This window comes from Drosophila santomea, chromosome 2R, assembly GCF_016746245.2.
Source record: "Drosophila santomea strain STO CAGO 1482 chromosome 2R, Prin_Dsan_1.1, whole genome shotgun sequence".
NCBI classification, from domain to species: domain Eukaryota; kingdom Metazoa; phylum Arthropoda; class Insecta; order Diptera; family Drosophilidae; genus Drosophila; species Drosophila santomea.
Window position 1 is genome coordinate 4,841,460 of NC_053017.2, and position 144,179 is coordinate 4,985,638.

At 40.1% G+C, this 144,179-nt stretch overlaps 5 protein-coding genes across 15 annotated transcripts; 2 read left to right on the forward strand and 3 right to left on the reverse strand.

Moving 5' to 3' along the window:
- Positions 1-11,339: 11,339 nt before the first annotated feature.
- Positions 11,340-110,518, forward strand: LOC120446413 (neural-cadherin). Of its 11 annotated transcripts, none has more exons than XM_039627361.1 (23): positions 11,340-11,921; positions 24,192-25,940; positions 41,231-41,681; positions 42,169-42,385; positions 42,588-43,373; positions 43,897-44,130; positions 44,191-44,382; positions 45,517-45,528; positions 46,317-46,507; positions 50,876-51,065; positions 52,722-52,904; positions 54,157-54,343; positions 89,407-89,550; positions 89,679-89,794; positions 90,701-90,865; positions 93,263-93,400; positions 95,218-96,541; positions 97,929-100,230; positions 100,323-100,493; positions 104,780-105,018; positions 106,239-106,451; positions 106,622-106,792; positions 107,256-110,518. In XM_039627361.1, exons 2-23 carry the CDS (start codon positions 24,386-24,388, stop codon positions 107,375-107,377), a joined length of 9,303 nt encoding a protein of 3,100 aa, XP_039483295.1. In that variant the 5' UTR covers positions 11,340-11,921; positions 24,192-24,385; the 3' UTR covers positions 107,378-110,518. The 11 variants fall into 11 exon arrangements, with proteins under 11 accessions (XP_039483295.1, XP_039483294.1, XP_039483297.1 ...); XM_039627360.1 differs by lacking the exons at positions 90,701-90,865; positions 104,780-105,018 and adding exons at positions 91,958-92,119; positions 101,661-101,902; XM_039627363.1 differs by lacking the exon at positions 90,701-90,865 and adding an exon at positions 91,958-92,119.
- On the reverse strand, positions 57,340-57,746 carry LOC120446899. The gene is given in 3 exon segments (XM_039628117.1): positions 57,340-57,446; positions 57,449-57,464; positions 57,527-57,746. Coding segments are annotated over 3 exon segments (192 nt in total). The 5' UTR covers positions 57,596-57,746.
- Positions 60,137-61,665, reverse strand: LOC120446415. Its single transcript, XM_039627375.2, has 2 exons — positions 61,155-61,665; positions 60,137-60,941 (listed from the first exon to the last, which is right to left on the reverse strand). The coding sequence occupies exons 1-2, from the start codon at positions 61,221-61,223 to the stop codon at positions 60,636-60,638; spliced, it is 375 nt and encodes a 124-aa protein (XP_039483309.1). The 5' UTR covers positions 61,224-61,665; the 3' UTR covers positions 60,137-60,635.
- A 19,392-nt stretch (positions 110,519-129,910) lies between the features above and the next one.
- On the reverse strand, positions 129,911-130,483 carry LOC120445927. Its single transcript, XM_039626587.2, has one exon. It carries the CDS (start codon positions 130,392-130,394, stop codon positions 129,990-129,992), a length of 405 nt encoding a protein of 134 aa, XP_039482521.1. The 5' UTR covers positions 130,395-130,483; the 3' UTR covers positions 129,911-129,989.
- Positions 130,484-131,906: 1,423 nt separating this feature from the next.
- On the forward strand, positions 131,907-132,667 carry LOC120445442 (selenoprotein BthD). Its single transcript, XM_039625876.1, has one exon. It carries the CDS (start codon positions 132,091-132,093, stop codon positions 132,529-132,531), a length of 441 nt encoding a protein of 146 aa, XP_039481810.1. The 5' UTR covers positions 131,907-132,090; the 3' UTR covers positions 132,532-132,667.
- The last annotated feature ends 11,512 nt before the right edge of the window (positions 132,668-144,179 follow it).

A 144,179-nucleotide genomic window follows, 5' to 3' on the forward strand; every position in this document is an offset into this window, starting at 1 on the left:
CGAAATTAAATTGCCATCTCCAACTTCCTTGGCCATTTTCATTTTTATGCGATCTGCGCTGCTGCAGCCCCATTCAAGGTTTGTGTTTCCAACTGCAGGTACGTGCAAAGTGCCGGTCCGAAAACAAAAACTACAAAACCAAGGAAATAGGGTGGAGGAAACAGTTTTTTCAACGCTAAATGGATAAATGGAATGGCCGGGCTAAGATAGCTCCAGGTTGATACTCGAGTCGCAAGTATCGTATACTCGGTTACCGTTGCGCTTAATGCATTTGATTTGCACTCGGCCGTGTCACTTTCGGCCATCTTTCTCTCTCGCTGTCTGCTTGTCATCTTTGTTTACTTCTTATCACCACCGCAATGTAGTGATATATATTTTCCAAATACTAGCATTTAAAGGCATTTCCGAACTCTAAAGTTTTATAAAAAGGTCCTTCAAATTTCATATCATTTTCACAGTGTTTGTATTATTACTTTTAATAAAACGAACTAAATAATTTTGGATAATGTCCAAAGCAACTTTTAAAATATACATATGTCCACAGCGCTCAGAAAGGGCATGCAAAAACTCATCGCAACTGGCGGCAAACTTCCTCTTCCTGTGTACTTCCCTCTTTTCCCCCATTTTTTCATGCAATTTTGTAACTTAACTAGGGTTCATTCATTTAGCAATGTCAACAGTTGGCTGACCAGAGGCGTCTCCTTTGTTCGAATGCCCGAATGAATGAGCGAATGCCCGACTGACTAACTGAGTGATTGAATGGATGAGCGTTTGGGACTGCGTTTGGGTTTGGGTTCGTGTCAAGTGTCGCAGGCAGCGGAAATCCAAAACCCAGTCACTTCGCCGACTACAGGCTACTGACTACTGACTCCTGGCCAACAAACTAACTGGCTGAGTGACTGGAATGAATGGAAAAAGGGCGTGCGAAATCTGTGAGCAAAGAAAAATGATACCATCCAATCTAAATGAAATGGAATTGATAAATGATGAGGCGAATGTAGCAGGGCACCCGAGACACTTCAGCGCATCGATTGTTCGCACCCCAAAGACACGATGCATTCATTAAATATTTATCGCCGGCTAATTGTAACTGGGATAATTTAAAATGTGAATACAGTTATGGTTAAAACAATAGTTATCTAACAAATAAACAAGTTAACAAACTCTCTTTAATTGGGCTTAAAGCGCAAAACTATGTACTAGGGTTTGATTTATTTTTTAGTCACATTTTCTGAATACTTCTCCAGAATTTGTTCATTTACAAACCTAGCTTAAATTACAAACATTTTGAGCTGTACGCACTTTTTCTTTGACCTCAACTGTATAGCAACATACACATGTTCCCTGATGAACTCCACTTGACTTTGAGCACCACCCAGGCCTGCAATTAATTTCACTTTCAATTTACTTTTAATTTTCCCCATTTAACGGGCAATGTGTTTGGCGAGTTTGTAGGAAGCCGAATGCAAATTAATTTTAATTACCATCATTTAGATAATCGAATGAACTTGACCAGAAAAAGGGCCAGATGAAAAATAAAGCCAAGCTACCCTGAAGGGAACTATAAGCTGAGCCGTAATGATAAAGCTCAGGCGAATACGCTCTGCCGATACACTGAAAAGCAATTAGACTGCTCTTAATTATTTAAAGCCCAGTTTGAAATCGAGAACTTCCGCTGTAAACTCTTAGTCGCAACAGCTGCTGTTTAACATTTTTTCTTCTATTTTTATGGAACCTAAAATTAAACTAAGGCCAATGGTGTATTGATGGTGTAATTAAAAGCATTTGTATCGGACCTTTCAATATACAAATGAACAAGTTAAATGCAAAACTTTTCAATCTTTCCCGAGTCTCAAAATTCATTTAAATCCACTTAAATAAATCCTCTGCGCTGCATCCTCGCATCCTCTATATAGATTGAATAAAATAAACTCTGGAAACTTTTGGCTTATGCCTGGCTTTTCCTCCGCTTTTCCTATTTTGCGGAGGGCAGACAACTTTCCCACAAGTGAAGGGGGAAAATAATAAACGCTCGGGTAGTCGCTCTTGTTTTTCCATTTTTCTGTGTGTGGAATTTTTGGCAATTTGCTCCGCCAAAGTTATTAATTATTAATTCACTTGTACCTCCTCGTCGTCTATATTTCGCATTTACTCTCCGGATAGCTGCATAGAAGCTTGGAAAATAGTTTTTGTTCTGCACTTTACATATATTGATCTGATGTCCTCTTGCGATTCCCTTCATGTGTCGGTGCTTGTGGTCCTAACAACCATTTTATTGCTGGCAAGGACTCCTAGTTGTTGGTCTCTATGGCAAGTTCAAGTCAATCCTAGTTAATACTTGTTATTGCTTTGTTGTTTCACAGCCAAAAGTCCCATACAGTGTCTGGCTCGCTTCCTGTTTGCCCATCCCTCCATTGACCAGTTGACTTCTCTTAACTCTGACATTTTCACAGATTTTTGGCTTTTGGCTTTTGGTCTTTGGCTAAGAACCCATCAGCCATGTCCTTGGCATTTGTAAGCTGCTTGCATGGGCTTCTGATACTGACCAGAATCAATGGCGGAATTTATAAATGATGCTGTTAGTAATGGGGCATGGTATTAGTAATATTAACTACACTATACACTGTATACTGTACATTGTACAAAGTACAAATAGTTTATTTAAATGTATTTTGTGCGCACAAGTGTAATTAAAGCACACTACTTATGTTTTTTTTTCCAGATCCGAAACATTCCTGTGAAATATGTGACAACTTTGGCACCCTAAAATAATGTAAGTATGAAAACCACCTCTCTTAATTTTAAGTAAGAATTCTGTACTGGAGTTTAATATGTAAAGTTGTAACTAGCTTATTAGTTAACCATATTTGATACGGCCAATAGTGTAATATCCCAACGACATGGAACTTAAATTTAGCATAAATAAAGTAATGACATTTCTGCTCCGCAATTCAAAACGTTCAACAATAAATAAGCAAACAAAAAGCAATAGAGCAAAACCGAATGTGTATGACAATCGACCAACGAAATGTATTCACTGGACTAATGGCCAAAACAAAAAACTTTCCAATTCGTTTATGATCAATGCTGAATTTATTGAGCAATATTGCAATGGGCTTATGCCCCGCCGCAAAAACTAATTGCAAAAGTAAAAAAGAACAGGCAGTAAATTAAAATGGTTAAATAACGCAACAACGCAACGAGGAAGTGGGAGAACTCCTGCCGTTGCACCCAAATGAACGGCAGACACATAAATTGCCAACAGACAAACAGGAACGTGCGCATTGTCTGACATTGAAAACAGCAAAAAGTGGGCAGTATACAAATATTTTGGGGCTGCAGCGTGCTCAAGTGTCGCAGCTCTAATTTGTTTTGGGTTTTTGGTCCACTCTAATGGGGATTTCGCATGCGGCGGACGCAGCTGAAACCAAAACTGAAGCATAGAAGTGGACAAAGCTTAATTAGCAGAGTGAAGCAGACACTTGAAACTTTCGGTTCTGGGTGGTCATAAAGCCCCTGCAAATGCCATCAAGAACTCATTTCCGGCAGTGCAAAGGGCGAGTGAAACTTCCCACAGGATCGCCTGCAATTGCAACAAATTTGCAGCCATTAAATTATTAAATGGAGCGCAAATAAAACGCAGAGAAAAGGGAACAAGAATCTGAGGGGAAAAACTTCTTCCTGCCTAATCAAAAGTTGTCAACACCAAACCGCAATTCCCCTCGCTGGCTTTTAGTGTTGACTACAAGTTCTTTATTAATAAATTGTAATACAAAAATTTAATGCTAATAAAAGTCTGCATTTTATTATGACAAAAACAGTAAATAAGACCAAGTTAAAAATTATATATTACATGAAAAAAGGCCCATTCTATATGTATTTCTGTTCTTGAATGGACTTGAAATTAACTAGCATGACAACTCTGTTTGCTTTCCAAGTTTTTCCGTATTTCCCCCATCTTGTTTTCCCCTCTAATTATGAGTGTTGTATTTCTGTTGATTAACCTTGCCAGGACTTCTGAACGGCATTCCAACAGTAAAATGTATCTGTAACTGCGAGTCTGCGTTCCGCATCTCCATCTCCATCTGCATCTGCATGTGGGTGCCCCTAGTTTAGCTAGTTCTTTTGCCAGCTCGTTCATTCTAATTGAGTTTATGAGCCCCTGACAGGAGGGGATGAACAAAAACCACTAGTATACCTCTCACTTGTCGGTCACATTGATGCATGGCTTTTTAATAGAAGGGGCAGCAAGAAAATGAAGATTAACTTCTTGCTAGAGGGAAGGATTTCTGGTTGGAAATTACAGAAAACATGGAACTCAACAGTGGATGGCAGTGAAGTGAAAATGCCGAAGGCTTTATTTTGAAAGCGAAAAGCTGTGTGGAAAACATGGCTTTGCATTTAATGCATTTGACTTAAACGCAGTCTTCAAATGGCCTTAGCCAACACTAGCATAACAAGAGAGAACGTCAATTGCCGCGACTATTAGATACGCGTTACTCATTTAAGATCGAGATATTTAAACGTTAAGTTATTTTTTAGTAAGTTGCTAAGTTTGGGCATGTCATTTTTACATAGATAGGGAACCCGTATATTTATACTTAGCGATATCTTGCGATATAAGAGTTTTAGTGGGTGTGGCAATGTCTCCGTACTCTCAGTTGTCGAGCCTTTATAATTGATGAGATCTCGACGTTCATACGGACGGAAGGACATAAGGACGGATCGGGCATGCCTATATCAGAAGTAATTATACCTTTTAGGGTCCGAAACGCTATATATTATACGACACAAATCTAGTTTACTATATGAGTAAAAGGTTTAAATTCGTGAGCTGAAAATATCTAGTTTGTACTATCATCCATTGGAAGATTATATTTAGTGAATTTCGCATCAGCTCGTGCTTCGTAAACTTTATACCAACTTTACCAACACTTGAGTGTCTGGCCCTTGACCAAAACCAATCTGATTATCATTTATATATCCATAATGTAATATGATGTGTAAGCAATAGGCCCGGCATTAGGACGGGTCTTGTTGCCACTTTTCCCCATCCAAATCGAGGCTTTGGAAAACTTTGACTAAGCCGCAATACAAACTCAAGATGCCGACCAAAGATGAAAATCAATTTCCACAGCTAAACTGAATTTAGCAAAGAGATGGCCACAATACGATTCGAATACCGACAGAGACTCATCGTTAGGGGCTGAGTTAGGAGGAAAAGGAGAAGGACTTCTTCCTGTTTGGTTGGCTTTCTTTTTTCCTTCTTTTATATACATATATATTTTTTATACGTTGCTTTTGTTGTATTGGAAAAGTTTATCCGAAGCAAAAATCTATTAAGAAAGTTTTCCCACAACGCAGCAGTTTGGTTATGGTTTTTGTTTTCTCATCCTGGCTAGAAAACTGTACAAGTTGCACTTGGCTTTATGAGTTAGTTGTGCTCTGGATTTGGATTCCAGTTCGGGTTCGTGTTTGGGATAGAGGATAGAGGATAAGTGTTAGCGATAGGCCATGGAAACCTTGGGAACAACACTTGGCCCAAAGTTCAGTCGGCTGTGAAGCTGCCTGGTGCCAAATTAGTTTTGCAGTGTACATTGACGTAATTTTCCCACGAGCATGTTGCTCGCAATTTGTTTTCATAATTTCCCCTCTGGCATTCGCAGGGCGCGCTATTGAGTTTTAATTAACAAAGTTGGCAGTGACAAAAGGCGTTTTGTAATTATAATTTCATTTCCACATTTCTAAAATTCTATTTCGCTGCTTTTCCAAGGCTGCTTCCTCCATCAATGCCAGACATATCAATTGTCGTTATTTATTAGTGTCGCTCCCAATAGACACCCAAAAACAAACACCCATCTTGGGAAAATTGGTGAATGTCTGGAAGATGCCCCTGAATGTCTGTGGAAAGTGCTTTGAAAAATTGCTTAATGCGCTCCCAGCATGAATTACCCCAGCCCGGGAAATAAAAGCACGAAAGAAATTGGCAAAGTAAACTTTGGATATTGCATTGCTTTTATTTGGAATTCTTTAAAGTTTTTCTTACTCGTTTTTATATCCCCGGCTTTCTGTCCAGAAGCTTTTGCTGATGCGTGTAAACTTTGGCATTTGTGCCAAATTTAACAGACTCGCTGGAAATGAAGAGGAAAATGTGAAAAGGGGAAGAGAGCACGAACAAACCTTGAACTCAACTCGGGGGAAATACAGCTTCGCGGATTTTATGATATTTTTACTACCCTTAAAGTGGGGAGAAATGCATCATGAGGCTGACTTGCAAAATTAGGGAAATAAATGCTTGTTCTAGACATTTAAACAAGTTCGGAAGCCTAAACCATCGCAGGCAATCGACTATTATACTCTACAGTCTTATTCCTATAAATAACTAATGAAAGTGGCATTAACAAAATGTGCCATCAAATTGCGACACTTGAGCGAAACGGCCACCAAAACTGTGACAAAAGAGCCAAACAGCCAAGATCCCGATTTGAGGACCCGAACTCATAGTCCCGCTCATGTCAAGAGAAAACCAGGGGGTGTGAGGAAATTGCAGGACGCGTACGTGACTCGAGTTGAGTGTTAAGCCACAGGAATGGGCCACGAAGTGCTGTGGAATCAGCAGGATGTCCGCATGTCCTGCGCCAGTGATGGCTGATACAGTCTTACATGACTTTCATGTTTTAAAATTTCGAAATGTATATATAATTAAGTATAATTTTTACATTTTTGTATGCTTTAAATACTAATTGCTAGTATTTTGTATTTACACATACGACAATTTGATTGTTATGTTATGTTTTTATAAAAAGTTATTATTTTATAATTATCAATAAGGTTATTATGGCATCAATATGTGTAACTATTGGTTTCGATAGATAAGCTGCTTTCTGTATTCTTCCATTTGGCATCACTGGCTCGCTCCTTTGAGTAGTTGATGATGAAGGTCTGCCTGATTTTCAGGATGCTCAGCGTGGTCCTTGGCGTTGAGACGAGATAGAGGAATTCAGGCCATGTCAGCCGCCACCGTTGGACTGGTCAGAAATGTGTCTCAACTGGTAACAGGCTCACTCCTCATGGGCGAACATCAAGTACGGGGGATAATGCGGCTGTGAGTTGTTTTCGCAAAATGAAGATAAATGTTTTAATGCAAAGTTGAAAGGCTGAAGCCACACAGAGAATGGCAAGGAAGTTTCTGGAAAACGTTGAAAACAATGCATTTTTCGAGAATGTCGGGGGATAAACAAATCTTATAAAATACAGTAAACTAGGAAAATAAAAAATCAATTTCGCATGAATAAATTGCAAAAAAAAAAATAAATTGTGGAATAGCTTAACTTTTATTCTGTCCTTTTGTGTCTTTAATATAATAATCCTCTTCGATTCCTTATAACATTTCGATAACCTTATTACGTTTCCCGCACTTAAAAGTTGTATCTCCCCTCCGAAGAGTTTAATAAATATTTTTTGTAGTATCCCACGCGATCTAATTGCCTCTTCCCTTAGGTGTCGTTGAAAGAACATAAATTAGGGACCAATTCATTGATATGGACACATATCGGGTGTCAGGGAGTGTCCGGGCAGGTCCTTTGGTGACTAATGAAGCGCTGACAAATGAAGCCAATGTCACAACAGTGCGACTTAAAACTGAAATGGTTTCGACACAAAAAGTCGTCCCTACAAGGGACTGGAGAAGCGAAGTGGCAGATGTTGACGAAAGACAAACTACTGCGGCGTTGATCACTGAGCTTGGGTTCTGTTTTTATTTTGGGGTTCCTGATCCCAGACCCTATAATTACATTTAAAGCCGCAACCGCACAAAAAGATGCTGGTCCCCGCGCAGCCAATAATGTCATCATCATTTCAAACCCGGACATGTTTCCCATATGGATGAGCGGGATTAAGCACTTTCTGATAGAGTCAAAACAATAAAAATTAAAAAAAAAAGCCAGAGCGTGTGCGCATGCGTGGCCCTTGTCATTTTACAATCCCCATTTTCATTCCCGTCTAGAGGTCAACTGATCCAAACGAAATTGAACCTTTTATGAGGGCGAGAGCGAGGGCGAGGGCGTCTCACTTTTGCTGCCCATATGCTCATCTTTGTTTTTCAAAAATTTCCAGGGGAATAACTCATAAAGCAAACATGTGCCGGCAATGTGTGGCCAAATGTTGGGACAGGCAAAAATAAGGTTGTAGCGAGCTGGGGATGATATCCCTCGAAACAGCAGAGACACGAGGCAACTTGAGAACCTTTTAATTGGCGAGAGGTGAGATGCGGCTTGCTTCCGATCCGATGCGATGCAATCCAATCAATTCTTATCGAGCACGCGATGCAATCAGGAGTGAAAAGCAATTATACGTCGTTGCCGATTTTCGCCTCGATTTATGGAATTTTAATGAGTGAAATTATGCCCAAGGAACGCAACAAGAGTGGCGAAAATCCAACAGTTTCGCTGGTATGAAGGCCCAGTCAATGTAAACATTTTCGGTTGGATTTGTTGTTTGCTTTGTTTGCCATCCCTCTAATAAAACAACTCAACGCGCTATGAATATGAAATTTGTTGAAAATATTCAGCGAATGCATAGCGCCCTGAATATGAATACAGAAAGTAAAAAAGAAATTGCGAAAAAATTGAAACAAAATTAAAAGTTGATGGATAAATGTATTGTTTAGAGAGAGGGCTGTCAAAGTTTTTTGGCTTGAAAAAAATCAAAAAGTGTCTAGACGGGGATTTATGACCAGAAACCATAGCTAATCCATTGAAAATTGGCTGGGCCCCTTAAATATTAAGTATCTTCAAGACAGATTGTGGGACGAACCTAAGAAATAGGTAGTTATAAAATAACATCTCGATAGATTTCTAACTCCTATAAAAGCAAAAGGTGATTGAATATAATTATTTGATATAAAACACGGTCCAACACATTTTTTTTTTGGGTTCTACCTACAAAAAGTCCTACAACAGTTGTTTGGGATTACGTCGAAACCAAGCTTTTCCCGCTCTTGGATCAAAACTTTTAACGCACATTTCGTGTAAGGTATCCATCCACTGAGACTTTAGCCCATTTTCCACCCACCTCAGCCACCTGTCAACGGCATCGTCGACAAAATCACCATCGCCATCTTTTCGGGCTTTTCCAGTAGTCGTTTTAAATCCGACCCTCCTGCCTAATTAATTGTCCTTCTTTTTGAATTTGAAATTAAAACTGGCCCAATCCCTTCTGCTTGTGCTGCCTTTTTGGCCCTGTTCGCTTAGTTTTCCCGCCCATTTTCCACACTCCCCGTTTTCACCCCTCCCCGTTTTACGCATTACTGGCTGCTTAATTACAGAGTTTCGTGGGGAGCACCTAATCCGGGGTTTCGTTATCCCCATTCTGGCCCCCAAGAAATGCAATCGCAAAAAGTCTGCAAAATTGTGCACCCCTTCTCTGTCTCGCTCGCTCGCTCGCCCCTTCTCTCTCTTTCTGGTAGGGGCTGTGTTCCGTTTCCACTGCGTTCCGCGACCGCTCCTTGGATAGAATATCTCAAAGGTTCCACTCAGAATTCCGTTTGCTGGCTTCGCGTTCGGTGTGTTTTGAAATTGTAGCTCCGGCTTTGTGTGAAATTTAATTCCGATTGGAAACGCGTAACGGTAACGTGAGGTCCCCTCCTTGCATTTGTGTGTAAGCTGTGGCTGTGTGCGTGAGTTGTAAACAACGCAGACTCTCCAAGACCGAATGGCCATTTTCGGGGGCACTTCTTCGTTTTTCCCGCATTTCCCACTTGACGTGTTCCCATTTCGCGGCTCTCAGGGTTCCCCCCCTTTTTCCCTCGATCATATGGCGCGCATTTTGCGTGCTTCCTTCCTCCTCTCTCCTTCCTTCTTCTTAAGTTTTTTGTTTTTCTTGAATATTTTTTGTTTTCTCCGCTTTTGGCCAACTTCCTGTTGCGTTCTATACGAACTTCAGGGCGTTTATTGTGTGCATAGCTGTCGGGCGCAACCTTAAATAACCGTATATTGCTGGCAAATAATTTCGTCGTCGTCGTGTGCAGTCAAATGCAAATTTCATTTTATTTTCTCATTCATGCAAAATGAGTATTTATGACTCTTGCCTTGTATTTGCTCCTTGCAGTTTTGATTTACCCTTGCTGACTTTATTTTTATGTTGGCTCCTAAAATTTGGGTGTGTCGCGAGTTTCACAGAAAGTGGGCGTAAAATTAAGGAAACTGCTAAACGGAAGAATGAATTTGATTTTCTGCAGTAGCTAATTTTGCTTGTTATAGTGAAAGATTTGTTTGTATAGGACACAAAGAAATATACAACTGAACAACTATTGAAACTATTAAATTCCCATTTAAATTCCACTCCATTAAAATAGAAATTATCTTTCGAATGTGACGGTTTTCGGGGCAAATCAAAGTTTTGTTTTGCATATTTATGAATAGAATCTGCATGCCTAATTCCATTCTAGCTCTTTAATACCAAAGATTTCGTTTATACATTGTCAGATCAACCCGGTTAGTGATTCTTATCAAGTAGAGTCTCTAGTAAATGTTAGGATATTCTTTGTAATAGAAAAATATTTATTAGCCAATCACTACCAATTTAAACCAATCTCGGCAATCTTTTAAAACATTTCAGATAGCTGCGGTAGGTTTTCACTTAGTATCTACGAATCCAACTTAATCACCTACTACACATCCTTACATCTACCTGTAAACTACTAAATAGTCTCCTCATGCTTCTAAGCCTTCAACTTAAATTAAATTGCACTTCAAAACCCTTATAAAGTTTACAAAAACCATTGCCGCAAACTTATTAAGTCCGAGCATCGCTTGCCCAAAAAATATCCTGATAAACGTGTAGAAAAAAATACGCACGTAGAGAGTGTTACGGAAACTCATGAAACTACAGGATATTTCACAAATACAGATAAACAGCAACACCTATTGCCATGGGAGGAGAAGGGAGACGAGCCGGGGGGAAAAGTTGGTCCAGAGGTTGGCTATAAACGAAACGTAGGAAGCCAGGAAGTTCCCACTGCGGTTGTGGAGTGTGGAGGAGATGGAATCTGTAGGCTCAGAGTTTTGGATAGGATGCAAAACATATGATTCGCAAGAGCCACACTGAGAGTTTTCCCTTCTCTCTCTCTCTCTCTCTCTGTTGATTTTTCAAGTATTTGTCCTCTCTATGCTTCGGAACCGCTTTCTCCCTTTCTCTGCGCCCACTCACTAAGCAGGAGAATTTGTGCTCTCTGCAGAGCTGCTTTCACATGTTATTTGGTGGTGGAAAACTCGGTTGGCCTAGACGTCGCGCTCTGAGGACTTTTCCAATATGCTCTGTGCTCATTGTGTCGACTGAGTTGCTCGTGGAAGGACGACAACGACGGCGGTGTCTCCAGTCTTTTGAATTTCGGTTCGGTCCGCGCCAAGGGATATACAGAGACTCACTCCAATATAGCACATAGCATACCTACCGCCCACCACCCCTCGAATACATAGGCGCAGTGAAAAATTCTATACGTTTGCTGTGTCTGTGTGCGTGTCTCGCGTCGCGTGTTACAGTGCATGTGTGTGCGTGTGTGCGAAATGGGCACAGCGAAAATAATTTAAATAAATTTGGAAAAGTCCATTAAGAGAGCTAATACGAAATTCTTTACTTCCCCATAAATCTGAATAAAGGGAAATATAACAAAGGATATACAACACAAGCGAAAAGGAATAAAATATATATGTAAGATATATCCAAGTGTGTGTGCCAGTGCAAAGTGTTGATGGAAACTAAAACCAAATAATACGTGAAACTTACCGGGTATTGAGTCCCGAAAGAGATTATAGTTGTAAAAACACGAGCACTCGATAAAATCAATAACTGGGATTAGAAGCTGAAGCTTACAACAAAGCGGAACGGAAAAGGACATTGGAAAAAATACGCAAAAACTTAAAGTAAGCAAGGTCTAATATTAGTTTATATAAAGCTACAGCTTTTATATAAGAAAATCTCGAGTCAAAGATGAAACGAGAAATGAGTGGAAAATGTGTTGTCTGTAAATTTGTATGGAAACTATAGAAATTGCAAAAGGTGTCGGGCGAAATAAATTGACTGCTGTTGGTCCAAAGTAGAACGAACGTTTGAAGTACGAAAAATTCATTTTTATAACGTTATTTTAAAGAATCCCATTGGGTTTTGGATTCATTGCTGGGCTGTGAGTGTGCTGAAGCAGTTGAGGTTAACACACCTTAGACATATACATACACGCCACCGTACACACTCACAGCAGCACACACACCAATACACAGAGAGAGGAGCCCCAGCCCGAGAAGCTCTTTCGCCCCTGTGCGTATGCAGCATTTTCTTTTTGGCCCGAGCTCCCGCTCTGTTTTTTGGGGAGCATGAAAAATCGATCGAGTCCTTGTTCCTCTCTCTCCTCTGGAGCTACAATTATGTTCAGCCCCTTCTGCCCCACGAACGGAAAAAGGAAAACAGCGGCGGCCGCTTATCAGCAAAAATACGAACTCGTAGTACTCCAGCATAGTTTCCCAGTAGGAAAATTGGCAGGAGTCTGCACAGTGAGTTTTGACTTCGTCGAGGGGTTGGTTTTTCGCCGAGAGAATTGGAGAGAGTGGGAAAACTCTCTGGGCTTTGCAGATTTTCGCTAGCTCTCTGGAAACTCTGAGAGAATACAAGAGAGCTTGCCACCATGTGGACTGCACTTGTTCCTCGGCACTTTGCTTTCACTGCGAACTTCTTGCCGGTTTCCTGGTCTCTGCTTTCATGTTTGCTTTGTCGCGATGGGTAGGAAAAAATATCAAAGTGCCCATCAGAAGTATTAGAGAATCGGAGAAATGGTTTGAGACTCTATCTGTCAGATAGCGCAGGGAAAATAAAGCCAAATGTGGGAAAACAAAATGTATTTTGGTTATATTAAGCGAAACTCTCGTATAATAAAATAATTTTTTCCTTGCAAGATATCTTACTTGTGTTGTGGTATTCCATTAAAACTTCAATATTTTTCTCATTGTATTTATTTTTTTGCTGCTGCAATTTCAAGTACTGTTTACAAGCTCTCCTTTTGCTATTATTGTCTTCTATTGCCGAAGCCAACTTAAATCTCGTTTCAAAACATTTTGGCCAGCCCTGTCTGTCCTCTTCAACGAACCTTTCTCACATATTAAGCGAGAAATTACCCACACTTGAATATTTTCACTTTATTGAAAAACATGAAAAACTAATCACTATAATTTGTCAGTCAATAATAGCAGCAATAATTTGCGAGCAACAAGCAAACTATAATCTAGCAATTTGCGAGCAATAATGTAATCAGTAAATGGCGTCTACACTCTTGACGTTCCAACGGAAAGCGGTCGAAGATGCTACACAATTCAGAAAAAATTAAATAACACGAAAAAAATAAACATGAGTATAAATCTACGTGCCAGTCAGGAAAATAATAAAACTTCGTCTGGTCAAAAGATATTTGTGAGCAAAGTGTGGCAAAGGCGATTCAACGAAATTATCGAACTGTGGGCCGAAAGTTAAAAATAAGTGCGGTTAATATGGAGCTTATGTGAAACTTTTAAAGAGAAATAAAATGAAATAGTTGTTGGTTTTTTTTATTATTCATTATACGTTTACATATTAAACTGGAAAATATTATCTATATTTTTAAATTACTGGCCACAAGAAATTCATTTCTCATAATTTCTAAGACAAATCCTTATACGCTAGGTTAATCTTAAATTAAAAACACTAAAAAAAAATACATTCCAACGGCTTTAGCCCACTGTTTGCCACTTTGCCATTGGCGGCGTTGATGTTATCGCCTTGGTTCAGGCCAAAGGCAAAAAAGTATCTGAAGACGCTGAGACGGCGACGTTGACTTTCGACTGTGGGAATTGTGAGAGGAGCAGCAAAAAGCTGCTCGCCACCTTAAAAGCCCCAGACAGGCAGCCCCAAAGAGTTCTTGGCCAAGTCAATATAATTGACTTATCTGCGCCGCATTGTTCTTGCCTCTTGGGGCCAAGACGAGTCGTCGTTGTTGCTGCTATGCAATGTCTTTTGTAGTGGCTGTTGCTATATTGGCCCATTGGCCCGAAGAGGTTGGCTCCCTTCTGCGGTTGGGCTTTTGAACATAATGAAGCTCGCTGGCCTCGTATTTGACTTATTGCGGTCGGAACGCGCCGCCGTCGAAGATTCATTGATCGATGGCGGCGGCGGCGCGAGAAGCGAAAAAAACACGTGAAATATTGGAGTCTTAGGTAGGTGGATATAGGAACTTCGACGGGGGGCCCCTTGGCTGGTCAATAACTATTGAGATTGATTGAGATTGCTTTGCGGTTAAATTGAAAGCAAAGCAACGACTTCAGCTTATGCAAAGTACCAAGAAAGAGTAAAAACAAAGTAAGATCCAAGATTGGCAACTTCCTTTGCGTAGAGCATTTTCAATTAAGTTTTTTGGGCACTTTTTCCTTTTCCACAGCTGGCATAGCAAAAGGTCTCGAATTATTAATTTCAGCCTCAATTTCCGTTCGGTGCAATTTTCCAGCCAAGCGACAAGTCCCAGAAGAAAAGGCGATTGTAAAACACGTCCTCTGCAAAATTCAAGGTACACAGCAATAATAATTTCCTTGATGCCGCATGTTTGCATTCTTTGAGTTGCAGCAAAGCGAATTGCTAAATTGAGAATTTCAAGCGCTCAATGAATTTGCATGCCTCGCATTCGTGTGTGGCAAATATTTAAACAATTTCCCATTTATTATATTTTTGTTGACGCTGCTCGAATTTTAATTTGAGGCAGTCTCCTCTGAGATGCTCTGGCCAGGGGCTTAGTTAAAGGGGGTCAGACTTAGGTGTAGATTTTGCTGTTATAATACGGTAACTACTTTTAAATTCTTCTTAGCATGTTTTTTTATATTTATTAACGTGCATAGTAACTCAATAAATTCTGGACCCGTACATATTAGTTTCTAAATTAAAAATAGCCCTAGTTTTTGGAAAACATATGTGTCATCTGGCTTTATTATCATTTGAATATGTACTTGTATTAATCCTGGCCAATTTCATCTGTGTTTTATGACCCTCTCAAAAGGCGCTACCTATGTCCCTGTGCAATAAATCTCCTTCGGTTCGGGCTCTCCTTGCACTTATTTTTGCTGGTTCAGGCCAACGCCTTGTGGTCTCTTTGAGTCGGGGCGAAAACGAAATGAAATGAAATCTTTATGAATGAAGTTTCTGCTTAATGCATTCGTCTCGTCCAGAACATGTGAGCAGCATGTGTGAGACTTATGATGATGACGTTGGCTGAGATGCGGAGGAAGGGTCAACTTGGGCAGTCCCAAGTTGGGTTGGGTTGCCACTTGGAAATATTCCCTTTGCCCTCGCCAAATGTGCAGCATTCTGTGTGCCTTGCCTTCTTCTTAAATTGAGCCCTACTGTCTTCGTTTGAGTGGAATATGGGCAGAATATGTCATTTCTAATGGAATTTTCAGGCCGCATTAAAAAAAATGCAAACAACTTCCGACCGAGGGAAAATTTGTTTAAATGCAAGCGAAGGCTTCGCATAAAAGAGTAGCAACCCCGGTTTCCCTTTTTTCCTCTTGCTGCTCATATTTTCCGCTGCATTCCGTTGCTAATTGAGGACAATTAAAATTTATTAGCTGGCAACAGCAATTAAATGCAGACACCCAGCAAGCCATCGAGTAATTTTAAAATGTTGTATCAAATAAATTCAAAAACTGTTATAACAAACACAGAGCTTTACGCATACTTCAGTTTCATTTGCCAGAATATTTATGAGAATAAGTTTGTTTGGGTTATGTGTTATATTTGCTAACTTCCTTTTGTTCAAGTCCATGTTATAATCCGCCGTCCAACGAGGACTACGAGTCTTCCCCAGGCATAACTCGAGCAAAATACGTATCTGTCGGATTCCAAGTATCTGGCCTACTCTGACATCCTTCAACTCTCGGAGAGCTAAGCTTATAACTCTAATAAGCTTACAACAACTCGTATTCTGAATAATTGCATTTGCTCCGGATTTGTGAAGCGGGCGAGGCAACCAGCAGGGTCAGAACAACCACCCACTCCATCCACTCCACCCATCCATCCCACTTGACAATCAATCAATCTTAAGTGGAGAGCTGCAGAGAGATCTGGAAATATTGAGGGGGCATTAGATGCTAATCTGCATACTGTGTCAAATGCGATGTCGAGATGCATTGGGTTAGTTTATTTTTTGCCAAGTGGCACTTGCAACAAATTGGAGATGAAGCCACAGCTGCGGGTGGCAGATGAAAAGAGATCCTAGGAGGGGGTTGCATTTAACCGAAAACTGGGAAGCTCCTAAATCTCCTCTGGCAACTTTTTGCCGCACTGCAGCAGCGGCAGCGACAGTGGCAGCAAAAACAATGGAAAATCAATAGGAATTGCAACCCCGAGCAAGAATCATATACAGTCTGTGATCCGATGTCTCGGGTCGGGTGATTGCCCTCTTTGCCGGTTGCTGCGGTTCTTCTCCGTCCGCTGAATGAGTCCCCAACCCCCTCCTTTTCTCCTCCCCCTGCGGCCATCCACTTCCTCCTTTGACAACAGTTCCGGCATGGTTTGCGAGTGTGTGCGTGTGTATGAGTGAGTGCGAGAGTGTGTGTCAGTGATATTTGTGTGTGTGCGCTCGCGCATCGTATCCTTTTTATTGCACAAAGCAGGAGCACACTCAAAAAAGATTCTTAGCTAATTAATTTGATAAATTTACCACTAAAAGATTGAGTTTTTCTATAAAAGGTTGTAAAACACTCATATTTCAATCAAGAAAAGGTTGGTCTACCTCACAGATACAAATTCTTCTCCAATGTTTTTGTTGTTTCAACAACCAAGACAGATTCTTCGGTGCCACCACATATTTTCTCTAAGTGCATGAGCGGAATAGAACAGACTTTCCGGGGGTGGGCATCTGAGGGTGGTGACGACAAATGGCAAAAAAAAAGTAGAAACGGAGTGGCGTGTGCGGCAATACTTGTGACAAATCTGTAGAAATACAAAAAATACAGATGTGTGTGCACGAGGGGTGATCCACAATTCACATGAGGCAACCAGGGGAACTCGCATACGAGACAGGGCGCTATAAAAATGTAAAATTCATTCAGGGCAGCCGCAGCAGCTACAAAGGCAGAGAATAAGACGATATGCGACGGCAACAACGTGACTGCGCATAAATACGTGAAGGAACAAAGGGAAAGGATGGAGGATGGGAAAAGATATAGATTGGAGTTGAGTTGGTGGAAAGCACCAGACAACGGAAATCGATAAACAGTTCGGGAGATGTGAAACACGTTTGGGTGTATCTCTACAACAAAAAACTGCATGCCCTTGAAGGAATTAATTAATGTTACACAAGCTCTAAAATAAAAGTGTATTGGAAAACTTCATATTGGAATTTATTTCTTTGAGTAATGTTTCACAAGCTCAAAAAATAATGTGGGGAAACGTTAAGTTTAAAATATTTTAAAAATGTTTATAAAAAATGTATACTCGTTAGTGCAATAGATCAAAAGTAGGTGTCACATCTTAAATTATTAAAGGTAGTTTTTAATTCACATTTCATGATACCTTACGAGCTGACTAAACCAACGTAGCTTCAATGTAGGCTGTTTATTTTAAATTTTCCCCCTGGACACACCTTTTTATACCGATAACCACATAATCCCGGCCTCACATTTTCCCTGGGGCGTTTTTCTCGCATCTGATATTTATTTAGGTGTTCCAAATGCCGTATTTATCCCCACTTGGGACGCTTTAAAACATTTACACCACGCTCTTATTGTTTTAGCGGATTGGAAACGCTTTCCAATTAATTCCCGTCCCCATTTGCCCATTTATGCCCCGGATTGTGTCTCAATTTAATTAGTGTTCGAGGCTGTTGGGCTTTGGAATGTGGCACACACACACACACTCACGCAGGCGATTCCATAAAATAAACGACAATTATACACGGCTGCGAATCAGGCAATGCAAATATTTAACCTTGGTGCTATATTCTGCATACTTTTAAATACACACATCTGCCACCAGCCCATGTTGCACACAGAAAATCTAGAAGTGAGTTGAATATTGCCAATAGATGATTCCAGAAACATCACTAAACCTTTTATGTCAAATGTCCAATTCATGTTTTGAAAAATATAAGGAATTTTTATAATATTTGAAAATGAATATATTGAATATGCTGGGCGATGGGTACTTCTTTCAGTGATCGGCCAAGTTGAATGTCCTCTCACTTATGACGGCCACTGTACCGAGGCTCCCCTCACCTTTGCATTGATTTTGTTTCTTTTTCCCCCCTCATCGATTGCATTTTACGTCTCCCATTGTTTGTTCTGTATGTCGCTGGGTTTTGTTTTCTCTTTTGCAACTCTAGCTTCTATTTGTTTTTGGTTTAATTCAATTTTAGTGCATTGCACTTTTTGCGACGGCGATGACGCCGGAAGTGCAGCGGAAGGTGATGAACGGGTGGCCGGGGGTGGCGGGGGACTTCACTCTAGAGGTGCGGTACTTCCCCCTTTTAGTCAGACTGTCATGGCTGTGTAGATTGTGCAGTTGGCATTGTGCCAACAGTTCTTTTTGTGGCTCGAGCGTGTTTCAGTTGCTTCCTTACTCATAAGTTTTTGGCACATTTCATGCTTAATTCAGTTCCATTGTTGAACATTGTGAAATATTGCTGAAATATTTCCGAAACTCTGTTTGGGAACTTGAACAGGAAAAGTTGCGGATAGGTGTATTAAAAGTTGGTACACAAATCGGATTGAAACATGCATCAGTAATTATCCGAAAGTGCTTCTATCAAACAGGCTTGAAAAATGTTATTTTTTATGTTTATGCAACTTTTAAAACCTCACAGTTTCCTTTAGTTCAGAAAATTTGTTAGGGTATTGTCATAGTCCACTTTTAGTCCCGTATCCATTGCATGCAGAGCACTACATTAATTTGAACACACAAAATTGCTTAATCGCCTTTTCCAAATAAAAGTAATCAACAATTGCCGGCCTGAAGACCTGCAGCTCCACATCCCCTCACCTTTGCCCATTTAATGGCACATCGAAGAATTCGCTTTGTGCACGCAAAATATACCTCCCAGCCACAAAAAGCCAGACAAAAGTCTGCAAATTTAATTAAGGCGTTACCTCTATTCAACACCTTCCAGGCGTTCGTTCGCAGGAGGGCGCATAAAAAGTTAATTTCTCCCCAGTGAATTCCTGGAACAAAGACCACGGGCTTCCACCTCTTCTTTGCAGGAAGAAACTGCAGGTCCTACATTTAATTGCTTAAAAGCTTCGGCAATATTCGAAACGATGCGAACGCAAAAGCACTTTGGATCGACTAAAATTGTTATTACATGACAGAAAGGCGGACAAGCGAAATTTTCGTATGCCTCTGGGCTGCCAGTTAATGACATTATAATGGCCAATTGTTCGATTTGTTTTCTTTGAGAAGTGGGTCCTGCTATCAGCGGTTGCTGACTATTAGGCCTGGTAATTATCTGATGTTATTATTTGTCTTCGATTAGCCAGTATTAAGTTTTTGTTGTTTTTTTTTTTTGAGCACTTTCCAGTACTTCATATAGTCCTTGGGTAATACTTATTTAAATGGTATGTACAGAATAATGGATCGTGCATAGCTTTATTTTGAAAAATAAGAAATAAATAAATGGAAAGTAATACATTTGAAACTTTCAAGTTTTTTGTCAGTGCAAGCACTTTAGCTATGATTACCCAACATCTATCTTAAGCTTGCCACGCATCGCAGCTATCATCGCTTAAGCCCCGCACTCTTACAGGCGTTTTGCGATCAGCTACCTGAGTTATCATTATCGCTAATTCCAGTTGGCAGTGCAGCTGACCAACCAGTCTTCAGGTCTGAGGTCTGAGGTCTGAGTTCTTAAGTTCCCGAGGAGGCGTGTCACCAAGGCATGCCCATGTGTTAACACGTAATTTGTTGCCAGGCATCGGAGGAGTATCAGGTTGCTCTTAACAGGAGTGTGAGCACTCCTTAACTCCTTAACTTCTTCATTTTTCCAGTTTTCCATTCTACCTGGCTACTGTGTGTTCGCGCTTCTTGCGAGCGGACTTCTTGTGATATGCAAATATTTGGATCGCATGCAAAAGTCGCTTGGCGCATGGCAAAAAAGGGGTTTAAGAAAACCAATACGAGTATACGTGAGAGACGAGTGCGTAATGACTTTATTTATGACTCGGTCCGAGACAATAGCCTGGGGACCAGATACCACAGCGAATGCGATATTTGCATGCCGAAGTCATTTTCCGCTCGCCGTCCTCCTGCAAAAGTGTTGACAGGCCATAAATACTCGCAGGACTCTCTGCGATTTAATGAGTTTCAGTCGATTTCACGGGAATTTTCATCTTTTGGTTTAGCTCGTATGTGCTACTTTTCGGCTCAGCCTTAATTTAAATAGCAAAACAAAAAACAAACGAGCGCCTGCCAATTAATCATTGTCTGCTCAATTTTTCATTGTCACCCAAAAAAAAAGGGGAGAAGGGTCTGCTATGTGGATGACAATTTTTGGTTGGCGATCCCATTCATTTTCCTCTGCCGGAATGGCCTATTTCATATTTGATGAAGCACTTTGCTTGCTCCTGTCCTGTCATCCATTCTGTGCCGTAGCCGGATACATTAAGAGGAGGAACAAACCTGATTTTCGACCCTCCTCGCATGTCCTGAAAATCGGAAGTGTGTTCGTTCACCCCTCTGTCTTTGATTCTATTCGTTTTCAAATTTCTACCTGGCAGGACAGATTTGTTGGCCATTGTTGTGTGTCGAGTGCCACGCGCTTTGGTGCCACAATAATAAAAAAACCCCTCAAACCGAATACTCGTATGTCTCGTCGCCTTTGATAAAGTGGACTTGCACATGAGGACTTAGGAACGAGCCCTTCATCATCTTCCATTTAGGGCTGGCTTTTGTTTAGAAGCCCGTTAAGTTTTTCATTTGCATAATATTTCGGGGTTACCCGCAGTTTTTGCTAAAAGAAACGTATAATTAAATATTTTGGGAGTTCAGAATCATTGTTTTTTGACCTTGATTAGGAAAATGAGTTGTAAATGGTTATCATTTTCTGGGAAACATGTTGGCAGTTTTTAAAAATGTATAGGGCGAGGCTAATTAAAAAAAGCTATAAGCATTAAGTGAAGTACCAAAACTATCAACACATCTTTCCCCATTCAAAATATTCTCTCCTCTAATTCATTACATGTATTAAGAATTACAAATATTAAATACCCTTTATTTGACCGAAGCATTTCGAATAGCTCAACTCCCAATGTTTGTTACTTAATGCTTAAACAAGCAACCCAACAAAATGAATTTCTGGTAATAAAACAGAGTGGAAAACGACAAAGAAATCGTCAGATCCAATATGACAACTTTTGTTTGTGCGGGTGGGGAGTGGGCAAATAAAATATGAAAAGGTGAATTTTAATTGCATGCCATTGGGTAATATACAAAGGAGAAATCTATAAGCCATTCCATTGAAAAAGAGCCAAAAATGCCACGACAAATAAATATATTGAAGACTATTAAAGCTTCGTTAGCCAACATTTGGTTGGCATTCAATCCCTGTAATTTTAGGACGGCCTCAATAGTGGGTAATTTATTCAGCTGCGTTCATTTTTTACGAGCTTCGCTACTGAAACTTGTTAATAACTGTTGCCAGCAGTTAAAAATCTAATAAACAATAAACCGACAACGCCTTGAGCTTGAATTCATTTTTGGTTGACTCTTCGAAGACACATATTCACACTCAAGTTCTTTTCGGGTTAACACACGGCAGGTGGTCTCGTAGCATTGATATTTAATCGATTTTAAATGACTTTAATGTGGGGAAAGCCCAATGTGATGCTATGTGAGGGCGTGTCCCGGTTTTGTGCCCAAAATACAGTGAAGAGCTATCAGTGCTTGCGGGAAAGTAAGCTACATTGATTTCACTAAACTTTATGTCAAGAAAGATACATTTCCATCAAGCCAAATATCATTGTAGCTTCCCAATTCGTATGCATTTCATTTACCTTTTCTCCTGTGTGCCCTTTGGCTGCCATGACGCATCAATCAATCCAATGGTTGAATATATAAATATAAAACACACGGAATTCCAGCATCAGATATTCATTTATGCCGAAATGTAGAGCTATGCATAGGGACGCTTTTATTCACCATATTGTATCGCATTTTATCTTCGCTTTTAATTAAGTGGCACTATGAAAAATAAAAAAACAAGACGAAACCAACTTTTTAAGAGACAAAAACTGAACTGTGTTTTGATTAATCGCAGACTGGGGCATTTTAAATGAATTTTAACACGCAGAAAAGCTGCCGCCAATGGAATTAGGAAAGACCAAGAAATGATTTAGTTGGAAGCCTCATAGAAAATCGTTTATTATTTGGCAAACAAATTGTAAATGATTTATTTGGCTTATATCTCGAAGCTTGTTACCCCCGAAAACTATGGGTTTATTAGCGGCAGAAGCAAGTTATGCAAATGCCTAAAGTTCATATCATTTGTTTGGTAGTCAGCTTCGTCCTGATTAGCAGATATCACTGATATGGCCTAAAGTTTTCGTTTTATTATCTGAATCGGCTGCCGCAGACATTTTCATAGCTAATTGCAATTAAGATGCCGAAATAAAGATAACCGAAATAGGTGAGAATAATACATATGTGACTCTGGTTTCGGGGTCCATTAAAATTAGTGGCAGAGGCGATGCCTAATTTTAAATAAATCAGGCGGAAATCGATACCTCAACAGTGCGCTGGAAATAATAGGAATGTTTTTCGCAAACAACATAACAAATTATTTCAGTAGAAATAAGTCGAGCAGTGTTGCACACGTGTAGCTTCATTATTCAACAGTCATTAGGAGTCATTTGTCATCGAATTCCGGTCACACCCAATTATAAGTCAGGCTAGTTATAAGATCATTAGCAAGCTATGTATAGCCCCCACTCCTTGTCAACCCGGGAACTGTTGGACCAGAAATCCTCCGCGGTGATAGGAACGCGTAAAAAGCAAATAAAACTATTGTCAACACACTCGCGATGTTCACCAATCGGTCAAATAAAGTCAGTGGCGCCTGCGCAGCTGTTTGAAAAATTGTTAAATGGGAAAGAACCTTTTTCGGACTTACCCAACTTTAGGTAGCGAAATTATAGGGTGCGTGCCATTGTCGGATTAAAGGAACAGGGCCGGCATGGCGTGTTGCACACGGGGTAATTAAAATAATTTTCTCAATGAAATTGAAGTTTTCAAGGCCAGCCATGTGTGGCACATGTTTCAGGGGGTGGAAATGCAAGAGCTCTGCGGAATTACCTAGAGCCTAGGACAATGCAATTGCCGGAGCGTTATGTAGAGCATGTCGAGGGAACATCAAAAACCAACCGAAAATCCCACATCCTGGGAAAAGTCCTTGACTGGAACAGACACAGACTGTGACAATGTTGCCATTCCTCTCCCTGTTTGCCGCTCGGCTTGCAAAATAGCTTGAATATTAAATACTGTTACTATTACCATGTAAAAGTTTTCCCTTTGTGCAACATTTTCTGAGCTCTTTGGGAGTCTGGTGCTTGCCTGCACCACAGCAATTAAAAAGTGAAAAGTTTACACTTTTCTTGGGCTCAGCTGATGCCAGCGATGTAATGATGATGATATAGCCTCGAAAATTGGTATACATTTTGCTCTTACGTCTTAACGTTTACTTCGCTCGGATGCGTTGCAAATAAGATGAACTTTTCGGTAGAATAATGGCTTCAGTAATTTTTTGCTCAATGCTGTGCTCCAGAAGTATCAATATTAATGGTTATATATCTAATAACTGTGCGTATCATTATGTAATATTAACATTGAATAACTTGCTCAAACAATGCCTTCTGATATAAAACAAAAGCATATTCTCAAACATTATGCCAGTGTTCTTTAATTATCCCCATTGAAATATGCATACTTCATAGCCCGCGAATAAGCACCTTAATAAAACAAACTTTCCTGCATACTTGATCACCCTCACAGGCAGCACCGTTATAATTTATTCACATGGCCTTTGAATTATTCACTTTCAATGACCCATAAACTTTACACAATGCCCATAAATATTTACCTGTACCGAGAACTGCCACTAACCACAAATCAATTTTCGTTTCTACCCACTTTATTTGCAGTTTGCGCCTCCTACGGGAAAACAAACAAAAATGTATTGATCAGCAGTGCAAAAGGTAGACTGGACAAAGGAATTCACCCATGAATAAGTCAAGTGTTAATAGTAAAGTCAATAATTGAAGAGGAAGCATTTTCAAAAGGGCAAGTCACGAAAAAGGTGTTGATACGAAACAGGATCAGAAAGTGCCGCAGCAAAATGGCGGCACGACGTTGCCTGAATCAGCTCAGGCAACGTTATATAACCAGCCGATTTAATATATGCACCTGCGCGATATTTTTGATATCCCTCCCCTTAGTATTGGCCATAGAGGAGACCACATTTGCTGGTCTCTCGGCGGAAAATGCGGCTCGCATGTTGGCCGGCAGTCCCGGGGATGTGGAGAAGTCCTCGTCGTCGCATCACAGCGAAATGTCCTTGGTCCTGCCACACGATACCTATCCTGGATTTAGCATCAAGAAGTTCAAAACCCATCCTGTGAAGATAAACGGTAGCTCCCACTCTGGCGCAGCTGCCTATCACATGCTGGACACTGACTACTCCAAGTACTTCACCGTACTGGAAGATGGTGTGGTGATGACCACGGCGGATATTTCCCCCCTTGTCAATCGTCCGGTTCAGTTGGTGGTTGTTGAACAAACGCCCAATGCCACCAATACCCACAATCTGCAGCTGTTTGTGATGCACCGCAACGATATGCTGCGATTTTCTGGCTCCCTACTCGATGCCAGTGGTGAAGTCAGGGAGAATCAACCGGCGGGCACCAGGGTGAGAGGAGTGCCCCTGATGCAGGCCTTCAGCGGTTCCATCCTGGACGAGGAACTGGCCACACCCAAGAAGGTTCGGTACACCATTATCGACGGCAACGAGGATGATGCATTCGCCCTGCAGGAACGTAAGGCCAACAAGAACATACAAATAAGTGCCAAGTCCTTGGTAATTAATGGCGATGACGAATCCGGCGTTTGGTTGGTCACCAATCGTCCTCTGGATCGAGAGGAACGGGCGCACTATGATCTCTCCGTGGAAGCTTCAGATGTCGATGGCTTGGACAAGACAGTTTCCAAAATACAAATCTCAGTGCTGGATGAGAACGACAATAGGCCGATTTTCAAGTCGCTGGACTACAAATTCGCCATCGCTGGTCAGAAATCTGCAAATATGGAGAGCAATAGTAGTGTGACATATCAGCGATTTGCCATCATGGGAAAAGTTGAGGCCACCGATGCGGATGGTGACAAGATTGCCTATCGGCTGAAGTCGCCCAGCAATGTGGTTATCATTGTACCTCAAACTGGCGAAATAATGCTGGCTGGAGAACCCACTTCAAATGAGCTGCTTATCGAGGTGATAGCCCACGATCTGAGGTATCCCAGTTTGCTGAGCGCAAAACCCGCAAAGGTTCTATTGGAATTTTTGGCCGCCGAACCAGTTTCGTTTATAATGCAACACCTGGAGCACGATGAGGTCAACAGTCACTCACATCACCGAGAGAAAAGACGAGTTACACGAGCGGTGCGACCCACCAAGCGAATCGAGTTCACCGAAGCTGATGGAGACACTGAGGGAAAATCGGTGTTCCAGTTAGAAAAGGAAACCGATAAGGAAACATTCAAGATCCGCGATGATAATCCCTGGGTGACGGTGGAAACAAACGGCGCTGTGCGAGTTAAGAAGAAGTGGGACTACGAGGAGCTGGGACCAGAGAAGACTATCGATTTCTGGGTCATCATCACCAACATGGGACACAATGGTGAGTGAAAGTCTTTTCTTTCATTTTCATTACATACAATGAGCAAACGTTAGATACCCATACTTTAATAAAGGTCGAGATGTATGATATATCATTAAGGATGCAAATTTCCGTGCATAAACATTCTGATTCGAAATCTTTACTCCGAAAACAATTAGCGAGCATTCACCGTATTTGCACAGTGATTTATTAAACGGACCACAGCCCATTTAATCTTGCATATTAGTACACGAAATGGTTCAGCTGTTTAAGCATAATTATATGCGTTGGCGTATTCGAAAAATAGCAGAGTTTGCATAGTATTGCCGATAAATTAATGGCATTATGGATATTTAGGTTAGGCAATTAAGAAAATCAAGGCGAAGTATGGGTATATAAGCGGCAAGGCTGTTCTAATTGAATTGGCTTGGCTCTCAACACATAAAACAACGATTATTTCTAGTGAATAAATGCACTTTCCTCTTTCTGATAACTGCTTTGGAAATAGCGTTTACATATTAAAATGCAGGAAAATTTGATATCTAAAGTCTGGGGTTTCATCAAACATTTAAACATAATGCAGTCCAGGCCAGTCGAGGCTGAGTTTGATTAGCAAAGGCGACATAAGCCATCTAAAAGCGATTTCATGCAACCTTTTGAGCTGAGCATAAAAACACAATTTCGCCAATTAAACTTTAATCACAGAAAAGTGCTGACTGTCTTTCAGTTTCTGTCCTTGTTTTCGTTTGATATATCTTTTGTTGCTATAAAATTGCATTTCAAATATTTGGTTGACATGGAAAGCAATTACGGTCGATGCATCAAAGAATAGTTTTACACAGTAAAAAAAGGCTAGTTACAACGTATATACATTTTAAGCCCTATGGTATCGATGAGATGTCCAATGAATTCAATTTGTATTATTCGAAAGAACACATTCTTCACTGAATGAATACTTTAAGTCCTAAACTTTAAAAGTTATGCGTAGTTTTGTCGACCACTTCACATTTACTGTCATTTGAAGCGTGGCTCAATAAGCAAATATTGAACCCACAGCTACCCATAATCCATTCAGGCATCAACTGAGCAGCTGTAAAGCAAGTTAGGATTACTGGTGGTCCTCAATCCAGGAAAACCCGAAACCGAATTTTCCCTCCCCTTTTCTGCGCCCAACTCCTGACAGGAGTCGAATGAAAAGTTCAGACAACTGACAGCTTTCCCTCTGAATGTCCAAGTTGGTTTTCCAACCAGTGTACGAGTTCATGAAATGTTGAAATATATTCAGTGAACACCACACACACACACACACACACACTTGTTTCATTTACATCGGGAAATGGTTTCAAAAAGGGAAAACTTTTGCCCTGCAGTTTTTCCGCATTGTGTGGGCGGTTGGGACTTCGGACAGCGATTGGTGACCCCTCAACCCCTTTTGACTGTTCAACTGTCAGTCAATTAACAGTTTCCATAAATTTTGCAACTGCAACTGTCTCTCATTCGCTATCGCATCTGCTCTTTGTTTGAGTGATTTTCATTTGCACTGTTTGCCTTCACACATTATCGCAGTGTTTTCCATTTCTCTGGAAAATGTCCTTCGATTGCCTTCCTTCGATTTCGGACGAAAGTGCGGGCTACTTAACAATACTGATTAATCAGTTAAAATGTTTTTTTTTACTATTAAAAGGCATAAAATTCGATAACATAAACATATTTAATTATAAAGAACTGTTACGCAAAAGCACAAATAATGTGTGCTTTCCCAAAAAATATGAGGTAAACACTCCACTTGATGAAACCTACACGAAATTTCCACTTAAAACGTCCCTAAAACCACTTGAACTAATGCTTAGTATCTCAAGCGTTTAGCCAAGACATTCGAGATTTCGTGGAACTCTACGAGTATATCTAGGCTCCCCATAGGATCCGAGAATCCTTGAGTTAATTTATGGGCGTACGGCGGCGGTAAGGGGGAGGTTCACGGAAAATTCTAGGATGCACACATGGGCTTGGCTAATGGTAAGCGAAGGGAAAGCGGAAAACTCTGCTATGTAAAACACTTAACAAAGCATTGCACCAGCCAAAAGGCCGAGCAGAAAGGAGCAGAAAGGAGAGGAGGAGCAGCATAAGTGAACACCAAATTTACGACAATATTTTTCATTCATTTAAAATGCTACGCCAATACACATGAGGTTATTCAAAGGCGTAAAAGAGAGGGTGAGAAAGGGACGAGAAAGAGAGGGGAAGAACGTGTGAAAGGGAGAGGAGAAGGGGCGAAAGAGAAGTAAAAACATATATCGAGAGCAACATCTGTGGAACGTGAAATTCTAAAACCTGAAACAAATGAAATTTGAACAAGTTGGTGAGCATGCGCCCCGAAAACTGAGAGACATCGAGAACGAGGACTTGCAGAAATGAGAACTCCTCTAAGGGTTGGGTTGTTGGTATTATTTTGAGCTCAGGAGTGGCGACAGGTCCAACAGGAAAACGCTCGTAACAATTAGAATTATCCTTGTCTCACCCCAAAAAGCCCAAAGAAACCAATATGAGTTTCCACCCCTCCCCCCTGTAAATAAATACGCACGATTTGGCATAGAATATGTGAGAGAGAGGGAGCTATTTCGGCATAGAAAGGGGTGGGACTAGTGAGTGTGTTTGTTTTAGAAATTTGCAAGCGCATTGTTTTGTACAAAAATGCATGCAGTCCTTTTTGCATTGGAGTAGCTCCCCAAAGGACGAGGGGATGAGGGCCTATGCACTGAGAGTTAAGGGGTGAAAGCAAAAGCTTTGACATTCCATCACAAACACACGAACGAGAAAATGAGGTAAGAGGAAAAATGCATCACATTTATGCACTGCAGGGAAGAAAGAAATGGCACGCAATGAATGTTAAAATTCCATAAATCAAATAAAAGATTTGAAAATCCTGAAAAATACATAGTAAATAGAAAATACTTAAAAAGAGATAAGCCTGTTCAATATTGGGTATAGGGGCTTATCCTTATAAAATATACTCCTACATCGAGTTATTTGTGAATTGTATTAAATTAAGTTGCCGTGGAAACTACGAGATCTCAGGTGCAGTTTCCAAGAGCCAATCTTGAATATGCGGCCTTTGACTCCATTCGCAACTATTTGCAATTGACAACTTTTATTGCGATATAAACTTGCGTTGCGATGTCATACCTGGACTCGTGCCCCATATGAAAACTTTACACAGCCTTGGGTCGTAAACTCCATCTGGCTGTCATAAAACAAAAGAGAGCAGGGCAACCCTAGGAGGTAGCAACCCTGGATAAATGCTGCGCAAATTGTAGCATATCCTCGGGCTGGCTTGCGTATAAATTATGAAAATCAGAATTTAAGTTTACGGCGAGGAAAACTTCTTGGTACTTCTTCTTTGGAGAAATAATCGAGTTTAGGTATACAAGCACACACATTCACCCACTGCACGGTGCAGGTGGAAACTTGCTTAATTAAGCATTAATATCATGTTTTATATGCAAGTCTGGGCTTTCAGCGTGAGAGAAACAGCAACTATTCCCGTAATGGAAATTATTTAAATTAGGTTTACGGCGCATGCTGTCAACTGTGCAGTGAATCATTAATGCATTCGCTGTGCTCCGATTTAATTTTATTATAAATTATGCACATTTTAAATCAATTGTCTTGAAAACGTCATATGGAGGGAAGTACACCGACTTCAAATGTCAACTTTCAGTCAGTCAGGTGATTTTTATTACCTAGTATTTAAATTATTTTAATATAAATCACCTTATCATTTTTAATAGATGGTAATAACTTGCTTGAATGATAACATCTTTACCCATCACAAATTTCCTGTAACTTCCCACGATTCTCCAGCTCTTGAGAATTTGTAAACTTGCAACACACATCTGCGCCATGTTGCAAGCACCAAAAGTGTTTTGGCCCAAATTCCAAGTGGCGGCGAGGGGATATAAAACAAAGAAGTTTAGGAGAAAATGCTGGAATGGTACGCTAAATAAATTTTCTATGGTGGATGCAGGATGCCTGGCTAAGACTGTTCAATATGACTGTTGAGCAGGGTGCATTTTTAACAGATTTTGCGATAATGCCATTTTAAATATCACGTGTATAGAAAAAATTAGTGTAACATTTCCCTTACTTGGCTCAAGAAAACGCAAATACAAAGCACGTAATGGTTTGCCTAATCTAATTGGAATGGCATTTGAATTGCTCGTTTCGCCACTTCGGTTGATCAAATTTGGTTGCTTACTAAATTTAAAAAATTACTCAAGCTTATTTAGCCACATTTCAGATTGAATAGCATCTGAACAAGCAAAATCCATTTAGGAATTTATTTGCCAACGTTATTTGCATTTTGGCTGACTTGAAATTGACAACCAATTTTGAAAAATTGTACGCGGTGCAACTGATACAAATAATACTCAAATGACTTTGGTCTACAGTAATAAAAAAGCAGATTTATTGAAACGTACATTTTTATTTTGCTCTACATCTTAATTGAGATAACTTTATACGTCTAAATAGTGCTATGTGATACATTTTGTTACCTTTTTATTGTATTTCCACTTAATGTGTTTAAGTGTAATTTTTTAAAAGAATGCAAGTTTGCTCTTAAGTTTTGCTCTTTTTATTCGTTTTGTAGAATTGCTGTCAACTTATCTAAAGCTTTATTTATTTATATTTTGCGAGCTTAAGTTGTTATAACTGTGAGTACGTTTTAACATTTTATAGCTGGCAAAAATACTGTGCTTTCACCTTACAATAAATGATTTCAGTTTTTACACTCGCTAGAGTTCAATAAACGCTGAACTTTCGCGAAGGGAAAAAAAATCCTTCCCAATTAACATATAATCGGAGTAGACAAGTGACAGGAACATCGAAATAAATGGCCATGGCCAGCAACAGCGACAGCGACAGCAAGCGGAACTGAACTCGGATTCGAATCAGAAACAGAAACAGAATCCCAAACTGAATGCGACGGGGAAGCAAAGGCAGAGTCGGGGCCAAAACGCCTAGAGGCAGGCTATAGTGCAAAGAAGCATAACCGTGGCATCCTCGCCTACATGGAGCCTCGAATACAGAATACAGAATACAGATACAGATTTCCACCAAGAGATGTGGCAACAAAATGGCGTCTATTGCGACCATGTTGCCATGGCGGCAGACGGATGGGAAAATGGGAAATTTCGGCAAAGATGGATGCGCACTGCGTCCAAAAAAGGAGGAAGACTATCCGAACGCGGCTTATTTTGTTTGTTTTGTGTTTTTAGCTTTTGGCGACTGCGACTGCGACGGCGACTGCAATAAGAAGCACACACACAGAAATATAATGGCGTCCAGGGATAAGTAATGGCGGCCCATTTGGGCAGTCAAAACAGGAAGAAAAGCCTTTAGAAAACTAAACGACAAATGGAATAATAAGTACGAAGTAAACAGAGACGACGGCTGCGAAAAGCACAAAAGTAAACAAGCCGAGGAAGCCTGGAAGCCAAGAATCCACCCTCCGATAAAGCAAGATTTATATATGTAGCAGCGACAGCATATAGATACTTTATAGGAAAACTTGAGCACAAATGTTTGACAACGCCAAAAAATTTGCTGAGCTCTGACTTTATTGTTGAACAAGCCCGGGGGATTATTGACTCGGGTTCGGATTCGGATTCATAAAATCAACTTTAAGCTCTGCCGAGAGCCGGCTAAAGTTTGGCTTTCAATCCTCACAGATTGGCTTAGTTTCATCACTTCTCAACTATTTCTATAAAACGGTGGCAGCGCATTTTATTTGACGCATTAAAAATAATTATATTGCCTGCCAGTCCCGCAAGCGAATAAAAAAGTGTATCTTAGCTCTGGTTCCTTGGCCCTGGATTCTATTTTATCTTACTCATATATTTTTTCTGTGTATTTTGTTTCCAATTTGTTTGCACGGCAATTTGAAACCTTTTCTACCAAGTTTGTTTAAACTAACGTCAGTACTCAGCTCTCGATACATTTGCAGAAAATATTCAATGGTTTCGGAAAGGTATATGGGTTCTTGGACGCAGTTGACGCGTTTTAGCCGTTTATCAGCATTAACACAAATTCATTTACCCTTGTGATCATATTTATGGACATATTTCAATTCCTTTTAGTTATGCTTGGCTTCCAAACTAAATATTATTTAAGGGTATCTACAGAGTGTTTCTGTGTCCCAAATCGCGCTGAACTTGAGTTCTGCACTGGGCTTTGCTGAGCTGAGTCGCACATCCGTACGGCCAGTTAGCCGCAGTAATAATTCATGATACAAATTGCGTTTATTACAATATACCATAGCACGGCGCAATGGGAACCCGTATCCGTACACGGAACCCGCAAGCCCACGAGACCGTAGTCCGGAGTCCACAGTTCGGAGACTTCATTCTGTGCGTGGCAGGCAACTCGATTTGCATTGCAAAAATGGGAAAAGCGGGAAAAAGGGGGTAACGTATATGGTGGGAGGTCGGTCGGGAGTCGATGGAAATACACGAGTACAATTGGGCGTTGTGAGCACACACGTCACGGTCCAATTAGCAGGACCAAGAGCGATGAAGTTGTTATCCGCAATAATAATCGCTGGCTGGCTGGCTGGTTGGCTGGTTGATGAAAAGTTAACGCACAAAATCTTCACACTTGAGTAGGCGATATCGTTCGGTTTGACGGGAACTGATCCGTGAAAATTTCACATGTCATTGAATTTGATTATGGCCAGAAAGAGCTCTAACTAAATTAGCCAAACGCATCGACATGGACGTCAAATGCCAGACTAGAATATATTAATATTTAACACGCTTTTAAACACATGTTTCGGCCATCATCAACGCCACAAGCATTTGTCACATTATAATGCTGCATTAAGCAACGAAGAATCGCATTATTAAAAATAATTAATTTCGCATATGGTCGAAAAAATCTCTTTTTTATCGCATGTTACATAAAATTAAGGGACATATTAAATGAGTTGGACACAAATCAGAAACTGTATGAAGGTATTTATGCAGGCGTAGTCTCCGGAATGTTTATACAGTTAAAAATCGCCAAACAAACTTTTACTGAGCTATGTAAATCAATAAACACTTGCTTGCCCAAGCGAAATAAATAATTTTCCTCCCCATTCACTTTTTTGGTAGCGGAATTTGTGTGACTTAAATAAGAGCATCGGGAAAACAACAGAAAAGCATATTTAGCACAATGTTTTCCACTGTTAACCGCATTGGCTATTTGATGAAAACGAAAAGAGAAAAACCAGCGCCCTTTTTTCGAGTGAGAAAAACACAAATCAAACTGCAAGTGTGCTTAAAAAGGGGGCAGATTGGGGGAAAGTCCTGCGGATTGGCCGTGTTCAGTGGCCATTTTGTTTTCACATTGCAAATACAAATTGTTCGCGGAAAATCGTAGTCCTCTAACTCTCCAGCTGCGCAGCTGTTAAAAAAATTCTAGGAAAAACACCAGAAATTCGTATTGAAAGTTGGGTAACAGGAGGAAAGTCCTTGCTTGCCATACCATTTTTTTGTGCTCCCCTTATTTTTCCTTTTTTCAGACCAATCACACTTTGCATATGCAGCGTTGCGGTATTCACACCAGCGATCCTGCCCCCATCACCACGGGGCACCCATGCCCCTTAGTTAACCCCCATTTTGCCCGGCACTGTGTTTACTCATTAAAATGCAAAATGCTCGCGCTTGTAGAGGTGGTCCAACTGCCATTCATTAAACGCTCGACATTGTTGATACTCTGTGTGTGGTTTGGCTCGGATGAAAATCCAATGGAAGGAACATGTTTCCTGTACGGCAAACACTAGGGAACTAATGGAGTTGTTGAGATTTAATTTGACTTTCATTGTATGCAGGCAATAGACCATTACGAAACGGAATGCAGAAGTGATGCCTTGAATGTTGAGTTATCGATTAAAGGATCAACTAAATACAGTGCGCTTAAAAGTCCCCGTTCCCTCTTATTATATTAATTATAATACAACTGTATAAATATATTTTTCAAATTATATACTGTAAATAATGAAATTTCGTTAATCCATTTACTGATGAGACACAGTGTGCTTCAGGCTGTCCCCTTGAAAGTTCCCCCCTTTTTTTGGGGGGTCATTTGGCCTGGCCTTTAATGACAACATGCCAGATGTTGTTGTGCGATCTGGACACTTGCCAGCCCCCAAATCCCTTTTTATCCGGACCCATTCTGTGCGAGGGTCTGTGTAAATTGATGTGCCATTGTGTGGTTGCAGTTTTATTGAATGGAAAGTGCGTGTCAGTCCCGGACGGCGGCAACGACAACAATTTACATAGCTTAATGCGCTGAAACATTTAAATATTTTTCGGTATTTGCATTTAATTTAAGCAATTGCCAGTGGCTCGATTTCAGGCTGTGTGAACATGTGGGCGTAACCGGCGGAGATTTTCATTCTATTCTCGTTTTTTGGTATGCCGCACATGCGAAACACAAATCAGTAGGATCCGGATTCCGGGATATATACTCGTGCATGCTAAGCTTTACGATTATGATTACGGTTTTCATAGCATACTTTTGCGCGCTCTCCTTATCTGAGAGTGCTTTCTCTTTTTGTGAGTGTGTGTGTGTCGGCCACATTATTTCTTATGGCATCCCGCTTTAGCCGCTGCTTATTATTATTGGAAAGTAAGGCTCGTAAAAATGCATATTAAATGCGGTAATGGTTATGACCCAAACTATAATTTTTCCAGGGCCGAACTTTTCCTCAGGCGGTGGTGAAAACGTGGCCCAAAATTCTAACGAAGTGGCGTGGAGTTTTTGATTTATGCACCTCTGGGGACTGGCAGAAATCAAATCAATGAAATTGAGGGGAGAATATTTTTCATACCCCGTACACGCGGAGAATAGTCGAGTATTCATAATAAACTCGAGTGGTGCCTCTAAAAGTTTTCTATATATTCTTTTCTATATATACATATATACATTCTATACTTATTTTTCTTTGGTTAAGATATCAATGGTTGCAATGGCTTATATAATTTATATCTGTGTACTCCAAATTATTTTATCGGCGATGCCCACAGTTCAGTGCATTTCTATGTCATCCAGTTGGCAGCGGACTGCCTGAAACTAAAGTGAAATTTATGTTGGTAACTTAAAGTCAACTTCTGCTCGACTTGCTCATCAATCAAAAGCCAAAGTCCTGTGCTTAGCTAAGAGCATGCAAAAGGAGCAGCAGAGGTGGGAAAAACTAATGTCTCGTGCCACTGCCAGAGGCCTTAAATGACTGACTGCCACCTGAGATGGGGAAAAAGCTGCAGCCTCCGTTTCCTGATTGGTATACAGGGGGGCGTGACTTGACGCCTTTGGCTATCGGGGTGGGTAACATCATGGCTGAAATTGCAATCAAGGCAGCGCAGTTGGCGCAGCACAATCGCCATCAAACTCAATCAAGCTCACGACAGCCCCCGGATAACAACGGATTGGATGAGCTTGTTCGGGAGAACAGGAGTACAGGAGAACAGGAACACCCGGAACGCACGGAACACCTAGAACCCGGTGATAAAGCTCGGCTAAACAGCGTCTATACCGGAGGCGAGGCGCCATCGGAAAATTTCATTAATTTTCGCTTAATGTCCGGCATGTGCGCAATTTCGCTTCATTTGCTCGTGCTTCAGAGTGTGTTTGTGTATGCAAAAGAGTTTCTAGGGGAGAAGAATGGTGAATAGTCAGGTGGAACAAAGAACGCCTGAAGGAGAACTGCGGCTGAATCGCTATCTAGTTTGATTAGCTTTAAGACAGCCTAATCGATGGAGATTTCCGAGGGGATTTGTCAGCGAGAAAAGATAATTGCAATTTTAAGTGATTTCTTAAAGAATTTATATGATTCTGCCAACGACTTATATGGTACATTAAAGTCGTTATGGTACATGAGCTGAGCTGTATATCAAAGAATGATTTTCCCTTTAAAAGCTTCATATTCCTAGCCTCCATCACAGTTTTGTCCCTTGCATCGTATATTCGCGTATATACGCCATAGGTCCAAGTTGATTACGAGCATTTTAATTGAGTCGTGGCGCTCATCGCTCGCCTTCTTTGCCAGTGCGTGCAAATTAATTTATTAATGTTGGTAATATTTTTTGCACATCCTTCTTATTCGCTGAAATTGGCAATTAAAGTGTCTGCGATATAAGGCGAAAAGCGAAGGGGGGCCATGTGTCTTGGCCTAAGCTTGTCAAATGGTGTTTCGCCCGTTTAATGCTTCAACATTGGACACTGCATTTTAGATGCCAAGTTTATTTATCAGAAGCAACGCGGGAAATATGACACCTGATAAAGTGCTGGTTTTTATGTTCGGTGGCAACAGAAGTCATAACATTATCTTTATCTGCAACTGCCAATTTGTTGCCTGCAACGAGGCACGGCAGATAAAGAGCCACAGGCGGACCTCTTTTCCGTCCTCTTTTATTTTTCTTGTTTTTTGCACTCTTGCATATCTTTGCATTCGAAAGCAGGCAGTTTTCTTCCCAAGTTTTCATCCTCCAGCCAACGACAGGCATGCTCGTTGTCACACCTCAGATTCCTCGCAAGTTTCCGTTGCAGAGGCACTCTCTTCGTTCCACCTGTCCAGGTGTTAACTCATTTGCGTGGCTGTTAAGTAACTCAATAACGACATCTCAAATTGAGGACTCCCCGCGGAGGCTGCATCTCATGGATACACATGCCAGAAGTTGCGTTTCTTGGCTTGCGATTCGCAGAGACAAATTTGTAATGACTGCCAATGTGTCACTTATCGGAAGAAACTGGTTTTTGAAGAACGCCTTGGTTGATATTTACTTCGTTTTCTTCAATAAGAATAAAAACATAGACTTTACCATTCAATACATCTCTGATTTTGTAACTAAGGGAAAGTGTAGAGATGTACTTAATATTTTCTTTCCTCTTTCTTTCTCTCTGCCTGAGAAGAGGTTATTTATCACAAGCGATTTATCAAAAAGAAACAAACCAAGAGCATTTCGTTGTAGTTCATTATTTGGCGAAAGTTTTCCTTTTGAATCATTTCCCCAAATTCAACTTATTTTCCATCAGTTGCAGTGGGTCCCAAAACCCCATGAGCCCAAACTCTCTGATTCGATTATTCTCTCCTCGGTTGGCGTTTCCTTGGGTCTCCACTATTTTTCTCTAGTGCAATCATGGCAAAGAAGAGAAGAGAAACTTCAATCTGAATTAGCTTCAATCAATACTTATGTTCAATATTTGGCATTGGATTTTCTACATTCTTGCTCGAAAGCCCACGAATCCATTGTTAACAGCTTCATTAAGTCCATGGCAAAGGGATGGTCATAAAAATCATGGAGCTCCTTCCCCTGCAAAAGGGGAAATATTACAGCACCCATAAAAATATTTCGGGGGAAAGCTGCTGCTCAACATTGTACTTGTATTTCCTGCACGTTTTTATCCACGGCTCTTGACTCCCTCGTGCCAAGTTTTGCCATTCAAACCGCAGCGAAAAATGAAGAAATTCATTTGGAACTCGCGTACCTGAGTCTTGGGCCAAAGAATAAAGTTTCGACTTGACTGCATTTTAATCAAGCCGAGAGCCAGGAACCGAGCCAAGCTGAACCGCATTTTTGACCCTCTTGATTATGTCGAACACGGTGGTGTGTAAATCGTTCAGCTTTTGGGTTTGCGAGGGTGTCACAAAGTCTTGGTCCCCTTACCAAAGCGATAAGGGCTAAGTTGCCGTTAAATTGCGGTGAAAAATTGAGAACATTTTTCGAGTGGTTGATAGGTTTGTTCATCCTCGATGCTTTCATAATGTGTTGCGAAACATTTTGTTTCCAGAGTGCATTATGGGACATCAAAACGTATATGTACTTAATACTAATTCAAATCATGAATCGCACAATAACAATACATATATGATTTGCCAAAGGGCGTATCAAAAATAATTCCACGAAACGTAAACTCTCAAATTATATTTACATAGAGTAAAATGACATTAATGCAGCACGTAGCACAAGTTTCACATGTCAATTTTCCTAACAAATTCAATTTTATTTGCTCATCTCACAGATTCGTTTGCTTCCGCAATGGAAAATGTGGTGGTGTCTTGGGGTGTTGGTTAAGATTCAAGCTGGCACCCACTTGAAGCTGGCACCACCGGGGCTGAGCCACATCCCCTGAAAATCGTCTGAGCTGTGCTGAGCTGCCTTGCGCATCCCTTTCCGTTTAGCTTGGGCTTCCCAGGCTCCCCGTTTTTCGCTCAGTGCAGCTTCTCTCACTTTGGCCGCCTTCCACTTAATCCATTGAAACAATAAGCAGCTTTGTTTGTTCTATCCACGACGACAGTCTCGCACTTTCTTCTGGACTTTTGTTTCGTTTCTGCACTCCACGAAAATGGAAAGAGATGAAGTGACTAAGGCAGAAAGAGAGGAGTACACTCGTAGGTGCTACCGCAGCAGTTTTCAGTCCTTAGAAACTTTAACCTCATGGCACTACTCTCTCCTTCTTTTATACCCTTCACAGAGTGTCTATACAATATATGTTAAAATCAGAATTTATAATTGATTTCAAAAGCCAAGACATATACAAACAGGTTTTTTTAGCAACACAGTAATAATAACATAAACCTTCAGAAAGGAGAATGTATTTATCAGTACTCGCTACTTAATTGTATGCAAGGGTATTAGAAATTCGCCTCTCAAAGGCTAGTTATTTTGTTATCCTGTTATTCAGAATCAGATCTCCACCATTTTAGCCTGCTTTTTCGTTGTACCACCGAAGCGCGTCTGAAGTGCAATGCAAACGGAAATGGAGACAAAGGCGGTACAAAATCTTTGCCGTCTGCTTTTGGGCGTTTCATTTAGTGCTAACCTCTGGCTGCCCCCCCCTGGCTACTCCCCTGTCTGCATGCATCCCAACCCCCTTTAGTCGCATCTCCTCGGGATCCTGGCATTGCATCCTCTTGGCTGGCTAGCTTATGATGACAATGGCTATGGCTGTGACTGCGAAGGGAGTACCTTGGGGTGGGGAAACGCCATCCCCTGGCAGTGATTACGAGTATTATAGTAGCTGCATGGTTTTGACTCCTCAAGGATCTATACCCAGTTCGCAGCGCGTGTGACAGTCACTTTATGTGCATATGTGCGGGTATACTTATGGCATTTTTGATAAGAGAAAGGCTACACACATGTATGAAGGTACTCAGATAGAGGAAGCGATGAAAGTGTTTTAGGGGAGTGCCAAGGAGTTTCATTAAATTGAAACGAATGTGCGCAGGCTAAGTGGCAAGATGATGGCTCGTTATTACTACATGTTCCGGGTGCAAACTGTAGGATACTTCACTGCAAATGCCTTAAAGATGGAGGATGCTAGTACGCTACAAGAGAATGTATATTTTAGTACAATTATATATTATATTATATCTTAGACTCAAAATGGGATGAAATATTTTACAATATTAATAAATGTTTGTATTTTCAAATATATGCACATACTAAGCTATATCGTTAGAAATCGTTGAGTACACGGTTCATTGTATGATTATTTAAAATCGTTGGAATACATAGGACCCTGGCCGAAACTCACTCCTAATTAAAGAACGCAAGAACAGCAGTGTTTAAATGTGCTTCCACTAGTTACGATTTTTGTACTTCCCCTTTGAAAACTTAATCACAAATCTCATTTAATCGTGCTCATTGCAGCGCCGAACATAATGAAAATCCATCTTGCTCTCCGCATTTAATACAGCCGCACATTCACATTCTATTGCCAGACCACAAAAGGCATTTTCTCCCGCTTTCCACCGTTTTCACCGTTTCCACCGTTTCCACCGACCATTTTCCAAGCCATCGTGTGCATTGTCGCCACGGAAATCCGCCATGTTGGCTGCTGCTCGTGCCTCATGAAGGAACCCAATGCACATTAGTACCGCTCACACACAGTCATAACAATAAAACTCGCTTCGTATTATTTAAATTTCAAGTTACGAGTATATGTGTGTAGAAAATGGCATTATTTTTTTGTGATTTTTTACCTGCTTGGCACCAGCACAATAAGCCATAGAAAAGCGTTACAATGCCAAGCTGGCAGGAAAATAACAAAAGTTGGCAAGAATCAGAAAATAACTTTGCCAAGTTGTGCCCTCTCACTTTTCCACCGGGATCCGTGGAATTTTCCTTATGCGATGGGTAAAAAGTTTTTCATGCAATTTCTGTGCATCTGTTGAGCGAAATGCTGTTTATTTCCATGGTTTTCTTTTTTGGCCAACTCCTAGCCGCCTTTCGTCTTTGCGTCTTTGTTTCAATTGCAATATTTGCTTACACAGGTTAAGGGTTAGCCTCAGCTACCTGTTTACAATTCACTTTGCTGCTCTTGAGAAATTACACATGCTTCCCCCGTTTTGGTTCACTTCTTTTTCGCCTTTTCGCTCCTTTGTATTTTTTCTCGCTGCCACTTTTTATGTATCGCTTGAATTTCCTTGTGTTGTTTGAGGGGCAGGCAAATCGTCTGCTTTATTTGCCCGCTACTTCAGCCGACCTTCCACCACCCACATTTCCCCCCAATTCCGAAAAAAACACACGCCTCTAATAAGCGTCCGTCTGCTTGGGGTTCCCCTCGTTTACCGCTTCTTGTTTGTCCCAGCGAAAAAAAAGGAAAACAGGGAGGAGCCCAACAACATGATTGGAATTTTCCGGTGCAGACATTTTTGCAAAGGTAGTAGAATAAAAAAATTGCGTCCCTGCATTACTTCTTTGCCTCCGTCCTTTCTTGGCCTTTTATTGATTTCTTTCAGCTTTAACCAGCTTTGTTGTGTGCATGTTTGGTGGACATTAAAAGTTGAGGCATTTCGTTAGCTGAAGGAATTTAAATAGGTAACTTGTTAGATGCGAAAGTTTGCTAAGGGAAGTATGACTTGGTATTATTGTAGACAATAAATTACTCAACCAATAGGCTAAGTTTATCAATTAGGTAAAGTACGAGCTCCAACATATTACATATTTTCTAAATTTAAATATAATAATCATTTCAACACTTTAGTGTGCCCTTAAAGCAATACCCGTGTATGCCAGGCTTTGGCCTTGCCTTGAGACTGCTTTTCCGGCTGATTGCATTTCAATGGCTCAACCGAAACCCGAGAGTCTTAAATTGCAAAAGGGAGCTTCCCCCTTACTTACTATCCATTAGTTGTAATAACAAAAGGCAAAAGTTTCGGCAAACCGCCCGAAAAAGCCAAAACACAAACACCAACACAAACACAAACCAACAGAGAACACAAAAATTTCTCATGGTTCCCTTTCATGAATTTTCTGTGTGTGTTTCAGCTGGCATCAAGTACACGGACAACCAGCGTGTGATAATCCTGGTGAAGGATGTGAACGATGAGCCCCCCTACTTCATCAACCGTCCACTGCCCATGCAGGCGGTGGTTCAGCTGAATGCACCACCCAATACTCCAGTGTTTACGCTTCAGGCCCGAGATCCCGATACGGATCACAATATCCACTACTTCATCGTTCGCGATCGGACCGGCGGACGTTTTGAGGTGGACGAGCGTTCTGGAGTTGTGCGGACAAGGGGCACGGATCTCTTCCAACTGGACATGGAGTACGTGCTGTACGTGAAGGCCGAGGATCAGAATGGAAAGGTCGATGATCGCAGGTTCCAGAGTACTCCCGAGGAGCGACTTTCAATCGTGGGCGGCAAACGAGCCCCCCAGTTCTACATGCCCAGCTATGAAGCCGAGATCCCAGAGAACCAGAAAAAGGACTCAGAGTAAGTCAAAACAAAGTGGGAGAGAATTCGGCAGTACCCCCCAAAAAATGCTAATAGGAACACTATGAAAAATCATGATAACTTTAACCATTTAGAAGAATACTGTTGACTAAATTTTATATATTAGTCAACTTTAATGGGTTTCCAAAAATTCATTCACTCTAAGTAGCCAAAAAAGAAGATGCTTTGCTGGCATTTTTCGCCAGTGCATGCAAATTTCGTGGTGCTGCCAATAAAAGTTATGCATAACAATGTGAACTAGACGGCGGCCATGTGTGAGTGTGTGTGTGTGCAGGACCTGATCTGTGTGAGTGGGCTTGTGCTCATTGAAATTCCGATGGGAAAACAACTGTCAAAAGGCAGTGGTGCGAGTGACAAGCACACACACACACATACAGAGCTCGAAGTGGTCTGTGGATGGACATAAAATATGCAAGCAAATTTTAAATTTCCCTTCGCTAACTTTTTCGTATCCGTATCCTTTCAGCATCATTTCGATTAAGGCCAAGTCGTTCGCAGACCGCGAAATTCGCTATACTTTGAAGGCCCAGGGCCAGGGAGCCGGCACCTTCAACATCGGACCCACGTCGGGCATTGTCAAGTTGGCCAAGGAGTTGGACTTTGAGGATCTGCGACAGCCGCACGTGTACTCGCTGATTGTGACAGCCACCGAGGACTCCGGAGGATTTTCTACTTCGGTCGATGTGAGTGAATGGCATATCCTTTTCGAGGGGTTAAGTCGCAGAAAAGATGGAAAAGAAAAGCCTTGTAATACATTTCCACTATTAGGGGAGTTTAAAGTTGGCCTTAATATAAATTATGAAAACAAGAAGATGCTTCAACAAATCTTTTCAATGGCAATTTTTTTAAGAAATGAAATCAAAAACTAACTTACATGTTTTTCAGCTCACCATTCGCGTTACGGATGTGAACGATAATGCGCCGAAGTTCGAGCTGCCGGACTATCAAGCTCACAATGTGGACGAGGACATTCCGCTGGGAACAAGCATACTTCGCGTTAAAGCCATGGACTCCGATTCCGGTTCAAATGCCGAAATCGAATATTTAGTATCCGATGATCACTTCGCCGTGGATTCCAACGGAATCATCGTGAACAACAAGCAACTGGATGCGGATAACAACAATGCCTATTATGAGTTCATAGTCACTGCCAAGGACAAAGGTGAACCACCGAAGTCGGGAGTGGCTACAGTTCGAGTTTACACCAAAAATAAGAACGACGAGGAGCCCAAGTTCTCCCAACAAGTGTATACCCCCAATGTGGATGAGAATGCGGGGCCCAACACTTTAGTTACCACTGTGGTAGCCTCCGACAAGGACGGTGACAACGTGCGGTTCGGATTCGTGGGCGGCGGCACTTCATCGGGCCAGTTTGTCATCGAGGACATAACCGGTGTGATCCGACTGCACAATAAGGCCATATCCCTGGACAAGGACAAGTACGAGTTGAACGTCACCGCCATGGACGATGGATCCTGTTGCGTGAATGGAGACCAAACTATCCACACCTCAACTGCCGTGGTCGTGGTATTCATCACCGATGTCAATGATAATAAGCCAGTGTTCAAGGACTGCAGTACCTATTATCCGAAGGTCGAGGAAGGAGCTCCTAATGGAAGTCCTGTCATTAAGGTTGTGGCCACCGATGAGGATAAGGGTGTGAATGGACAGGTAAATATTATATTGCCCAAAATGTGTTTGTTATATGAAGACATCACGAATAATAAAACGCAATATTACAATAAATGCATTGAGATATTTCACTTGATTCTGGTAATATCAAGAGTTCTTGATATCGATTAAGCAATGGAAAATTTCCATGCATTTTCGGATTAACTAATTTAGATGTATACGAGTATACAATATATATGCAATAGCAATCCCCACTTTAATACCGCTTTTGATTATCCTTTCCCTAATTACATTCCCCTTTCGGTCGGCAAACCTGATTAATTATACGTTATTTGTGTTTTGAGGCCAACGCAAACATGATTACCCACACCTAATTGAATTACCTGCATGTGTGTGGCCACGATAGGGTGATTTCATGACGAGATTTGGCCATAATTTTCTTTTCGTGCCCACCAAGTTCAATGCACTGCTTACAGCATGTCGTGTGTGGAGGTCGAGTGCCTCAGCAGCTCTAATAGCAATTTGTGTCAATCATTAAACCATTTTGCATGTTTTTCGACAGGTGAAATACTCAATAGTTCAGCAGCCAAATCAGAAGGGTACAAAGTTCACGGTGGACGAGGAGACGGGAGAAGTGTCCACCAATAAGGTTTTCGATCGCGAGGGCGATGACGGCAAGTTTGTATCCGTCACAGTCAAGGCCACCGATCAGGGTGATCCCAGTCTGGAGGGTGTGTGCTCCTTCACCGTGGAAATCACTGATGTGAACGATAATCCTCCACTGTTCGATCGACAGGTGAGTCATGTAAAAATGATCAATCAACCAACATAATTAAATATGCACTCATTTTATTAGAAATACGTGGAGAACGTAAAGCAGGATGCCAGCATTGGCACGAATATCCTCCGCGTCTCTGCCTCCGATGAAGATGCCGATAATAATGGAGCTATAGTATACAGCCTGACTGCCCCCTTCAATCCCAACGATCTGGAATACTTTGAGATCCAGGCTGAATCGGGTTGGATTGTGCTCAAGAAACCGCTTGACGTAAGTGTTTGCTTTTCATTTATCTTCAAAATTAAAGAATTGATTACCCCAGTTATGAGTTTGCCATATCCCTACTAACCAAGTCTTTTTATTTTAATTTAAAGTTTTATTTTCAAAAAAACGAAACCTTTTGTTTTACTAACTAATTCAATGACAGATGCTTAGCATCTACCAAGTTCAGTCAGCTCCAGCGGCTTGTACCTATATCTGTATATCTTATCTTCTTGCTTTTGATTTCCTTTTAAACTGCACCTTTCTTTTAATTTGTATTTCAATATTTTACAAGACCGCAAAAAGTCGTAGGTGCAATAGAGCCTGATGTGCAACGATGAAAGTTTTTTGCCATATCTAAAACAAAAGTTTTAAGTTGATTCCAATTGTTTTGTTTAGTTTATAGTGCGTAAAATTGGCGAAAAACAAAAGCTTAACAAGTGCAAATACTGCCAAAGAGCAAATTGATTTTTAACATTTTTTGAAACAAGTCAAAACTAACACAAAACAAGAAAAACCCCATCAGAAGTTGGTAAGAAAAGGCTTATAACAGTTTAGCTCTTTTTGGTGACAGGTTTTTAGGTTTAAGAAAAATGTAAATATTAAAACATTGTAGAACGCATACCCCAAAACGATCACGAATATTTTTGAGCATCGTTGGAACCTGTTTTAATGGTTCTTTCCATTACATATTTTGAATTTAGTTGTACCTTCAAAACAGCATAATTTTGTATTGCCTCTTTTTAATGTATACCCAAATACTTTCCCTACAAATCCCAAAGCAAAACAATCCAAATACTTTTTGTCGAGACTATGCCATTTTTGAACGTCTCTTGCTGAAGGCAAAGTGCTAAAGTATTTATGCTATAGCTATTATATTTTTTTAAGGAATGTTTGAATGGATTTTTGAAGGACATTTAATTTTGCATGCCCATGAAAAATGTGGCCAAATTTTTAAAGGATATTGATAGAAAACATTTACTTTAATATTCTTGATTTAAATGCACTTTACTTTTTTCTTTTCTTTTTATTTGTTAATTTACCATTTGAGAGGGAATACGATTGAGGCATTTTAATAGTTTACATTTTAATTTATCTTTACATATCCAATATAATGGTACTCAAAAAATATCAACAATTTAGGGTTGTTATCCAGTAAGTAAATGCATTTACTGTTACTGTGCTAACCCCTTAAAGCAGTTAAAAACCCAAAAACTGTACGCTAACATAAAAATTCGAAACTAACTCGAAGAACAGGTTGCATTTCATTAAATGTAAATAATTTTGAATTTTAGGATTAATTCCATCGTAGGGTTACTCAGAATAAAGCCATAAAAATAGTCTCGCCAAAAGAATCCACCCATTTATATGAACTGATCCACGGAATTCCTGAAAACAATATTATTACCTATGAACTAATTCCATCCCATCCCAAATGTAAAAAACTCTTTTACCTCCCATATTTTGTCTTTTATAGTTTGTTTTACTTTTCATCTACTTGTAAAAACATTGGATTAAATTTAAACAGTTGAAGGGACCAAAGGAATCCTTCTAGTTTTGAAGCCACTCAAAAAGCTCTGTAAAATTATACATTGAAAACATTGGGAAATATTTTTCCACATTTATCATTTACAATTTTGAATTTAAGTTCTTCCAAAGACCAACATATACATATACGACGATTATATTGGTCTTTGGTTAAACCGTAACCTTCAAACCTAAAAGATTTCTGTAACACCTTCGTTTGAACAACGATGCCATTAAATACGTAATCGTAACGTAAACTCAGTACTCAAACCAAAACGTAACCAATGCTAACACTTTGGGTTCGGTTCTCGACTACTCCTTGCAATGTTAACTCCCGTTGTGCTGTTGACGCTAACATTTCGCCCTAACTGTTCTGTACTGCTTCAATCAAAATTCACCCACTCATCATTCAACAGCGTGACCGATATCGATTGAGGGTTAGTGCCTCCGATAAGGGCACTCCCGCCTCGGCAGCCGATGTCGACGTCGAGTTAGATGTCGTCGATCGGAATAATAAGCCACCCATTTGGGATAAGAGCATTTACGGGCCGATTCACATACGCGAGAATGTCACTGTGGGTACGGTTGTAACATCGGTTAAGGCAAGGTTTGTATAGCCAATGAGAACTCACTCACAACCTAACACTAAAACTGAAACTAAAACTAAAACTAAACGTAAACCTAACTTGCGAGTCTAACAGCTGTCGGTCTCCTTTAACATAGTCTAGATGCAATTTTTTTGAACCAGCGGCATAACAATCGGCTAACCTAGCATTAAGCTTTCAAGTATCAAGTATTTTGAACATACGGTCTATTCACTGTCACGTGAGCTTTGGAATGCGAACCCTTTTTTGGCATATCGTAAAAGCTCTCTTTTCGAATACAGCAACCAAAAGTCCTGACCAATCTGTAAAACCGAATCGAAAATGGAAGTGGAAAAATTCAAAATCCTTAAATCTTTTGTTGCTGGTGTGCATATGATTTTGATGCGAGCAGTCTGTTTTTTAAATACGGTTGCCCCTCAAAATCTTTTTGGATTTTGTCGAGTCCCATTTCTTTCTCTTTACTAAACAAAACACATCACCCATTGGATCTGTGATTTCCCCAAAAAGACTGAAAACCCCTACATGAATTAATGCCTGGAATTGTGAGAATCGTAATGAAATTTTTGGTGTTGGTTTTCATTTGAAAAATACGCTGCTTAAACATGCGCCATATTTTATAAGCAAAACAAGGTTGCAGTTTAGATTTAAGCTAGTGGAGCAAGGTAACTACACAAAGTGTTCAAAAATGTTAAAAAGCAATAGTCAAAATCGAAATGAAATGAAATGAAATGAAGAATAATAACCGCAGCAAACTGTGTAAAGTGTGCTATGAAAATTATACTTATTAAATGCACAAAACCCACTATTAGTTTCTTATATATAATATTTAGTTGACATTTTCTTTGGAAAGCTACAAGTATTCATTTAAATAATAAAACATTTATTTTTGAAGGCTAGGGTCGAGACTATAATAAATATTTTGCACTGCATTTGAAATACTTTTTATTGAGGCCGTAAACTTAAAATGTTTTCCTTACCCCGTTTTTCGATTAATTTATAACTTATTTACTTGCGGTGTTGGTTTAAAATTTATTTTTGATTTTTAACCAAAAGTCTACTATTATAACCACATATTTTTTAGAACTTCTTTACATAAAAGGTTCCAACTATACATATTATATTATATAATTTTGTTTTTTGCCTTTTTCCTGAACAAATGTCGTATTTACCAACCAATATCGACGCGTCTGTCATTTTTGCATCGCCTTGCTTGATTTTGATAATAAACCCAAACGATTTTTGAAAACATTGATCGTGAAATGTATACAAAATACAGCGCGAGACATACAAGTTAGAGGCCATGGCCCAAGACAAGGGCTATCCGCCATTATCGCGTACTGTCGAAGTACAAATCGATGTGGTCGATCGTGCAAATAATCCGCCCGTCTGGGATCATACTGTCTATGGGCCCATTTATGTCAAGGAAAATATGCCCGTTGGCGGCAAAGTCGTCTCGATCAAAGCCAGGTCTGTTCATTTTTCGTGCAAGAAAGCTTATCTTAAAAAAATCAAATCAAATTACATCCCATTTTGCTTAGTTCATTTTTAAGAACTGCATATTTTTTTAACATGATTCTAGATGGTTTTTTTTTTGTCTTATATTATTGGTTATTGGTGTCATGTCTTGCAATAATTTATATGTGTTCTGAATGTTTGCTATAGATGTTTATTAGCTATTGAATTTCCCCCAAGGAAGTGTTTTTAAATAACAACACTCATCAACGCCTTCTTCTAATCTATAGTAATTTTATGTGGTCGCCCAACTAGTTTCCCTCCCTAATATCATATCTTCCCATAGAACCCCCTCATTTATATGAAGCACTCAAACTGCACCAGTGAAATATACACCCAATATATGCCAAAACTGCACAAGTCACACATGTATATTAAAAAGCACATTTATTCTTTTAATTATATATAACCAATTTTCCAGAAACAACTAATTTGAATTATTATGCCGAAAATTGTAGTACAAATTAAGCATATTTAAGTGATTTAAAATTGAAAATGCTGTCTAAAATATAAACCACTGCACTTACAATATTTTGGGATACTTTTAAGAAATATACTACCAAAAATACCCGTTTTCATATTTTTCAAGGGGTAATATTCGAGTTTGTAAATAATAACTACTATAACAATTTTCCAATGGGCTTTCAAAACAAAATACGTGCGAAACCTTTGCCAAAAAAAATCGAGTTCTGCATTTGAAACTTTTAATCCTTTGCTCTGTGAAAAAATGATGCCTTTTTCTTCTTGACCAGATGAAAGTGCTGCATAAACTTCGAAAGGCACACAAGCCGGCTTTGTCGCCAACCTTTGCCGCATGATGAGCTGGGTCAGTTTCAATTACCTGCCACTTAGTGGACGCCAGGGGCAAAAATAAAATATACAAGTCGCCTGCTGAACAGTAAGAGCAAGAGGCGGCAGTGAAAAAATAGAAAGTTTATTTTAAGCAAAGTTTTGTTTTTTATAATTGCAATTAAAAAACTTCAAGCAGCGGCCTTTAATGACTTTTGACCCCCGCGCCACTACTTTTCTGCTTTGCATCTCCGCGGGCACCGTTTTATCTTCGTGGCAAACCAGCCACATGGCGCTGGCATTTTAATTATGCGTCAGTCCGACGAGTTCAGTTTTTATATCATCCAATCCCATTTTGTAACCTGCACTTTTCCTCTATATTGCTATCTTGCTATCTTGCCGCACTGAAAGCAAATGCACTTAAGCCGAAAGGACACGTTGAAAATAAAAGCAAACGTAAATAGTAAAGTGAAAACACTGCACATACGCACCTGCACACACCTGAGCCTGATTCTGAATCTGTATCTGCTGTTTAGCGTTAGTTTAGTGCCCTTAAGTACACCTCCTTTCTGTTCGCAGCGCAATATTAAGGAAATTACAATCTATTAAACGTGCTTGGGTTCTGCTTTCTGTTTTCTGTTTTCTGTTCTCGCCTCTGTTCTTTATGTGTTTGAATTTCGAATAAAAAGCATTATCATCCTGAGTTCTCTTCTTCGCAATTATCTGGTCATGTCCCAGCACAGAAATTTGTTAACAATACGAGTATGTATATATGTATGTACATTGGGCACCATTAGGAGAGGGTTTAAGTGTTTTGGGGAGGGCGGGTTGAAGGACTCCCCAGTGTGCGCGTATATCATCATAATTGTGTTTGCTCTTGGGGCGCCGCGAGTCCTTAAGGGATCAAAAAACAAAAGCAAAAAGCAACAAGGTCGAGGGCATAGCTCACATATATATTTCTATAGAGATTTCTTAGATAGAAATGTTGATTATAATCCTATTATTTAATGTATTTTCTTTAAGCCATTAGCAACTAGTTTAGGCTTTAAGCAAACTGCAAACAGCCTACAACATTTACTTGATGTGTATAGTAAGCAGTGTACAGAAGCAAAGAAGTACATCTATTTGAAACACTTTATTTTGGGTTTACCAACACAATCAATAAAATTAAAATCGATTCACACCATCCAATCACAGAACAACTACAAAACAAAACGAAACCTCCAAGAAAATTTCATGCAATCCACAAACTTCCCAACCATTTTCCCACCCACCATTCCGCCATGAATTTTTTGTTCGCAACAATAATTTTTGTGTCGTTTTTTGTCCTTGGCAACATTTTGCGCAGTCCTGACAGTTTTCATTTATTCTTAAGACCCGTTCTTAAGGCTTTTTCCCTGTCAGCTGCAAATGTTGTCCATGCTCAAATAAAATATATATTTTTTCTGCAAACACGTATATACAGTACGTATATACTTTGCTCTTTTTTGCGCCTAATTTGATTTTCATTATCAAGTGCCGAACCCATTCCCAAAACACTCAAATGGCAATTAGACTTTTTGAGGCCATTTGCTTAATATTCGGTTCGTTTTTTTCGGTTTTCACCTTATTAACCGCACAAAAGACGCTTCAAGGAATTTTGTTGTGTACGATTTTTTAAAGCACACAACGCAACATTTTTACTGCACATAGTTAAGAGCAAAAGTTCCATTCATGCGTCATCCCTTTGTATTTTGCAATGTCGCATGTGCCTTAAACAGAGATATATTTTTGAGTGTGTTTGAGTGTGAATGTATGAATGTATTTTTAGGAGCAAGAGAATGGAGGCTTTCGCAGCAAAAAATGTATTTTTCGTGAGTCCAAGAAGCCCTTCTCTTGCTCTTTGCAACATTTAACCAATTGATTTTTGATAAACTTAATATATATATTTAACGATTTAATTTGTAGCATAAACATAATTTCATGTAGCAAGTATCTAACAACGTGCTTACGCTATTGTCAATGCCCTTTCACTAATGCAACACTTTAATGCCCACTTTACCCTTGATCCTTGGCCTCAACGTCTGCAGTTCGGGTATTGAAGGCAATCCCACAGTTTTTTACCGACTGATGCCCGGGTCAACGGCCCAAACAAACAAGTTTCACACGTTTTACTTGCAACAAAGACCGGACAATGGCGACACTTGGGCTGACATAAAAGTAAATCATCCGCTGGACTACGAGAGTATCAAGGAGTACAATTTAACCATACGTGTTGAGGTAAGTTTGTACACATGCAAAAAAGGCAAAGAAATCCCAAGGAGATTCAATTTAAAGTTAGCAAATGTTTGCACAATTTTCAGGCGGCAGTCGAAAGTTTTCGAGTCGTTTTTAGGCCCAATTAGACATGTATTTGACTTTTGTATTTGCGAATGACTTCCGAATACGTTTGTAATTATTTGATTTGAAAAGTTTTAATTACTTGCGCGAATTTCCTTGCCGGAAAATGCAAATGCGAGCTTTGGTTCGTTTCAAATTCATTAGAAACTAACTGATTGAGTGACGGGGTGGCGGGTTGGCGGTCCGACGAACTGACTGACTGAATGACTGAATGACTGAATGACAGCTCGCGGCTCAACGGTAATCAAGTGCATTCCCAATCAATGTCAAGTTTCAGCATTTCCTCATTAGTTTGGCCATTCAGCGAAGGACAAACTGGGTGCCAGACCAAACAAGCCGCCTGCTGAAATATTAATGGGAATGCTGCTGCCTAATGAAATGTTATAAAAATGCAATTGCAAAGGGCATTGGCAGCATTTTGCACTCGATGTGCAGGTAATTAAATATCACAGGGTTTCAGCTTCATGGCCTTCAGCCTGCAAATGACCCACTAAAAGCTAATGGTCTCGATGGGCAGGAAAACGAATTTCTAAATGAGTTTTGAAAATAGTTTGCGGTTTTGGGGAAGCCATGAATGCAAATATTTCCTTATATTAGTTTGACAATACATTCGTATTAATTTTAAATTCACGTTTTTTTTTTTGGTTTTTTGGTATTGCGGTTGGGAAATATGTCAAATATACTTTTTGTTTAACCTGCGGTTGGTGCTAAAATTCTTGAATAATTTCAAATAGCAATAAACTTTTTATTAAACTTTAGAACTATATTAAGCAGTAAATAATTTATTAAGTCCAAAGTAGAGTGTGTGGGCTTACAGATTTGCCGATAACCTGTCAAAGTTCTGCAGCCGCAACCCAATCTTGGTCAATAAGAAGTCTAATTACTGCTCGTGTTTACCCAAGAAAATGGAATAAACGCAAACTAAATAATTCATATCGGCCACTCATAGTCCACTCCATCGAGATCCCTGGTGCTGTCCACATTAGTGTAAACATATGTTTGCAAATATGTATATATATATGTATATCAATTTCATATGCATTGATTAATAACGTAATGCCGGAATCTGAATGGCAAATATTGCGCAAATAGACGTCGTAAGCAGGAGTGTAAGCTGGGCCAATCGGCAATCGGCAATCTGGCCATAAACCAACTAATAAATGACAAGTTGCCAGTTAGATTTCTTCTATTGATTGATGGCAATTGTGTAATCAATCAACTGGCAAAGGGTGAAACCGACACTTGCCACAGATACCCATCAACTCAAATATCCGTTTCGAGCGTAAATAATGTGGTAGACACTTTTTTCCACAACGCTGAAGAATTTTAACAATTTTTAATCAGCCGAGAAAAATTGCAAATTAAAATACAAATATTCTGTGAGAAGCAAAGCGGCCAGCAAAACTCATCATGCTAACTTTATTGCTTAATTAAAAAACAAACAGTCAAAAGATCGGGGAAAACGTTATGAAAAATCAAATGTATACCCTTTTTAAATTGCTTTTTCCCACTTCTCACCCCCCTCCCCTCTTTCAGAACAACGGGGCCCAACAATTGGCTTCGGAAGCGACCGTTTACATAATGCTCGAGGATGTTAATGATGAAATACCTTTATTCACCGAACGCGAACAGGAAACGGTGCTCGAGGGCGAGCCGATTGGCACCAAAGTGACACAAGTGAACGCCATCGACAAGGACGGCACATTCCCAAATAATCAGGTGAGCAGCAGAACCATTTCACAGAGGTGGGCGAGATGGAGGAAAATCGGGTCAAATCGGCGGAAATGCCCGACGATTGCGATAGCAAATTAAAGGGAGCGGGAAAAAGGGAACAAAATGGCTGGCGGAAAAATCCAGATAAAAATCGGATGAGATGCGATTGCGGAGTAGCTTCAACAGAAGATGGTTTTAATCCAAGATTGGTTATACTAAAGGCCAATAAAGCACAAGTCGTGTGAATGCAATACAATTTTAAAACATTAGGCGGGCTACATAGTGTGGTTCCAAACCAAACATAGAGTTTTAAAAGGTTTAATTTAAATTTAATATATTGCTCCGAAACGCAGAATACTGCATTTAGCTAAAATCTTGAATTGCAAGCAGTTCGGTTTATAATTTATAATTCCTTAATTCCACAGCATCAGCACCCTCTCAAGCGCCTTTATCGTAAAATTCCCCCAACAAAGCCCTCACAAATCCCTTTAAATTACAATTTTCAGCGTCATCTTCAAGTTTCACTCACTTTCTGACCCACCTAGAGTTCTTTAGCACCCCCTTAATTTGTCCCACCCTGCTGTTACGGACCCTTTCACGCCTTTGTAATTGTTTTTTGCTTCCCGCTGACCACGTCCTTCGTCCTTCGTCCTTCGTCCATCGTCCATTTGGCCATCAGCTGGCAGCTGGCTAATAAATGTCAAAGAGTTAACATTCTTGCACGCCTTCCAAGTGTGTGCTAAGCCCTTGGTGAAAGTCCAGGACTAAGGAGGGCGTTTTGAAAAAACTAATGCAAAATGCAGAACGCGGACAACCGCAGGGTTATTTCCTTTTGTGATGAAAGCGTGGTGGAGATAGGTCGGGTCTTTCAGACAGACCCCTCAAGCCCCTTTTGCGATTATAATAATATGGCACTTTGGCGTTGGCTATTCTTTGTTTTTTATTTTAGTCTTCAGCCAGCCACAATTTGTGTCCTCAAGCCAAGTAATTTGCATGTACGCGCGAAATGTCCGCACTAATTAGCGTTTTCATTCATAGTCCGCTTTTCCCCCAAAACGGTCTCTGGATTTGATTATCATTATCGTTTCTCTTTAAAGTCCGAAGCGGTAATTAAATTCTCCCACTTTGGACACCCGAGTTAAATTCTTAATTTTCCCTGCTTTGATGTTATGCGTGCTTGCATCGAATCCATGTTTTAATTAACCAGAGTATCGAGCAGAAATAAACCAGATTTCCCGCGTGCTCTACGCCCTTTCAGGTCTACTACTACATTGTGGATTCCCCGCGAAACGAGGGCAAGGAGTTCTTCGAAATCAACCTGCAAAGTGGCGAGATCTTCACGAAGACCGTATTCGACAGGGAGAAGAAGGGCGCCTATGCCCTCGAAGTGGAGGCTCGGGATGGAGCCCCCTCGGCTCGACCCAACAGCAATGGACCCAATTCAGGTAAGCGATACCGGTTAAACATTCAACAAGCTAATTTTCATACCCGAACATATATTCAATACGGAGGCAGTCACTTGGAGCTTGTTAGTTAAAATGGAACCACAACAATGTAATCTTTTTTCAAATTATGCTGTTGATAGAACTCTTTCAAAGCAGCACAACTGATAAGAAAAATGAACAAAATTATCATTTAAACAAACTCAGCAAATATGCTTTTCGCATTTGAGCTCACAAGACACAGCATCGTTATTCATATACAAGCCTTGAACATTCGAAGCGAAGTCAAATTCTGTATATTTTCTAGAACTTAGAATTTATGCAAAGTGGCAAACTTTTATCGCCCCAAGATTGCAAAACGCATAATGTAGTTTAGAAACAAATTGTTGAGTTCTTGAGTGCCACCAAAATCGCTACAAATGGCAGCAAATAAATTTGACTCAAAATTCCCCAAAAACCAGAAGCGAATTCGCGTTGCAAATATTTACCAGCCTGTTTGTGTGAGTGCATAAATACTGTGAATGTGTGCTTGTGTGCGTGGGCGAGTGTGTTTTGTCGAGTGCATTTGGGGCATTTTATGTATGCGGAATGTTGGCCAGGCATTTGCCACATTGGCCACATTTGGCGTGGCGGACATCAAAAACGTATTCGTCAGCCGGGCGTCCTGTGTCTGAATGGTTAAGCTGGCTGGAAAAATATTTGACGTAGGTGCGGATTGTTGACGGGACTAAAACAGGGGCCAGGATGTCAGGGGAATCGAGTCGTAAAAGCATTAGATCTGATTTAGAGAATTACTTAGCTGGAAAACAGATAGCAGCGTGGAAAGCGGTATTTAAAAAGCTTAATAGAAAATAAATAGATCTGGACTAAGTTATGGAAATACATTATATTATAATATATATTATATGGAAATACTTGTATTTATTAATTGGCGTTTGAAAATTACCAATTATGTTCGTGAAATGCAAAAATGCTCACAGAAATGCCCTTTTTCACACAAAGTGTATGACAGTTTTCAACATTCCACATCAAAAATAAATGCATTTTGTCGCATGAAATGTCATGAAATGAGCAATTAGCCGCTTGTCAGAAATGTAGTTTTCCAAATTTGATTAGCAACTTGTGGATTGCACCACTACAGTTGTTTCTTTTTCTCATTTGTTACACATTTCCATGGGTAAGCCTTGGCAGCATTGTTATTTGCTGTTCATTAAAAATTGCCCCTGAAATGGCAATCAATTTCTCCGCACCCCCATTCTCATGGCCATTTATGGGGGGACTTTATATTTTGCCGGTTTTTTTGTTGTGCGGCGGCGGTCTGTGAAAATGCTTTTCAATTGTTTAATACGTCACTAAGCCGAGCATAAGCTCGTGGTAAATGGAAACGGCGGAAAAGTAGACTCGCTTGCGGGCCGCATTGAAACTGATGTGCAATCAACATGGGCGCGAAAGAAGACGGAGACAGGGGGCTTTTGGTCATGAAAACGAAAATTAAAAAGTTTTTTGTTTCCTGCCTGTTTGGAAAAGGGAAAGCTGCAGAGATATATACGTAAATTACCACAGTTGCTTACAAATATTGATATTCATGTTGAGCGAAAAAGTTGCGGCAAGGTTCTTGGGCTTTTCACGAGGCTGCCCGCTTTTCCGGTGGCTCATTTTTGGGGCCAGGTTCTGGCAACAGCTTGTGGTTTTGCAATTTCCCCAGCCAAAACAAACAGGCCTCGCTGGCTGGGATCTCGTTTAGAGAAAAGGCAATAAACTATTGTTAAAAGCCTGTACCCTGCGATGATTTGTTTTCCGTTCCGTTTCTATTTTTTTCGACATCGGTTTCGTTTTCATTTTCTGCTGATGCAAGGCAAAAGTTTTCGGCTTTTATTTATTGTTTTTAATTGATGTTGCCATATTTGTTTTTACGTGGCATCGCCAACAAATATATATCTATTTTTTGTTGTGGGCGTTGTATACATTTTATTTTGTCAAGCGGCAAAAGCTGGAACTGTAAATCTCTGGCATGTTTTTGCAGGAGTATCTTCTTTGCACGTATTTACATATGAAATTGATTATGTTTCAGGCTTCACTTGTTGTGCTTCATTCAAGCCATTGAATTGACCCGGAAAGCTTGAAAATAATCAAATGTCCTTGATAGGGCAGTTGGTTATACAGTCGAATGCTTCGATTTATCTTACTAATCAACATTTATGTGATGGTAAAGCTTCAAACAAAAATGAAACCAGTGCTTTACGGAAAGCCTTTAAAAGGCTTATCTTAGAGTTGATTTCTCAGGAATATTTATTTATTGCTGTGTACCTTAGAGCCTCCTATTGGTGTTTGAGACATTTCTTTGCGCAGCTCTGGCTTTTGTTCAATTTGCCTGTTACTCTTGGCGCTTCACATTGGTTTTGCTGAGAATATTCTCTTTTTGTATTATGGCTTGTTGATATTCGCATTTGGTTATTCCTTTCGCATTTATTGTGCTTTGAAGTTTCTGCGGTGCTTTCACTGCATTTCTGTGCAATTTCGTTTTCACGATGGCGGAGTTTTCCACCACGCCTATTGTGCTATTTCCCAGGATTCCGTTTTGCATTAGTCGGGGCAACTCATTTTATTTGGCCTTTGTTATTGTTTGGCTTTGAGAAGCACTCCCTTTATCCTGCCTGCGACCTTGTGACCCACTTAAATACCAACAATTTTGCCACAGCTGCGTTTTGGGTTGCATTTTCCGCTCCATTGGCAAACAGACCCGAAGCGAAAAATCATTTGCCTAAACAACAAACATATCTGTTATCCCACACGCACACAAATGTTCGAGCTTCAAAACACAAAGATACAAAGGCACTGGGAAAAATAAAGGATTACAAATGTCACTCGTCACATAAATATCTAAAAAAAAAACGCCACAATACTCATTTGAAACTAATTTCTAAAGGTGTTAGGAAGTGTTCGAGAATTACACGTAAACGGAAATAAGAATAAATAAAACTAAATTTAGAATGGTGCAGCTATTTAATAACAGCATAGAGCTTTAAATACTTAATTAAATTGTTTTTAAACTTTTTCCTTGTGTACCCAGTTAGCGATGTCTTGTTTTGTCCGTTGCCTTTCCTTGCCATTGCTGTTTGGTTATCTGTGAAACGTGCTCTTTTTAGTTATGCATACTTTTAGGCTTAGCAACCTCTCCGCACGTACCACATCCGTTGGCTTTCTGGGGAATAAATGCGGCAACAGGGAAACCAAAACACCAGACAAACAAAACATGACAAATGTCGGAAAGTTAAATTTGAAGCAACACTGGGCAGTGTGAAAGAGTTATTCAGGAAAAACAACCCCGACGGAAATTATTATTTATCCAAGGGCCCAAAAATTGAGCCACTGCCGGGAGCAGTTTAATCCTTTCCTCGTTTGGTTTTGGTTCTCGTAAAAATCGTATTAGATAAAATAAGCAAAATTTGCATGACATACTCGAGTGAATGGCCGAGGGCAACCTTAGCAATGACCCAATTGTTACACACATCATAAATTCGGGAAAAAATAGAAGAGAGTAAAGACTCAGCTTATTGGGATACAAAACCCTCCGGGGCATAAACGCCTTCCAAGCAGTTGTCTAATTTCTGGGGCGGAAAGATGTGCTCGTAAAAAATGTTCGAGGCCATAAAATAGGGCCACTCCCACCGAATATTACCGCCCATCAGCCGGCGAACAACCATTTTAGCAAAGAAGTTGTTTGGAACTTTGCTCTAAATATTCGATAATGCTTTTATGCCATGCATTCAATTTATGACTTCCTATGAAAGGTCCAACAATTTGTAAATAGTTTGTTTGGTTTTTGTTTTCCTTATTTTTTGCAACTTTAAACTCGTCTCGTCGCACATTGCGCATACGCAGTGATGTCATCGAGAATGGAACAATAAATGGCCGTCGAGTCGTGGATTTCTTTTGCCCATGGCTTCTCCGGCACTCGACGGAACCATTTATCTTGATTGCCGCACTCCATCATTTATGATCGATGCTTGAACTACGTCCTCTTGGTTAAAGACATTAAAAATAGTCAGCGATGACCACCGATATTTGCTGTAAATTGAATCTGTTTGTTAATGGATTTTCATTTTTCTCCTCTTCTCCTCTTTGCAGGTACGTAAATGGAACTTTGCACAGTCGTTAGTGAATATGACTGATATATTGGGATCTTAGTGGTATGTAAGATAAATACATAAAAGCCTTGAACGCCACAAATCGACCATTTAAATACAAGTTTGCTCTCATCTTGGCATTCCCAGCCCATAAATCCTCCCAATTAGATACGAGACAAGGACGATAACCAGGCAGTGTAGTACTATGTATGTATGTATGTATGTCAGTGTCCAGATGTAGTTGGCCTTCGTGGAGTAGTTTTGCACTGTTAATATTAGCCCAGCAATGCCAAACAATTTGTCAAAAGCAAAACGAAGGCAGCGAGAGATGAAGTGGAAGACAAAAAAGACGGCAAGCCCCATTCGCATGTATATCTCTCCGACGAGGGCATATGTGTGTGTGTGTGTGTGTGTGAGTGTGTATAGGAGAAATCATGAAAAATGGCATTTCCGCATTGCCAACTTCATTTCCGCTTTTCCTTCCGAGCGGTCAGAGTGGCAACAAGTCAACAACAAGTTGGCCAAAGTGGCAGCTGCATTTACCATTGAAGAGCTGACAACGTCTTGAGAAATGCCCGAAGGGAAACGCTAAAATAAAGTGGAAAATAGAAAGAAGCAGGGCAAGCAGGGGAGGACGGGGGAAACGGTGCAAAGTAAACGCAAATATGTACTTTTCGACCATAAAACAAAGCTCCCGGCACTTGGGCCAATTTGCTACGTTTTTCTGGTTAGATGCCGATAAACAAGGGGAACTACTTGAATTTTCCCTTCCCTTCGCTCTCACTCTTTAATTTGCATAAATCGCCTTAAAGTTGCTGCCAGCATATTCAACACTTGCCAACAATGGGCCAAAAATAGACACCCAGCAGTAAGTTTGGGCCGACTCGAGTCAATTGCGCTTTCTAGAGCAATAAATCTTAGAGATTATTTTAATTTCATGCAAACTATTTCAAGCTGAGCTGCGTCGAGATGCCTGTCAACAACTTTTGCAACTCGAGAGCACCAGCAGCAACAAAAGATAGCAAAAAGTTGCCGAACCTACGCAAAAAAATTAAAGGAGGTTACGCAGTGCAAAGCACCAAACTCTCGCTATCGGAAAAACGAGGTTGAATTCCACACGCAGAGCCGAGAAGTAACATTTAGCGGCGGAAACTAACAGTTCCCGAGCTCCTCTCTGGGATCCACAGTTTGAGGGGAGAAATCTAACATAGCATTCGAAAATATTTACAGACCGAATTTCAACTGAAGTCGGACATGTAGGGGAAGATTTACAGAATATAGAAAAGATGTAGAAGTTTTACATGGTAGAAAAAAAACAGGTTCCACATTCCCCTAAAAATGTCTATTAACAGTATGTTTATTAATTTAACTTTGTAGTTGGCTGAACAACATTTAGAATGAGTAAAATAAAAAATATTTTTTTAGAAGTTTCATTACTTGTTTTAAAAGCATAAAAGTATACATATTTGTATAAGTGCACAACAGACTTTGAAATGTTGTGAGGAAATGTTAGCTACAATTTTGCGTAACTCTGTTAATTTAACAGATGCTTTAACTTTTTCGAATTTTTCTCTCTCGTGGGAAAGATTCTCTCTATTTCGGCGTGGAACGCATGTAAACGCCATTCGCGGCCAGTCCTTAAAATTCCTTTAACAGGGCCGGCTTTTGGCAGGTCTTTGAACCTGATCAACCACCCAGCTGCCTCTGTGTGCGTGCTCGTGTTCGTGTGAATGGGGAAGGACTCTTAACATCCTGCCAATGCTGTTCATGGCGTTTTTCGAGGACGCTTCTGAGCATGTTGAGCAGCCATCGAAGCGAATGCATGAAATGCAACTCATATATAGAGTAAGGATGCTGCCATCAAAAATGCGAATCTGTTGAATGGGAGTGCCGAGTGTTATTTGATGAGCAATTTTAATGCAATTCGCCATGACCTTGACACCCAGGGGCTAAAGAGCTGCGTTCCATTTTGCGGCGATTTAAATTTATTTAGTCAAGGAGCTGTAATAAATATATGTCCTTAGAACTCTTCACAACTATTTCCAAAAAGCATAGTATCTGATATTATGATTTTCGTCTGGAGATTGTAGCCTTAAAACTGCTTTAAGAACACAAACGAGTTATGCTGGTGTGGGCGTGCCCACGCCCACTTCAGCTGATATTTATGGCTAAGCACTTTGGGTCCACTTTTCAATAAACTGCTTAGTCGCGGTCGCAGGCCACAACAGCAGCGAAAGCTCCGCAGAATCTTCTGCTTCATTCGGTGATTTATAAGTGCAGGGATCCACAAAATTTTCACCACCCCTTTTTGCCACCGCCACTGCATGCATCTTGTTGCTATCAAAGTGCAAATAAATTACCGGCAGTGGAGAAAGAACTGCCCATTTGGCATAACGTTGGCCAGGAGCACAGGATATGGGGAGGGATTTAGTCTGCTGCCTAAGCGTTTTCTGATGAGACCGCTCACCTGTGCTCTGAAGAAAAAATCCATAAAATTGTGAGGTCAATGAAGTCCCATATTTTATGCAGTGAAAGTAAAATCAGGAATAAGAGAGTCGTAGTAAATAAATTTAAAGAGGCGATTGATATTTTGCCTAAGCACTTGCAGCCCTTTTAAATTCTTAAATATCTCGAAACTCAATGAACTTTGTTTAATTAACATTTCAGTAAGGAATTATTTTAATTACCGCAATGTTCAGGTGTTTGCATCTGGCCAAGAAAACATGCTCGGTATTTGCTTGTGGCCAAATGGCCATTAACTGGCCTTGTCATTCACTTCCCTTCACATTGACATCGTTGTTGTCGTTGTGTCGACGCTTTCAAACGTAAATGACACGTGTCAAAAGTCAGTGGGAGCTACCGTACAACAAGAGTGCCACGCCCACGCAGACAACTTTAATTGTTTACGAAAGTCCGAGGCCATTCAGCTTGGAAATGGTAGCAGAAAATAAGGTTAATACTGCCAGAATGCTTGCAGAGCGTTTCGGTCTCGTTTTGGCCAATATTTCCTCTGAAGATTAACGTCACATCCACGCAGCTTGGCACCTTTTTCAAGCCAAATGATTAATGACAGCAATTTCGGGGTGAAATTCGGGTGGAAAAGCATTTTTCCTCTTCCTGTTCAGCCGTGGGCAGCTCTCCCTTTGATGGAAATCTACTTGTTGGCGCCAGTTTTTCAGCCAATCAAATTTGTCGAGAGGAAAAGCTTGGCCAACTGATTTATTTCCCAATTCCAGAGCATTAATGATTTCCTAGCTTATGAGGATTAAGGACATTTTCCATGAATTACAGGTGGCTCTTCTTGTTCCATAAAACTCTAAATCATATTAAAAAGCATGCAATTTCTGATTTTCGGTAAAAAGTGCATAAACTGCATACCTTAAAATGATATTTAACCAAATATTAAAATATTTTTTAGCTACATAAAGATATATGGTTGGATTTCTTTATTTTCGTTAGGACAACATTTTAGCCACCTAAAAACTCTTTGAAAAATGTCAGATGCAAGTGCATAAAAGGAAACATCTGGCAAATTAGTGGGGCACAAACAACATCAGGTGGCTGCCTTCTAACCCTTTCGGCTGCAATATTGAAAGCCCCGAAAGAGATACACGGAATGGCGGAGAAGGAGTACGAATGTCGTTTGTCGGCATTTGTCACGTGCAGTGACAGGTCGTGGGGGCGGCGGATGTGGGCGTGGCTGGATGTCGGTTTGTTTGGGAATTTGTGTGCAGCGTTTGATTGAAAGGCGTTGCGATTGTCGCTCCACCACGTTGCAATGCCTAAGCCCAAAGGCAGGGGACCACCCTTAAAGAATATATTGGTGGGGAAAAATTCATGGCATTCTGCGCATAGCAGCTCTCAATCAACCCAGCCAGTCAATCAACCAGTCAGTCACTCATGCATTCAATTACCCAATGCAATTCATTTGAACACGCGTGCACTCGAAATATTGAGCAAACGGGTTTTGTTGAAACAGTGTGATGAGATGCACACAGAGCCGGAAAAATTGCTAATTTCCGCGCTGAAAATGCACTGATGGTTGAAAAAAATGAGAAGGAAATTTGTTTAAGGACTCAAATGCGGCAAATCAATCAGTTTTATTTATATTAACAATTTGAAAACTAATTGAGATCAATTAAAATCAGTTTCAGTTTTACATTTTCCGCTCAATAGCACCCAGCCCCCAAAACGAAACACTGAACGCCAATAGAATTTTGAATCGCCTTTCAAATATTCATTAATTTAGCAAAGCGCTAAAAACCAAATTATAACATAAGCACGAATTTTGGCTGTGCAGACTCATTTTGTACTATATGTACTTGCAAACGTATATATTTGTATAGGGGTAATTAGAAAGGCAAGTACGCCAACAAATATGCAAAAAAACGTACAGAAAATAAAATACCAAATGGGGAAAGTGGAAAAGTGGGCGAGTGGTTAGCCATACACATGTTTGCATTTTGTATTTAAATAACCCAACTTGCTTGCATAGTCTGATTTTGGGCCACAAAAATTGCACTTCACATGTAGTACATTTGCAGCCAACAAATCTAGGTCAGCAACAAATATTGCGTATACGCCGCCCACACCAAAAAAATGTAATTGATTTTGTTGTCCAAAAAAATCACATCAAATGAACAAGTGAGTTGGGACCTGTTTTGAATGGGATGAAGAGAGGATAGAATGTACAGACCGGATTTATTTAATGAATGTTGAGTGAAAACATTCAAGGGAAATAAAAGTGGTCACATTAAATATGTCTGCTTGTGGTTAAAGTATGACGTGTTCTTTATTTCAGAATCACTTCAACTTTTCAAACAAAATCAAAAACTTTGAATCCTCGCATGTGAATTTTCCGCATTTTCCTGCATGGCTTTTGCATTTTCTGCCCTAAGGCTGTCGTCTCTGGCCAAACGCATAAAGTGTCAACTTTATCATGAGACTGCAGCCAACTTGCTCTCCCTTTTCGTCCTCCATTTCCCACCCATTTTGGCCACCTTTTGTGGGCGGTGAAAATATTACCGGAGTGTGCACATTTTGCACATTTATCGGCAGAGGTCAGAACTGACCAAAGGTTCTCTGTCCTCTTGCTAACAAAGTCTTCGACAACGAAGCTGGCAATTTGCGTGTCATAGAAAAAAAACAAAAGCTTCGAGGAAAAAGTATAAAATAGAGGACTGGAAAAGATTTAAAAAATTCTCTAAAATATGTTACTAAATAAGCAGGAGTATAAGTATTAAGAAAATGTCTGGAAATATTCAACTAAATTAGTACTCTCGACTAGGCCGCGTTTATTTTTGCGCACCAAGAGCTCAATTTGCTTGTATTCACCAGCAACGACTGAAAAAGTGTCAATGTAAAATCCAACAATTTAATTAAAAACTTTATGGCAACATGTCGCTCGATTTCCTCTCTTCTTTAGCTAACACTAAGAAAGCAGGAAAAATACTTCATAAATTCTGTGGCTGACAATTGCGGCGGGCAAGGCAAAAGCGAAAAGAAAATAAGGGGGGTGGGAAATATTTTCATGTAACCAATAAAAGCATAAAGTAGACCGAGTTCTCCAGCAATGGTAATGGCAATGGGAATAGAAATGGGAATAGAAATGGAGATGGCGATGGAGCTTCCCCTGATATATTGTCATAAACGTTGACGAAAGGCAAACATAGGAATCACAAGCTGGAAAATCATCATCATGAAAGCAAAACAAAAAGCCAGGCAACACACATACAGTCGCAGCTGCTGCTGACAGTGGGGAATCACATGAAAACAACATGTCGCTGACTTTTAGAGGTGGGGCCGGAAAAGTCGGTGGGTGGTTTTTGAATGGATAAACTCCACCCACGCAAGAGACTTGAAAAGTTTCCAAACACTCGATACGGCTGCATAGCAGTGCCACAAAAAAAAGAAAAGACAACACAAAGTTTTCACATATTTTACTTACAATTAAATACAATTGTTACAGCATGGGAAAAAGAGGCGTGGCTGCTTTTTTCCGCTTGTGGGTAATAATTTATGATTCTTCACCGAGCTCAGAGCGCGTAAATTATGAAAATCCACTTAAACTTGCGCCGCGGAAAACCGCCAAGGAAAACCGGCTAACGAAGCAAAACAAAAGTCGCAACAAGGCTAGACGCTTTTCTTTCTTTCTTTTTGTTGCTGTGCTTTTCCTGTTGTTTGCCACTTTTATAATTGCTCCACTTTTTTGTGGCTGTGTCGACATTTTTTCTTGGGACTCAGCTTGTGCACAGTAAGCAGCTTTACACTCGAATCGCGTTTGTATTTGGTGTGTCACTTAAATTAGGATCGAAAGTAAATTTATCGTGATACATAAATTTATGAATAGCTCATCTTTTGTTGAGAGGTTGGGAAAAGGAAAACGGATGTGATGGTTTAAGCCTTATCCTTTTGGCTTATTAAAGAATTAGTACACCTTAAGGTATCCAGTCGGCAGGCTTATTATTCATAATATATCAGCATTATAATATCAGCAAAAATGACAGGCAGGGAATAAAATGGTTCCTTTTATGCGCCTTTTATGCAAATGTTTTCTTGTTCATTTAAAAATAGGAACAAACAAAGATAATCAGAGAGAGTACATTATAAACATACTTCGCTTTCAGTCATCCGTTGTTTGTTTTTTATTACCCCCAATTAGTTATGAAAATGTCCTCTTAATTGCGGCTGTAATTAACTCTAATGAATTTAATTGTTCCACCGTTCACCATAATGCAAATATAATTTAATCAAAGGCAACTGTGAAATATGGCGTACATTCTGCTTGATTGTTGTTTATCGCTTGTGTTTATTTGTCAGCAGCTGTCATCACATGTGGTTTTCATCAAAACTTTACATACACGAATTTAATTGCAAAACAACGATCGTGGGTGGAGTTTCAATTTCGTTTCCACTTTTTCTAGAACGGGTTCTCAAAACTTAAACAGAGTCAAACTTTGTATGGTCAAAAGGTGCAGACCTTTCAAATAATTTAAAAGTTCAGTTTGATAAAAAATGACGCAGCGAAACTAAAGAAAAGCACTGGAGCAAAATTGCAATTAGCAATTGAAACTTCCTGCGCGTTTGGTCCTTTTTTGCACCTGCAGCGGAAATAATTTTATAGCAATTTTTGATTTATTTGGCACAAAGTTGCAAACAAAGAAGCAGTGCGCAAATCAAAATCAAAATAAATCAAAACAAGCATGCGTAACATTCTTATACTGAAAGGTTTTGTACAGGAGTTGCTTGAATACTTATTTATTCTTTCCAGAAGCTGTCAAATGCTATGTACTGAGAGCTTGCTTAAAAAGTCACTTTAGTTGTCTTTCCTTTTTTCCCGAACTCATAAGCGTTTCGCATGCAAAAAGCTGTCCCCCACAAACATGCAAAATTATTAATATTAACTAATTTAAGCTGGTCTAAAAGGCAGTAGCTACTAGCTACCTTTTTGGGTGGGAGACGGGAGACCAGCCACGACATGTTGTCGCATTGTTGTCAACGCAAATTTTTCATGTGGCATGCAACAAGGCAGAAGAAGGTGGCACTCCCTCGCGCTGCAACCCTTTCAACAGCTCAACGCTTCTGACTTTTAATATGCAAGCAACCCGAAAGTCCTCACCCCATTTTATCCTACCAGTTTTTGCTGCTACTGAAATTATTTCGTTGGGAGCAGCGACGTTGAGTGTTGCTTTGTTTGAAGAGCCACGTCGCACCCTGCTCTATGCTCAACAAATTTATGGTTGGAGCCCTCAGTCCTCAGCAAACCCCCTACCGACATAGTCTTTTATTAAAGTTTTTGCACATTTCGTCCTTCACATACTGTATGATGATTTTGTACCGCTCGCCCATTTTCTGCCCATTTCTCATATGCAACAAAATTTGCATAAAAAATAAAACATCAGCAGCCACGCCGAAAAATTGTTGCGTTCGTATACTCGTATATTTTGTATATTTTGTATTTTTTGTATTTTTTCTATTTGGGAAAGGGTCAGGCGTTGTTTTGTTATTTTTCCAGCTTGGTTACTCTTTTGGATCCCGCTCATAAAGATATATATGCAAATTGTGCTCCACTTGGCTCGCGGCCTTCTATGCGCATATAAGTTGGCCTAATCACGTGCCACTCAGTGGCGAAAAAGTGGGAGGGACTGCAGCTCGATTATCCTGGCAAATAGGTAAACAGGTTTTTGGCTCCGGCGGAAGTTTTATCCTCGTCCAAATCGTTATTTGTCTGTTTTTTAGGAAATGGGAAAACTTGTAATAGTAATTATTTCTTTTACCATTTCAAAGCTTCCGTTACTCACATAGTACAAGTACGTATCTGGTAGCTTTTTTTTACAAAGAAAACTGTTTTAAAATGCCAGCTTAACAAAATAACGCAGTTATCCTTTTCTTTTTTGCACTGCTCATAACATGTTGGAATTGTTTAATTGAAGAATATTTACAATTTCGCTTTCATGAGATTTATTAATTCTATTTTCGATAAGCGCATCACTTTTTATTCCCTTTCAACAAAATAGCAGTTAAATATCAAGTTAAGCTGAGCGAAAAATAATATGGCTTGACTGGTTATTAACTCAAAAAGTTTTTTCGACCTAAGCTTCCCCAGTACTGATCAAACTGATGAAAGCAAACATAAGCTTTGGCTTTTGCGGCATCATCATCAATATGTTTACATTCAAGGGCTGGCAAAAACTTAATAAAAAAGTCTGGCTTAAAAATGCATTCACTCGTGCTGCGATGCTGCAAATTCATTTCAATTTTTCGGCTGTAAAGCTTCTGAAAAACAACATTTAACACACACACACACACACTGACATCCCAAAGGCAGCGGCCACGCCCTCTATTGGAGGAGCTGCCAATAAAAAAGCTTTGTTAGCATAAAATTGAACATGTGTGGACTGCTAAAAAAATTGGAAGAGAGGTAGCCGGGCTTCGTGCGTTGTTGGACCCCCTTTGTATGATTTTTTCAGTGCTCCCTTTAGTGCGCTGCCTGGATTATCCTTTGGATTATCCTGTGCAGCATGACTGCGTTTTAGTTGCAATTTCTTCGACGCTTTTCCCGGCGAGTTGAAAAGGCAATAAAGGGCCGTGCCCTCACGCCCAATGCATTCTGCCAGTATTTTCCCTTTAATTCGTTAAAGTTTCAAGAACTTTTGTCTTCGGCGAAAACTTTCAATTTGACTAATTGAAAATGTGTTTGCATAGGAGGGCGAATCATTTTCATAATTTGATTTTGCCGAGTCGCGTGCACAACAACAGTTTGGTGTCCGAATAATTTCGAAATAAATAAAACAAACAACAAACCAGTGTACAAAAAAAGAATACTCAAAATTAATTAAAAAAGGGCCAAACAGGGTGGTGTTGTCGCCGCCTCTAATTGAGTTCATCAACAAATTTTGTTTTGCTCCTTTTTCCGCGTGTAATAAGCTTAGGTATAGCTGGGCTTACGGGAAACTTCAATTGTTGATCGTAATCCAATGCGCTTACTCGCAGGGATTGTATGTATGTGTGTGTGTACGACGCCTGTAAGTATGCTTCATAAATTTTGCGGGCGCCAAAGGATGCCTGTGCGTGTATGTGTGGCAGGATTAAACGTGAAATTTTAATACGGATAATATTACAGCAGAAACTTTTCGCTGCGAGGAATTTGTTAATTTAAATTTTTCAAATTTCATCAGCAAATTTAGCATATTTTTAAATTTTTGTAAGATGCTTTTTAATTACACCCTGAAAAGGAAAAGTGTTAATTTCAAAGACTGTGGTCTTTTGCTAAACTTTCCATGTAACATATTTACGATTTAATGATGTCGTAGGAGTTTAGAACATTATTGCACAATATTAAATAACCTACGAAAACGCCATGCCGCCGTAAAAGTATATTTAATCCATCAATTAGTGACTGAGTTGGAGCCTATTTTAAAACGTTTTAAAGCCTGTCGGCACAATAAATAAACAGGACTTAAGTGCTGCCATGAAGTGCTGCTTCGCTGCTCCACTACTCCACTCCACACCACTCCATATAAAAAGTGAACCCAAGGCAAACACAGCACACACACTGGCGCAAATAAACAAATAGCAATGGCAGCCGCAAACAAAACGGAAGCAAAGCGAAATCCTGTCTCGCAATGAGCAAACAATAGGCGAGTGTGCGTGTATGGGTGCGGGCAAAAGGGTTCAGGTGGGGTCAGCTGCGGTTAAATAAATGGGATGGTTGTTGGGAGAGGGCCGCGTGGGGGGTAAAGGTTATCTCGGCATGTTGGTGTCAAAACAACAAATTGTTTTATAATGCTTGGGACAGACAAAGGACACACAATCACACACTCACACACTGAAACACTCAAAGGCGAGTCCAAAATGGAAATGGACACACACAGAAGCCATTTGGGCGTGGTCAGCGTATGGCAAATGGCGAATGGCAAATGGCAAATGGTATTTGGAGGCCGAAACGGAAAGTGCTCGGGCTTATTGTTCACATTGTCTGAGCTTTTATAATTTGCCAGTCAAATGTCACGACAATGGGATCGTCTCATTTCTATTGAAGCTGTGAAATTCCCGTGGAAATGCCTCTCAAAAAGCGCTGCATAAATGATTGCGCCATAGGTGGCCGTCTTTTGTTTCTGTTTTTTACTTGTGCTTTTTCATTTTGCTGAAAACTTTTCCGTGCTGGTGCACCTATGAAACAATTTCCGTACCGAAAAGGGAATAAGGAATTTGTTATTGGCTCTATTTTTTCTATGGATGCGGAAGCGATTTCCCTTAACTTTTATTTTCCTCAGCGTGCAAAGCTTTCGAATTTTTATAAAATTACATCTTTTGACGCTTAAGAGAATGAAAGAGAATTTAGTAGTGCACTCAATATTAAAATCATTTTAAAGGGTAAGGTAATTATTTAGGTGTTGCACTCTTTTCCATTGAAGTCAAGGACAATTTGTTTCTAAATAACTCGAAATCTCCGCCTTGCGAGTTTCTAAGCCAGTAACTTTACCATTGCATCGGGATCGGCGGAGATTCATTGAGTTGTCACCTCGGCAGTTGCAAATTGGCCTGACAAATGCGATTGGCAGGCAAGGAAGTTGGTTGAATGTAGGGAATGTCTCGGCTCGTAAATTGGCATTCATTTGCATTACCGTAAAAAGTTATTTGCACATGCATGTGTGCACTTGGCCCGGCCGCACGCTCCAACAAATTGCAGCTACTAAAGCGCTAAAACGTGACGACAGATGCTGGAAAAGCTGGGAAAAGCCGGGAAAGCCGGGGAAAGTGTGTGGGCCCGAGGCAAATACCCAAGTAAATTCGAGTGCACCAAGGGCGGGGTTCGCTGAGAGCTAAGACATGGCATTAGCCTTTTCCTACTTCCTACTTTTATTTCACTTTGCTCAAATGCTTATTGGCTTAGTCCGAAATGCAGCAGCAACATCAGACTCAATAAATGCCATAGCCATGCGTCTATACTCCACTGTAAGCCGATTTATCAACTGCTTCCCCTTCAGCCCCTTCAAGGCCCACCACCATCCCACCAAAGGATGACAGACCGATGAGATCTTAAGCTAAGTTCGTTAACTGACGTCCTTGTCGAAGAATACAAATTAGGTTCAACTGCAAATTTGCCTAAGAAACGCTTAGCCTTGGCAAAGTGCATTTCATTTGTAGTATATACTTAAAGCAAAAAAGTTAAATATTCAAAAGAACATTAGGCTTTGAAGTCCTGGGCAGCAATAATAAGATGTTATAGGTGATAAATTTGGAAGGTAGTCAACTTGACTTAACACCTTTTCTAAAATTAAATGCACACAATCAACCGATGAAATGCCGGCTGAAACGGGGGCAGGTGGCATTCGCCTGAACAATGACAGTCCTGCCATTTACAACCTGGCTGAAACAAACGCAAAATGACAGCCAACAAGCTGCAGTAGCAGCAACAACAAAAACAAAAACAAAAACAACAACAACACTACTCTGCCAGCCGTCGCGACAACAACAAGACCAACAGCAATAACAAGCGTGACGCAAGTTATGCTCCAAGTGGAAGCGCAGTTAAAGTGTCAAAAACACGCGCACACAAACACACCGATGAGGGGGGTGGTGGGCGGGAAATAGGGAGGGGGAAACACTCACCTGGGCAGAAGCCACCGAAGGTTGTCCCTTGGTATGCAAGTTTTATAGATTTTTTTCACACGTGAAGCATTTAAACGCGCCATTAATCTCAAACAGTCGTGGCGACTCTCGCACAAGAGCCCGCCTTCTCGCAAACGCCCCAGGCCCTTTACACTGAGGAAAATAATACAGAGATTATATATGTAAGTAGCGCTTTGAAATTGCTGGTAAATATGTCAAAACGTAAGCAATGTGGCGCAATGTTTAATGGGTAAGCACCTTTTCAGGTGGTAGTAGTTTATGAAACACCTTTTAAGCCACTGCCTTTTTTTGCTCTGCTTTAATGGTCACATTTGTCATAAATATCGAACAAGCAAGTGGTTGCCACTCAGCCCCCCTTTTTTGCCACGACTTTATTTTTATGTGACCACACACACATCTATACGCGCACAGTATCTGGCAGACAGGCGAGTGGGCGTTTGGGCGTTTCGGCGCTCGGTGGGCGTGGCCCAGAGTAACACATGCGATTGATTTAAAATGCACTTGAAATTATGTACGATATATTTGACAAGTGAATTTATTTAAATTTTGTTTTTGGCAGGTGTCCGGGGCCAACGGGGCGTATGAGTGGTTTTAACTTATGCGGGCGACCGTAACAACAGCATAACGCTGACGGTTATTTATGATTTCAAGTGTATTCCGTTGTCTGCTTTTAGGGGTCAACTTATGGCCATGGCCATGCGTGTGTGTGTGTGTGTGTGTGTGATGTTGGCCATTGTTTATGGCCCGGCACTTTTTGCTGCAATATGTTGCCCTGGCAAACAATGCGATCGCATGTAGCGGACCAGCTTCGGAACAAATTGTGCTACATAAATTATGCGAATGTCAAAAAGTTTTTGGCGATTCAAACACGCCCACCCGATTCCGCCCACCCCGAAAACAAATTGAATTAAATCGGGTACTTGGAATTGGGCCAATTTCGGGCCGAAATCATGTTGTAATTACACACTTTATCTTTTTATTGATTTTATAAAAATTTAGTTTATTTGAAAGTCTTTCAAAAAAACTTAACTAAAGCCCTTCTTCTTACATCCATGTACTACATTTCTTCATAAGGCAACGCCAACGTTCTTCATAAATGAACTTTTCCCGTCCAAATAGTTTCGCGCTCAGTTTCATTAGGGGTTTTTCCAAATACACAAAACTTTTGTCATCAAAAAATCGCGCCGTTATCCCGCACATGATCAGCAGTTTTTGCGGTGTGCATTTAATAAGCAGCGTCACATCTTTTTATGATTTTATCATGCATATAAACATTTGACAGCTCGAGTGTTTATGGCGAACTTCCCGTGCTCATCTAAACTTGCCAATTTTGCCATCAATATCATCATCAGCAGAAGCCAAAGCAGCCAAAATATCTCTATCAGGATGCGGGGCAGCCACAGGGTCCTGTGCCTTTGATGGCTGCATTTAAGTGCTTCGCTTTGGTTATAAAACTTTAAAATATGTGCGCAGATTCTTTGCATCTAACAATGTATGGAAATACGCGTTTTGGCAACAGCTGAAGCCCAATTTCCGAAGTATGCTGGCCAGCGTAATGAGCTGATGCGAACTCGAATATTTCCTACTTACTTGGTACCAATAAAGTTTGGCCAGAAGCGAGACAAAGTTTCCACGTGGACTTAAGTACATAAAATATTCCTCGGGAAAGGATAAGCTGTGAGGGAAAAGAGTGGGGGCAATTCAAATTACCAGCTGGTCAGAACTGAGCATAAAAGTGTCGTTTATCAAGAAATAATAATAAGAGGATTCCAAATTTTCAAGGGACATTTAATTACAATATTTATTTTTACAATTACAAACTAAACTAACTCTTTCTGCACTAATAAACTTTTCCAAGAGATTTCAAAACACGGCTTGACATAAACTCTACACAACCGTGTTGAAAATCAGCTTATTCTATCTCAATCTATAAAAACCAACTCCTTCGTTAAGCTGACTTATACGTATAAGTTCCCAAAAAAGCTTTTCTGAAAGCTTTCAGGACTTATTTTGCTATAATTACACAGAGTTTTTTCTTCATACTTATAGTTAATAATGGATACAGTCTTCTGAAAAAGACATCCTACCAGAAAGTTGTCGATGCTATAATAATGATTAAATTTGTGTCTTATATTTCGAGGAACCAACCATTTTTAGAGAAAAGTACCACTGAATGTTGTGTACCTACAAAAGCTCTTCAGCTTTTATTCCTAAATTCGTTATTGTACTACGCATGCTTGTCTTATACTCGACATGTAAAAGGGATTTTGTAAATGTTTAATATCCATCATAGAATAAATCCCTTTTCGACGTTGCTTTCACGCTTATGTATGAAGGATTTGTTCAAGACCTTTTATAAGAGTATGTATATGCCAGAAGTGCTTTCGAAACACACAAATAGTCGTATGAATATATATATCCCTATATTGCGTCCAGCTTTCGAGTCCTTTTATAGCAGTAAAATTTCTTATAAAACTCGTATAACAGTTTTGTGGATTTTCTATGCCGTTGCGAAAGAGAAGACTTTTGATTCAGAGCACTATTATTATTGTTTTTAATTCCTAATACAGTCGCCTTTGGTAAGTCAAGCACTTTTAATTACTTAACTACTTTTGATTCTCTCAACTCGCTATTTCATAATTTAGGCTCCGAGCTTAAACTTGGACTGGATTGTTTTCTTTGTTGGCTTGTGCACTTTTAGCACCTCAGCGGTAGCTCATTAGGGTGAATTATGAACGATTTTAACAATCATTAGCTCAGTCGTACATATTAAGTTGAGCAAGTGACAAAGTAAATTAGGTGACAGACGGCTTTGAAGTTCAATTATATGAGAAAGGGGCAAGGTCGTGTTGCAAAGGAATTGCTGATGTTGGGTGGCTGCCAGCTTCCAGCTGGAGTGCCCTTACCCGTGACTATTTGCCAAACAAATCGCTTAAGACCCTGATGGCAGCCGAACAACAAATATACAAGCACACATTTGTCAGTCAATTTTCAATTGGCATTTGAGCCTTTGAGCCGGCACGTAAATTTATTTGCCTTTGCTTGGCAATCAGAATGGGAATCAGTATCCTAACTGAAATCTGAATGCGGAATCACAATTGAATCACTGTGTGCGATTTGAAAGAAAAAACATATGCACCTGCACAATGAGAAATCGCTGGATCTTCAAAGGTGTGCGGGTAAAAGCCCCCTCGGTAATGCAGTCAATTGAGTTTTTATTTCAGTGAAAATGTAACAGCACTGCATACGAAGACTGCTGACAATTTATCAGCTCGCCAATCGAATTTTAAAAGTCCGTGCTCACTGGCAGTGAAATATTTTTGAAATAATACTCGTACAATGTGAGTACATTGATTGCCTGCTTGACTAACATATTAATAGGTTCCAGTAATTTATCATTCAATTGAAGCGGCAATGAAATGCAAAGCATTGATGCGTACTTTTGGAGCGAGTACTTATAAAATGTAATTAAATATTAATAATAATTTTACGAATTTTCAAACTGTGCGTAATGCAGTTTTGGTGTTTAGTTCAATCAATCGCCGTCAATCAGAATTAAAACCACAGAGGGCGAGTTAAAACACATACTTTAATGGCAGGGGGTGCCATTTTAACCCCAGCGGCTCTAAGGAGCGGAAGTGGCCAGTTATTAATTACATTTTATACATTTCGTGCGATTTATTATTATGCGCATTATGAAATTGTTTGATTTATGTTTATTTGTGGGGTAAGGTGCTATTGAATAACTTATTGTTGAACTCTTTCCTTTGACAATAAATCAAGGGTTTTCTTGTGCTGCTGTATTTGCTGTCTGGGCAGCTGTCAAGCATTCCCCCAGGACATTTGAGTATGTGGATATATTATGACATTCCATTTCAAACAGGATAAATTGCTTTTGGCGGAAAGAATTCGAGCGTGAGACATTCTCTCCGGGGAGGTGCATAACTTTTAAAGCAGTTTAATAGTTAGCAGTAAAAACTAAACTTAATATGGGGAAAATAAAGTTTATTTTCCCAGCGAAAACAAACAGATGCTCCACACCTTTGGGAAACTTTTCTTAATTTTCAATTAAGAAACGCAAACAATAATTTAGATGCCAGATGAAAAAGTGTCTTGCAGATTTCTCCCAGTAGTTTCTCAGTTTCTCAGTTTCCCGTCTGCTGTCTGCTGTCTACGCAATTAATTTGCTGCAAAAAGGCGGACAGAAATCAGCTGAAAGGATGAAAAAAGTAACGCGGACAAAATGCAATTGCAAGACGATCTCTTTGCTGTATTTCTCTGTACTTTTTCGGTGCTTTTCCTTAGCTGAATACGCATAAATTCGCATCCGGCGACAAGTTGGCGCAATGTGCAATGAGTTTTGGGCTGCAATACCTCGTTCACTTAAAGCGCAAAATTGTCAGCGTTGCACTTTATCAAAAAGGAGGAAAACATGCACAACAAGAAATACTTTTTTAATCGCTAATATGCTAAAAAGTTGTCGCCAAAAACAATGCAAAATAAAACTGGCGCTGGTTTTAAATATTTTCACGAACAACTACTTTCTTGCAGTGCACTTATGGGCGTCGCAGTCTGTGTTTGGCAACATGGCGTATGCGGCACTTCCGCTAAGCGAAAAAAGCGGAACGGAAATGTGCAAATGAGTGCGCCTTGAATATCTTAAGCAGGCCATGGATACTCCGAGCTGCCTTTCGCCCATTTCCTCCCTACTGTCATCTCAATTATTGTTTTGTTTTTGCCAGAAAAGATGACAAGCTGGGAAAAAAAGACAATTTAGCCTCCCAGTTGCCGTTTTTTGTACTGTTTCGCCTAATTGGAAAACTATATGCAGACAGAGCGAAGTAGCAGCAGACTGCTGAATATGGCAGAATAAAGTGGGGCAGTAAAAGTGGCACGCAAATGCCGCTGAGCTTAAAGAGAATCACAAAGTCAGTAAAGTATATGAATGAGCTCGATTTGCGATATATTTTGAAATTTTTGTATTTAGGAATAATGAAAACTAACTAAATTTAAAACTAATTATATATCAAAACGTGAAATCATCTAATGTAACGTTTGTGCAAAATGTACAAGCATTAAAGCTATTTTCCAATTGAAACATTTTCAATCAGCAAACAGCCTTTCACCCTTGACCCACACATTAAGCATCAATTACCAACGCTTCGGACGGAATAACAATATGTGGGTAATGGGATACCTCTCTCAAATGCGGCAGCTGTAATTAGATTTAATTTTCGACTAGGATGTGAAAAACAATATGTAAATAGCTATGGACCAACATCAAAACGCACAGTGGGATTAATTTAAATGGGCACAGGTTTGCTATGAGATGAATCAGGTTACCCGTCATTAAAGGTCACTCATTTCACTACATCGGACTAATTTGAACACTTTCCATTGATTAAGAACACAAGGATTTCAACACAGTCATTATAGGATTTACCCTACTTCAATTTTCTATCGCGTTAAAGTCAATTCACACACAACTCATGTGGGTGTGGGTTTGAAAATCTTGTTTGAGAGACATGTGGAAAAGTCCAACTTTGACCGCAGAAAACGCGTTTCCATTTCCGACTTCTGTGATGAATGACAACAAGGAGTGTGCATCATCCATCAGAGCCTGGCGAAAAGTCGAGCTTTTCGCCATGTGTGTGCTTAGGAGGTTGGGGAAATTGAAAAATGCATTACAATTAGTCGACGCTACTAGATTGTCCAGACCGAGATGGCTTTCTCCCCTCTTTCACGCATGGTTCTGATCCTTATTGGAGGTTTTCTGCGATAATCTGACAATTATCACCCTCTAAAAAGTTTTTGTTTGTGACAGCCAAAAAAGGTGATGTCAACAGCAGGGTGGACAACGAGGTGGACAACGAGGGTCTTATTAGAAAGGTGGACAGATAAGCTTTGGCATGTATTGAACTTTTGAACCTCATATCACTTTATCTGGGTCCCTGTATTTGTCAAATTGCCCCGAGCGGATATACCTATTAATACAAATTTAAATACATAATTTATGTTATTTTAATTATATCACACATAATGTAATATTTATTTGGAAAAAAAAATAAGCACTGACTTTTTTAACATTTTACCAGTTTTGAAAATATTCCGTTGTTTTGCGAAGGGTATCTCGCATTTCACCCACCTTATACTCTAATAATTCTCTACATTTTTTTTTAGAGCAATCTGTGCGAAACTTTATTAGCTCGACCAGCTGTCACACGGCGACCTTTATCACATTAAAACAGGCGCAGGAAAATATAAAGAAAATAGGCGAAAATCTCGTTATCCCAGCGGTGAGGGAAACACTTGCCAGAGACCAAAAAATCTTGCCTACCTTTCACCTACAATTTTATATTATATAGACAGACCCTTTCTCGCCCTCTCGCTTCCCCTAATTGATCAAAGAAACGGCTTCTAAAATGGAGAAAAGAAAACTTCTCGAAACTTGCCTCAACAATTTTCACGCCAACTTAAAGCCGCTTACAAGTGAACTGAGAATCAAGAATCGAGAAACGAACACAGAAGTTCAGAGGGAATCTTTCTGGTTGAGTGGACTTGAGGGCGTGCACTTCCTCATCTTGGCTACCTTTAAGGCATTTCCCCATCTTCTTGTCTTTTTTTGGCCAACTTACCTGCTCCGCGCTCATTAAGATGCATTGCAATCTGTGTGTGCAATATGCTTTTACCTGGCGATGATGATAATAAACGGCAAAGTTTTTCCACAACTTGAGTTGATTATTATGCGCCGACAAACTTGGAATTGTTAATGCGTGTTAAAGATTTTGCATTAATTATCTGAGCGTGGCGGCGTCGGTGTTAGTTAGTGGGAAAACTTTAATTAAGTCATTATGCAATTGTGGATTCCGCATTGCGCATACGCCGCGTGTGTCGAGGACGAATGTTGACTAAGAATCGTTGCGTGTATGCAAACTAATTAAAACGAGCAAAAGTGGACTTTTTCAAAAGCTTTGCGCAGTGAAAAGTAATTTATTTCAGAAGCTCAGATAACTTTTTTTTAAAAACTAAATAACTAAATAAATAACTAAAGATCCAACTAAAAATATATATTTTTGAGAATGAACATTAGAAAATTTTAATTAAAAAATTTGTTGTCTCAAAAAAAAAACTAAAGCTCCTACTTCCTATTCAAAAGTATAAAAATAATCATAAAATGAAAGCGAAAAAACAAACTAATAAAATCACAAACAAAACAAATTGAAATACCATAAATGCTGATACAAGCAACCAAATACCAATTGCAAAGCATAGGAAAAACAAAAACTTTTGCCCACAAATGCCATAAAATGCCAGATACTGCAAAACTTGTGTGGCTGCAAAATTTTATGGCCTCACCCAAAGTTGAACTCTGTCCCGAGGCCTTTGATTCCTGTCGAGCTTGATTTCCTCGAAAAAACTTTGACTTCTAGATGATGATTTAATTGAGAGTGCAGGTGATGGAAGAAGTCCTTAAAGTGTTTTCCGAAAGCCAAACAGAAATGTTCCCTGCCGTTATCCTTTTGTGTGTGTCCCTGCCCCCGACTCTACCTAGTTCGCATTGTCAGCGTTCAGACAATTGAGCTCAAGTGTTGCCACTTGGATTGGAGTCCCCTTGGCACCGGCCTCATAACAAGTATAAATGTCCTGCAGAATGTCCTGCGACCACGGCAAGGGAGAAAACGTTGGAAGCCAGGGAACCTTCGTTGTGAGGCAGACAATAAAAAAAGCTGGGCCAAAAGTTTTCTTAGATAAGCCCAAGCACGTGTCTCTGAAATTCATATAACGCATACGCGGCGAGGGCCGCCACGTTTCTTGTTTTGCAGTTCGTTGGTCCAGAACTAGCGTCTAAGTGTTCCACTCAGCATTAGGCTAAGCTATACAAATTATGTTTATATTCAAAAATATTAATTTTTTTTTCAATTTACAAAACGCCTAAATTTTTAACAGTACGCATTTGGTCAAATGTATGCTTTGCCTTTATTGATTAACCGAAATAAGACCAAGACCTGCCCGTCTTTAATTCCTTTTCCTTTTGTCTGAAAGCAAACACAAGCTCCATTTGCCAAGCAGCATTGCTTACTTTTCTCTATTATTACCACTATGATGGTAAGAGTGCTTATTGTCCTTGGCTTCCCGACATCCCGACTTCCTGGCAGTCACAATGCCAGGAGTGCAATTGTTGGGAGCAGCATCATCTTCGTTTTATCGCACACCCACGGCCACGTCCTCGACTCTCGTTTAACTTTCGACCTCCTTGCAGCCTTTGTCCTGTCTTGCAAGTGTTACTTCTATTTCTACTTGTTTTTGTGACCCACAATTGAGTCCCATAACTCATAAAAGTTTGCAATCAAAATAGCTGAAGAGCTAATTGAGTTTGCTGTGTACGAAAATTGAGCTTCCTTTATTTTAGTCAATTTAGCGCAGGGACGGGGTGTGAAAATTATTATCAGCACTTGGCCAGCTGCTTTAAAAACCTGGCCAACTGGCAACAAATTAGCAAAAAGCTTTTGCCAAGGACAAGCAAAGGATTGGGTATGAAAAGCCTGGCAGGCACATTCACGTGTATATTTTATTGAACCGCCTGTGATTTTACCAGCACATTGGGCAGTAAATTCTCCAGCAGTTCACTGATTGCTACACGAACAGTTGGGCGAAGTCAGGACATTGAGGTCAGCTTCTGCAAACACGCACCCAAAAGCCAAATCAAGTCGAGCTGACTTGGCCCGAGCCACCGTCCACAATCCACCTTCCTTCGATGGGTTTCTTTTCTCTCCTATCGTCCTTGTGCACTATCAGCAGGAAAAAAGCCATGGCCTGTTTGGACTGGGTCCTGTGTGGGCTGGGATAATGAAATAAGCCACAACAGTAACGGCTCCTCGAACATATTGAGTGGAAGCTGCACAAACAAATGAACTAAATGTGAACACGTAAGGTAAATAGCGAGTGCCAAGGATGAAAGAAATAAGAAAAGGATGGGGCTTGCCTTAATTCAGACTTTAATCCACTAAACTAAGCAGTGAACAAAGCAAAGGAAATTAGGAAAGAATGTTTTTGAGATTTAAATTTAGCTGAAGACATATTAGCAGAAATATTATTTCCATAGTTAGAGCTAACCAATATTTTCTACTCGCAACTGAAATTCTCAAGCCGAAGTGCAATTAATCAGTGAGACGTGCCTCGCCCACATTCATGTGCGTGCTGCACACGAAATGTTGATAAAAATGTGCACTGCCACTTGCAGCGTGTTGCGAGATTGTTGACTCGCTTTTATTTATATAATTTTTTGTTGCCAGTTGTTTTTCCGAGCATTTTTGCAGCCACATTCGCACAATGCAGCAACTATTTTGATATTTTTTGTTTCCTTTCGCTCTCTGGGTATTTGTTAAATGCTCAGAGTTTTTGCGCAAATTGTTTGAACAAACTGTCACCAAATGACAATGCGGCTGCTGATGATGATGGCATGAGAGGATGGCACTCGTTGTTGTGAGTGTTGGGATTGGTCACTTGTAAAGGGGCAGGAAACACATTCGGCATTTTGTAATTTTTTTGGAAGTCATTAAGTGAGTGGCAGGACATATTTTTGCTCATTTTAAGTAGAACTTTCTCTGCTAAGTAGATTGCAATTTTTAATGTGAAAATATGTGAACAAAGTGTTTTATACCGCACTTTAATTTAAAGGACACTAAATAGTCGGAAGAATCAGACTTTATATATGTACTCGTACTTGTATATCGAAAGGTTTTAGTGCTGCCGCCTAGCGCAAACTGAAAACTGCAACGAAGCATGGCAAGGGGCAGATAAGCTGCATCTTATGCAAATGTAATTAAAATGCAACAGAGAGCGCTGTTTTACAATATTTTATGCTATTTCGCCAGCTTTATATTTTTTGCCCTTTTTGTTGTTGCTTAGGATGAAGCTGGCTTAGCGACACAGTCGTCCGTCTCTTTCACGCTGCACTCGCTATCTCGTGTTGGCCATTCCGGTTAAATGAAAATGAGCGTTGTTTTCTATTTATTTCGGAAGCGATAATTAAAACAAATAAAAGTTAATGAAATACAGCTGAGAATGGCAAACGGTCCCCTGGCACACCATAAATGTAGTCGTGCAACTGCCAGAAACATAGACGTTAGTGAAAGCCCAATCCCTCAGTACAAACTAATTGGGTCGCAAAACAAACAAACCTAGACTCAAGCGGTGAAAAAGGTGAATCAGAAATCGTTCTTACAAAGCCAAAGCTTTTTTTCTTTTTCGCACTTTTAATCTGATTACGTAGCAATTTTTCCATCCTCCCCTATCCTGGCAGTGGAATTTTTCGCTTTCCTGCTTTTCATTGTCACTTTTGTTACCATTGTTGTCATTGTCGCTCACGTCAAGCTCAGATTATGCAACTCAGGAATAATCCCTGCTTTGCCTCTGATTTACTGAACATGACGAGTTGGAAAACGAAATAGGAAAGAAAACCAGTACCTGATAATTGAAACAAATGTGTAAATAAAAAACCTGGTTTAGACCCGCTTTTATGTTGCGGGAAATTTAATTTGCGATACAAAAGCATAAAATCTAACACCACAAAGAGTCTCTAATGTCAAGTGCAGACTTCCTGATGTTAAACAAAAATGTTTTATGTTATTCAAAGACACATAATGGAAATTCCTTTCACTAAAATGAATTTAATAGAAGTTAAGCTGTAATTACACCCAATGCTTGGGTGTTGAATAAACACAACCTCGTCCATACTTAGTCTTTGGTTTGGAAACTGAAGTTAGTAAAATAGTAGATAAGTCCCTATTTCTATAAGATGTTGCAGTAAATGAAATAGCCTGTGTACTAATATGAAAACAAATGGACCAGCGTCTGAAGCAACTGGGCTGATTTTAATATCTTTGAAGGGTTTCCAGGCCCAAAATGTAGTTATTAAAATAGCAGCCATTATATTCGTAAGCTTAATGCTTTTTGATCTGTTAATAAATCCAATTTCCCGTTCTTACGTTTGATTGCAGGTAAACAAATAGCGCTTCCTATCGCAACTCCTCTACAAAAACCGCACTCAGGTAAGGTTGGTACTTCGCTTGACCGCATCGAGCAGAAACTTTAATTACTTTGGCGCTAAAGTTCGGTGAAGTTAACTTTATGTGCAATCCCCTTCAACTTTAAGCAGCTTATAAAGAAAACAACGAACGTAAAGGGAAGTGAAGGAAAGCCGGAAACTTTCATGTGCTAGGGTCAATAAAACACAATGGAAACGAAACGAACTACCGATAGTTGCAAGGAATACAGAATTCCTAAAAATATGCATGACTGTTGTGGGCACACTCGCACACAAAAATAGCAAGTATATTTGTGTTCTGGCCAGAGGAAAATGTAACACACACAGTAAGGACCAAATTCTGAAAACATTGCGCATATACCAGGTGGTGCAATACCCGATGCTGACACTTTAATTTTTACGCAAAACTGAACGGTCAACGGATGGAAATGGAAATCTAAACATAGTTTCACATACATATCTTGCATTTCCATTTCCGCGACCAAAACTGCCTATGAAATATATAAACCCAACAACAGCTAGTGAGATCAAATATGAAAAACAAATATTTTGAAGCCGACTAACTAGCATCTGAGCTCGATGCGCCCTATTGTTTCAGTTACACAAATAATTTCATTGCACATATTTGAAACAAAATAGAAATGGGAATGGGAATTGGAATTGGAATTGGTAGATGAATAGAGAAACATTATATCTATAAATCCGTGTGCCCCAGATAAGCCATGCTTCCGTTGCCAAGGAATTTTGGTTTGTCATTGGAATTGTTTGCCATATTCATACGAAACGAATGTTCTTCTATTTGAATTGCATATTTGAGTTAGGATTTAGGTAGAAAAAACACCATTTGACTCACAGGGAGATCGCCCGCAAATAGTTATCGCAAATAAAGGTTAAACAGGTGCTTCTTAGTTCTTTTGAAGTTCAACTTGCTTAACATATTTTTTAATTTATTCAATCCGGCTATTTAGATAACTCTACGTAAGCCCAACTGTAAATACAATTTTACGCTGAGGTGGCGACCCGATAAACAGCAGAAATTGTAGACGCAACAAACATTGTGTAATACGGCTCCGACCGCAAGGGCATAAACAATATTTATAGTTGGCCGATGTAGATACAGGAGAAGCCATCGTCGCACCAACAATGAATTTGCGACCATAAAAGCCAAAACATTGTTCGTTCGCAGTACCAGCTGCTGGTGGAAAGTAACAGTGCCACACAGACAGGACCAAGGTCTGGAGACGTTTTATGAACACTCCGCACACATCCTGCATCCTACAGACCGCATAGGACATCCTTCATATATGTACACCGATGTTTCCCCATCGATGGCTTCACCCCTGCCATATTCCATCTCCATTTGAAGCACATTTCAATGGTTTTTATGGCAAGAACATCAATCAAATGGAAAATATTATTGACAAAACATGCGCACGACATTGTTGATGTGATTTTTCGCAAAAAGTGAAGTTAATATAAGAGTGCACTTGAAAAAAATTCAGCAAAATTAAATTGCATACTAAACAACAGTAGCGATACATTATATATACTTATAATTGGTGTACAGCGAATCCCACACTGAAATGAAACTCTCATAAAATCCAACTACAGTGCTATCTGGGCGCTCCAAAACTATTTTTCTAAAAGATCAAAAGTAATAAATTCAGATGTTTCGGCGAGTGCATGCATTCAGCACAAGCCACATAAATACAGAGAAAACGTCTAGAGTAAAATAAGCAATTTGCGGACGTGCCGCCGCAAAACTAGGCAGCAATTTAAATTGTATCGCAGTGAAATAGTTTGATAAATTGCTGAAAAAAATTGATTGATGCCGGCGATTGATGCTGCTTCCTCGTCCTTCGTCCTTCGTCCTGCCTTATTTGGGGAAAAACTCCAAGCTACGAGGCGTTGGCCCTGCCACTCCAGCGACAAGTGTCGATAAGTCACGCGTGACTCTGGACTCGCATGCCTGGAATGGCATAAATCAATGTAATTAATTTGAGTTTATCAAACTCTGAATGCCGTCCTTAGCTTGGCCAGCCACTCGATGCCTAATGGCCGTTCGAGCAGGATAATTATCTCCATTTGTGTATACAATACCAAACCGTCTGAGATGTTATTGCTGTCTGATGTTATTGGTGTCTCTCATTACCGACAGACATTCGCCATTGAGTCTCGAGAGAAAGCTGAAGAGCTGCAACGTTGGCTTGACAAAGAGCCAAGCCAGTAATTTTTATTAATGGACTTCTAATTTGTTGGGCACTTTTCTCCATTTTGCTCCCTCTTGAGTTGAGTTCATTGTCTAGGGTTTGACAGCCTTTAAAGTATGCACCTCAACCTAAATTGGTTTATTTCGTCAGGCCGCGTCCACCTGTCGCTTTTGCTTGGAATTCTTGATGAAAACTCTGGAATATTCTTGGACGGTTGCGCTGAAAGTTTCGCTCGAGAAATACAATTTAATGCTTCACTGCGATGCGGTGGAAAACTCATTTACCTCGGAAAGAGACTTCTGAATGCGAGGCACGCATTCGGCCAACTACTCGCTTTTCCGCTCCCCTTTTTGCGGGATAGTGTAGCCAATCATTGAGCATATGCCGTGATAGAGGGAACGGGCTAAAATGCCCGACATGTTTACACCGTTCGATTGGCAAGCTGTGGATGCTATTAAAAGTTTGGCCAAAGTTGCGCACATAATTTAAACTATGACACGAGGGCCGCAACTTTCCACCGCTGTCCTTTCAGGACGATTAGTCGTCCCTTGGCCCAAAAAGGCAGCAGGTGCACTGGCAAGTTTCCGGTGATATAGCACTTTGTCCACTTGACGTAGTTTAGCGACACTTGAGAGCTTTGCCCGAGCACTGCGAATAAAATTGTTAAAGAAAAACTGTTTCTAAGCCTGAAATCCAAAATATACCAACGGAAGCTGTATCAATATAAAATGAATTTTAGAATTGGGAATTTATCTTCATTTTGCTCTTTCCAAAAAAGGAAAGAGAATGTTCGTTATTTTGGAAATTGCTGAAGCTTAAAACCCCTTAAGCTCTAAAATCGGCTCTAGGTGCCTGAATATAAAAAGTTTTAGCTTTTAGAAGGTCAATTTATATACCATTAACATTTTCCCAAAGTGTTAAAAAGTTCTAGCTGATTTTTCTTAAACTCCATTGACAGCTGGCGAAGTTTTCTGGCAGTCAATTTGCGATGTCGAAACTGAGAACGAATCCCGCTCGAGTGGCGACAACTGGCAATAGTGAGTGCCCCATTCTGGTCCCCCAAATGGCTAACCCATTTTGGTCATTCATTATGCAAAAGCTGCTTCTGTTGTCGGCATAAACTGGCTGGGGACCGAGACCAGCATAAACAAGTCAAGTGCAAGAACAGGGTCACTAGTTTTTGGTCAGAACAGAATTATGGCCATTTGGTAATTGTACAATCGTATGCAGCAGATACTCGTACAACTGCAATGACAACTGTTCCGGGGGCGGGAACACGATTCTGGGCCCATCTTTGGGCCAACTGTCATCAGCAAAGGGAGAAATGTTTCTTATTCTCACTTTCCTTCTGCTGGCCACAAAAACCGCAACAGGCCCACAGGAAAACTCGTTTGCCTCTTGTCGCCAGCATCGTTGGGCTGTTATTTCGGTCGCCCCTTGCTATTTTGTATTCAGTTTCGTGTTTCAATTTCTCAAAGAAAATGGGAAGGGGATTTTTACGGAACAATTTATCATCCACCTGGGTCCAATATATGTTCCTATTATTATTCTTTATCAATTAATGTCCTGCCAAATTTTGGGTTCATAAATTAGCTGTTAGTACGTGGCAGCATTTTCGTGTTGACTTTCTGGGGACCGAAGTTGGAGTTCCCTGGCCTGTCAATTGATTTTAATGGCTTTTTTGTGGCTGTGCCTGACTGCCTGACTACCTGAGTGGCATTTAAACTAATTAAAAAGTGCCTTGGAATCTTTTCGGGGGCGCAAATTAGTCGGTAATTGGTAAAAGTGTGAACACACAAAATTTGATGATGTGAAAAAGAAAAACCTCAATAACCACAAACAGGACAATCATATACACATGACACTGGCAGGCCCACAAATATCCGAATGAACCGCAGAAACATTGTTGAAGACCTCGCATGTGGTGCATTTATATTTATACTTCTTTTTTGAATCCAAGGACGAAGGGCGAACAGCATGGAACAGCTGCCAGTCAGTGGGGCAGACAGGAAAACTGACAGACAGGCAACAAACCACAATCATAAAAAAATCAGCAGCTGCAGCAGCCAAGCGACAAAATGCAGTTGAACCAGTTTTTACGAGCTGGGGCTTAAGAATTGCAATAAAATATTTTTGCAACAATTTAGATGCCACAGTTTCCCCTTCGGTGGCATTAGCTTCGGACATGCAGTTAGCTTTTCTTTATAGCCCGGCCACATTAAGCGCCATTAATGGCCCATACCCCATACCCCATACCCCATACGGCATGCCCCACAAGCGGATGCGGATGGTCAGTGATTTCCTTTTATGTCGTACATTGTGTTGCCTTTGCAACAGCGGCGATCATTAAATGAAATGGGTAGGGGAAAACTGCATCGGCCAATTAGTTTTTACCTTAGGTAAGCAAGGAAATTGATGCAGTTCAAACAGTGCAGAACTTAAGGAATTCGAAACTGAATAGCAGTAAATTTCAAATATGAGTTTTATACAAATTTAACGACATCTTGAAAAATTCTCAACTATAGTGAGCCAGCACGATAACTTAAAGTCCCGATGCTAAAGGACTCCTGTAATTGTTTATTTTCCTTTTTTCGTTGTGCTGTTTAATATCGTTAAAATTCATTCAAGTGCGAAACTCGTCGATAAACTTTGCCTCACCAAAGAAGAGCAAAGCGAAAAAATGGAATGGGATGCCCGGAAAAACTGTTAAGGAAAGCTGGGGAAAAATATGGCGTCTTTGATTTTGACATTGTGCCACATCACGTAGTGCATATACATATATAAATATGTTTGGATGGAGGAATGCCTGAACAAGCGAAAATAGCGCATAAATTTATGACACCCGAATTGGAAGGGGGCGTGGCATGTGGCATTTGTGCAGCTAAGCGTGGCAGCTTTTCGGTGGCAAAAAAGAAAAGAAAAAATATCCATATTTATTGAACACTATTTATTCGGTAAAGAGAAAGCGAATGTGACACATTTTCCTCGACTTAAACATGTGATAAAGATGACTTTGATTTCGCCACTCGGCTGCAGCTAACCTAAATTGCTTCAATGTCAGCTCTTAAGGCTGCACAAAGGACTTGAGATCCTGGAGGAACAGGAACGCCCAACCTCTCCAAAACCCTAAGGGGAATCCCCAGCAGCTGTCCAAACATTGCACACACAATTCACCATCAAATTCGTTGTGTGTCAGTGGGCGAGTGTGTGTCAGAAAGCTGGATAGCTCAATGGGATATCTTCTATTTGATTTCGAGTTAGTTTATGGGAGTGCGGTCGGGTTGAGGAATGCAATAAAATTGGTGTTAGATAAATAGATAAAGTATTTCAAGGGCTGGGCTTCTCCTCGTAAGCCGATAAGGGCGAAAGGATAAAAGCTTTCCAAATTGGGTTAACTTTTGACTTGGCCTCGGGTGTTTTCGTTATTGTAAAATGTTTCACCCCGTACATTATATTTCGCTTATATTGCGCTTTAAATTCCACACATCCCGGCAATGTGCTTAATAAAAACTCATAAAATTTCATTTATCCGAGCACGAGTAACTCAAAGAAGTGGATGGCATGCGGAAAAAATCTGCGCCAAAAATATATATGAGGCAACATGAAATTTTTATATGTTAAGCATCAGCAATCAATATATATTGTGTTTGGTATTGTTCCGCGGCAACTCACCTCATCTGCATACATGTAGATTGATTTTTGACGTTAAAAAGTCGAGCAGAAATTACTGCGAAAATTTAATGAAAATCTTTGGAAAGTCGCAAAAAACTATTAGTATAGAGTAGTTTTATAATTTGGCGACTATAAAACTTACGTTCAGTTTTCGAACCAACTTTATACAATATCCGTTTTGTTGTCGAGTCATTAATTTTAATGATGTATCTTAGTTAATTAAAGCATGCTGGGTAAAACAAAAATCCTTTGAGTATTCAGAACGAACGAGTAATGGGAATACAAAAATTTTCATCTTGCAAATGCAAGGTCTTTGACTAAAGCATTAATGTTGATAAATACGCTGTATACTCGTATTATTTGCATTTAATACCAGCCTAGCAACAGGATTTTGCCAAGTTTTAATTAAAATGTCGTCACATAGAAAGCAAGCCACAGTCGAGTTGGCAATTAGCAATGTTTTGCAATAAATTTAATTCAAAATTGGTCACAAACATTTGCTAATTTAAGCGCCACGGTGGGATTGCACGCAAGGGCAAGGAACTTATCACACATACGCCATGTGAGCCGGGCTGCAATAGGAGTTGTCAACCTGCAGCGCCAGCAAATGTGCATAATTCTTGCACACAGATAGTGCCCAGTCAAGGCAGCTAAATTATAAACCGAAACACAAACAACGCAGGCCCAAGGGAAAGTTTTCCTGTGTTGTCCTTCTCAGGATTGCTAAGTAAATTGATAAACAGAAACACTTGTGTCGAGCTTCTATTAAACTGAGAGAAAATATCGCAACGTGTGATTATTAATTTCATCAAAATTGTTTTAGATACACTTTTTAGGTAACATCTACTCATACATATATATATATATATGCATATATATACAATTTTCCATTCCTTGTGAAATTAAAATTGAATTTAGTTTCATCTTTGCTGACCCAAATTTCCCCTGTGCAGTACGCAAGTTCTAAATAGGCTGTTAAGCGGCAAAAGTTTGGTCGCATCTGTTGCCATAGATTTGTGTATACTCTTCAGGTTTTCGTTTGGTCCAATGGTCTTTGCATTTATTTAATTAAAACGCACTGGCTCTGTCCAACGTTGTTATTGCTGCAATTATAAATGATATATGTAATTTACTGCCTGCCTGACATCTCTGCTCAGTGATATGTCTCATTGTCACTGGCTTTGTTTGTCCATCCATCCCCTTCTCCCACAAATACGAGTATTGTACTCCACTTGGAGTTTTCCTTGTTATATTTGCCCGACCTGGCATACTAAGTCACCTGAATACTTGGATTCAAATCGGGCAGAATGAGAGGTCTTTTTTGGGGTAATTTGAATTTAATTTGAGTAAATTCGTAGCAATTTCAGCAGTCACAATAGGTGTTGTTGTCTAACAATGCAGAGGTAATAATAGTTAATTATGCGATTGAATACTCAAGACAAGAGGCCTAAATGGGCTGAATATGAAATTTCGCTCGAATTCATTTGCGACCGCATTACTGCTTACTCAATTCTGTGATCAAATGTAAAATCCATGAATATCAAATAAATTACATCATCGCACATGCAAATAAAAATCGGAAGTTCAAAATATCCCAGGCTGCTTAATATGCGAAACGCGTTTGCATCTCCCACGCATAAAAAGCAATGAAAATAGGGGATCTAGCCTTAAATAAAAGATAAACAAATTGTTGGTCGCCCCAATAAGAGGCGTCAAATTGTTGCTCTGTCTGGCAGAGGAAAAGTTTTCCTCATTGTGTTTAGTACGTGATAATTGCGAAGTACCAACCGTTCCTGAGTGTCAAATTGAAAACGAGAAATTTAACCGAGCGAAATGGTGTTCTTTCCGCCCTTCCGCTCTTCTGCCCACCAACAGTCACCAAATTCATACGCATTGGCATCGCCGATAAAAACGATAACCCGCCCTATTTCGACAAATCGCTGTACGAGGCCGAAGTGGACGAGAACGAGGACATTCAACACACAGTGCTCACTGTAACGGCCAAGGATCACGATGAGTGTAAGTAGAGGGCCCCTCTTGATGGCCCCAAAAAAATGCTCCCAGAAATTCCGCAATTATTATCTTACACACACATTTTTCTCTCTCCCTATTTTGCTTCTTTTCCTGAATTCGTCCTTCGCCCACAGCCTCACGTATCCGCTATGAAATTACAAGCGGCAACATTGGCGGCGCTTTTGCGGTTAAAAATATGACGGGTGCCATTTATGTAGCTGGCGCTTTAGATTACGAAACTCGACGCCGGGTAAGTAAAAAGCCAAAAAACAGACAAAAATGGAAATACAGAAACCGCGTTAACAAAAAATGAAAAATGCAAAGTGGAAGCCCGTAGAGGACTCCTCTGTAATCGACAAACGTTCTTTCGCAGCTCAGATATATTTATGGCATAAGCGTTGCGGGCTTAGTCAACTGTGAGATTTGTTTATGTCATTGGAAAGCTGAGAATACATAGGTCCAACAGGGATTACAATATAACATTCCCGAAGAAGTACAATTATTTTTTCTTAAAGCTTCAAGAGTACGAGTACATTTTACTGAACGGCAGGAAAGTTGAAAAACATTAAGAGTCAATTGAAGTCTTTGGGGAGAATGTTTAAAAAGGTGCCTAGAAAAGGGACAAGAAAACTCCTTTTCATTGGCCAACCGGGCATTAAGGCCATTCTAATCTTGACCAACTATAAAATTCATTAAGAAACTCGCTCTCGCTCCCTTTGAATTTCAATTTACACGCTTCGCACACCGCGAGGCTGCTTAAATATTTAAAAGTTCAAACAAGTTTTGTTACACGAGCTGCGGTCGAAAAGACAAATACCAAAGGCAAGAACGTGGATGGCCAACCATTAATTGAATTGCAATTCGAACAATTGGCCAAGTGCAAACTCAGTCAGTCATCCAATTTTCGTGTCTTTAATTGAAACGCGGCTAGAGAAAGTTTCTCCAACGAAACATGCCAATATTTCGATTTATTTAGATATTTAGCAAAGGATCTTAATATTAGTAAGAAAATTGATTAAGTTGTAAGCAGTAATATACGTAAGCAATGCAATGCATTGAATAGTTTAAAGACTCGTTAAAATATCTATGATCAATTTTTAAGAATTGAAAATCCAATCGATGCGTACAAATAATGCGTTTTTCTCTGTGCGTTCAGTATGAACTTCGTTTGGCCGCCTCTGACAATTTGAAGGAGAACTACACCACCGTGATTATCCATGTCAAGGATGTCAATGATAATCCCCCCGTTTTTGAGCGACCCACTTATCGCACCCAGATTACCGAAGAGGACGATCGTAATTTGCCCAAACGCGTCTTGCAGGTCAATGAGTGAATCAAAATGAATCTGAATCTTAGCTCACAAGTTTTGTTTTGTTCCGTAGAGTTTTTATTCAGCTAGATATTATTGCATGTGTTAAGTTTTCCTTTTCAAGTTGTTTCCCGCCCCGAAAACTGCCTGATCCACACTTTATTGCACAAAAGATACACATAGAATGTTAGAGTGAAGTGCTTTTAGTACAAGCTACGTTTTAGGTAATCGCCGACTTAACTTATTTGTTAGTTTTAATTTATCACGGCCAATATATATTTTAATGATGTGAATAGCCTAAAACCATTTTCCCTCGTTTTTTCAGACAACAAATAGTTGACATGTAAAGGCATTTACTGCTTTGCAATATTAATGAACTAAAATTAATGTTGGTTCATTTTAAAAGTATTTACAATGGCAAACCAATGTATTTTTTAAGTTGAAAAGAATGCCACATATTTGAAGCCATTTGCATGTTGTTCCACTCCCCGCTTTTTCGTTTGATTTGGGGGCTAGTGAAAAAATATGACGAAAAGTAATTGAACAATTAAAAAATGCTGTCCATTTTAAAGTGGACATGGCCTGTAAAATGTGGCCTATAAAAAGCGTATAAAATTTATTTACCGAGTGCGCACACATAAAACATTTAAATTGCGGTTTACGGAAAAAGTATGGTAATACTATTGATTTATCATTAACCGGGCTACAATAAATTATGTTGAAAATTGAAGATGACTTGAAAACATGTCGATTAACATACATACCTTCAAATTGCTACGCACTTTTTAATGTATAATTGAAAAAGTCAATTAATTTATCGTCATTTAATGAGTAAGCAAGCGCGCCATTGAATGTGAAAAATGCTAATTTGCGGTCAAGTCAAGAGTGGAAAACCGTTTACAAGATATTCGCAGGATTATTCTTCCACTTTTGTAAATTGTCCAGCAAGCTTTCATTTAATTTTAATCAATAGTTTTATGTCCTCTTCGTAATTTATGTGCATTTTATATTTATTGTTTAATTTCGTTGTTTTTACCATTTTTTGTTCTCTTCCCTGCACAAATTTTCCGTTGGCCATATATTTTATTTAATGTTTGCATAAAGTACGAACTGAAATTGGTTGCCTCGGACAGTTTGAATGAAAATCAAACAACAATCGTCATAAATGTGCGCGACGTCAACGATCTTCCACCGCAATTCCCGCAGACATCCTATGAGCGAACTCTCGACGAGGGAATGACCAACACGCCCTTTACCATTATGCAGGTCGCTATATTATTTACCATATTCGAGTCCTGTACATAAAGTCATACTGAACACGAGCTATATAGCATAAGGCAAACAATCAAAGCCGCTCCACCACGTAACAATTAATTTAACCCAACAACCCGAAATCTCATTCAGTCTCATTTCCCATGTAAACTTTGTGTAAACCAGCCATAATAATACGTAAACATAATGAATAATCTCCGTGAGCAAGGTGTAGTGTTCGAATTTATTAAAAGCCATTCAGCGGTAATTGTGTAAATTGAAACGAGAATTCCGTTGGGTATTAAGGTGCACTATTAAAAGTACATAGCCTTGCATTTGCAATGCAAGCAGAACAATTAGTGGGGTGACTTTAACGAAAAATTGATTTTGTTAGTGAAGTAATCGTTTCCCTGCGGTCTTTAATAGCATACGTAAATATTGCGCAAAGTTTTCTCATTTCGCATTTTATTTATCGCACATATGTGTTTTCCATTAGCCATTTCTGTTTGCTACCAAAAGCTGCTAATTAAATTCAATACGCTCTTTAAGTATAATTGCCACACATTTGCACGATTAAGCTTGAACCGCTCAGATTTTGTGTTGTGGTTTTACCACGTTTAACTTGTGGCTAGCTGGCGTCCAACTAATTTAATTAAAATGGACATAGTTGGCGCTTAGAGCCAACAAAGAGAATTAAAATCAATCAGTCAGCACCTTTCTTTGTTTGTATTTACATTTTACTAACCATACGCCAATAATATTTTATATTTACCATTGATTTTGTGCTCACTCACTTCTAACAACAATAATATTCACTGACCAAACCTAATACCTGAAAGCACTTTGAAAACAAATCATAATCCATTGAAAAGCGGCTAAAAAAGTCAGAATGGTAATTAAAGTAAATAAATACCACTGAAAAGTACTATTGCAAAGTAAAAAAAAATAAGCGCACTTACACATCACATTTATCTAAACTAACCGAGGCATAAATGGTTTTGTTTTTAAGTAGTTTTTGCATGGCATGTTTATCTTATTTCTCAATTATTTAATTCGTACTTTTTGCTTCTTTACTTAATGTTTGATTTTTACTCCCCTCCCCCTTCACCGACCTTTAATAATAAATATATTTATTTAATTGGCACGCTGGATGAACAGGTTACGGCCACAGATGGCGACAAGGATCGTCCCCAGAACATCGTGTACTTCCTCACGGGCCAGGGCATTGATCCGGATAATCCAGCCAATAGCAAATTCGACATCAACCGCACCACCGGCGAAATATTCGTACTAAAGGTAAGTCATCAGCGAAAACAATGCTGCAGTGCTTGGCTCTTAATTTAAGCATAAACAAATTGCCAATGGCGGCTGTGAAAAAGTGTTCGCATGCATAATAAATGTATAAATAAAATGCGGTATTTAAAAATCCATGTTGGCCAAGGCCGCAGCTGGTCCGAAACGAAAAATAATGGTGAAATTTCGAAATATGCTCTCTCTGATTAAGCCCCATCAATGTGCACTTAAGTCCGCTTCGAATCAATCGCAATCCCCACAAAATGCAAACGCGCGAATCTGTCTACGTGCTCATTATTTAACATTTAAGTTGCACTTGGTGGACGAAGGGAGTAGCATTGCAGCTATTAAATGGAACGCTTAAATAGATTCCTCCAGGCGGAGGAAGTTACTGATGACCCTCAAGGTCTCGCGGGTTTTTTAAAGGGAATAAATAATTCATTTGAAATTGAAATACACTCAACAATTTACTCTGCGTCCAGGTTCAGCTCTGTAAATTGCCCCCTAAAAGCCGCACCAATTGAAAGAAAATGAAAACTAATTACAAAATCACAATTGGAAATCCCTCGCCACATGCGAGTTGGAAAGTTCACTTTACTCTAGTGTAGTCCCAAAATCGCCAAAGTCAAATTAAGCGAAATGAAATTCCCATGCGTCCAGCTCAAAATAAAATTAAACGAATAACACTCGTGCCGCACAATTCGGCCATTTTATTCCAAATACTATCTCTCTCGACGTGAATACAATTTTGTAAAAGTGGCGGGAGGAGAACTTGGTAAGGGATACCAAACAGCTGTACCGCCTTTTTTCTGTGGTGCGGGTCGGAGTCCCCAGTATGTGACCCACTCACAACTAATCCCTTAAATTGAATATGTCATAACAATGCTGGCAAATTTGTCATGCCAATTAAAGCGATGACTACGCAGGGGTTGTGAGTACATATTTTTCTTTTATTCCGTAGTTAAGGGGTATTTCGGAGACTTTCAGGTTGTTCTGGACTTTACTCAAGCCTAAAACCATGTTGGTAACCAAAAGGAGTTAAAGTTATTTAAAGTATTTTAAATGTAATTGAAAATATGGAATCGTGTCCTTCGATGCATTCTAGTTGATAGTTTTAGAGTGAATGCACTTGTGTCTCTTATCCGTTTCCACATAGGCTTTAGCATATTTCTCCAGAGTATCCTTCGGTGTAATCCATCAACACAATTATCTGTACACACAGTTTTTTGTTGTTGGCGCCTCGTACACAAATTTTTTACGACAAATCCAATGTCAGCGCCATGAAAGACTCCTCATGTTGTCGGTCCGCTGTGCCTGTCACATGTCGTCGGGGGTTAACGATGGTGGAGGGTTAAGGGGTCGTGGGGCTGCGATTTGCTAACAAGGGTTTGGGGCCATATCCAAGGGTTGCCGGCAGCAGCCAACAGATACAAAGTACTGATTAAAATAGCTTGCGCATTTTATTATTTGCATACGTATGTGGGGGTTAGGATGGGCATTCTGGGGCTTCGGGGCACACAGGTGGGACCAAAACCCATCACTCAGGCTGCCGTGAATGCATATCAAAGTCACAATCAACTTCAGGGACAGGTACAGGCTTCCCATACCTTTTTTGTGGCTTCCCCAACATTGTGTAAGGGGATAATTTCATGGGTTAAAGATGGTGTAACTCTCAGCCCACAACAATGTTATGCTCGCCCCTCCCAATGTTAATCGGTCTTGCGTTTATGACAGCTAAAATTACGCAAAGCCCCTGCGTGTTTTAACCCATAACAGCGCTTTACACTTTCGCTCACACTTTTATTTCGATGCCTTTATAGCCTCTGGATCGCGATCAACCCAATGGACGCCCCCAGTGGCGCTTCACTGTATTCGCCCAGGACGAGGGCGGCGAAGGACTCGTGGGATATGCGGATGTCCAGGTCAATCTGAAGGACATCAACGATAATGCCCCCATTTTCCCACAGGGCGTATACTTTGGCAACGTGACTGAGAACGGAACCGCCGGCATGGTTGTGATGACCATGACAGCCGTGGACTACGACGATCCCAATGAGGGCTCCAATGCCCGGCTGGTGTACTCCATTGAAAAGAACGTGATTGAGGAGGAGACGGGGTCCCCCATTTTTGAAATCGAGCCCGATACGGGTGTGATCAAGACCGCCGTTTGCTGTTTGGATCGCGAAAGGACTCCGGACTATTCGATACAAGTCGTGGCGATGGATGGCGGGGGGTTAAAGGGGACGGGGACGGCCTCTATACGGGTTAAGGATATTAACGATATGCCGCCGCAGTTCACGAAAGACGAATGGTTTACGGAAGTGGACGAAACGGATGGAACGGCCCTGCCGGAAATGCCCATTTTAACCGTGACCGTACACGATGAAGACGAGACGAACAAGTTTCAGTACAAGGTTATCGACAACAGCGGCTATGGCGCCGATAAGTTCACCATGGTGCGGAATAACGATGGCACTGGTTCACTGAAAATCGTACAGCCCTTGGACTACGAGGATCAGCTGCAGAGCAATGGCTTCCGCTTCCGCATCCAAGTGAACGATAAGGGCGAGGACAACGACAATGACAAATACCACGTGGCCTACTCGTGGGTTGTGGTTAAATTGAGGGACATCAACGACAATAAGCCGCACTTCGAACGGGCCAATGTGGAGGTGTCTGTATTCGAGGACACGAAAGTTGGCACCGAGCTCGAGAAGTTCAAGGCAACCGATCCGGATCAGGGTGGCAAGAGTAAGGTGTCCTACTCCATCGATCGTTCTTCGGACCGTCAGCGCCAGTTTGCCATTAACCAGAATGGCTCCGTTACCATTCAACGTTCCCTGGACCGCGAAGTTGTTCCACGTCATCAAGTTAAGATCCTGGCCATCGACGATGGATCTCCACCGAAAACCGCCACTGCTACACTTACAGTCATCGTCCAGGATATCAACGATAATGCTCCAAAGTTCCTCAAGGATTATAGGCCGGTTCTGCCCGAGCATGTCCCTCCACGTAAAGTGGTTGAGATCCTGGCCACCGATGATGACGATCGCTCCAAGAGCAATGGCCCACCGTTCCAGTTCCGTTTGGACCCCAGTGCGGATGACATCATCCGTGCTTCCTTTAAGGTGGAACAAGATCAGAGTGAGTATTTCGTATATTTATTTTAGAAAATCTTGACTCAACCGCTAAGCTGACAATTGTTAGATCTATCTTGTGAAACGAAAAAACAATTTAAAAATGTTTAAAACAATTTAATTTAAAAACAATTCAAAAATGCATAAGTACATATTTTGATTTTACAAAAGTTTTTATAACTCAGATTATAAATTCTTTCGAATTAATTTGCCCTTTAGCCAAAGTGTTATTTTCCTTTTGTCGCACTTCCAAACTTCACATGAAAATTGTTGGTTGTAGGGACCTTAAAGTAGTTACAGGCCAGAACATTCCCTGCCTCATCGAAAAGTTGTGCAAATACTTGGGTTAAAGCTTAAACAATGCTCCAGGGTAACAAGCTTAGTTATTTTTGAATTTTTTGCTTTGTGCCCCTGCCTGTATTGAATTTTTCTTGTCAAGTATTGAGCGGTCCGAAAAAGGCTTGTGACCGGAGCCACTGAAAGTTATCAATAGCATACAAATGCAATTACCTCGCAGAGGAAGTTCGAAATGAATAGCCAGGAATCTTTGGCCATAGAACGGAAACCGTAAACCACATGAAAATTTAAATAATATAAGCAAAGCAAACGCAGAGAGTTCGCCCACCTGGGCGCCAAATAAAATGGCAAATGCACAAGTTTTCAATGAAATTACACCATGCAGAGTCTGCCGTAAAATCCAAACTCCATATGTATGCATCGCAGCTCCCTTCGCAAAGCCAAGAAGTGCAGAGAAAAAAGTGACCCAGCATTCACAATTTTTGTGGGTGGCAATCCAATTCTGATGGCTCAGCTGGGAAACGGAAAGGGCGGGCAAGTTTGGGGCCTTCGTGGAGTACGGACAACTACGATTCTCTGACTTTATGCAAACGTTGGTTGGCCTGGGGAGAAGAAGGCTTTTCCAGACTCCTATTTGCATACAATTTGCCTAAAAACACACCATGGAGTGTCTTTAAAAATACATTTCAACTGTGCGTTCTCCGTCGGCTCTCCTGGGGTTTTCCCCTCCGAGGCAATGGTTTCCTTTCCTCCGGACTTCCAGTCCTAACACTTGTTGGCTCAAAGGCGTAATTACAACAAATGGGCTATTGCACAAGTTGCATCTGCAATCAGGTGGAAGGGAAAACGGGCTGGCTAATAAAAGAGCTTAGTTTTTGGGTTGGCTAGTTGTCAGAGCTCTTGGCTAACTGGCAAATGCCTTTGAAGTCCTGAATAGCAACTGGATTTGGGCTGAGCTTTAGGCACTTACATGACCAGGAATTGGTAGTTTATTCACCTGTAGGCACACGGTTTTAGGGAGATAGACCTAAGGCTTTAGAATGGAGGACTTAAGGATATGTTTTCTAATCCCTTATAAATTTAATTGCAATTTCCAGAGGGTGCCAATGGTGATGGCATGGCTGTCATTTCCTCCCTGAGATCCTTCGATCGCGAGCAGCAAAAGGAGTACATGATCCCAATTGTGATCAAGGATCATGGCTCACCAGCGATGACTGGAACCAGTACTTTGACCGTCATAATTGGCGATGTGAATGACAACAAAATGCAGCCTGGATCCAAGGACATCTTCGTTTACAACTACCAAGGACAATCGCCAGACACTCCGATTGGGCGGGTCTATGTCTACGATTTGGATGATTGGGATCTGCCCGACAAGAAGTTCTACTGGGAGGCCATGGAGCATCCTCGGTTCAAGTTGGATGAGGATTCCGGCATGGTAACGATGCGAGCAGGAACTCGCGAAGGACGATATCATCTCAGGTTCAAGGTCTACGATCGGAAGCACACTCAAACCGATATACCAGCCAATGTTACGGTTACAGTGAGAGAAATTCCCCATGAAGCTGTTGTAAACTCGGGATCCGTACGTCTATCGGGCATTTCTGATGAGGACTTTATTCGAGTCTGGAACTACAGAACACAAAGCATGAGCCGCTCGAAGATGGATCGGTTTAGGGATAAGCTGGCTGACTTGCTAAACACTGAAAGGGAAAATGTGGACATATTCAGTGTGCAGTTGAAGAGGAAACATCCGCCTCTAACGGACGTCAGGTTTTCCGCACATGGATCTCCTTACTATAAGCCAGTTAGGCTAAATGGAATTGTACTGATGCACCGCGAGGAGATCGAGAAGGATGTGGGTATCAATATCACCATGGTGGGCATCGATGAGTGTCTGTATGAGAACCAAATGTGCGAGGGCAGCTGCACGAACTCCCTGGAAATCAGTCCTCTGCCCTACATGGTAAACGCCAACAAAACTGCCCTGGTCGGTGTGCGTGTGGACACCATTGCTGACTGTACTTGTGGCGCTCGCAACTTCACCAAACCCGAGTCCTGCCGAACCACACCCTGTCACAATGGTGGGCGTTGTGTGGACACCAGATTTGGTCCTCACTGCTCGTGTCCCGTGGGATACACGGGACCCAGGTGCCAGCAAACCACTCGCAGTTTCCGTGGAAACGGTTGGGCCTGGTATCCTCCCCTGGAAATGTGCGACGAATCGCATTTAAGTCTGGAGTTTATTACCCGAAAGCCCGACGGCTTAATCATCTACAACGGTCCAATTGTTCCTCCAGAACGGGATGAGACGCTCATCTCCGATTTTATTGCCCTGGAATTGGAACGAGGTTATCCTAGACTGCTTATCGATTTTGGCTCGGGAACTTTGGAGCTGAGAGTGAAGACGAAGAAGACTTTGGACGACGGTGAATGGCATAGAATCGATCTGTTTTGGGATACCGAAAGCATTCGCATGGTTGTCGACTTTTGCAAATCAGCAGAAATTGCAGAAATGGAGGATGGCACTCCGCCAGAATTCGATGACATGTCCTGCCAGGCGAGAGGACAAATCCCGCCATTTAACGAGTACCTCAATGTAAATGCTCCTCTACAAGTGGGTGGCCTATATCGGGAACAATTTGATCAGAGTCTGTACTTCTGGCACTATATGCCCACGGCAAAGGGATTCGATGGGTGCATCAGAAATTTGGTGCATAACTCAAAGCTCTATGATCTGGCCCATCCTGGTCTTTCGAGAAATAGCGTCGCGGGTTGTCCGCAAACCGAGGAAGTTTGTGCCCAAACGGAAACCACAGCTCGGTGCTGGGAACACGGAAATTGTGTTGGGTCCTTGTCCGAAGCGCGTTGCCATTGTCGACCGGGATGGACAGGTCCTGCCTGTAATATTCCTACTATACCCACTACCTTCAAGGCCCAGAGCTATGTGAAATATGCTCTGAGTTTCGAGCCCGATCGATTCAGCACGCAAGTCCAGCTTAGATTCCGGACAAGAGAGGAGTACGGCGAACTTTTCCGCGTAAGCGATCAGCACAATCGGGAATATGGAATCCTGGAGATCAAGGATGGGCACCTGCACTTCCGTTACAATCTTAACTCACTGCGCACTGAGGAAAAGGATCTCTGGCTAAATGCCATAGTCGTAAACGATGGCCAATGGCATGTGGTGAAGGTCAACCGATATGGCTCGGCTGCTACCCTGGAATTGGATGGTGGAGAGGGTCGTCGTTACAACGAGACCTTTGAGTTCGTGGGACATCAGTGGCTGTTGGTGGACAAGCAAGAGGGCGTCTATGCGGGCGGAAAAGCTGAATATACTGGAGTGAGGACTTTTGAAGTATACGCTGACTACCAGAAGAGCTGCCTCGATGATATACGGTAAGTGTCCTAAATGAATTCTTCTCAGTAAAGTAAATGATGTTTACAAATTTCACGCTTTTTCTCACAATTTTTCCCAATTGAATTTACAGTCTGGAGGGCAAACACCTACCGTTGCCACCGGCGATGAATGGTACTCAGTGGGGGCAGGCCACCATGGCCAGGAATCTGGAGAAGGGTTGTCCCTCGAATAAACCCTGCTCCAACGTGATCTGCCCCGATCCGTTCGAGTGTGTGGATCTGTGGAATGTCTACGAGTGCACGTGAGTTCCTTATCAGCTTACCATTTCATCATATAAAATCCACCCACTGCTTTTCGTTTCTCATCAATCAAAAAGAAAAATTCATACCATTTAAATAAATTGACCGTTCGGACTGTACAAATGTTCACATAACATTTACAAAGCAACAGAAAAGGGTGAAACCTCAAATTTCCCGTAAGCCCAAACGGCGATAAAAAACCCAAAACCAATTCCACAAAAAAGTTGCAAAAAGGAAAACAAATCGCCAGCTTTGATAAGCAAGCGCAGGGCTTACATTTGATAGGCTTAATCAATTAAAGGGAGGCACAAAACATGGGAGAATACACGGTAGGAGGAGCAGGGTCCGGAAAAAGCTTGCTGAAACTGTTCGTCAAAGGACCTCGTGCCGGAGATTCAGTTGAACACCACTCCACCCGTTGAACACCCATTTGAACACACATGGCACAAAAGTCAGTTAGTGATTGGCACTAAACGTTGCGTGACAAATCAATCGGCTTAGGCTTACACGTTTCCGATTTGGCTTTGACTTCGAGTTAAAGTCGATTCGAGAATCCAGATCCGAGAGCAAAGAGCATTTGTCCGGCTTGCAATGGTCCTTGTATGTACATATTCACGCTTTTGTTTTCTTACACGCAGAGCAACAGCAACCAGCTTAGCACAGGTACTACTACTTTGCTTATCTTTGTTTAACACACAAAAAAGGCTAAAAGCTTTGGCCAGGGGAAATAAATCACTGTAAAATAGGGAAAAATACTCCCATTGGGTGAGGCCACAGAAATAATTTGGGTTTCTAAAATCACTTCATTGAGTTTATAGTACAAAGTAAGTTATCATTTCGGAGAGTTCTATCAATCACTTAAATCAACGATTTCAAGTGCCTTGGTAATATTATTTGATATATCAATATATATCTACTTACATTTGTTGAATTTCCTGATCACCTACGGTACAAGAAACGAAAAAAATATTCAACTGCGCATAATTATCTGACATAACTTGGACTTGTCTCAAATAACATAAGTTAATTATCCATCACTCAATTGGAACATCCATTCGATATTTGCATTTTCGGTTGCCCAATTTCTTTTCCCATATATCCGAACAACTCAATCTCAACTAATTAATCATAATAATTAAATAATGGTAATCAAAACCCGAATCGAATAGTTGCGGCGAAGGACGCATTATGTCGCCAGATTCCAAGGGCTGTATGGATCGCAACGAATGCCTCGATATGCCCTGCATGAATGGTGCCACTTGCATCAATCTCGAGCCCCGACTCCGATATCGTTGTATATGTCCAGATGGATTTTGGGGCGAGAATTGCGAACTGGTGCAGGAGGGTCAGACCTTAAAACTCAGCATGGGCGCCCTGGCGGCGATTTTGGTCTGCCTTTTGATCATACTGAGTGAGCATCGAACCAAAGAACCTCCTCCAAAAATCGAAATATTATATATACTCGAAATATGCGACAACAACTTTTGGTTATAATCAAGCAATTAGTGCTTTAGCGAATGCTTAGCGTTTTAGTGTCTATGTTGTTACGTTTTTCAAAGTTAATTACCTAGTCGCAGTCATTCAATCAATTTCACGCAAATTCCATTTCATTTTACCATCAATTCGACATTTCAAAGGCTCCTATGCACTTTGGTTTTATTTGATCATCTCATGCTCTATCATTTATAAATCCAATCATTCGGCATCAAAATCACGGATCACCGAGTTTACCCTTAATGAAAATTTATATATCTGGCACATGGCTTTCAATATGTCCGCTCACACTTAACCCATTCAAAACGGCATTTCCATATTCATCAAACTATGATTTCATTTCCATACCATTTTGAATGTTTGTTTTTGGCACGTTTTCCGTTCAGCCTTCCACTCAATATGTCTAGTATTATTCCCTCTGTTTGTGTGTGTAAATATTTTATGTAACTAAATGAAGGTATGTACCGAATATTTAATGAATTTGTGAGTTACTCCTTGCCGAGTATTTCATTTGAACGCCGACTCTGTAGAGTACACTGTCCATTTAGTTTTTGCGCTACACTCTGCCAACTATTCGTCCCACACACTTAGCAAAATGCACTCAGCCAAGAGAATGAACAAGACCTGAAATGCCCTTCAGGTAAGTTAACAAATGTGCAGTCAGAGATACAAGTTGTCCATGAGGAGACAAGGGCAAGCCAACCGAAACCGAGCAAGAGCAATTGCAGTTGTTAGCTTTGGCATTTCGAGAAATCACGATGCTCCAAATCCGCCCACCTTATACAAGAATGCTTAAAAAAAAAAGATAAATACAGACTAGGGAGGACAGGATGATCAGACAGCTCAAAGGAGCAGGTTGGAAAGTGGCACTAAGAAGCTGCCAGTTCCATTTCGGCAATGCCTCGCGAGGATTTACTACGTTTGCATTTGCTTTTTTCTCCATTTCTCGATTTCCTAACTTAAATGCCGGGTACGTGTGTAAACAGCCAGAAAAATGCCAGTTTCAGGCTTAGAGCTCAGCTCCATTTATATGCCACCTTTGCTTAACGTTTAAAAGCAAACGCGGTTCACAAAGCGTACGGAAATTATTTCGTGACCGAGCCAACCAACATCAACTGAAACTAAATGACGTAAAATATGGCTAACTTTGAAGACGAAAATTTCGTAAAAATTATCAAGTACCTTACTCACTTCTGATGGGCTTAAACTGCGCACTTGGGAGCAATCGAAGGCAAGGAGGAGCAGCCAAGAGTAAGAAAAAACTATCCCTGACTCAACTTTTCAACTGGCGCTGATTTAGTGTGAAAGTTTCTTGCTGCTTTTGAGGTATTTACTCTATCCTCGCCTTTTAAACTTGTTTGCTCCTTTTTTCTGCTTCCCTAGTGTGCAGAATTCTATGGTTAAGCAGTGGCGTTGGCCAATAATCAATATATCAAAAGTGACTTGAGTCTGTATTTGAAAAGTATTCAATTCAATTGGGCTTGCAAAAAAGTCGCTCAATTGCCATGAATTTTAAGCAGCTGTAAAGAATAGAAACCGAAGGGCAAACAAATTCGATTTCTTTTCATTTTGATAGATATCAAAAAGTCCATTACATACTGATATTACATATTCGAATTTAAAGCAAATTCAAAGTAAAGACAAATGTAAGATTTTAGTTTAATGCCAGCTTATGAGTAATTACATAAATACAGTAAATGAGAAACAAAAACGTATTTTATTATACGATTGAAAAGTTCAATTATGATCTCAATTAATTTGAAATTGTACAATAGTTTATTTTGTCGTGACAGACATTTGGATTATTTACGCAACAAAACATCGCAAATTTCCCATGCATCTCAATTACTTCAGCCTTGAGTCCAAGAAATCTCCCTTGACGATTTTACACCTCAATTCGCAAAAACAACTGACACTGCAAAGTTTTTATCTCTCTGCTTCTGAGAGATCGAGTGTGAGTGCGTTTCCCAAAACTAATCAAAACAAACTTAGGGACTAAGACAAAAAAATACTAACGAAAAGTGAGACAAAATAAAATGAAATTCAACTTATGCCAAGAATGCAGCTAGAGTAAAAACTTTATTCAATTCCAACCAGGGAAACAAACTGTTACATAATAATCATAAAGGGAAACAAAATTTGTAAAAAAAACAGCACTTAAAATGCGTGTTAGGATGGGGAACTCGATGAAGGGCGATGCGGAATGCAAATTCAAAAAGTTTGTAACACGACCAAAAACTGAACCAAAAACTTACAAAGCGTAAAATAATAACTACTACGAAAGAATAGGAGAAAATGGTAAAGTTGCAACGAACATTTAAAAAGACTTTTTGACAGTTTTTCACACTTCACACTAAAGGAAGCAAGCGAGTGAAGCAAATGAAAATACTCCATTCCCAAATCTATTGAAACAAACAAGAAAGAAGTACGCAATGAGAAAATATCGACACCTAAAATCAGGAGTAATGATCCTTAAAGCCAAATTTTTGTTGATTTATTTGTACTATATTGGGGATAGCCGCTGTTATTAATGGAAACATCTAAAAAGGATTTAAGACCAAATTCCTGATTCTAGGACGTTTATTTTTCTCAGTGTCACAATACGCAGGAACTTTATTCAAGACACACCCACACATCACACCACAGCATGATGAAAACAAATTTTAAATAATTTCTTTTATTTTTTCAACACACATCTTTTCCCGACACTCCCACACATTCGGTACACCCCACATCCACTCAAACAACCAACCAACCACTCGTATACGTAACTTTTTTACGGCTCGTCCTGCAGCTGTCCAGCGGGCTACAAAAGCTCGGGCAGCACCTGTGTCAACGACAACGAGTGCCTACTGTTCCCCTGTCGCAACGGGGGTCGCTGTCGCGATCATCATCCGCCAAAGAAGTACGAGTGCCACTGCCCCATGGGCTTCACCGGCATGCACTGCGAACTGGAGTTATTGGCCTCCGGCGTATTGACGCCATCCCGTGATTTTATTGTCGCCTTGGCGCTCTGCCTGGGCACTCTGATACGTAAGTACATACCGAGGAAACACAAAAGAGTTGTGGAGCCAACGAATTGCTGACTTAAATCGAAAATTAAGTGTTTCAATAGCTAAATATTATGGTAAAACTTAAATGAGCGAATAAGGATTCTCTTATTATCTATCTTGCATGGAGTATCACCCGTTTTAAATTACTAGAACCGCTAAATAATTACCTAATATTGTATGTACTTTTTTACTCGTATCCATTGCTTACTTTAACATACTTTAATTTGTTTTATTTCTCTGGCTTTCTTATGCCAATTTAAACTTTGATCAGACGTGGGTATGTCCTTTAAATATTGATGGCATTACGCGTAAGCCATAAAATTAATTAAGTCTTACAATCAGCAATCTGCAATGACCGGAAACGACGGATCCCAGCAAGCAAACATGTCAAAAGTCATTTCCGCAAATTACATAACACAACAAAAGTCCTTCCTTTAATTAAAGTTTATTGAATGGGCAGCGACATTTTTTGCATATCGATTTGGGCGTGGCTGCAAAAGAATCCAAGTATAAATTAAACATTGTTGGTAAAGAATAATTATTCGGCATTGCGAATGCGTATTTGACTAGCACAATAATTGCAATTACATGCCGCCCAGCTGCCGAAAGGCAAGAAAAAGAGAAAAAATACAACTTTTTGCGGACGAAGAAGCCGCAGCAAATTACTTAACGTCAACTTCAAGTTGTGGTGGCAATTTCCACGACTCGAAATGCCCAAAAACTTTTTGTTTTCCCAGGGTTTTCCCGTGCAACAGATGCTGTCTGCGTTTCGCAATATGCTGAAAAGCGCGCTGGCAAAATTAGAAATGCTACAGAAGACAGCGGATTCAAGTCGTCTGCAGCTTGATTTGCCATGTTCTGTTGACCAGAAAACTGGGACAATGTTGGCAATATTGTTTTAGGTTTCTTTTCGTTTCGTTTCGTTTCGTTTTCCCTATTCTTTTTTCCGTGTTTTTGCTCTATTCCGCTCTGGTTATACAATTTAATTAAGAATTTTTCTGCCAGCTGATAGCACACGGAAAATGTTTGGACCCGCTTTTCCGCCGTTGAAGAGAAGTACAACTGAAATTGTTCTGCATGTTAAATTAAGCGTTGTATGGTGCACTTTGTAAACCCAAGGAGTTGTTGTTGCATACCAGAGGAGGGCAATATTTGAGGGGAAATTGCATTTTAATATTGTTGAATTTTAACTATTCGCAGTACTCGTCTTGGTGTTCGTCGTATACAATCGTCGCCGTGAAGCGCATATCAAATATCCGGGTCCCGATGACGATGTGCGCGAGAATATCATCAACTATGACGACGAGGGAGGCGGCGAGGACGATATGACTGCCTTTGATATCACACCTCTGCAGATACCAATTGGAGGGCCAATGCCACCCGAGCTGGCGCCCATGAAAATGCCAATTATGTGTAAGTTTACTTGAGACTTTTCCTTTCAAGCCTTTAAAATGCAATTATGAAATATATGGTTTTGTTTCTGTTTTGCGAACGTTTTAAATTCGGAATATAGAATTAAAGAAAGTGAAACACTGTGGTTTTGCTAATGAAATGCTTTTATTTTTAACCTCTCCTATCTCCAGATCCCGTCATGACCTTGATGCCAGGTCAGGAGCCCAATGTGGGCATGTTCATCGAGGAGCATAAAAAGCGAGCCGATGGTGATCCAAATGCGCCACCTTTCGACGACTTGAGGAACTACGCGTACGAGGGCGGCGGCAGCACAGCTGGATCGCTGAGCTCGTTGGCTTCAGGTAGGCTTGGAAAATATTCTACTTTAAGACTAGTATTTGCACCCATTATGCAGCCGTTTAGTCACGAAACTAGAACCGAAAAGCCTGAGATGCCCCATAAAGTAGGCTACCAATAAGTAGAAAAGCACTCAAACGAGCAGTTGAAAATTAGACCACTCGATTCGTTGTTGTCTCATCAACTTTTTGACATTTTCAGGCCAGCGTTTCTCAGATACAGCTGAATATTGGGTGTAAATCTAGGAGAAATATGTAACCAAAAACGGCAGTTCTTTCTTCTATTTTGACTACACAGTGGAAAAAATTCCTAACCAAGTCTAATATACTTCTCAATATCTAAAGTCCTAAGTAATAATACTTGCCATGGCTTACAGAACCTGAGACAAACCAACAATAATCTGCAACATTTTCTTGAATGCTTAGACTTAACATGCATTTTTTGTGCAATTACTCATCATTTTTGCAGGAACTGATGACGAGCAGCAGGAGTACGACTACCTCGGGGCCTGGGGGCCACGCTTCGACAAGCTGGCCAACATGTACGGACCCGAGGCGCCCAATCCCCACAATACCGAACTAGAATTGTAAGCTGGAGGAGCCGAGAAATAGAGTGGGGAGAAGGGAGGAGGGAGATACCGAATCCATGTCCGATGCGGATACCTAGATGAACAAACTAAAACTGTTAGTAGATTCAAAGTTGCATTTAAAACGAAATGAAGCCCCACTCCCAAGGGAAACTCACACACACAAAGGAAGCGTAACCAAAGAAGCATCTCAATGCTGAAGTTGGCAGAACTCTCTACGTAACTGGAAACTAAGAAGTAAAAAACTAAAATAGGGGAAGGGATGTGAAGTGAAAGTGAAATCAAACACATATTATGACACGTAAAATGACATTTGTAAAAATATTTCATCAGCATTTAAATTTAAATAATTACGATAATGAGATTTAGTTATAGGGCAACCGATTAACCCAAAACGGTTACGGTTGCACTTTTTCCAGCATTTTTTGCGGGGCAAGTTATGAACGAAATAAAACTACAAATTGAGGAAATAAATTTGTATGATGTAGGAGAGAGCATACCAAAGTTACGTTTAGGAGCGCTTATGAATTTATAAGTTTAATTCTCAAACAGATTTATTGTGCATATTATTTTAAGTTGTAATTATTATTTTAGGCATTCGCTGTTTATAAGTTTGTGACGCATGTGAGAGTCATTTAGCGGTTAAGCCAGAACAATTCTCAACGCCTTTAATTTATCGTTAGTTTAAGTTAAACCATTTTTATTTCCCATTACTTTTTAAGGATTACTATTAAACAGAATTAAAACTTATATAAAGGAATACCCAAAGACTGTTTTCGTTCCATCATAACAAGTATATACATACATTAAAAACACGAAACATATATATATTAACATATAAACATTACGAAATTTTTAACTGCAACCGACGGGCGTTTCGCAATTTGTCGCATTGTGTATGATTCAATTTAAAGTAAACCACAATCGGGAAACCCTGGCTAAATTCCAGGAAGAAAGTACTCCTAAAAAATATTCTAAAGCAGGAAACCTATGCTAAAACTCCATAAAAGCGAATCAAGCAAAAGAGTTAAAAGAAAAAAGAAAAAAGTAAAAGTAAAAAAAAATAAGAAAAAGAAAATTTACCTTTAGATGAACTTAGCGCAATTGATATAATTAAAAAGAATACTTCAAAAGAAAACAAATGATATATATAAATGATGAAAAAATGGAAAAGTATTTTACATTGTATATATTATTAGTTTTAGCACGTATACAAAGAAACACACAGATACAACAATATTAAACCAAATCAAATTGGTAGCAAAACCTAAAATAATATTAAGTCATTTCAACTAATGTGCATTGAAATAAAAAGAAATAAAATCCTCCATATACATAAATCCAAAACTAACTGCATTTAAACACAAACTTTTTCCACACGACAAGCAAACGTTTTGCAGATTTGTTCTTCTTTTCCATTTGTTTGCTGAAACTTGAATCGATCGACAATGGTCGCAAGTTTTTATTATTCTTCGTTTGTTGTTGCATAGACCCACACATAATAAATGTTGTTTTTTAAGTTGAATTCGTGTGTTTATTCTATTTTATACTGTCTGCCATAAAAACAAAATCAGAAACGCAGTTTCCCGATTATAGATGGAAGCGAGCCGTAAGTAAATAACAAAACATATATATAAAAACTGTTTAGATCATAGTGTTTTCTAGGCACCATGGCCATTTTTCCGTTCCTTTATTTTACAGATTCTCCCCTTTAGCAGACAAAAAACCACACAACAGTTTTGGTATTCGAATTATTCCTACTACCACAGAAGAAAGTTTATGAACACTACTTAAGAAAAACCTACCATATACATATAACAAATGGAAACAGAGAAAAAAATCTAACAAAACTGCAACAAAAGTTGACTATTGAAAAGTGCAAAGATTTTAACGTAATTGTTAAACCATACAGCGAAATAAATAATAATACACTTCTCTGCTGTACTTGTTTGAGAAAATTCATAGAAATTTTAAAGCACATTAATTGTTAAATCGAACTTTAACGCGAAGTAGCCATGTACGAATAAACGAAGCCATTTTGCATGATTTGCCTGCTTAGTGCAGTACAGTGCGGTACGGTACAGCAAGTCCGCAACCCTAGAAACACACAGAACACTGCCAAAATTAGGGTTTAGTTTCGCAGGGACTCGTGAGGTTAATTCAACGAACCGTTCATTTTTCGCTTTCGCTTTTCTTTAGCGCACTGAACTTTTCATTTAGCCTTCTTGCTGACGCATCTGACTATGAATAAATTTTGCATTTATATATGTATAGGTCGAACAGCCAACGGAAACGAAAAAAATCACAAACACCACACAACAAACAATAAACAATGAAAACATTTTAAATTGTAAACATTCAAATAAACAGCAAACAAAAGAACTCGGCGATATTTTATATTTATAACAGCTGGAAAGCACACACAGAACAAAAACCAAATTAGTAGAATGGCAAGTGAATTATATACTCATTTACACATATTTGTTATATATTTTGTAACGTAAGTTAGAAGCATATACTATATATTGAATAATGCACAGACACATACATATATAATGCGAAATACATTTACACCAAACAGAAATGAACACGCCGACAGACTGACAGATAGACAGACCCATACATGCGATGCAAGAATCATACTATTTGATAACTATGTATTTATAATGTATGCATTTTTTACTAACAAAACAACCCGAAAACAAGCGGCTAACAAAAACCGAATCTCCTCCATGAATCGTAAATCCCGTTCAGTCTAATCGCAAAATGCAAAACAGATACACATACTAAAACAAATGAAAATGCGAAACCAGAAAACAAAAAACCGATTTGAATGCAGTTTTAGATAAATTTGCATATAAGTACATTACTATGTAAAATCCCTTTAATATACACAAAAAAGAAAATGCAAACGGAAAATAGTATTAAAAAATGAAATTATGAATAAATTACGAGTAATAATGATAAAACAAGAGCAAAGCAAACTGCTGGAAAAACTAACAAATCAATTGTGTCAGTATCGAAAATGATAAAAATGCTAATTAAGTAAGCGACGGAGAAAAGGCGTGAAAAACTTGTAAGCTAATCACGCGCCACTTAAGGAAAATGGGGAAAATATTTAGTTAAGAAAACGTATACTGACATACACACACATTGACATATACACACACTCACTCATAGACAACATCAACAACTGCAATTATATTAAACGAGGAATTATTATAAAAGCAAAAAACACACAAAAAGAAAAGTGGAAAGTAAACAAAAAGAAGGAATAAAAAATAAATAAAGAATCTGTAACGTTATATGGAAAGAAAAATTGAAAACTGTGTATTTATTGAAGTGTGGTGAAAGAGACTGGGGGCATGGAAGTTGGTCTTTACCAAAACCAACTATTATTCTTCGCATATTTTATATGCAATATATTTATTTAGAATGGCTTGAATTATTTTATTTCGAACGATTGTCACAAATTGTCAAAGCTAAGGAACTAGAAGGTTCGCCAACAAGTTCTTAAATATTAAATTCCTTGTTTATACTTTCCTTCAGAACTCATTTTTAGTAATATACAATTAATAATTCTTTGATTTATTCTCTAAACTTAAAGACTTCATGGGAAACATAAATTTGAATCCATGACCTAGGCGAATGCAGTACCCGTAAAGCAAATGTAAATGTTTGTGCCTCCCAGACAGTAATATCTTATTATCTCAGTACTACAATGAGCCAATTCCCATTTCCAGGTATCTCTGAAGAACAGTGCTATTTGTTTATTTGTATATAACATATTGCATTGTTACGAATGAAACCAATATTATGCCAATGTCGATGTGGAGTCAGACAAGCTCAAAGCCGCGGGCAGACACTCTCAGGATCACAGTATATCCTTATTTGGCCCCGGTGGTGTCCTTTGTCTGCGAACACACTATCGCTATCAGCAAATTTAAGCAGCAGTAACTATAAACACAAAGCGCACAATAGAAGAAAACACTTTCCTCGAGAAAAGAATGTACAGACAAACATCTCCTCTCTGATTTTGCAATGGAAGGCGGTAGGTTTTGTAAATAGATTTGGCCTTTGCTTTGGCCCCGAATACAATTTCCTTTTTTTCTATCGAAAGAAGCGAATGAAAACTTCTCATCACCACAAAGGCAAATATGTGCGAAAGGAGGTCAGCAGAATTTCTTTCCCTACATTTTCCAGTGCGGCATCAAATTTCCAATATTATTGCCCCCTGTTGAACATTTGTCTTTCCCTTTTTGCCGGCTCTTGGCACGTTCCAACAATTGTTTAAGGCGCCAGAACAAATTGCGCATACGCCAAGTGGTGCGGGCAAGGAGAGAATGTGTATGCAAACATTCACTTCGAGCACAATTTATAAGCCACAATTTGTGCGGACTATTTTTAGCTAAACAATTTGTTTAGCCGTCTCTTTGCAGCTGTCGATTTATTGGCCAACCCTTGCCATCGCAATTTCCCCAACTTTTTCCCATTTCGAACCCAATGTCTCCCGTCCAATTTCATTGTCAAGCTTTCGGTTTTGTTTGTTTTCACCCCCAACTCACTGGTATTTATGGGTTTTGTTTTTGGGCTTCGAAATTTATGAATTTCGCGCTGACAAGAGCCGCTCGTTTATCTCATCTAATAAGTTTCGCTTGTTGCTCCACGACCCTCATACTATCGAACTTTCCATTTCGTTTCGGATTTTTCCTCCGTTTTGCAAGGGCTTGTTGCTCTGGCTCATTTGCAGTAAAAACTTCTGCTTATGGCCTTTCTAGAAAACACTTGAAGAAACATCCATTATTCAGAACTAATCGCCATCTTCAGTATGTAGAGTTTTAAATAAAATTTATGGAAACATTTCTAGTCAAATTATTATTTATTAATCAAAAGTGCACGCGAACAAATTATTTATGTTATATTATTTATAAGTCTTCTTGTAGCCATTTTCATGTTTTTAATATAATTTAACCAAACATAAGTCATTCGAAAGTATTGATATATTTATGGCTTTTTTTTTTTGTGCACGTTGTATTGATTTTGAGCTGGAAAAACAGTTGGATGAGCCCACTGAACGTTTCAGTTTCCGATGTGGGCTTTCGGCGCTCGATTTTTGTGTGGGTTTTTTTTTATAGGAGGTTGTTAAAGGCGAGAATGTTTCTAGTTTGGCTGCCGACTATACATAGTGAAACAGCGAAAGCGGCCAAAATGCCGCTATTTTTTAGAAAAGTGATGCAGTTTATGAAATCGCTCTGGGCAGCTCTGAATGGAATTTAGCAAGCGAGTGATGGGTAAGCTTTTAAATTGGTACAGCAGAGAGACATGTGAATCGCATTTGTGGATACTTAGCCACTGATTTTATCTCATTCGTGCCGAATGATACTTATCATATTTGCACTTCAAAGAGGAATACCAAATAAAGCATTTTCAAATGCGATTTTGCGCCCGAAAGCATGCAGTAAATATGCGCACTAGATAAGCACATGTCATCTACATATGTTTGAACCAGGCCCAGATTCCGGCTTTGTTTCGTGCCGCCCACATATTTCAATATTTTGCCAACATGTCACATGGATGACATTCATTTCCTACAGTCAACACGCACAATTTGCCGCTCGCAAATGAAATGAATCGCTCCAAGACAACAAAGTCAAACTGCGGAAAGAGCAGCCAGCGCAACTCGTACAAATCCCCTGACACACCGGAAAATCTTGAACGAAAAACCCAGCAAAATGAAAACAGTAAGGGGAAAGCGGTACATGATTTAGCCCAAAAGCGAAAATCAACACATGCAAATGGTGAAAGTAAAAGCAAGAGCTGACAGCTCCAGGCCAGATGGCTGAGAATAGATTTCAAAAAATGTTCAGCAATATGTATACACAAAAAAAAAAGTAGAAATTTCCATAAAAGTGTGCAATGAACTGCCTTTACCAAAATTTATTAATATTTATTATTCAATTAAATTAATATACAAAATTACCGATACATTTTATGAAAAAAAATATTTTATTTAACCATTATATGTAATAATTTTTTTTTTGCCTGCCCAAAATACATACGAATAGGTTTAAGAATATGTCCCGGAAATACTTGAAATACCCCGAATATGCGTGGGATCAGAAAGTGAACCGCTGGAAAGCTTAAGCAATTTAAATCCTAATCGGACTCAATTTGGTTGTCCCAGTATTTCTGCACACCATGACTCCTTTCGGTTGGTCGTTAGGGTCAACTTGTCAGTCAATCAAAGGTCAAAAGGGTTCCCAACTACGGGACTAACAAAAAATTATAAAGGAAAAGGGACAAAGGTCGCTGGTTGACAAGCATTAAGTAAAGAGGGCGGATCACTTTAGAAACATATTAAATTTTGTGGCTACAAATTACTTAATGAATGTGGGAATGCCTGCGGATTCCATCGTGGCACGAATGGGATATATCCTTTGGCCATACGCAAATACTTTGGCTCCCAGGCAGCCTTCAGCTCTTGAGTGGACCTCCAAAAACGTTGATTGTTCGGTCCTCTCCGGAAATTAGCATAAACTGTCGCCGAGCACGTCTGTCGAGCCATCTAATTGAGCCGAAAGAGGCAGGCTTAAGCTTGTTTTAATTGCATTAGGGAGCAAAACAAATCGCATGCACAACAACCAAAGCTCAGGCTGAGATTTCTCCAACTCAAATAGACAGAGATCAGCATGTCAGGCGGTTAACCGCCATTTCAGAAATTAATTGGTATCTTTGGTTTTCGGTTCCTACAGCTCTGGGTCACACATCCCACACATCCACTTATTTAAATTGATGGTCTTCCCGGTGGCCGGGTCAACATTTAATGCCTCTGGGTGTTGTTGTCTAGAACGGTTAACGGCATTGGTGTTTTGGTCAAGGGATTAGTTTATTAGTATATATTAAGTGATGGCTCAATAACGACTAAGCCTTTATTGCCGCATTGCAGTAGGCATGAACTTAGCTGAGGCGTTCTTGAGGGGCTCTATGCAAATTGAAATTTGAATTGTTATAGCGGGGTGAGAAAACTCTATTTGTAATGATTTTCTTTTACTATAAATTATTAGTAAAGATAGCACATGTATCCATTAACAAGTCTTATTAAACTTTTTTGTGATGCTTTTATTTTCTTTTTCAAAAGATGTATCAAAGCCTTGAAGCTTTCTTTGATGTTATCATAAAAATATTTCCATTGAATTTCATACACTCCATTTCACTGCACAGCCTTCCTCTGAATCTAATTTAATTTCTAAGAAGATTGTCAGTGCAGTAAGCTCTTATCATCTTACCCACGTAATAGAGATTATGCCATTTAATAACGCAGCCACTTAGCTAGAGCCAAAATCAGATTTTAATGGATTTGCATTGTCGCAGTTGCGACGGGAAATTGCCTTAAATTCCTGTCAATATCGGAATCCATTACGATGTTCTGCAAAACAAATAATAGTAATAAGAACCTTAAGAAAAACAGCTACCCACACTGGAGATCAGGTTCCTTTTACTTTGAGTAATTTTCAGCACAATGTCCCCACGCTCAACTCTTTCGAGTAATTTAAATGTATGTGCTCAGACAACGGTAACATTTTCTGATTGCTTTCCATTTGCGGAAGAGATTTTCCCTCCGTCGGGCGGTGGATGGATATTCATTTAATAAAAGCCAACAGCGAACAAATTTTAATGAAAGACTGCCAGCGCAGTGGGTCCTGCATTCTGGCTCCTGGCTCCTGAATCCTGGATCCTGAAACCGTTGCATATGTCTGCGTTAGCCTTAAGCGCGTACAGTAAAGCCCCAGAGGCGATAACGACCGAACCCACAACAGCAGCTGCAGCGGCAACACCAAGTGAAATCAGTATACAGTACCAATGGTCCACGGAAGGGTAGAACAAGGGAAAACGAGGTGGAAAGCCTGGGAATCGGAACCGGGGCTAAAAAGGACGAAAAAAATGGTTGCCGGCAAGGAAGGAAACCCACTGCGTTACGCTCCTTGCTGATAAACTCTTTGGCAGGCCTTTTGACGGGGTCCGAGCGACTGAAAGGACATAATAAATGCCTCACTTTTCGAGGACAGAGCAGCACGTCAAGGCATCGAGGAAATTATAATAAAAGTTAATCCAAATTACAATACGAAGTATTATGCATTGGTTATGAAATAATCAGCAGTAAACAAAGAAGGAAAATAGTTCAATATGATTTCAAAATTATTTGATAACAAAAATTATAATAAATAAATTATAAAAAAATTCATTAAATGAATTTCTTGGAATATTAAAATTGTTATATTTATGGAACCATTTCAGCATTTCCTTCGTCTGCAAATTTTATTGGAAATATCCAAATATACCCACAAGGCAGGAAAGCCAATTTCATTGAAATCTCTGTGTGCGCAAGTTGTCATTGCGTATTTATGCTAAATGGACGCGGTGCCAAAAGGATATGCCACGAGTCCTTCAAAGGTGGACTCTGAAAAGTAAAATTAATATTTTTCGTTGGTTATCGATTATCGGCATGTACGAGTACGTATGCGTTGAAGGCCTTTTACATACAGCACTTAAATTTAAAACCGTATACCAACACCTGCGTATCTTTCAATTTCATTGGCTTTTGCTTTTGCCTTAAAAGTTTTTTTCGCTCTTGTGCGCCACTGTATACTGTATCGCTTCTCATTTCGCAAATTGCATTACTGCCGAGTCATAATTGCGCTGATTAATTTCCATAAAGTAGCCATGGCCAAAGGGACTCGCTCTGAGTAGCCCCATAACTGCCCGGCAGTCGTATTCATATATCTTGGCTATATGGCAACTGGGCCGGTAAATGGATTGCAGCAACAAAAGTTTATTGCTGTCTGAGTTTTCTCCCCCTTTTTAAATTACATGCTCTTATATGCCCAGGTTCTGTTTTCTTTATGTTTCGTAATTTAAAAAGGCAGTTTACTCATTAGCATAAGAAGCGAAAAATATTACGAATCATCTGAAATGCGGGCTGGGATGGACGAGAAATGGCAGAAGAGCTAAGGAATTAAGTTTCGTAATGGAAAGGGAAGAATGAAAGATTAATGTGATTATTTTCGTTAATTGATCTTGGTATTGCTTTTCCTTCAGGAGGTAGTATTAAGTGAGTATTAAATAAGTCAATAAGTAAAAAGTTAAAGAAACAATAAACAATATGATAGAGGGAAGATAGGGAGGTAACTTAAATTACACCCCTTTAAACATAAACTGTATATTTAATTCTTCCCAGAAATAACTGAATAAGTATTTCCCTCTAGGAAATACCACCTTCGCACCTTTTTATCCTATACTATACTTTTCCTGTAGCCCTTTTTCCGCCTCCAACCAAATGTCGTAATCTCATTTCGAGGCAAATATTTACCTGTCCACTGGGCGCATGTCACCAGCCGATGTTGGATGCGATTCACCCACGCATCCGTGACAGGAAACACGTGACATTTGCGCCCATCGAAGGAGACGAAAACTTGAGCCTCTGATGTACGAGTACAGTATGATGGTATCCCGTCATGTGTTTGGCGTTGTTACCCAGCCACCTTGCGCATTGCACTCCATAAAAATCACGTAAATTTCATTAACGGCAGAAGAGAAGTTACAACAGAGAAATAATAATTGCGAGCCGATTTAATTGTGCATGGAGAAGTTGACTGCCAAAAAGACGCGGAAGTCAGCCGCACACAATGTCACAGTGGTTGCAAAGGTGGAAAAGGATATGCACCATGAAGTCCATGTGCTTTTAATGCTGAAAAATGAGTTTGTGAGCGGCCAGCAGAGCATGGGCGCGCCATCTCCCGCTTTCCTCGTTTTCCCACCTTTCCCATCCGCTTATCACGCCCCCCGCACCTAGCTTTTCCGACCCCCTCGCCGCGCTTTTCGTGTGTGCAGCGAAGCAATTTGGCGTGTGAAACGGGTCAGGTCAGTGGCGTCCGCACTCGGCAACATTTGCAGTCGGAATTTATACTGCACTTTCGAACAAGTGGCCGCCTTTTCTCCATTTCGCCATTTCCCCACCATTTTCCTATTTTCCCCGCCGAACTGGCTCTGTTGTTGCTGTTTTAGTTCAATATATGCTGCTGCTACAACTGCACTTGGCCAAGTCATTAAGAGTACGTGCCGGCCTTAATTTGTGTGTGTGTGTGTGTGTGTGTGTGTTTGCTTCTTTAACTACATTTAATTGAAAGAATTTTATTCCAAGTGGCTTTAATAAAAACGGAGAGGGAATCATGAGCTGTTTTCTGCAATAGTTTCAGGCCTTTGCATTTATAAAGCAATTAATTCAAATCTGTGAAAAATCTAATACCATTCTATAAATGTACCGTATTTTTTCGAGATTATTTAGCTTTTTACTTGATCTGTATTCCTATAATTCTAGATAAATCGCAGCTAATGGCAATTTAAGGCGTACAGCTCACAACCATGTATTTCCGAATCAAGTCGATTTAATGCATATATAATTACTGACATTTGGTTTTTAGACTATTTAGACTTATAGCCATCCAAGAGAGAGTATTTCCCACTCAACTAATATTTCATGATCCTGTCCTTGCCAGCGAAGAGTTTACTCCTTCGCCTTCCAATCCTTTGAGCAAAAGGAATAATCATAAATACTTGGCTTGTCATTTAGTGTGCAATTTCCGCAGCTCGCTGGGAAAACTTGCCGGTTCCGGCTGCCAGGGTCATAATTCCTTTTGAGTTGACAGTAAAAGTGGCGCTAATGTGGCAAAGAGTCTCAGAGCTAATCAGCCACAAAACTGTCGACGATGATGACGCTGGTTATTGGTAGTTGAGGCTGCTGCCTCAGTTCGCCTGCAAACGGGCTGCAACTTTAATAAGAAAATGATTTCCGTTTGGCAAATTGGAAAAACGTTTGCGGCGCTTTGCTCGGTGATATTTCTCCTTTTTTTTGCATCCTATCCGCCGCACTCTATTTCCAACCCCCCTGCCTCCACATGCTGTAATCCATTTATATGGTAATTTTTGCGTCGCTCGTTGCGCATACGCCACGTGGCCTGTCATAACTATTTCAATTCGCACAACATGTGCTGCAGAAAGTGGCAGGAGCATTTTCGGTGGGAAAAGGCAGCAGTAGCAGTAGCAGCAGCAAGAGCAGCAGCCGCAGCCGCAGCAGAAGCAGAAATCAATAAGAAGCAGTTACCGCAGTTACCGAACGGAAACGGAAATAAACGCAGCAGGTAAATGCTAAATTGTGGCTCCTCCTCCATCCTATCCACCCAACTACTCGGTGAATCCCTTCGTCTGGCCAACTGATTACTTACAGCTTGTTGAACTGCTCTGCTTGTATTTGATTGTTTTTAGGAATAACTCCTTTGCGCCCTTTGGACTCTGCGTTGCGTTGCGGTAGGAATCCATAAGTTTATCTTCGTTAAGGTTTTTCCACCAAAAACCCGCTAAAAAGGATGAACAAAATTTTGGTTAATTAAGCGCTATAGTTCCTCGACTAGTAGATACGCTATTGGAAATGCGAGGGGGATAAATTTAACGCAAGAAAAGTAATAAATCCGCCACATTTTTCAAAATTGTGGGCGTCACAGTAGTTGTTGTTATTTGTGGGCGTGAACATAATGTTTTTGTGATATATATACCTAATAGGGCAAACCTTTTTCAACGAATCTAATATTTCAAGTTACTTTAGGAGTAAAGGGTAGAAAAAAGAGAAACTCAAACTTGAACAACTAATTAGTATTTCAGTTATTCAGCTGCCAATGCGATTCCCTTATTAAAAATAAGGTACTGAACATTTATTTGTACATATTTGTACATCATTTGACCAAATGACGCATACATAAGTTAATAGCTCTGGCTTACAATTTATTAAAAATATTGTAGCCCGTAGAACAAAAGGCATGTTAAACCTTTTTCTAAATTCCACTTGTTTTGCCATGGCCACATTATTCCCACTTGCTTTTTAAAGTCAACACATACGAGAATGGGTTAACGACAGTCAGGCAACAACTGTAGAGAATACGGCAATAAATTAATAACGAATTTAATTAGTTCTGTTACACTGGAATAGACAGAGACACCTATCCCACAAGGAGGAAGGATAGCGGCGCATCCAAAAGGATTCCGGCGCAAAATGAGCCACAGTTGCGTTTTAGCTGCTGCTGCTATTTCTGGCGTTTGTTCCATAGGCGAAAACTAATTTGAAAACATTTTAACACTTGTTTGGCCATTCCTGCACCGGTTCCCTTTATCCAGCGCTTTTGGCATTATTAGTGGCTGGTGCTGTCGTTATTTTATTAGATTTCGTTTTAGCTGCTACATTAACTTTGCCCAGGCATCGTCGGAAGGCACACACGAAATGTTCCACCGCCAGGCTTTATATTGCAAAAACATTTGTTCAAATAACGAGCATAATAACAATAACAATGGGCGGCACCAGCACCAGTACCAGCAGCAACAGCAACAGCATAAAATATGTATCCACTTTTATGGAGTTTTAATTTGTTTTGTCGCCGAAAACATTTCCTAAAGGGGGAGTGCACCGAAGTTGGAAATATCCGTTTCACGTTTTCGGCAAAGCTAAAACACTCAAAAAGTGTAATTACCCAAATGGTGTTATAATTTAGACGTGTGTTGGGGGACAAATTGAAAGGGCTCGACAAGAAAAGTTGAAGAAAGTTTTCTGATTTTTCCCCAAAAAGGGGAAGTGCATGGCAAAGTTTTAAATGTCTGGGATTTCGATGGTAGCATTCTAATCACGGCAATTTATTTTAATTCTTTGTTCACTAAACAACTTAGCTACGTATAATAATTTGTATTCCCATTTAATTTTGTTGATTTGTTATTAAAAATCAAATTAAATCAAGCTCGCTACGTATTGTTTACACACATCCCATTGGCATTTCCAATTGAAAATGTTGCAAATTGTTTTATACACTCAACAAAATTATAATGTCAACATGAATAATTTAATTTCAAATGACTTTTATTATTGATATTGCAATTTGAATACCTGTCTGTACTCGAAGAGTACCTTTTATATTATCGGCTAAGTGGAGTTTCTGTGCACTCTCGAAAAGACTCGCTTCGTTACTTGCATATCTTCAACTCGCTCACAGGATTGCGTGTAACGGGTATCGGATAGTCGAGGTATTGTTTATTGTTAAATTGCACCAATAGTAGCAATAAAAAACTTTTGACAATGTTTTAAGCAGCGACTTCCTTTCATCTTAATAAATCTCTGTTTGGATGACCTCTTTCTTCCCGTGTGACATTGCATCTCAATTTATAATTTCGACTTACAACAATTTCATTTGTTTTCTATCTGCACTATCTCTGCGCGTTAGATTTGCAAATAAATTGCATTGAGGCAAACGTGAGCGCAAACTAAACTGAAATATGTTTTGTAAAATTCCGGCGAAAAATTGCACAAACATTAAATTGGACAACATGTGCGCGCCTTTTGCTGTAGCTCTAGCAATAAATTTTACTGATTTACGAGAATGCGATGCGAGTCATGGGATGGATGGGGGAAGGGCGGAAGGGAGGGAGGGAGGGAGGGGCAAATAAATAAGAAGGACGCGATGCACACGCTTAACTAACTAAATAAATGTTGCAACTTTGCCCCATCTGGCTGCATATCAAATTATTTGTTGCACTTTAATAGTGCCAAAGTGGAGAACGAAAACTTTTCCTTTTAGCACACCATTTCGCTTGCCATGTTCGCTCCACGCTCTCTCCCTTTAAATGAATTGCACATTTGACATTTGGCAAGGCATTTGAATAACGCAACGGCCCCGAAGGCGTTTTCCCATTGCCAACAGGTGTCCTCGAGCGTGTTTGTGTGTTTGTATGTTTGGGTGGCGCGGCAAAAAGCTTTTAGCATCTAAAGGTATGCAAATCAGTTGCTTCGCCACAAAGTTGCTGGCACTTTCGGCCGGGCCGAATGGAAAAAGAACTCGTCATTAACCCCCCAAATTCCACGCCCCTGCTCAAAAGGGAAACTCCCCCAATTGCATTCTCGTGCACTCTCGACCTTCTGCATTCTGGCCACGGCTTTTGTTGCAATCTTTGTAGCAAACTTTTCGCATTAGCTGCCGAGTTTGATACTCCAAAAACTATTATAGAAAAATATTTTTGCAACCCAAGTGCGGCCAAGGGTGGCGAGTACGGCGAGTATGGGGTTTCCGGAAAGGTTGGTATTTGATCCTGGAGCTGACTGGTGCATTCTATTGGCAGTTGAGGGGTGCATGCCGCAATGTTACAGTGGAGAAAGATTTTGTGTATCCTCGCGCAATTTTGCTTCCATTGAAAGATTAATAATGTGAGCAGTACGATAAGAAATGAAGCGGAACATAATCATTTGTGCCACATGTACCATTGACTATACAAAGAAATGAAGTTCTTGTTTTTAAGGAAACACTAAATAAATACTTTAAATAAATAGTAATAAATACAATAGTATTTCCACGTTGATATTATCATTAAACTGAAAACAACATATACATACATAATGCTATATTCAACAACTTTATTTTCGGCATTATGTTTCATGTTCTTGCGGAGCGTGTGCCGGAGAACTTTCGTTAAAATTTGCCGACTGCTTTGCTACTTTTCACGTCATCGAGGTGCCTGGTGAATATATATTCTGTGTGTTTGGGTTGCATTATGTGTGCAGCCGTCGTTGTCGACCTCGTCTAGATTGGCACTCGAAATTCGGAAGTGCGGAAGTGCATTCCCGCAACGTCACTGGGCTATCCCCTACACCCTTTTGTATTTTCAGCTTAGTTAACACAAAGGCATATTTACTTTACCAACCCAACTCAACCCAACTCATCCAATTGCGAGGAGAAAAACGAAAAACCCAAAAGCTACTTGCGTAAAATTTGATAAATTCCGGTTAAGGCTCCAGAGCCTCCCGACTGACGGCAAATCTAATAAAAAACACCATTCAGGGCTTCACTCTGTGTGTGTGCTGTGCCGCAAGCTACACTGCGGCCAAAAGTTAAAACTTTGAGAGCCCTAGTCCTTTTTGTATTGGCCTGGCCAAACTCTTTTGGCCATCAAGATCGGGGCTCAAGTGAATGGCTGACCTCTTGGCCTCTTCTGGTCTTCTGGCCATTTCCAACATCGTGCATATGTTGTCGTTCTCCGTTCAATTACATTTTAGGCTTCAGAATTAGCATCCAGCTGGGCAAACATATAGTTTTAGCTCCGCAACTTTAAGCTCAAGCCAGGCTGCTCGTTTGCCTTCCTGCTGAACCTGAACCAACTGTTGCCCTGTGTTCTGAGTCCTGTGATATGTAACTTGTCAGAAGTTTGCTGACGTGCAGATTAAACGGCGAGTAGTCTGCCAGGAGCAGTGGAAACGCTACTCGAGCTGGCATCATTTATCATGAGCAGCGTACTCGAAACATTTTGTTGACACTCTTGACGGCTTGCAGTTCATGGATAACGAATTTCGAGGATGCCGCGTAGGCGATGAAAGGGCAAGGGTTAAGCCATTGGATGAAATATTGTTACATTGTTCCTGCTCGTTGATTGCCACGTCGAAACATTTTTGGGAAAGTGTTAACAGGAAGGAGCTATAATAATTATAGAGTTTACGTTATCTCCGTTTAAAAATATACCAAGAACCTGTTAAATTTATTCAATGATTACAAATTGATACAATGTTGAGCGTCTCTTCACTATATTTTATGCCGAACAAAGCCTTAATAAACCAAATACCAAATTAGTCAAAAACCAAGCAGATCACACATGGTTAGCGCACACCTACTGTAAATAGGCATTTATAGTCGTCAACTGGCTTGAAATAATTGGAGTGAACTGGAATTTTTCCATTCTGATGACTAAGGACTAAGGATACTAGAGGCAGGATACCTGCTGTGCAGCAGAGCATTACAAATCACAACAATCATGCGCGTTCAATTGCGCATATTGATTGTGAATATAATGCTCACTGCTCGTGTTGATTGTGCTCACAGGTCACATAACTAAGGTTGTGACCCCTGGGACACGCCCACCGCAAATCGCCCTGCGCCCCCTATCTGCGGGTTAACTAGCTCAAGTCCCCGGACAAGAGGCGTACTTTTGCGACTCACTGTGTCTTGCCTGTCATTTGTCTGCGTCGGCATCTGTGAGCTTGTGTTTCCTCCGTGGACACAAGGACAAGAGGTTCATCCGTCGCCGCTTGTTGGGCGGTTGTCCAAAGGTCGGCCTCAACCACACTCTGTCACTCTTCAGCTCACTCAAAAAAAAAACCTTTAAAAATTTTCCATTACTTTATAATGTAGGTAGGGAAGTTGTAATGAATCTACTCTTAATTTTATCCAAGAGTTTTAAAATACATTTATATTTGTAACTACTTTAATGTTAAATAATTCGTTGATATTGTCAAAAAAACCTATTATTAAAAACCTGTTACGGACCTTTATATTGTTAGAACTTAAATACAGAACTAGTTCCCCTTTTTTTCCTCAGCGATGTCTGTGTAATTGTGCGCACTCGGAGCGACCTCGTTTGTCATTGCAAATTATGCGGTTAAATCGTTCGTGGGCCTAGTTCTGTCCTCAAACCATCTCTTTAAAATATTACGTTTGGCTTTGTTTTAAAGCACTCTGCCAGTTCATTTTAACTCAAACTGAATATTCATGGATAGCAGGAAAAATCGTCTCCCAACTACTACTGAACCTCTGTGCATTCGTCTAGAATTTACATATCTTTCACATATGCATAAGCCGGCTTAGAAAAAACACTGTAATTTTACTGCTTTGAAACTCGCAGCTTCAACTAATAAAACTGAAAAAGGAAAATCCATGTAAAGTTGAACTACCGCAGCTGAAAAAAAATATAAAAGTTTAAACAAGAAGCGAGTAAAGCTGATTCGGTTTGCTAACCTATTGTATACCCTTTTAAAATGAAGTGATAAAATAATGATGAAACTTATATTTAAAGCACGGTACAAATTGAACCATAAGTCACATTTAGTACCTTATAAATTATTTTCAATTATTCTCAAAGTTATTTTTTATTAACATTACACATAACATAGTTAAGTCATCCAAATGTAAGTTAAATAAATTTAAGTAAAAACGTTGTACAAACCAACCGCACTTAAAGTTAAAGTATCTCAACAAAACAATAGAATTAAAGGTGAAGACGCACAGTTGCACCCAAGGACCTTAGAGCCGCAGAGCTTGTGTTTATGATGAGCCCCAACTGCATGCCAACATTTGCATGTGCCAAACAGAAAAATACGAGAAGTTAATGTGGGTGAAAAAAGCTTATATAAAGTTGTCGGCGGGGTTGATGATTAGGTTTTTCTTTACTATAGCCATAATTAAGGGTAAGCGTGAAAGCCTTTAATTGAGTTTTCTTCGGGGCGCTTCTCTGTGCTCCGCTCAGTTCTTAAAATTCCCAGGACCTCTTGTTGAGAGGACTTGACTCCAGCTTCGTCGCCATCTTCTTGTGGCAGCTACCACTTTTTGTGTTGACGGATTAATCTCTATCACATGTAAACAATTCACGTGCTCGGAGCTCGCCTTGTTGTTGCGGCTGATGTTGTCGTTCAACACTTTGCTACTGGTTTTTCACCAGGATTTGCGTTGCCGGGTTGCATCATAAAGTCATTTGAGCATATAAATTGCACTTTTATGCTCCGCGCCTGTCCCACAAACACAATTACTCCGGCACGTTCCACGGAAGCGGCATGTGTATATGTGCGTTTGTGTGTTGGCAAGGACTAGAAAAGGATGTTAGGGAAAGAGAAAGCCGAAGAACTGAGCTCTTAAAAGCACTAGACTTAAAGCAGTGCCACAATATCCAAATTAGGCATTAAATTTACCTTTTTACGTAGTAAGTTGGGCTCATATGAAACTTGCACGGATCGATTTTGTCACTATATAGATGACCTTGAGTTTTCTCAGTAGAAGTCATAGACTACGTCCTGCAATCCCAAATGACCGTACAGTGCGTATTTACAGCGAATCATTCGTATCTCAATCGCCGATGGCCTTAATTACACTTCTTCAGTGCTTTCGTGAGTGGAACTTTTGGGGCATATATCAGCTCTTTGCCTGCAGGGCTGTCCAAACAGCAACGGGCTAATTAACACAGGGAGGTAAAAAGGGGGTGTGGCAATGGCAGCGGCAGTGAGTGCGGGAATTCCCCGGTGCCACAGCAGCCAGAGTTATGCATTAATAATGCCATCGCAGAGCAGCCCAAAAGCCAAAAACAGCAGCAAGCCAATGTGCAGGCACACACGCAGGACACAGGCTTTTGTCATCGGCATGTTGCATACTTTTCTGGGCAAGTGCAACATGCAACAATAGCGCGCCGTCTGGCCAACAACAAATTATAATGCAATTGCAAATTCTCGTCGTTTGTTCTGTTCTGCGCTTGTGTGCGTGGGTGAATTTATGCGTTTCTGTGCATTTCCTGAATTGGAATTTACTTGGGGTTATTACCAATGCCAGGGGCCGTCGAACCGGCATAAATGCAAGCTGCAAACTGCAAACTGCAAAAACCCCACCATTCCCCCCTCCACAGCCATTATGGTTTTGGTTTTTGACATTTTTCCGCCAATTGTTTTCGTGCCGAATTTTAAACACTTTTGTTCGGTTGCTGCGGTCAGCCGCATTTCATGCTGAGTATTTTTTTCCATTGATTTGAGTAAAGAAGATTACCTTCAACTTTAAGTCAAGAAGTTTTCTGGAAATTCGACAATGTCGAGAACAGTCGCCTAGGGAAACCCATAGCAGCTGAAAAGTGTCTGGCAAAATAAAACAATTGCTGCAGCCGCTGAGCAAAAATGTAAGAGTTTCTACAGGATTAAGCTAAATGGTGTACAAGCTTAATTGATATTTTATGTAAATCCAAAAATGTGTAATTATAGCTACGCTGCATTTCTGATTTAAGAAATTGTGTACCTGTAAAATTGAATTTATTTACAAAACAAAACTCTTAAGCATATTGAAAAGATTACTTTACATCAGGTTTTTCTTAGTTTAGACATTCAGTTATTTTATTTGTTGCATACATTTAGAATGACCTTTAACCCGGAGAATACTATTTCTGTTACAGCAAGGATTAGTTGTGGTAATTTGGTGTTGGGCGACTCATTGAGAAGTCTTTCGGCATCAGAAATGCATTCACATTGCCCTTACTTCATTTAGCATTCTCGCCTCGCTCAAAAAATGAAATTTAAGCAACTTGTTGCAATTACAATACTGTTGATAGGAAAACTTTTAATCGGCTTAATGCGTAGCGAAACTATACAACTAATTTCTCGGTAGGTAAAACCGATAACAGCAACACAACATCCACGAACGACCGAAACTTTGTGGTTTGAACTCGATGGCACTCACACTCGATTCTTCGGGTAACATATACTTGCGTTGCATAATCACAGCAAATAGCACGTTGATAGGAATTTTCGACAACACTACAGTTTATACATATGTATTTCGAAACATATTTTATTAATAAAAGTTTCAAAAGAAATATTATATGTCAATCATTGAGTACTGTATGACTCTTTTTCTTAGTTGCTAGTACATCTACATTTTCTGAAATTGAGGTCATTTTGAAAACAATTATTGTTAAATATATTTTATTTTACATTATTCGCGGTCGATCTACTTAGTATTAAATTATATTTTCAGAATTACGATCGTACTTTCTGAACCGGCTGAACCCAATCGTATTAGTAATTTGTTTACTCCTATTCCAACTTCTTCATATTTATAAAGAGTGCCATCACTGTCGCACTCAGCTGAATATGCATAAAAGTGTAATGGTACACAATTTCAATGCCTGCACAAACTTTAATTAAAACGACTTTGCCGAGCGGTAAACATCAGTGTCCCAGGCGACAACCGCACACAGCTACATACGCCAGCAGGCAGCCAACAGAATGCTACGTGCAACCCAATAGATACGCAGATACGCAGATACGCAGATACACGACACGGGGCTCCTAATGAAGTGCATGAATACCTTAACAAGATGGAACCAAAATCTATGTGGTAGTGTGTGGGCGCGGCGCTGTGGCTGTCCCCACTGTGTGCGTGCCCATAATGACTTTGAGGGGCACGTAAAATTCAAACTAAAATCACTAGGGCGCTGGCAAACAATGACGCATCTGCCAAAGGCGAGGGAAAATACGGCAGAAAAACAAGATGAGACCGAGTAGCAAACTAATAAAACGATGGAACTGCCACGAAAACCATGGCAGGTCAACATCAACTGTGGCCCAAATCGGATGTTAACCGGATTCATGCGCAAACTTTGCTCTACGCTTAATAATATTTATTGTAATTGTTTGGGCGGAATGTGGCTGCACATTATTGCCTGAAGCGAAAGTCAATTTATTCGCCCTACTTGTTGATACATGCAATTTTAAAATGTTTCTTCCATTACTTTCCACATTGAAGTGCAAATAGTTTTGCCATTAATCACACACAACCGACAGGAATACATAGTTTCATAGTTTTGGCGAACGTGTTCCGAATTTCCTTCCGTCCGCAAAATGCTGACCTCAGTTGTTGGTGGAGGGCTTGACCTGAAGCCAAAGTAAAATTCTATTGAGCTTGTGGTTTGGCTGGGTCAGTGATTGACCGCAAGCAATAAAACCCGCTGGCCAGACGTTAACTTATAATGGCTGCATCTGTGCGATAATTCCATGCAATAATTAGGCACTTAATCATATCAGAACCAGATATGTACATATCTCCCTAACTCAAAGCCATTCCCCGGCCATTACAATTGGCCATTAAGTCAGCCCACTCTCACGCGAAGTCTTGACCAAACTGCTAATTAAAGATAAACAAAACTCTTTAACAATAACAACGAGGCGGCAAAAAAGGGGAATGCCAGGCACTTAAAGTTTTATGAAAATTGAAAGGAAAATATTTAATTATGAATACAAGGCAGCAGACGGAAAATAAAGCGAAAAACGGTTTACCTGTTGAAGACAACGAGTGCAAAAGCCCCAAGCAAATATAACAGAGGCTAATGGAATACATTGTTCTGGTTACTGGGCAAAAACCATTAAAAAATACTGCAAGTGAAGTTCCCACAATAGACTTTTCCTATCTGAATCGGTTTGAGAAATATATTTAACTTTATCTATTAATAAATCCGTACATATTCCGTTTGTTATAAAAATCGTGCATCTAACAATTTGGTTTTTTTAATGTTTAGTTTTCAACATTTTTTAATACAAAATAGTCCGCATATTTAGGGATATGATTAGTATTGCTTATTTATTTTCTCGAGCCTTTGCTGATGCACATGAGTTGAGAGAAAACGTTCCAAGGGAATACAAGTTTAAGAACGCCTATAAAACTAAATAAACGCCTTGGGTGGCTCGCCTGACATGCCAATTAGGCTAATACTCTTGATTATGAATAAATTGCGACAATGGAGAGGGGGGGGGGGGGTCGGGTGGGGTGGGGCAATAAAACCGGGCGAAGTGGGGATTATTATGAAGCAGGTGGCGGGAGGCGATGGCCGAACAATTTAAAGCTCATCAATTCAGGACAAAGCAGCGCGTTGAAAACAATTGAGCAGTTAATGTTTGTTTACCCCACGTCCGCAGAAATAAAATGCGAGCGAAATATAAAAGCAGATACTAGAGGGAGGACTAAAGTGAATTTAAAGGAAAAAATCCCATTTGCGACTTTGCTTTTCGCTTTTCCTTCCTTTTATTCTATGGGCATTTTTTCGGGCAACATGCCGGGGGCGGAAACTTTTCATAATTGAAATAAATAAAATACAACCAAGACTAAATTGGAGAGTATATATATTTATATACGAGTGTATATATTCGGGTACGCTGGGGAAATCCCCCGATGAGCGAGCGGCCATCTATGTTTGTGTATCAATGGAAACTCATTTATTTGGAGAATATTTTATAAATGATGCGGATTCGTTTTATGCCCGCCGGACTCGTTTGCTCAGAAATTTAATCAAGCTTCGGCCAGCCGGGTGGCGAAAATAATTTTCACAAATTCTTATACGCATTTCATTTGAACCACCGCCCTAGTTCAATTCCCGCCCCACTCCCCACCCATTCTACGCCCACTCTATTTGCCGCTGGCATGCAAAGCGTTTTTTAATCCCCGGCAACTTCTGGCTGCCCGAACCAACGCATTGGCCAATTTGTGGAAAGCTGGAAAAAAGCAGGGGCCAGTGAAAATCCGACCCGAAACTGAATAAGTAAAGCTGAAGGTCGAAGGCCATGCCACAGCCCTGTGGCAATTGCAGGAGTTGCAGCACGACGAACATTGACAAATGGGGCGAGGCCACTGGCCAGATTACTCGACCATCTATAAGTCCGGCTGACGAGCGGAAAGTTGCTCACTTTGCCACTTTGCCACTTTGCTCACTTTGGGCCTCCTGGCCGAAAGGGCACAATTATCATAATGAGTGGGGCAGCTGAAAAAATCAGACATTTATCGCCGACTTTACAGGTAAACTAATGCCAATAAAGGAAATATTTTATTAATTTTGGTGAGGCAAAAACATATTCAGATCTTTTTAACTTAACAAGTAATTCTTACACAAATGATGTTGCATCCTCCTTTACTCTCCTTTAATAAGTACATACATATTCAAAATCAATTCACATAGCTTCAAACTATATTTCATTTTAAACAAGTACAGCACGTTTTTCCTTTCTTCGTTGGGTGATCACTTTGACTGGCCTTGTGGATTGGTGGTTGATTGTGTGATTTTCCAACTTCACATATGTCAAAGTCGAAATGCTTTGGCATTTTGGCGGACTTTACCTTCGCTATCAAGCACTGAAATGTGAAGCAAAAAGCACACAGTATGACTATTATGCAGCCCAAGCACACGAGAAGTATGGGTACTTTCCATAACAATTCTTCTTCGGCAACGTTTCTAGCCTTCAGGTTTTTCTTTATAAAACTATAGCACTCATCTGCGCTCATCAGGTCCACTCCGTATTTACGCTTAGCTTTGAGTGTTGGGAGATTGGGGAAAAACTTTAAGCGGCTTTCATCGCATAAATTATTGAACCAATTCATTTCGCCTCAGTATTTTTAGAAGTACAAAATAAATCTTACTTCCTATGTCGATGTATTTAGCAATGACAGTTGGTGCCTTGTAATATGTTGAACGTTCGCTTTTCTCTTTCTCTTGCATATATTTATTTCTTAATACGGTCAGTATTGACAGCACTATAAAACACATACTCAAAAGAAATATAAGCAAACTTTTAGATTAAGCAGATGGCTTTGACTGAAATGGGGGGCTGGCTTTATAGTACTAATAATGAGTGAGCTTTTATTAAATAGCCCCATTTGACCCTTGCTGAAACCCCTTTAGAAATAATTCGAGAAAGCTACCATCAATCTTGAGTTTTAAATTTCTTGACATTCACTAAGCCCAAAATTGAAAGGCAAAGGCAAATGTTTGCGATAAACTACCTGAGCAACTTAAAGCGAATGTCGATGGCATTCCCTTGACTATTTGTTGGGTATTTTGCCAACACAAACTAAGCATGTTGATCCAATCAGAGGGAGCCGAACAGCCATATCCAAGATCCCAGCCAGTAGACCCAAACCCCAAGGTTCGGTGAATATATTTTCCCTGGGATTTGTGGCGGGATTCGAGTTCGGATTCGGATTCGTAGCCGTTGTAGTCGTCGTCGACGTCGTCTGTCAACTGTCAACTGTCATCGGCTGTGGGTCGGTGGCTCACGTTTCGACCTCTAACCCTTGGTGACTATCATGTGGCCGGGACTTACTTTTATTTATTTCCATATTATTCGAGAGGCAGCGCGCTGCTCTACTTTCAATAACTGTGAATAAGACCGAATGAATGAACTGGCTAACCTTGCCGCTGGCTCGACACTCGGTGCCTCAGTGGGTGGGAAATGAGGCGCTCGACTTTTCCTACGCTGCTTTGTGTTCGGTTTATTAAAATATACATTTTCCTTTTTTCATTTGGCTTCCCTTCTGTGCACAGTATTCTATTTGGCAGTGCCTGTGCGTTGGCGATGCTCTGCTCTCTACTCTTTTGCCTGGTAAATTTTGCAGAAAAAAGCTCTTCGTTTTCTTTTTTCACGTCGCCGCAGGTCAAAATGTCAGCAAAAACTGGACAATATACTAGACGTACAGTAATTACTCGCAAATTTCGAATTTTTTTTCAACTTTTCAATTAATTACTCACCATTTTGAAGTGGATGCATTTTTTCTTTAAGCACCTTTTCGCAATTTTGATTATACATAAGTATGTATTTGGCTTTTATATTTCATCGGAATCATACTTCGTTTAGTTTAATATGTACTTTAAGCATTTATCTCAGGGTTTTGCTTATCTGGTTACCTCTGTTTAAAGACCACTATATATGTAGCTCTGTTGGTTGATTTAATTTTTGTATTTATTTTAAGGCTTGCGGCTTTTGCATATTTCATGCGCATTTGCATGTTCTTTTTCCGAGCCTGCTTCGCCCTCGAAGATTTATTTGTCAGATACGCTCTTTTATTTGATTTATGAAGGCGCCCCCATATCCCCTCCATCGACCAGGTTATCTGCTGGCCGATAAGCTGGAGGCTTTGAGTTGCCCAGGAGAATTGTGTCAAACCTCTGAACTTCAGATTCCGCTCCCTCATCCTGCAATGACTGCTGTTCGCTGAAGTCCGTGGTCCGTGGTCTGTGGTCTGCCCAAGATTTCCACCTGTTTACGTGTTTACCTGTGTTTCTGTGTGCCTCCCCGAGATGCCCGACAAAAGGCCACTGGATCCACTGCAGCCGGTGCTCTACATTGACCACTGCCGCTATCGTCAAACCTATCGCAAACGGGCCCTGCATCTCCATTCTTCGCTGGCAGAGGCTCTGAAGGCCATTCAGCCAAGGGTTAAGCTCCAGCTAAGGATCAACGACAAGGGACCGCCGCAAGATGGATCCTTTGAGGTTGCTGTTTCCCCGCAACCAACCGATGACTCCAAGGCCCGCCAAAGTGTATGGACTGGGCTGAGGCGGATGCCCAGTGCATCGAAGGTTCCCCATGTGGACGACATTCTCACCCCAGTTTGTTTCGCCCTCCAACTGAGGGATCCGCACAAGGAGTCACATCGCCGGATGCTGACCAATTTGCGGCACAACGAGGGCAGTCGAGCCAGGAGGAGGGATATCAAAAATGTGTCAAATAATACTTAGTAAATATTTACAAGATTGTTCCGACACACGTGCAAGATATTGCATTGCAATATTCATTTTTGCCCAAAATTCGCATCGAGCTTATTTGCAAACCACTCATAGCGGAAAGTAACTATTCAACCAAAAGTAAAGTGCATTCAAAGTTTCTGTTTCATGGCGTTACAAAATACGCATTCAAAAGACCGGCGAAAGGTCAGGCTTCATCGTCTCGCTAATTTTTTAGTTAATCTGCGAAATAATCTGCAGCCGAGTGAATTTCGTTTCTTGGCAGACACCAAAGATAACACTAAGCCCCGAAACTAATGAAAAGACAAACTCAGCGCCTAGGGAAAATGCACTTGGCGGAACTAGAGCGGGATGTGTAACTGCGTACAGGCGGCAGTTATGGCAGCGCCAGAAGATGCAAATGAAAATGGCAAGAGGCACCGAAGGACCTCCGCCCCGTTTCCTTATTTCCTGCTCATTTTTGGCGGGGAGTTGCCAGTTAAGATTTTCGCCTCGTTGCAGGGATCTTTTGAGGAGCGACAGGAGCTCAAGTTGAGTGCTGCATTTCGGCTTCATTGCATCTCGGTGAGCACACAGTGGGCGAGGTCTGCCCAAGGAAGCTGGTGTGGGGAGGGGAGGGGAGGGGAGAAGGACATTTAAAGGCAGCAAGGGGCGTTGCATTGCAAGGGCAAAAAGCACAATAAATCCCTACCCCTGAAGTAGTTGTATATATTTTATTTTCGTTGCCTGACGGATCGCCTTTGCCAGAGCGTCTGCTTTCGTGACTTAAGTTTTCAGCACACGCATTGTGTGCACTCACACACACACACAAACACACAAACACACACACACACTAGCAGCGCACGCATACTCATTTAACTAGGAGGCACAAACAGTCGTCAAAGGATGCGCAGCTACAGTGGCATCAAAAATGTGTGTGTTCATAAAAATATACCTGCGATTAAATGAACGATCAAATAATGATGTTACAATTGTAAAATTTATAATTCGCTGTATTTTTCCGTCCTAAATAGATAACTGTTAATAAGATTTAGTGATGCAATTACCGTTAGGTGAAAACTTGCTGGCTGCTAAAAAGTATGCCACTGAACATTTCAATCCATTGAATTAAGATATCTGGAGATGTCTTTTATCCGCGCATCACCAGTATTCACTGCTCACCGCTCCGTGTGTGAGTCCTGACAGGACGTGCCGGCCAGGTCCTGAAAGGCAGCATAAGTAGTGGAAAACGGCAGCATATTAATCTTGCAACCAACAACTTGCAACTGCTACAACAATAGCAAACAGCAAAGGCTGTGAAGACATTGCAGCAGGAGTACTATAGTACTATACTGTGCTCCCCTCCCAGCTTTTCCTTTCGCCAGCCAACGGAACATAAACCTAAATCGTTTGTGTGTGCCGTTTTTATTTTCCATTTTCCTCCAAAGTAAATGAACTTCATTATAAGTGAAGCGTCTCTGCAGTTGCTTTTCTTTGTTGGCGGCTGGCTTTCTCTTACATTCTTTTGTTTTAGCATTTTTGGCTTTCGGTTTCAGTGTCAGTATAGTTAACACAAATGGCGCGTTTTGTTGCTGTCTGGCTGCAGAAGCTGCTGCCAAAAAAAGGATGCAGACTTCGAAGGAGTCTGCAGGATTTTTGACAGCCCGGGAATCACGTTCCCCTTAAAGTTTGAGCTTAAACTAAAGACGCTACCATACTTAAAGATAAGTTCAATGTGTTTCAGTCCAAGGGATCAAATAGATGCAGCTTTTTCATTACTATGAACTTACTAGTTAAACTAATTCAAGCCTTTTAATCTAGTCAGTAAATCAAATTTCACTTACTGCAACTGGCTTTGCGCCACTTTTTTTTTCTTGACACTCCATTTTCGCTGTTTTAATAAACTTGGTGTCATTTACATTTTTGCTTCTACTGCAAATATTGAAATAGAAGTGTAAAAAGTTACAAAAAAATATATGAAAGGGGAAAGAATGAAAGGAAGGCGAGTTTTATGCTGTTTACGCACTTCTTGGACAGCAGCTCCCTAGATTTTGCATGGAAAAAGCGCAGAGTGCATGTAAAATGATTTTAATAATATTTCAAATTGACGTTGTCGATGGTCCTCATGACATTCAATTAGTGAGCAACACTTTTCCCAGCTGCAACAAATGATAAGTGATTGGTTTCTGGCTTAGACGTTTCTCCTTTTCAATTTTTGTGCACTGCATGCGCAATTTTTGAACTTACCCCATTAATCAATTTGTAAAACCCTTGTTGGTTATCTTCTTTCTTGGATGTCATACAGATCAATCCTTACAAAAACGTAGAGAGAATACCATTCCAGGCATTTAATTAAGATAGAGAACATTCTATCCCCAACACACTTAATTGAATCAGTACTCATATTTTGAAATTCAGGTCAATCACTCAATCCGTTTTAAAAAGTTAATTTATTTTTCATTCGTATTCATTGATGTACGGGTGCAAATAGCACAATGCACTTTGATCGCATTTTCAACAACGCAAACGTTATTCAGCAATAGAATACAATTTATAGATGCCAAACATTTTTAAGCGCCTGAACAAAGAGGGAAAGTTTTGAGCTGGCTAATTGGCATTGAATTTCATATAATTTTTTTTTTTTTTGTGGCAGTTTTGGTCGGTTGCGCGATGCTCGCATTGTGCAATATTCGATGGATATAGCAATAATCAGAATTGTTGACAGTCCACTGGCTTAATTGGGAGAGTTAGCGTTGATACATGCCGCATTTTGACCGCGCTTATGATTCCGCTTTAATCAGCGTTGTTTTAAATCTTTCGTAAGCTGGCGCTGGCATCCATTATTTGAACTATCAAGATTTTCAAATAAAAAATAACAGAAGAGAACGTCGCCGCAGAGTCAATTTCGATTTCAATTAAAAGCAGCAGGGAATTCGCAATATGCCCAGAATGCAAATACCAATTTTGACATTTTTCCAGACCGAAAGTGGGTGGTTGGCTGCGGCCAAGGTGAGCGAATCGAAAAGGTCACTCGAACCTGCTGACCGACTGACAAGTTTCGCAATCTCTGGCAGTCAAGCGTGAGGCTTTTTCTGATGGCCAAGACATAACGAGATGCATCGCATCGAGCTCCCAGGGGGATGTCCTTAAATTGGAATCGCTCCGCATCGCAATATAAATGTTTACTTACATTGATACGGCAGAAATTCAATCCGAATTTCATCAACTTTTACAAATGTATTATTAAAATAAGGTACATCATTATCAAAATATTTATTTAGGCCAAAGTTCATTGAGCTGCATTAAAACTATCATATTTTTGGGCTAGCAAACTAATTAGATGAAAATCGTATAAAAGCAAAGCTGGTTGGCCATTATAGCGATAATTACAATTTTAAATTGTGATTACCAATTTGGGCAGCTTATTAGCCTTCGCATAATATGAGCCATAATGCTTAAATGATATCTATTATTAAGCCAACTCGTGAGCAGCTAAATTGTTTTTCTAAACAGCAAAGCCATATATTTCGAGCAATCCCAATGTCAATCCTTTATCGCTGTTCCAAATGTCGGCCGTCCGAAATTCCCCAAAGGATTCGCCACAAACACACGCACAAATATGACAACGACATCAACTAGGACTGGTCCTGTCCAAGTGTCATTCCGTCATGATCTATGGATGGGAACATAAATTTTGAGTGCTCAACTCGGGGGCGTGACGGCATCGATGCTGCGGCGAGAATCGAATTGAAATTTGAAATTTCAAAAGTGATTACAACTATACTCGGCTTGCAGGACGCGCGTGGATGCGAATTTCAGGCGCTAAAAACTGATTGCCGGAAACGACTGTAATTGGTTGCACATGCAACCTACAAGGGGGGTGGTGTTTTTTGTTTTTCGTGGGGATGCGGAAGTGGAAGAGGCATGAGAAGGGGAAGTGGCTTAGTGCTGATTGGGTGGCCTCCACATGGGCATTGTGGCTGCAGCGGTTTCGTTGCAGTATTTAGCATTATTGTTATTATTTTGCGGCGAGCGGAGAGCGCTTGTTAATGATTTATGCATTCATTGTGCATAGAAATGACATTGCAGTTGTGCAAGCAAAGTGTGTGTGGTGTGGGATCGAAAGGTGGGGGATGCCCTGCTAGTTTAAATGCACATTTGGGACACTTACATGGCACGAGCAGAGGGGGTGGTGGCATCGCAGTGCAACCGCATTGCTGTAGACATCCTCGACTTCTGTGATTTATGCTGCTTTTTAGCCATTAGCCTAACACTCTTGTTCCGCCAACAGTGCAGACTTAACATTGGACAGGTTAAGAGAGAAAACAGTGTTTCGAAAGAGTAATTTTCCCAAAGAGCCTGCTCTGTTAGCCACGATTCTCTTACTTTTTAGCTCTGTTAGCTATTTTAAGAGCGTTTTCTGCTCTTTCACTGTAAGCTTAGCTTAGCTCGGCAGATTCAACTTCTTAACAGCACAACATAAGGTTCGTTTTTCCATTACTTGGCCATAGGTCAGTAATTTTTGTTGAAAACAAATACAAAACCCAAGCACGTGATGCCATAAATCATTTGTTTTCGCCCGGAGTTTTTCCTGTTTGCAACACACATCTGCATTGAAATGTTGCAAGATAGATTATGCATAAAGCAAAAGTAAATAAGGACATATTTAAGCCATTTTGAAGTAACTTGTGCTTTTAATATAAATATTTTTGAATTTTTTAGAGATTTCTTAACTATGGCCCTATTAAAATAGAATAAGAATACCTTTTGATATTATAATCACACTTTTATTTGATCACTTAAATATCAGTTAAATATGTAGGGAAGACTGACCATTAAACGCTGCTTCAAAGTATTTCAAATAGACGTCAGTCTGGATTTAATTATGTTTCGATCACAGTCTGCTATTGTCCCGATAATGACTTAATCTTAAATATGATTTGACGATTATACTGCTTCCCTTTTTATTGCCACTTCCTGGCCAACAAACCGGCGGGATTCCCAAACCAAAAGTGCAGATTATAAATTCAGCTCAGTCATCGAAGATCTAAGCAAAGCGCCAACAAAGGGAGTCCCAACGGAAAGTACAAGGAAAACCACAAAATAAAAATAAAAAGATACTTTAAACCCGCTGTTGAGTGTGTGTGTGTGTGTGTGGAGTTTTCGTATCTGTGTGTTGCTCACGTGGCTGTTTAAGATTCATTTAGCTGCAAAACAATGGCAGCAAATGGCTGGGAGACTGCAACGGTTGTGTGATACTCTCGACGGGAGAAACCTGCGGAAAAACAACTTTCGTGCACAAGCCTAATCCACTTTTCCTGCACTTTTCCGGTTGGGTTTTGCAGTGTATAATGGCGGGACGACAACACATTGGCTATGGTATTGGCTTTGGTTGCTGGCCATGGCTTTTGGTCGTTGTCGGTGCTGCAGTCGCGGGAAATTACGTGAATCAGCGAATTTGGCAGCAAGATACGGCCAACGATAGTGGCAACAAAAACATTCACCGGCAGGCACATAACGACGCCGCGGCCAATTGCCGATTAGCATCACTTTTGGCCAAGGCGAAACAGTGGGGAAAAACAGTTAGCAAACAGCAGGGTGCGAGGAGGAGCAGGAGCAGGAGCAGGAGAAGGAGCCACAGGATACAGGATAAAAAGGATGCCCAAGCCGGACGAATATGCAAGTGCTAAACAAAAGAAACAACGTGGATATGGGCGAAGTGGAGGACGTGGCAAGACTGTAAGTGATTGTAAGTGAGTGAGAGTGTCTAATGAAGCCATCGCTGATGACCAAACGAAATGAAGGACCAAACACTGGCGAAAAAAATGGATACCAGATGACTGGCAAAAATGTTGCCTACTTTTGATGGCTGGAAATATTACTGTTACCTAAAGAGTAGGAAAATTAAATTGAAATCAAGTCGTTCTACCTTTAACGTTTTATTTTAAATGTAATTATTGTTTTAAGTATAAATATTTTTTTAAACCAGAAATTTGAAGGCCCCTTACTTTAATATCCCTCGTATTCGTTACACGCCTTTTCTTGATTGAAAGTTTCTTTTCAGTGAATTTGTCCCTTTGTCTTGACTCCCGTTGGCATTTTTTCTGGCAAGGCTTTAAGAATGTCAGCCCAAACAAGGGGCGGGGCTGAGGCTGGGCGTAGACAAAAGGACCTCGGCCAGGAGACAATGATGTCGCCAAAATCGTTGACGAGGATCTGCCACCGTGGATGCCGCGCCTGGATTCGGAGGACTCAATGCCTGCCGCTACGAGTGTCAATATGAAAATGAATGCGTGTGGCTTGCCTCTCCTTTTTTTTTGGCTGCCACAGCACCTTACTGGTGGTTCTATGTGTGGATATGAATTATTCATAAAATGGCAATGGCACTCTGAGCAGCGACAAGAACAAGAGCAAGTCGTGACGATGCCATTGGAATGTTTGTGGTAACAAAAAAACGGGAAAAATACCTTGCAGCTCCTTAACTAAACCTATACTCTGTTCCCTAGTGCCAATAATATTATTTTACCTTGACAGCCTTTTTTCATAGAAGTATAAGTACAATAAAAGAAAATTTTGTTAAGCCAAGAAACTGTGGTTATACAATAAAAGAGTATTAGGGAGGTCGCCTACCCTATTTGCCATCCCTTTTTTGATTTTTGCAACCGCGACAAGGCAAAACACGAGGGCAACAACAATGAGACGCCATTTGGGATGCCTTCCACATAACAAACACACCCACCTTTATGCATATATGCAAGAGTAAGTGGGTGTGTGTGTGTGTGGGAAAACTATGCGACATAAAATGTTACGAGGATGGCGGATTGTCGAGTCACAGAGATGGCCGAGAGCTCTTTAAGGCAAGTTAACCCCTGGCAGGCACCAATGACTTCAGCCCCCATTAGCCAAAGTGAAATTAAGTACAGATATTGGTACGAATTACTTACCATCTTTCAGCGAGATTGAGTTACAGGTCCTTCAAATGCAGTTTATAACCTTTGAGCCCGACCTAATCTGCCTTAGTGAAAATCCCTTAAATTCGCCAGCTAATTAGTAAAATGGAACAGCTTATTATTCCGATTGCAAAACTTCTGCTCTTGTATGCTGCGTAAATCAAGAGCTGGAAAATGAATGAAAAGGGAAAACTTACCTGACGTTTTCGGTGAAATTTTCGCAATCGACACGAGATGAGAAATAGTGGAATTTGCAACAAGGACTACGCAGCGAACAACAACACAATCATCATTGGCATTAGCGAGAGTTCTTCACATCCTGAAATCCCCATCCATTTCGATCCGCATGCATAACAAAATCCATAATGTTTGCGCAATCAAACGAAGCCAAAAAAATTTAATCGAACTACGACAAAAGCAAAAAAAACTTCCCAACAAAAGGCAAAAAAGAATTGGAAAATCGAAAAAAAATGAGTTGCGTGTGCTCTTTCTGTATTTGCATATACATTTGCATATGTCTGTGAACAGTGGTTCGGATTATAAAATTTGTTTTTTTTTGTTTAATAGTTTCAATTTATTCTTTGGAAAAACTGACTTTAATTACATTTAATCGAATTAAGCTTTAAACTTTTATGTGGAATGGGTTTAACTTAGGAATTACCAGTTTTAAGAATGAATATATTAACAAATCGAAACCCAACGAGTGGTAAAAAATACAAGATCATATAAAAATATGTTTATTTAAAAAAAAATTGCTTACTACGTATGGCTAATATTTCTGGCTTCCTAATACCCATTAAACCTCCCACTGTGGAATACGTTCTTGTTTGGGTTGGCAAACCTACATGGGTTAGCATTGCAAATTTTCGCGACTTGACTAGAGCTTATTCAAATGATCTGAAGAGTGCTTTGGCCAGATAGCAGAGGAAATCGAGGAAACGAAAGGATGAAGGGAAAGCTGGAGTGTGGGCTGCATTTCAACTCAAAAAAGCTGTTGGTAATTAGCCCAGTGCTTCAACCAATTTCAACGATTCTGGCAGTCTCCATTTAATTGTGGTTTTCCATAACATTTAAAGCCAAGTTTCTTCTTCACTTTGCTCCCAAAAAGTTCAGTACACATATCACGATGCCACGCCTACTTGCTGCCTAGGCACACTCCATTTGCGCGGTAATAGTTATTTGCGGACAGTAAAAGCGAAAAGAACATAAAACAATTATAGTCCCTGTGCTGCATCGCATAAAAAGGAGCAGGGCAAAAACCTTTGACAAATTTTAGTCGCTGCTGCGTGGCAAGGATTCGCACTTAAGCACAGTATAAGTTCGCCAATTAAACATTTTCTTACGTCCTAAAACATTTTTGAGTCCCAGCACTTTAACAACTAATATAAAATATATTAATATTTATGGCGAATCTATCTATTGCGAATTATTATGAAAAACGATTGAGCATATAACTATGGAGATACACCAGTGCAAAATTATGATGTCTAAACATGTGCAGCAATATATTATTCACCCACAATTCACTGGTGTTCATTGACCAAATACTATACACATGAATGCAAACCAACCGGAAACTAAATCGAGGCGCTACTGTACCATTTGAAGCCTTTTGTCACAGCAAACAACAAACTGACTTGCTAATGAAAAGTTTATTGCTCCGGGGCTATATGTACTTAGATCCCCAGCCATGGTCCGTCATGGCCCGTCATCTTCTGACGGCGTCTCTCATGGCAATGGAATGGATCCGGGTGCTCCTGCATATGCATACGAGGGAGCAGCCTCTCCGGCTTCCCACTGTTGTCGTCTGTTTAGTGCTAATATTATTTACACCAAAGTAGACCGAGTGGGAGGCAAATGACAAAGCGACGTAGACGCATAAGCACTTTATGTGAATGACGCCCCCAGGCATAAACTAGAATTATAACGCACACACACACTTGGCGAAATGTGACGGGGCCTGGAAACAAAGGACTCTCCCCACTCCTCGCCGCAAAAGTATGCAACAACATTTTGTGTAACTATATTTTAGAGGAAAGCCAAACAAAACAGCAACAGTCGCTGGCGGCGTCAAATGAGCATGGGCATGGCCCAAAGCCAACCAAAAGAACCCAAAGGGGCATATTCATGGATTGCAAGTGTATAAAAGCGTCTTATTTGTACGTTTTCTTTGGGCCAACTGAGCTGGCTTTTCCATATTCCACGACGTGTTTGCCCGGTAAACCTGGGGAAGACATTAGAAGCGTTTCAATTATGTAAGGAGATCAAAAAAATAAATTTTATTTGTTGTAAAGACAAAAACAAACTTAACTTTAACTTAACTTAACTTAACAGTATTTTTAATTCTCCCTTGTTCCAAAACATACTGAAATAATAATAAAATGGGATAAACGGAGTATATATTTAACATTATCACATTTTGCGAGTTAAACATGCAGCAAATCCGTAGGCAATCTTCCTCGCATAATCAGAAAATCCCCAGTGAAATCCTCACTTTATAAACCGCCTCCCCCCTTTTGTTCCTCCGGAACAACCTTTGCTCCACAAATCGCTCATCTCTAACAAACACACGAGAACGTTCAGCCAGGTTTGCTGCCCTGTTCAGGTATTTTACGAGCTTTATATTGATAAACAATAAAACCACCCATCGCAATTCACAGACACACACACAGACATGTGGGAAGTAAATCCGAAACTTCCCCTTTGCCACGCCCCGGCACACTTGCTTTTATAAATTTTTATTTTAATTTTATTTATTTTGTTTGGCATGGCTTTTATGTATTTATGGGGCAACATGCGAATGCAAATTGAAAAGGAACATGAGCAGCGACACGTAGATGCCTCAGCGAAAAATGATTACGGGCATTTGTATTTTCCTCTCATTTTGTACTTTTTATACGGCAATAAATAATTTTATTATGTGCCGAGACCAATAAACACATTTGAGGCAAACAAATAATCGAAAACATGCAGATGCAAGGCGCTCCCAGGAAGATCCGCATATAAATCAGGGATATGCAAGGGGTGTCCTTTCCCGGAATTTCAGCTCTTTTGATTGTTCCAAAAATGTAAATACCCTAACATTATCAATTCTTCATAATTCAGTAGTTGTGGACTCGTATTCTAAATTGGAATACCGAACTAACTCAATCGTTTGTAGATGCTGAAACTGAGACTTTTTCATGAACTTTATTATAATTAGATTATAGCCAAATTAAAGATGGTAAGTTCCTGATGTAAAACTTCGCTAAAGAGCATATCCAGTTCGTCATTACTCCTTATTACCCACCCAATGTCCTCGTCTCGCATTGACATTAGGAAATGAGTTTAGCAATACTTTAGCAATTTTCACAGGCTCTCAAAAGCAGACGAGACATTCACAATGTGGGAGGTGCTCTGTGGGCGGTGGACGTTGGGTGAGGGGTGAGGGGGAGGCTACTTAGCCACGCCCCCTTTGCCTGCTTTACGCTTACATGCCAGGCCGTAAGGCTGGAAAATCCACAAAACCCTGTTAGCTTAAGCTCATTTGGTAACTGGGAAATGGAACGGGAATGTGGGGCTCGTTCCCTGAGAATGGGACAGACTTTCCTCTTAGGGCAGTACAAATGATATGCGTATTTAAATGGAATGGCAGTTGCTTTTCCGAAAGGGGGAGCACACGAAAACGCCAAACGAAATCCCACTCAAAGTCAAAGTGGTAAGGTGATTTCAAAGGAAGAGGCTCTGGAAATGAAAAAAAGAGAATGCTTAGAATAAATGGCAGTCAAAAGAATTGTCGAGCCAATAAGATGATTGAGGCTTAATTTGCCTACACTTGTAAGCGGTTATTGTCAGTCAAAGAGAACACACATTTGGGTATTTTATCGAAGAATATAAAAATTAAATCAATATTTTGGTTAGATTATACTATTAAACTCTTCTTAATAGTATGTATAATTATATTCACGACTGAGATCTTGTATTACTTGTATCTCCCTTTAAATGACGCATCGTCTTCAATCAAAGTCTTGGTTAATTGGAAACTATAAAAGACTTGTTAGCAAAAGTCATGTTCACGTTTATTATTACTTGCATCGCCCTATAAATGACCAACCATTTGCCCCAGGAGCTTGGGCCCTTTTTGCATTTTTCCATAAGCTGGACATGAGTTACTTTTGAATGTTTTTTTGCGGCAGCCAGGCTCCTAGAACACTCTCCATCACCATCTCTGCTCCAAAATGGTAGACACTTTTTGGCCATAAAACATAAATCTGCAGTACTACAGCACAACGGCAACGAAAAAGGCGAAACAAACGAAAAAAGGCAGCAAAGTGCACTATAAGTTCAAGAGCTCACAACTGGCTGGATATATATATCTGTGTACATATATCTGGGGGCCCGCCCATTTCTTCTCCAGTATAATGATGCCAAGTTATGTTTCCATTTGTTCTATTTTGTTTGCTTGGTGAACGATTTTTTCTCGATCAATGTTTGCTAGCGTCGGCCGATAGTCATAAATGCCTTTGCAATGAGAAATTGTTGTATCTACGAATGGGAAGGGTATTTTCCGGTTGACACCTACATTGCAACCTAGTAACCCCTTATAATTAGCCAAACCTTTCTGCTTGGTCTAGTGATAGCCTTCTATACATACAACTAACTTTATGGCTTTTCTGTTAAAAAAATAAATATCTGGCTTTCAGTGCCTAATAGTTGACATCTATGAACTACCAA

Excerpts from the sequence above, each read along its gene's own strand:
- LOC120446413 (XM_039627361.1), top strand. The coding sequence starts at position 24,386 with ATGGCGGCACGACGTTGCCTGAATCAGCTCAGGCAACGTTATATAACC. Across the intron at positions 25,941-41,230 it reads CACCAACATGGGACACAATG|CTGGCATCAAGTACACGGAC; the intron begins GTGAGTGAAAGT and ends TGTGTGTTTCAG. Across the intron at positions 100,494-104,779 it reads TGGAATGTCTACGAGTGCAC|CTGTCCAGCGGGCTACAAAA; the intron begins GTGAGTTCCTTA and ends CTCGTCCTGCAG.
- LOC120446415 (XM_039627375.2), bottom strand. The coding sequence starts at position 61,223 with ATGGCCATTTGGCCACAAGCAAATACCGAGCATGTTTTCTTGGCCAGA. Across the intron at positions 60,942-61,154 it reads GCAAACACCTGAACATTGCG|AGCACAGGTGAGCGGTCTCA; the intron begins GTAATTAAAATA and ends TTTTTTCTTCAG.
- LOC120445927 (XM_039626587.2), bottom strand. The coding sequence starts at position 130,394 with ATGAATTGGTTCAATAATTTATGCGATGAAAGCCGCTTAAAGTTTTTC.
- LOC120445442 (XM_039625876.1), top strand. The coding sequence starts at position 132,091 with ATGCCCGACAAAAGGCCACTGGATCCACTGCAGCCGGTGCTCTACATT.